The following is a 144179-nucleotide window of genomic DNA, read 5'->3' on the forward strand; positions in this document are numbered from 1 at the left end:
TGAAGGGTGATAGATGGATGGGGATGTTACTCAAAATGACACGTAAGACCTGGTCCTTGTCCAGAAACCCTACAAAAGGTCTTTTTGTAGATGCTTTTCCTGCTTCTTGACTTTAGTTCACAGAGGCTGTGCACTGTCCCTGCGACTTTGCAGCCAAGGGGCTGCCCTTTCTCTGTGTGCCTGGGATCTATCATTTCATCTTTCTGAATTCTCGTTTCCTTCTCTGTAGCATAAAGAGGTGAACTCTAGGGGCCCCTGGGTGGCTCAGCCAGTTAGGTGTCTGACTCTTGATTTCAGCTCAGGTCATGATCTCAGGGTTGTGAGATCGAGTCCCATGTCAGGCTTCGCGAGGAACCTGTTTAAGATTCTCCCTCTCTCCCTCTCCTACCCCCTCCTCCCCTCTTAAAAAGGAATATTAAAAAAAAGAAGAGGTGAGCTCTACGGTTCCTAGGAGACACCCAGTTCTACGATTCGATCCCCCTTTGGCTTCTAGTGCACGCACTGGTGCATCCAGGGGCTCAGTGAAGGCTTTCTCCCACGCAGGTGCTGAGTGAGGATGAGCTACTTTGTGGATTCTGCAGCCAGCGGCCCCGCCCCTTATTCAGCGGCGCGTCCTGCAATGGCGGTAAGTGGGGCCCCCTCCCTGCTCCCCCCTTGCCCACCCTGCCTCTCCTGGCTTCCCCCTGTTTCCGGTATCCTGACCTCTGTTGGACAGAGAAGCCCGGACCTGACTCCAGATTTGGAATCAGCCTTGAATCTTTTGGAGGAGCTAAATTTTGAGATCATCTATCTTTTTATCAGTACATAAAGTAAAAATCCAAGACTGATGGATTTGCTGAGAAAGGTTTTTTTAGTGTGTTTGGGTTTCAGAGAAAATGACTCAAACTTGATTAATGGTTAAAGCCAGGTGATTTTTCACTGCTCAGTTCACTTGGTGAAGATTTTTCACATATTGATATACCTTAGGCTTATCTTAACATAGTTAAATTTATTTTGGGCCTCATACGTAAAAGCTAAATAACACAAGCCTTCTAATCACAGAATTTTAAACTGGGAAATATAACAGTAAGTTTACAGGAAAATGTTATAAATCCCAGAATAAGAGAGGTAAAAGGAACTTTAAAATTAGGACTAGATAAAGTTTCTTGCCCTTAGGGAAGAAGACCCTCACCCAAGCTATGTGTTGATCAGTAGAAATGTTTAGATGAATTTCTTATAAATTGATTGTGTGAGCGATCCCATGATGCTATCATCGATCAATGGCAATGTGGAATGAACTTTAATATTAGCTGATGTATTATTAACTATTCATTATAAATTCTGTATGTTTTCATATGAAGAAAGCCAACATAAACGTTGAACTTCTTTCACTTATTCTGGAAATGGAAATTTTTTCACTTATTCTGGACAGATAAGTTTAATGTTAAGTCTTCCCAGTACATTTATGGGTCTAAATAGACACCAAGAGATTTGAGCTCTTTTCTGACTCTGGTCTTGGACTGTCCTGCCTGATGTTCTGCAGAATTTTTCACGCTGGTATCCTTGAATTAACCATGCCTGCTCACTGTAATTGTATTTTGGAAGATCTGATGTATTTGCAAATTATTTTCTGTAGCATTGAAAAAATAATTGCTCAAAAGCTATTCTATATTCAAGGAGTCATTATCACTACTCTACTGGCTATTCTGAAACACCTGCTTTTTTCTCTTTTAAATGACTGTTGTTTTCATATAACTCTCATTCACTTTTCTAAAAAAATTAGAATCAGGAAAAAGTTTAGAGTACAATTAACACCAGAAATATATTTAGAAATACACACACACACACACACAGACACGCAACATGTCCAGACCAGCAGTCACTCAGTTTTGCTTAACAGAAATCGCCCAGAGACTTGGACTTGCAGGTCAGAGAAGGGGCTAGAAAAGTTGCCAGGGAAAGGCTCCTCCTGCTTCTCACACAGAGGTTATCATCTGAGGTCAGCACAAATTACACTAAATTTTTCTTAAAAATGATATTACAGAGATCTGCTAAAACAAATAAAGGGTATTGGGATTTTAGGGCAAAAAATGTCATTGGCTTAGAAGAATAGATTTAAAAGCCAGTCTATGTTAATTCTCTTTACCAGTATGGGTAATCAAAGTAAACAAGATTAATAACTTCTCCAAAAAAGCAATGCCATGCAAATTTGTGTGCATTGTATTTTAGACACCGAAATACATGGTATTACAAGTATTCAAACTACAGGTATAATATTAAATAATTCTTGGCAGGGTATCTGGAAAATGCATGCAATTAGAAAACCAAACCAAGCTCTGGGTACATATTTTTAACAAACGACCCCACCCCCAGCTGAAGACACTGGCTAGTTTTAATGCATTTTAAATGGTTTCCATTGGTTGCAAAATAAAGAACTCATTTACCCCCAGCCCCAAGAGCCATATCTGAAAAGCATTATCAATGTATGGGATCCTTTTTGCTGTGAATTTCAGAGTCGCTTGGGTAAAAGCAGAAGGTTGCATAAGAACTGCTAACTATTGTTCCAGCACTTTCGCGCCTAACTTCTCTCTGGGCCTCAGTTTCTCCATCACTGGGACTAGTTAGGCAACTTTTCAGAACCATAATGCAAGAAGGCAAGTCCTATAACTTCTTCACCTACACACTCTCCCTAATACCGATGAATGCATGAATAAACAAACAAACAAACAAAGAAATAAAATGCATCAGTACGAGCTCAGGTTCAATCAACCAGCCCCTGCAGAGAACCTCCAACCTTGGCCTGCACAGTAAGAAACAGTCAAAGAATCTATAAATTGTCTGCAGACCCTAACCTTGGGACACTGGCATTAGCGAAACTAACAGATCTCACACCCTCAATCCCAATCTAAGATTTTGGGAAGGAGTGAGCACAGCTTCATTAACTTTCCCAGACAAGAAAGTCAAAGCCACAGATATCAGTGTCTTCGCAGTTTCTGTTGGAGACTCTCTATCTAGAGGTCAACCCACGGTACTTAATCCGATAATCCGCGTCCTCCTGCCTGGTGCCCTGGGCTCCAATTTGGTTAGGCTGGGCCAGGAAGAAAAGAAACTCTGTCTCGGGTGTGGGAAGTTGAGGGTGGAAGGAAAACTATAATTTTTAATTGGGCTGATTGTGCCCCCAGGGGGATATTTGGTGATATTTTTAATTGTTAGAAGTTGGGAGCGGCATCCCTTGGCATTTAGAGGGTAGAGGCCAGGGAGGTAGCTAGCCATCCCACAATACACAGTGCAGTCCCCCCCACAACAAAGGATTATTCGGCCCCACATGTCAGTAGTGTTGAGGAGGAGAAGCCCTGGTGGCAGTAACCCCAAGATCAGGTTTGAAGGCAGGATGGTGCTGTGTGTATAGATTGGTCTAAGCGGGTCTTTGTTGCATGTAAATTACTGCTTCAGAAAGGGAAGTCTTAAAAAAATAAAAAAGTGAGACTATATTCGTGTTATGAGGGGTTCTGCTTAGGATGCTTCTTTAATTGTTCAATCTAAAGTTTGGTTCAATGTAAAACAGGCTATGAATATTTTCTAGTTCCCAAAGATGACTAATTCTCCAATTCCTCATTCATAAATTAGAGGTAGCATCAACATGACTTGATCATTTGCAGTGCCAGAGGAAGGCTGCAAATCATCCCAGCCACAGTTACGGACTTCATGCCACATTATCTGCCTCAGGGTCAGCTTGTCAAAATCAGGATGCATGCTTTCCTCCTTGTAAGGTCAGTCCTTCAGGAGCTGATGGTCATGAATGAAGTGATGTCATAGCCGGGAGGTCGAGCAACAACACTTTGGGGAGTTGTCTGGCCATTGTGTGGGAGGGGGTGACGTTTTCAGGTACGAATATGGGTTGTGTGTCAGGGACCCTTTCATCCAACGGGAGGAAGTGCTCCTTCCTGTTATGCTACCTCAGCAAGCCCATGGTGAGCCCTGGAAGTCCCCAGCAGTGCTGGTCCCTTCGTCCCCTCATGCATCATCCTCTCCTCCATGCCACCGAGGCTGCGGAGCTGGGGGAAGGCGGGAGTGGGAGGGATGGGTCACTCCTGGTTTTGACCAAACATGTCCCAGTCCTTGGCCCACCTTGAAAGCAAGGAGGATGTGTGGAGGAGGTCCCCCCGGGATTAATGACCCCTGGGCCATGCAAACTTTAGGAAGCACCTTGAACTGTTCAGAGGAAAGGACTAGCACTGCCCACTCACCTCCTCTCAGAGTGAGGCCTCCAGGGATAGAGTAATAGGCCCGTACAAGAGAGGCTGTCCTCAGTGCCAGGTCATGTGGAAGACACCAAGGCCTGAGAGGTTGGTCCCAAATGCCAAAATTTCCTAGGATAAGGCTCTGGGTTTAGGGAACATCCCATGTCCTCTGAGATGGGGTAATTGCATGAAAAACTTGACATTCTTCCACTTTCTGGATCGAATGTTCTTCTCTTATAAATATGGTCACTATATTTCCTGAATGAAAAGAAGTGTTTCAGAAACTGTCCAACAAAAGCCCTTTTTTTTTTTGACTTGTGACTTTCTTATATGAATAGTATGAATGTGATCATACTTACTAGACACTTAATTGCTATAATTGTGTAGAATAACATGCTATGAAGCCAGGGCTCTTTCAGACGTGGGATCACTGAATAATTTGGGTGATGTACATATGCTGGAGTGCACATCAGACGTCAGTTTTCAGGGGGCCGAGGAAGGCTGCCAGCCACTGGCTGGTTTCAGGCGTTGGCCTTTGTCCTTCCTGTCCTTTTCCGGTGGAACTCGTGAGGCTGGCAGGCCTTCCGGATCTCCAGTGTGGTGCCTGCAAAAGGGAGTAGCGTGGCCATGGGCCTTTGCTAACCTCGTTGCAACAATGAGCTCGAAACCATGCCCTCAGGCACAGCTTGCCAACACAGAGACCTTTGAGATTGGATCTCGCCAATCACTTCATGGTTTGAGCAAATCCTCTTTTGTACATGTTCCTTCTTCCTTCTGTCATTGATTGATGGATCGATTGTTTTTTTGGATACATAACTCTAGTTCTACCTTCTGACCCTCTGGTGAGACAGGAGGGGGACCCACGTTGTTCTTGCCTCTTTCACATGAGACAGGGGACAGCCTGCAGTCTGGACCAGGCAGCTGTGGAATGCAGCCCATCCAATTATAATGGAAAGCACTTTGGAGTCAGAGAGATGTGGGTTAAATTCTGGTCCTTACTCCTTAACCATGTGACCTTGGACAAATTACTTAACCTCTCTGAGCTTCAGTGTCCTATTCTGTGTAAGAGGCAGAGTATAATTTTGCATGCAAGACCATCATGATGGTTCAGTGAGGAAATTCTTGTCGAGTGCCTCCCACAGCTATGACCTTAGCTAATTCTCTCTCCCTTATGTTCACTGTCTCTTCTCTGCTCTTCTCCAGACTCTTTGATTGCTGTGGATGGAAACATGGAGGGAGGAGTGGAAATGATTCCACTTCTTGTGTTGCCAGGGCAAGATGGGGGCTACTGGGGTGAAGATGGAGACATTCTTATTGAGCAACCTCCTTGCTTCATCACTACCCTGCACCAGAAACAGCTCCCTCGCCACCAGATCAAAGTTCCCTTGTCATGGGCTGGTGGTTTACAACCCCATTGTGTAAACAGACCTGGTTCTCTTATCTTGAGTAATTGCAGTTTAATTGGGCCTCCTTGGGAAGCAATTCCCTGCTTACCCAGGGCTGTTCGCACACTCTTCACCTCCAGCCCACATGTCTCAGGATTGCAGCCTTGCAGTGGTCACCGGGGAGTCTGCGCCGTCCCTGGTCCTCTGGGGAAGGGCTCGCGCTTGTGGCTGTAAAGCCTAGCACAGTACGCCCTTTCCTTTTCTGTGCGGATCCTGGAGAACAATGGATAAAGCATTTGGGATTAGAGAAGTAGAAACACACAAAAGAAATGTGGAATATAAGTGAACACTGGAAAATGTGGTTTTTTTGTTGTTGTTCTTTTTCTCCTCGTTGCTTGGGATGGCGATGGCTTTACCCCTGGAGAAATTGCTGGAGCATAATGCTTAGGGAAATTATTTACAGCCATAACTCTTAGTGCTGGTCAGAAACATTGAAGGAAAGAGTGATCATGTGTATTTTTCCAGCATCTTAAAAAGGGGGGCTTTTCTAAAATACTGGGTTCAGTGAGCACCAGCTAGAGAATTTCGGAGCCAGGACACAACCTACAGGTCATCTCCCGGTATCAGGAACTTAAGGTCCTCAGAGAGTAAATAAGTTGCCTGAATTTACAGAGCCGGCGGGAAGTGGTATGTGACCCAGATCTCCTGACTCCCAGCTAAGGACACTCCTTACTACCGAATTTATCTTCATCATTTTTTACATATGTGGTAATGTAAAAGAACTTATAATAGACTTTCATTCACACACCTAGCTGTCTTATTTATGATGAAGGGGTCTTCCCGGATTTAGGGAAAAACCCAAACTGCATTTTGTAGAGCACTCAGCAAATTGGAACTACTGTCGGGTCTTGTAGCCTGGAAGAGTTTATCCACCCATGACCCCTGGGCCCGGACCGAGGCCCTGAGTCATCTGGCACCTCTATCTCTGCTCTATGGGGTGCCCGAAGCTGTCGCCTCTGGAGACCCTGGGAGGCTGCAGGCTTCATGCTAAGGGACGGGATAGAAGCTGACAAAGAACATGTGTCTCCCTGCAGATCTCTCAGCAGGAAAGTGTCAAGGCCAGGCGCTCAGGCTGGTGGCAAGGGTCAGAGACCCAGGAGCGTCAGCTGGTATCCTCAAGGGTTGGCTGTGGTCTCCGGCTGCCACGAGCAGCCTCAGCCGTGGTCCCCGTTCCAGGAGGAGTTCGAGGTGCCCGTCTCTGCAACACTGCATCCGGGCTCCGCATTCCTCCCTTAGAAACCTGCAGGAGGTCAGGCCTGCCCTTTCACCAGGGCCCAAGCCCATCACTCTTATTGTTTTAAGAAGAATTTCCTGGCCTTGAGTCTAAAATTAAACTGCCCTTTGAGAGTTTCCTATTTTGTCTGTTCCTGCCTCTCTTGTGGCGGCACCACCTGCCCCTCCCTCCTCTTCGACGGGAGTGCTGAGGAAGGCTGAATCTCAGCTCAGGAGTATTTCTGCTTGCCTCCTTCCCCTCTGCCTCTCCAGGGAGCAGGACACACGTGCCCTCCCGAAGCAGATGGGCCTCCGTGTCCTTCTGAAGGCCAGACGTGGTTGGCCCAAAACTTGCCCTTAGCATTGCCCTCAGAGCTTCTCTGCGACCTAGCATCCTCTGAGGATGAGGAAGCCCAGACTAAAATCTATGGAGTTCGGACCCATGTGGAAGGCCCACTGCGTGCAATGGGGTGAAAGGGTTAAAGCTGAGAGACTGTCTGTTGGTTGCACAGATTTTTCCTGAGCATCGACTAGGCAGGAGCCCCGAGAGTTCTTCTATAGACAGGTACTTTCAAAGCCTCACTCTTCTCTGCTGAAAAATGGGGGATGTGGGATCCAAGCCATATTTGAGCATGGTTTTAGGAAAGAAGTAGAGCAACAATATGAAGGCCTTCATAAATTTAAAGGGCACCTTGAATGTCATGAATCCAAACTATGACTATGACAACTTTGGGCTTTGAGGCTCCCCCACCTGTGAAGGCTGTGGGTCACAGGTCGGGAGAAAGAATGTGGATGGATCAGAAGAAGAAGACGGTGGACTTGGAAAGGAGTGTGGAGATCACCGAGGCCAGCCTCCTCAGGAACCAAAAGCTAGGAGGTTAAGTGACAAGCTGGAGGTGACGCGGCTCCTTGGGGGCAGAGCAGGACTTGAATCCAGCTCCCTGATTCCCCGTCTTCTGTCTTCCCACTAGAGTGTGTGGACATCTATGACATTCCCAGAAAAATGGCTATCCCCACAGAGGCACACTTCCAATGCTCGCTCAGCTTCGGCCCTGGGTGTAAAATCTTTGTTTTGTTGTCAGTTTGTTTTTTTTTTTTTTTTTTTTTTTTTTAAACAGCAACATCTAAAAATAGCTCTTGTGTCTCATATACTCGTGGTCCTGGATTCTGAAGTTGACCAAAGAAAAGACAGATTTGCTCCCACAGAGTTTGTGTGCTGAGTCCACACACAGAATAGAAAGGAGGGAATTAGTAGGCAAACACGGGGACATTTACAGTTGCTTGGCTAAAGGCAGATAGGAGCTCGAAGAACAGATCAAACATAGTCTTATAGACATGCGGACCCCCCATAGGTTTGTGAGGTAGTGTTGGGAAAATATTCCCCTATTCCTTCTTTTCTGAATGTGGGGGGGCAGGGAGAAGGCAGACAATGAGCAAAATCAATGGTTGCGAGGTTTGGCAGGGTTGGGAGGGGAAGGGCGAGAAGATGCTCCTGAAGAGAGAGCAGCAGGGGTTGTGGGGGTGGGGGGGACCCTGAAGCTTTGAGAGGTGGAGCTAGGGAGAGGTAATAAAGTAGACGAGACCTTGACTGGAGGGCGAATGGATGTGGTCCGCTGTGGTGCTGGTCATTTGAGCTGGCTCACCTTCAGAGCCGAGCAGGGATAGGGTGTGCCCATCGTTCTAGCAGCTTCCAGATTTCCGGGGCTCTGTTTTATTTGTTTCCAGTGTCATAAAGGTGAAGCATGTGGACTTGGGCTGTGTCCTCTGACAGCCCCCAGGAGGACAGGGCGAAGAGTGCCCTTCCCTAGGCAGCTTGCCACCATGTGTGGGACAGAGCAGGGCAAAAGGTGCGCTTTCCCGAGATGCCCCGGAGGAGGTGACCCAATCCCTCCAAGGCCCTGTGGCTTCCATCCTTCCCTTGGTGGCCACTGGCCAACCACCCTTGGTTCTGAAGCTCTGCCTTTGGTTTCCACGACTCTGTACCCTGTCTTGTTTTTCTTCCTCTGTCTTCAACCAGCCCCTCTTGGCTGTTTTTTCCCCTTTCATCTCTCGTAACTGTAGGCAACTTTACAGACCCATTTTTAATTGTTTTCGGTTTTGTTTGAACTACCATTTTTTTTGACTTTGTACTCTCATTGGGTTCTCCATGTTTCCAGATCTAACTGCACCCTTTCTTGTCCTCTCCTAACCTGCATCCACCTTCGGGACCCCCAGCCCCACCAGGTTGTTCTGCCATCACTCCACCTAAACACAACTAAGGGTGAAATTCTCTTCCTCTATCCTTTTGTATTATACTCACCTTTGTCGTTATGACAGAAGCAAGCAATCTGAGTATTATCTGGGAATCCCCCCGCTTTCCTTCATCTCCTATCAGTTAGAAAATCATGTAGGTTCTTCCTTTGACACATACACACATTTCTTGTTTCCTCTTCACCTCTGCACTCATGACCCTGATCTAATGCTCTCCTCGTACCTGGACTCCTGCTCAGCTCCAGAACTAGCAGGATGCCAGTGGAGTCCTCATGTGGGCACGACACATAAGGGGTGCCCCAGCACTCAGGAATCAAGCTAAATGATATCTTAATGCAGTATTTTCAAAAGTCAGAATTAATGCAAAAATTATTAATAAACATAAAAATTTTAAATAAAGTTAGGATTAGTAGTACTGATGTTTTTTCCCTCTTTGCCTCAGTCTCCAATATGGCTCTGTGAGGCACTCTATTGCCTATGTCAGCTTCCTCACCTCCTTCTCTTGCTCAGCCCATTCTACTTGGCACCATCAAACGAATCTTCTAGAACATATTGATTCACCATGTCACTACCTCTGATGCAACTTCCAAAGCTTTTCTCCTGGAGCCAAATTCCTGTCTGGTATTTACAGCCCTCAATGTTGTGACCTTATCCTGTCCCTCCAGCTTTACTTCTTACTAATTACCCCCCCCATGGCAAGCATCCACATTGTCCAAGAGCACACCTTTCCCTCATACTTCTCAACGCCAAACAACACGGTCTTTATCTCTCTAGATCACCTATCTGAATCTTTCTTGTTCTTCTTTGGTAGTATTATATGTTCCTTTCCACCTTAAGGTGTGTGATCATCTTTTTTTGCTCTCTAGGTCCTTCACCACATGTTCTAGGCTAAATCTTACCCAGCCTTTTAGTTACCTTAATTTGCTTCCTCCAGGAAGTATTACCTGCCGCCATGCCCCTCCCCCTACACATTGGTACTTAACCCTCACTGTAATTTCCTGTTTACTTGTCTGAATGTTCCTAAGGGTGAAGTTCATTTCTTGTTCATATTGTGTTCTTATTGTGTTCATGTGTTCATCTAACATGATGCTTGGCATAGACTGGGTGCATGATATAAATTTGCTCCATAAATGCACATTGCCATAACTTGCCTAGTACCTATCCTAGGACAGCTGTCACCTTTCTTGAGAAATCTAAATGAGGGCCACATAAGCTTTATGTAGGACAGGTAGAAGAAAAGAGAGTCTGAAACCCAATAGACGTGGGTTTGAATTCTATCTTTATTATTTTATTAGCCTGTGTGGCCTTTGGAAATTTACTTGTCCTCTTTTTTAAAAAGATTTTATTTATTTATTTATTTATTTATTTATTTATTTATTTGAGAGAGAGAGGGAGAGGGGCGAATCAGAGGGAGAGGGACAAGCAGACTCCGTGTTGAGTGCAGAGCCTGACTTGGGACTTGATTCCAGGACCCTGGGATCATGACCTAAGCCTAAATCAAGTGTTAGATGCTTAACTAACTGAGCCACCAGGCACCACTACTTGTCCTCTTAAAGCCTCAGTTTGTTCTGCAAAATGGGGGTAGAAATACTAATCTTGCATGAGTGTGGTAAGGATTAAATGTGACCATTTCTGCACAATGCTTAGCACACCAACTGGCATAGAGCAGGTGCATGATGTACGTTAGTTCCTTTCAAAAATCACCTGTGGCATGAATGAGTGAGGACGGATGGTTTCTTAAAACTGTGACAGGGACTGAAAATGTTGCTTGCATATCATGAGTTCACCTCCAGTTGCAGCCAGGAAAGGACAGTGTCAACAAAGAGACTCAAACTTATTTTGGGTGGCGCTTTTTTAAAGCAATGAGGCGGGGGTTGTGCAGCCCAGATTTCTGACCTGTTAATAACCTGTTTCTTTCTCCTCAACTAAGAGTTTCAAAATGAATTGGAACTAGCTATGTGGTTCTTTTGAGTAAAAATGTCATTTTCATACTCTATGAAATAGGTATTAAGTCAGTTTGTGAAACGTCTAATAAACAGGCAGGTGTCTAGATAACAAGTCATGGTGCTTCCAGGAGTATCCGCTAGCAAAGATGTTTGTGGTTCATGGTAGGCTTGGTGCACTACCTCCTTCTCATTCTTAAAAGTAGGGTCCTCTGGCTCCACTGAGGACAGCTAAAGAGAAAATATGTCTTAAAAATAGATTTCCATTTATAAAATAATATATGAACTATCCCTGACAACAAAAAGCCTGGTTTGGGGCAGGAATGAGTCCTAAAAAAAAAAAAAAAAAAAGAAGCCAGCCACATAAATTCAGTCTGATGCTGAACATGGTTGTTAATCAGAGGCTGGGAGTTGACTCTTCACACTGCTACATTGTTGTCATTGCCTGTGTCTGGAACCTCATTGCTTTATTCCTAACCCACAAAGTACTCCTTCTGCCTTCCATCTCTCCCCTGCACAGCACATCCAGATAATTTTCCTTCAACACTTCTTTGCACACTACACTTTACCATCAGTGGCCTTTCCTTAGCAGAGAAAGCTTAAGCTTGTAAACCCAAAAAAAGTTCTCCATCCCATCTTGCATCGAAAAGAATAAAATATTTAGGAATAGATTTAACCAAGGAGGTGAAACACCTATACTCTGAAAACTGTAAGAAGAAGATGGAAGAAACTGAAGATGACAAAAACAAATGGAAAGACATACAATGCTCATGGATTGGAAGAATTAATATTGTTAAAATATCCATATTACCTAAAGCAATCTACAGATTCAATGTAATCCCTATCAAAATACCAATAACATTTTTCATATAACTAGAACAAATAATCCTGAAATTTGTATGAAACAAAAAAAGACATTGAATAGCCAAAGTAATCCTGAGAAAGAACAAAGCTGGAGGCATCACAATCCCAGATTTCCAGATATACTACAAAGCTATAGTAATCAAAACAACAGTACTGGCAGAAAAACAGACATATAGATCAATGGAACGAGATAGAGAGCCCAGAAATAAATCCACACTTGTATGGTCAATTAATCTATAATGAAGGAGGCAAGCATATCCAATGGGGGAAAAGACATTCTCTTCAACAAATGGTGTTGGGAAAACTGGACAGCTACATGCAAAAGAATGAAACTGGCCCACTTTCTTACACCACGCACAAAAATAAACTCAAAATGGATTAAAGACCTAAATGTGAGACATAAAACCATAAAACTCCTAAAAGAAAACATAGGCAGTAATTTCTTTGACATCATCTTTAGTAATATTTTTCTAGATATGTCTCCTCAGGCAAGGGAAACAAAAGTAAAAATAAACTGTTGGGTCTACATTAAAATAAAAAGCTTTTGCACAGTGGAGGAAACCATCAATAAAACAAAAAGACAACCCACCGAATGGGAAAAGATATTTGCAAATGGTACATTCGATAAAGGTTTAATATCCAAAATATATAAAGAATTTATACAACTCAACACCAAAAAAGCAAATAATCCAAAATCTTCTGGGCAGAAGACATGAACAGACATTTTTCCAAAGAAGACTACAGATAGCTAACAGACACATGAAAAGATGCTCAATGTCACTAATCATCAGGGAAATGCAAATCAAAATCACAATGAGATATCACCTTACACCTGTCAGAAGGGCTAAAATCAACAAAACAAGATACAACAAGTGTTGGTGAGGATGAAGAAAAAGGAACTCTTGTGTACTGTCGATGGGAATGCAAACTATGCAGGCACTATAGAAAATAGTATAGAGGTTCCTCAAAATAAAAATAGAATTACCGTATGATTCAATAATTCCACAACTAGGTATTTACTTAAAGAAAACAAAAACACTAACTGCAAAGATACATGCACCCCTATGTTTATTGCAGCATTATTTACAATAGTCAAGATATGGAAGCAACCTAAGTGTCCATGGGTAGATGAATGGACAAAGAAGATGGGATACACACACACACACACACACACACACACACACACACACACACTGGAGTATTGCTTAGCCATAAAAAAGAATGAAATCTTGCCTTTTGTGACAACACAGATAGACCTAGAGGGTATTAAGCTAAGTGAAATAAGTCAGTTGAAGACAAATACTGTATGATTTCACTTACATTTGGAATTTAAAAAGAAAAAAAAAAAAAACCAAATGAACAAACAAAAACAGACCCATAAATACAGAAAACAAACTGGTGTTTGCAAGAAGAGAGAGGGCTTGGGGAATGGACGAATTAGGTGAAGGGAATTAAGAGTACAAAATTCCAGTTATAAAATTCCAGCATAGGGAATATAATCAATAATATTGTAATATCATTGTATGGTGACAAACGGTGGCTATACTTATCATGGGGAGCATAGTGTAATATACAGATTTGTCAAATCACTATGGTCTACACCTGAAACTAACATAACATTGTATGTCAACTATACTTGAGTAACAAATATAAAAAAATAATAAATGATATAAAATGCAAAAAGAAAAATTTCCCCTCAGGTTTTTAATACCCTTGCAGGGTCTATAACAAACTACCTACTACCTATCTATGATTCTACTTGTACTATCTACCGCCATCTTCTAAGGCATATACTGTCCCAAAAGAACAGGGGTAGGCAACTTAGAATTCTCCTCTATATAATTTAGAATAAAAATTTCCTCACTCGAGATCCAATTCCTGCAACTCTGATCCTTGACATTGGATTTTGAGGAAGACTCTAGAGAAATATCAAAAGTTGGGGATAGGGCGCCTGGGTGGCTCAGTTGGTTAAGCGTCTGCCTTCAGCTCAGGTCATGATCCCAGAGTCCTGGGATCGAGCCCCGCATCGGGCTCCCTGCTCCACGGGAAGCCTGCTTCTCCCTCTCCCACTCCCCCTGCTTGTGTTCCCTCTCTCGCTGTGTCTCTCTCTGTCAAATAAATAAATAAAATCTTTAAAAAAAAAAAAGTTGGGGATAGATATTGAGAGCACACAGGTAGCCTAGGAAATGAGTTTCAAATGGATTCAGTTGCAAAGTGTTGTCGAAGACCTACTTATCCTTGGGAATTCAAAAGTTGTTGCCTCGGGAGCTTACAGTATGAAAATACAATGTCCCCAAAATGGTTTTAACCAGAATTCAGGAAACGTTTTCTGACTGAAGCTCAGGAGAGTATTCTTGCCAATGATTTCCCTAAATCTTTTGGTCCCAAACACAAATAGTTAGCAGAACACCATTGCTCCATTTACATTCTAGTGGTTCTCACCAGGGTCCGGTAGCAGGAGCCAAGTATATTAGCTTTTGCTACTCAACAACTCAAGGAGACTCCATTCAGTTCCAAGGGCGTTATTATGTTCTCGGCACCTTTAGCCCAGTTAGAAGTTGAACAGCCCCAAAGTAAACTTCATCCAGCCCTATTTTGAATGATTTTATGAATATTATGGAAAATGTCATCCTATTTTTTTATTGGTATGTTAATCACCATACATTACATCATTAGTTTTTGATATAGTGTTCCATGATTCATTGTTTGTGCATAACACTCAGTGCTCCATGCAGAACGTGCCCTCTTCAATACCCATCACCATGCTAACCCATCCTCCCACCCCCCTCCCCTCTAGAACCCTCAGTTTGTTTTTCAGAGTCCATCGTCTCTCATGGTTCGTCTCCCCCTCCGATTTCCTCCCCTTCATTCTTCCCTTCCTACTATCTTCTTCTTTTTTTTTTTTCTTAACATATATTGCATTATTTGTTTCAGAGGTACAGATCTGAGATTCAACAGTCTTGCACAATTCACAGCGCTTACCAGAGCACGTACCCTCCCCAGTGTCTATCACCCAGTCACCCCTTCCCTCCCACCCCCCCCGCCACTCCAGCAACCCTCAGTTTGTTTCCTGAGATTAAGAATTCCTCATATCAGTGAGGTCATCCTATTTTATGTGCACAAATGTCCTTCTATATTTTGGTTTCGATTATCATTTTTCTCTGTGCCAATATACTCTCTTCTGTTATTTTTACTGAGCTTAAGTTAATGGACAATCGCAAAATGGGGAAGAGAGAGTAGATAGGGAATGTTGAATATAACAGAACAGCGCTGAGTTCTTGTCCTGCTGCTCAGGGGGAGAGGGCATAGGAGGTTCTCCAATGAGAGGCTCTTACTGGGGGTTAGCAAGCTACCCTTCAGAGATGAGAATACCATCTGAGTAGCTATATTTATTAATTAGCCCCTTAACATCAGTAGATTTAACCACATCAAATTATAGCAGAGTTTGATTATCTTAATTAAGGTTTTTTTATGGAGGTGGAGGGGCCATAAGAGAAGATAAAAGGAAAAAAAAGAAGTAAACGATGGGCCAGTGTAGATTAGACTCCTTAGGAAATCTTCCTGTGAATCTGCTGCTTCTTTTGTTTCTTACTTTTTTAAAAAAAGATTTTATTTATGAATTTGAGAGAGAGACAGACAGAGATAGTGAGAGAGAGCACGAGCAGGGAGGAGAGAGAGAAGCAGGCTCCCCGCTGAGCTGGACCCTGGGATCATGACCTGAGCTGAAGGCAGACGCTTAATGACTGAGCCACCCAGGCGCCCCTTGTGTCTTACTTTTTAACCCTCTTGCTCAATCCCAGGAATGTTAAGGGTCTGTTATATTAAAATAATATCTACCTTCTATTAGGCATCACATAGACAATTTACACATGCATTTCATATTTTATTTCGCTTTAAATATAATTTTCTTACACATATTTTACCTATTCCTTCCTACCTTATGAGGTAGGTATTATTCTCACCTTATAATTGAGTAAACAGGTTTAGATAAAGGAACAGGCCCAGGTCTTCCATTAGTAAGTGGTAGAGCCAGGATTTGAATCCATGTATATACCTAGCTTCAAAGAATAGGGTCTCAAACACTGCAAAATATGCCTCCCACATCTGCTTGAGGAAACACATCTGCCTTCCTTAAAGAGTACTGGGTAGATGGTATATTTTATGATTTTCATAAAATGGGTCAAAGAATGGCACAAGTTCCCAAATGTTGTGAGAAACTGAAAATTTCTGTCTAGCTATCAATATCATTAAAACCCGTGCACAATGGATTAACTGAAAAACGAGTGATTATTATTACATTAGCCCATTTTTTGGCTTTCCTTTGGCATTTGTCACCTACTGGTTCTATGAGAGTAGAATGTTTTGCAAGAATATCCGTTTATGGTGTTTTTACAGAGTAAGAACACCAAAAATTTCAAAAGCCAGGATCGTATAAAGATGGCCGAGATTCTGCCTTGCTGCTAATCATGGGTCCTTATTTGAAAATTAGAAAAGGTAGTTGTCAAATGCTTGAAGAAATGGATGAAAATCTAAGTAAGAGACTCTTCTCCTTCCCTGTCTTTTTTTGGGGGGAGGGGTATGTGATCAGTAGTTGGTTCTACTCTGTTATCATCTATGGATGATTCCTACTCACATGTGGTTGTATGATAGGAAGTTATTATTGCATTCAGGCTAGAGTATAGAGATTTTCCTGTTAATATATTTCCTTATTTTTTTTCCTTGTTATAGAGGCAGGGACCTATCAACTCCTACGAAGATCCTCGAATGGCCTGTGGTTTCCAGTCCAATTATCACCCGCAAAGAGCCTACTACCCCTTCTGGGATGAGGCAGCCACTCAGGAAGTTCCTACTGGTCTGGAACACTGTGGCTCAGGTAGGAACATGAACAAAGGCTCGGACTACAGATAGAGTTGGAGGACAGTGGAAGGGTGATGTGGGCTGCATTCTCTGCAGCAACAACATCTGTCACGGCTTATGTGGGGACAAGATGCTATTGTTCTCTAATGGAAAGTCCCACTTACTTTATTCTCCTGTGACAGAAAGATGAAACTCTAGGAATGAGCCCAAGAGAGGTTGCTTCAGGTCTTCATTCTGTAAATAGTTCTGTGCACCATGCATTTCCTGAGACTCACCCGTTTCGGCCTGGTTGTTGACAAAGGGCCTAGAAGTTCTGCAGTCGGAGAGTATGAGCTGGATAAACAGTTAGCCTTCTTACAAAACGGAATTTCTTTATTCATCTTTTTCTCCCCATTGTCCTCAACGTCTTGGCCGGTACCCACCTGCATCTGGCTCCTTTTTCCTCCACCCCCTCTCTCTCCCCAGCTCTCCCTCACACCTCCTTCCTCTCCTCCCAGCATTCCCTTCTCTCCCTGACTTGCTGGTCACCATGCTGCCCCCTGGTGACCAGGAATCGCATTCCTCTAGAGAGCTCTCCCATGGGTCCCCTCTCCCAAAGACCTGATAGGTTGAGAGTCCTTATCCCCATTCTGTTTTGCAAAGGTCACTAGGTATCTCACAAATTCCATGAGTCGTGTTGACCTGCTAGTGTTTTTGTTACTTTACTTTTTTTTTTTTTTTAAGATTTTATTTATTTATTTGACAGAGAGAGACACAGCGAGAGAGGGAACACAAGCAGGGGGAGTGGGAGAGGGAGAAGCAGGCTTCCTGCAGAGGAGGGAGCCCGATGCGGGGCTTGATCCCTGGACCCTGGGATCATGACCTGAGCGAAGGCAGACGCTGAACGACTGAGCCACCCAGGCGCCCCTTGTTACTTTACTTTTAACGCAAAATGTAAAACTTGATTTGGGATTCTGAAGTGATGGATTTGGGTATTAAGTTCAATTTATCATAAGGCCAGATTATATATCCAAATACCAAAACAAAACAAAACAGTTCAAATCTGTATTTTCTCCCAGGATGAATTCTTAGCCTAAGAAATCTCATAACTCTCACATGTTGAAAATATGTAATTCTAAGGCATGACATAGGAAGAAAGCCACTGGGAGCTCACTTAAATACAACTTTTTTGTTCAGTGTTTCTTTACTGCACATAACAAACGATATGGTAGACTACTTTTATAATAGCAGAGACAGAAAATAAATGTTTGTTTTGTTGCCCATGCTTTAGCTTTGACCAGAAATATAGAGGCATAAAGCAAGATGCTGTAGCACTTGGTGGGGGTTGGGGGGAAGGCATGGGAGTCGCTTTCCAGTGATCCGGTTCTTCTCTAGGGCAGAATGAAATCAATCCCTGTATTGACTTGACTCAATAGCCTTGATATTTGCGATATTCTTTGGCATTGCCCTTGGATTTCAGACTTGGCATATTATGCTGTCACTTTCTGCTTGGTTCTTCCAAGCATAAATACAAATGTCTCAGCTATCTATCCATTTGAAAAAGAGACAGGGAGGACTTCGCACCTGTTCGCAGGTTAGACTTAAGGACTTAAGATTTTAAGAGAAGAAAAAAGTCATCCTTTACAAACTGTTCTAAATAAATAGATTTTTTTTTAAAGATTTTATTTATTTATTTGACAGAGTGAGAGAGTATGATCGAAGGTGGGGAGGGGCAGAAGCAGGCTTCCCACTGAGCAAGAAGCCTGATGCAGGACTCAACCCCAGGACCCTGGGATCATGATCTGAGCTGAAGGCAGACACCTAACCGATTGAACCACCCAGGAGCCCCTAAATAAATAGATCTTATTTGTATAAGCAAAAGGTCAGGATGGTTGTACCTACATTTATATAGTTCTTGAATCCTATCAGTGCCACTAGGCTTAAGTCTTGTATCTTCCAGTGCAACCCAGGTTAAAGTTACCTTGCCTTAACACTTTCTGCTCTGGATGGTGCTTCTGTTTGCTGTAAGTTACATCTTGTTAAGAGCTGAGGTTATTCCATGCTGGTCCATAGCCTCAAGATCAGAATGTCCCTTCTTCATAACTAAAAGACATGGTCCTTCTTTTTTTTTTTTTTTTTTTTTTCCAGCTGAGAAGTACATACATTCCCAAGTGAAGATGATTTTTCATTCTCCTCCTTGTCAAGGTTCTCAAAGGCAAAAGAATTTTTATTTCAGGGCCAAGGACACTGTGTCTGTGATGCACATGAAGAACCTCTGGGGATGAAGCTGCTTTAAAATGTGAGGATTCATAGTAGGATAATATAGTCTTCTTCCCACAGTCGACTTCATTGTTGCAAGAAGGAAACCAGGGTCACACAGACTAGTGGCTTCTGAGTAGGATGGGAAGATGGGTGCATATAATAACCAGTCCTAAAATGACCTGGTTGTCGTCAACCACAGCTCCGAAATACTAGAAAGCCTCCGTGGGGAGCGGTGCCTTGGTGGCAAATGTGAGGTCTCTAGTTCCCTCTGCCCTAGGCTCCCTCTGATGGAAATATCTGGCAAGAACCCTGAGCTTTTCCAGCCCCTCCTTTGCCTTTTGAGCTGTCCAGACGAAATAGTTGCAGTGATTATTTCTGGGCTGTGGTCCAGCTCTGCTCAGTGATGGGTGTCCTTTGGAAGGAGATTTGGGGTTATAGAGAAGGGAGATGAAGACATGGACCAACCAATGATGTCTCCAGCTGCAGCACATTTCCTTGGAGATGTGTTGAGTAAGAAGAAAGAGAGAAAAAAATACGCTACATTTTTTTCATCTTCTTTTATCCTATTTATAACTTCAGTTTCCTTCCCGTCCTCTGTCTCATGGCCACTCCCCACCCCCGCTCTCATCTCACGTTTTGTGCTCTCAGAAGGAATGAATGAACTTCTTTTCCAAGGACTCCACATCTGTCAGTGACTGGAATACCCGGCAGGAGGGGCCATCGAGGAACATCAGGCCCCTTCCTAATAATGTGCCTCCTATTCATGAAGGGGCAGAGGCTGAGGAAGAGGAGGGGGCGGTGAGGGAGGGGGTGGGGAGACAGGGAATAGAGCTGAGAAGAAATATGACTGGGGGAGAGCCTACCAGGTGAGCAGGAGAGAATGCTCAGTAACCAAGACAGTCAAGAATGGGTTGGACAGAACAGATGGTAAGAAGGGTGCCCAGGAAGACAGAGAAGCGTGGGAATGGATGGAAATTCAGGTTTGGGTGGACAGGTGGATCAGGGTGGGAAGAGAAAATGAAAGCTGAATGGGAAGGCAAGAGAAGGGGAGCCCGGAAAAAGACAAGGCAAAAAGGGGAGGGGAAGATGATATGAAAGAGAAAAAACCAGATGAATCTGAGGACATTAACTATACGGCTAAAAAGGGAAGCCACATTTGCATGCAATTGCTCGCGCAGCTGTACATTTCTTCATGACAATCTCGTAGTCATCATTTTCTTTTATTTCTTCTCCTCCTCCTCGTCCGCCTCCTCCCCCTCATCCCTCTGAGCCTGGAGCCATTAGCAAGAGCCAATGGGGATGGGGAGCTGGTGTTCTGCATGAATGAATGGCCCTTTCTATGTCGACTCCTCGTCATCCCTCTGTCAGGGAGCCTTGTGAATCAATGGAGCCCCTTACACAAGACAGGGCTGAAATGTCTGTTACTGTTTATAGTCTGACTGGAGTGGAGCCCACTGACCCTGCCTCCTCTCTGTTCCCATGTCCACTCTTCTGTCCCCAACATCAGCCCTTTCTCTCAATCATCATAGCAAGAATCCCTTTTTAGGTCAGTCTCTTACTCCTTGTCTCTAAGAAATCATTAACATTTCACTGCCATTAACTATTATGACGAGTTCCTAACCACAGTCCTGTTGAGAAGGGACACAGTAGATGGCAAACCATTTTTGGATCGAGCCAGTGAGCTGGAGTCATGCAATGCCTGTTTTCCACCGGGAACTAGAAAACCGACATCAGAGACCGAACTGAGCACCCAGGCCACAAGACCACAGTCCATCCCACCAGCTGACAGCTGCCCATATTTAATTTTAATATTATGAACGACAACAGTGTGTATCAGAAAATATGAGGCTTGCTGAGCACCCTTCCAGAGTGATATACTCTCAAGTTATTTTTCTTTTCCTGGGTGGATTTGTCTTGAATCAGCCAAACTTATGGATATGATGCTGTAACTAAGGTTCCCTTTTGTGAAATAGTTGCTTAGGGCTGGCAAGCAGTCTGTAGCCACATAAGACAATATCCCCAACTTACCCCTATGGGAATGAACCTGTGGTCTCCATACCGTGGTCCTCAGAAGCAAGACGATACTATATTTCTTCCTGTATAACGCAGTTTGGTAGGTTTTCGGTCACTGAACATAGTAAAAACCTCATCTACCCACGTTTACAGCCTACCTTCCACTTCTCCTTCTTCATAAGAGAGGAAGTATGTATGGTATATTGGTGAAGAATCCAGATTCTGGAACCAGATTGCTTGGGTTTGCACATCAACTCTTCCTAACCGGGTGACCTTAGGCAACTTACTGTATCTCCGTACTCTCGTTTCCTCCCCTCTACCAGTGGTTCTCAGAGTGTGTCAGAATCACCTGGAAGGCTTGTTAAAACACAGGGTGTTGGGTTCCATCCTCAGGGTTTCTGACTCAGTGAGTCTAGGGTAAGACTCAAGAATTTGCATTTTTCACAAGGTCTTAGGTGTTACTGCTGCTGCTGGTCCAGAGACCACACTTTAAAAACCACTAAGTTAATATATGTGAAGCTTGAAGCAGAGCTGTCACTTAGCAAGCACCATATGAATGTTCGCCATCATTCATCGCCTCGAAGAGTCCAGAAATGTCTGTGTATCATTGAGTCATAAAGTGACCCGCTGATTGGTTGAACACTTTTGGTGGTCAGTGCTGCATACTGGAAACAGAGCAGATGTCTGGAGAAGGGGGAAGACTCATTCCTTGTCTCTAAGCGCCTTTGTTCAAGCGTGTTACGGGGCCGGGGGCGGGGGTGGGGACACTTACATGGTAGAAGAAATGACTCCCGCGTGAAATGTTACACTTACTCCTAAGATAATGTTTGGCAGTGTGAGTGTGTGACTTTGGATCTCCCTATTTAATATTTCTAAAATAAATTTACTAGTAAAATGGTAGAACGAAAGAAAGTCTTTCTCAAATAAACTTTGGAAGTTCAAGTGGGAGATGTACTGGGAGCCCGAGTTTCTGGTCTCTCCTGGGGCTTTTTCAGACTGCCAGGCAGCTGGGAGAGATCAAACCTGGCCCAGTTGACAACCAGGTGGGAAGTTTCAGCGGGAGAAGCAGATGCCTCCAGTTTGGCTTTTAAGCGTTGAGAACGTCGAGAGAATGGCAGGCCGGCTTGTTGAATGGAGAGTCACCTTGCTCCGAAGTGTTTATTCGCATAGCAGGTTTGGCCTTTCCACTGACCATCTCAGATGGCCCCGTGGTTTTAAAGAACAGTATTTTCAACTCCATCTGCTGCACATATCTGTTCTTTCCTCCTTCACGCTGTGTGTTCCTTCTCTGGAGGACCTGTTTCAGTCTCTTTGTTCTTCAAAAACAGTTCTGATCCTGTGTGTGTGTATGTGTTTCTCGGATGCTGTAATGTGGATCATTCCTCATGGGGAAAACTGTGACTTTCTCAGATGCTGACTTGATAGTTGTGGCCTTGGGGAAGGAGGAAGCTATGACCCTGTCTCATGACCTTTCACTGAGGGCTATGGTTGGGCCTAGCTGCCCTGACAAGTCACAACCAGGGGACAGGGCTGAGGGAAGCTGGATACAAGAATCCCCTCCCCCACCCACATCGCACCTCTGAGAGGACCAGAGGTTGCCAGGAGGCAAGAGCCCTGTAGTGCATTAGGAAGAGAATCTATATGCAAAAAAGCTACCCTACTCCCTTGCTATATTATTTTATTCTTCTTCTGAGGAAATTTCTATGACTGCCTGACTCTGTTCTCCATAAGTGAAGGATCTTACTCCCGCTATGGACTGGATTTGCTCCCATTTACCAATGTTACATCGCCTTCTTCTTTCTACTCCCATCTCCTGACCCCTTGGCAGCTTTTGAGTCTGTGCTGGGTCATATGCACATTACAAGAACTTAGTGGTATAAATGTTTATGAGTCCAAGCCAAGGTTTGAGCAGTGGTGTGATGGAAAAGAGCAAGAACATGCCCGGAATCTTGTTCCCTCACCTTTAACAGGTGGGATACTTGCGCTGATTGCAAAGAGGTCTTGTGCCCATTAAATGGGGTATATACTTAAAAGGTCATGGCCTATAGCAGGTGATCAATAAATGCTACCTTCCTTCTTTTTCCTTTCAGCACGATTTGAGTGTGAATTTAAGTGAGCCAAAGAAAGTAGATGTCCCACCCTTATCCAGTGAATCTTGCCCACTCATCTTGCCCACGGCTTATTTTCTGACACCTGCCAACCTTATCCTTCACGTGTCTCCTTTTACCAGTGAAGGGAACCTGGTGAGGACCAAGAAGAGACGCTCTGCCCCATTAGGGACCAGAGTCTTGTGTCTCTCTAGACGGTGCCTAGCAGCCCAGGGCAGTAAGGATTGCAAAGGTCTTTGCAGATGTGAATCATCTCTGTAGGTGCTTGGGAAGGCAGGTCCCCTCGGGGAAGAAACCTTCAGTGGAGTTCCAGTTAGAACGCAAACCTTCTGTTGGCTGTCCTCCGACGAGTGGCTTCTCAAAAATCCTAGGATGTAACAGCCTTGCACTGAAAATCCCAGGGGGTTGGGGAGAAAAAAGTTCTCTGAACTTTTTCAAACCACAAATATTTGGTCCGAGTTGGGAAAAGGTCCCTGGGGCAGCGAGTTCTTATTTGATTCAAGCAGTTTGACCCCTCTTCTGGAACTCCTCGAGCGGGGGCTGGGGACGGTGGATGCCGCGCCTGGCGTCGGCCCCCGCTTGGCGCGGCCGGCCCTGCTCCACTCTGTGAATGGAAAGCTCGGGCTGGGTGAATGGGGTGGGAGCTGGAGTCCGGCCGGGAGGAGAGGGCTGCTGCGTGGGACCGCGCAGGGGTGGGGGCTGGATGCGCAGAGACAGCCTGTTTTTCTCAGTGTCTGGCCGCGGAGAGACTCCGACTCTCTCTCTCCAGATGTTCGCTGTGTTTATAGCTGCTGAAGCCGGAGACCCAGCTCCCTCATTAATAAGTTTCTTTCTTGCACTGCGGCCAGGGGTCTGAGCCCGGAGCCCGCAGCTGGAGGAGGCTCGGTGGGGGAGGGCCGCCCGCAGGGGGAGGCGTCTCGCTCCCTCCCCCAGCCTCTGCGTCCCTAACCCCTACCCCGCCTCCCTCCTCTGCAATCCTCCCAAAATACACGAGCACACAAAAAGAAAAACACCAGCAGATTTTTTATTTCAGAGAGTAAACACTTGGGCCATGGGGGTCTGGAGGTTATGGGAAAAGAGGAAACCATCAGGCTAATCAGGCAGGCACACACTTCCCCTGCTGAAATAAAACAGAAATCATTGCTCCGCAGGGCTGGCGGGTTAACCCTGGCGCTGCCAGAGACGCGGGCGCGGCCGAGCGAGCCGGGAGGTAGGTAGGGCGTCCGAGGACGAGGATCAGAGTTTTTAAATGCCGATCCAGGCAGGGAGGAGAGGAGAGAGGAGTGGACTCCCTGGGCCTGAATGCCTTCCATTCAGTCTGTGGTAGCGCATCTGCCCCAAGCCGGGCTTTGGAAAGAGATGGTTGGAACACAAGAGATTCTGCACTGAGATGGAAGTTTTGCAAGAGGTCGGAGGGAGTTCTAGGTAGGTCAGGGAGATGGAGAGATAGGGAAGGGAGCCCAACGCTCGACCCAGAGCACACGTGTGGATTGTCACTGTTTAGAAAGGAGAGCGAGGGTTTAGTGGGAAGGATTCAGGTCAAGGTTATAGCCCTGCCACCTACCCGCTCTGCAACCACGGGCCAAATCCCTGAGCCCTTCTGAGCCCCAGTTTTCTCATTTGTAATATAATAGTGCCTACCTCACAGAATTATGGTGGGGAACAAAACACCGCATTGAATGTGGAAATGGCAAACACCAAAGCATGGCTCTCAATTTATGATTTCATAGATTGCTGTAAATTGATCAGGTTCCTCTCTCCCTCCTCTGCCTCCTTCCTTTCTCTTTCCCTTCCTCCTTCATTTCTTGAGCCTGCCTGCCTTCCTTCCTCCCTTCCCTTCCCTTCCCTTCCCTTCCCTTCCCTTCCCTTCCCTTCCCTTCCCTTCCCTATTAAATACCTTGCTTCAGCGTCCACCTTCACTCACTGGCCCTGTTGCTGCCTGTCTGGAGAGCATAAATATGGCATGGGCCAGAGTTCATAGGTCAAACATGAGACCTAATTGCACTGTGAGAGAAATTACCTTTCCACTGATGTATAGGGCAACCTTTGGCTGCCAGTGTGAGTGGTCCAGCAGCTCTCAGTTCAGACCCTGCCCCCATCTGACCGATTAGTCACGGGACCATCCCCTCTCCCGGATCACTATTTTTCAAAAATAGGGGCGTGCCTTCCCCACTCCATTTCTGAACACCCCAGTTCCATTCACTTACCACCTCCGAAAAAAATGTTTGATTCTTTTGGACGTTCTTGCTGTTGAAGAAAATAAGCCTTTGGAACCTCTGCTCATCCTTGCAGGGGACATTTACAAAACAAGACAACAGAGCTACGAACTCCTGAAGTTGTTTTGTGTCTTTCCCGGTGTCTGCTCAGATTTGCTGCCCGGCTGCTTGGGAAACGGGGGTACCGGGCATGTAAATACCCACAGAAGCAGGGTTCTAGTCGCCTTTGCTGTTCTCTTGATTTCTTACCTGCTTCCTACATTTTTTTTTTTTTTTAAATCAACCCTGACAACTTTCTGCCAAGTCTCAGAACAGCAGATCCTCATAAGAGCAGGGGTGCTTGAGCCGGCTGAGCGTCCAAAATGTGCAATCCTTCCGCAGTGGTGTACAAGGAGTTTCCGAAGGGTCTGTAGCTTTCCTCGGATTCTCTGAGTGGTCTGGGACCCCCAAGAAAAAGTGAAGAACTACTGGCCAGGACAAAAGGGACTTTAGTATCCCCTGCAGCATTTAAAAGCATGGTGTATATAGAGAGTATGCAAAGCCTATTTTGTGGAACTGGATTGAATTCCGTGGTAGGAGCTTCCCCCTTATCAATCCCTCCTCACCGCTCTGGTCAGTCCCGAAAGAGTGTATTTAAATCTGGAAGCGGATTCTATCCCATTGTGCCAGAGACACTGGGCATTGAAGCCTTGACTGAAGACCAGCCATATTTCTCCTTTTTTTTTTTTTTTTTTCCCTTTCAACATCCCCTTTTATTTCGTGCTCCACAGAATGAGCTCTGCAAATGTCCGTGGAGGTTATGGACCTGTGGCCTCTCTACTGTGGGGGGGGGGGGGGGGGGGGGGGGAGGGGGAGGGGAGCATTTCAGGCTCCTCCAGAGCGACAGGGGAGAGTCACACTGTGATCTGTTTCTCACAGACGTGCCTCTAGTGATAGACTTTCCCAGCTGCCGTGTGTGTGTGTGTGTGTGTGTGTGTGTGTGTGAAGGGGGAGAGTGAGTGGTAGAAACACTGCTTCTGAAGGGGGCAAGAGTCCAGAGCTCACACCCCCCCACCAACAATGTGTACAAAAACAACCATGGCGCCCACATACGCCTCCAGATGCTTCATACCCCCACCCAACTGCCTCCAACTCTGGGCTCCCTGCAGGATCTCAACCCCCATTTCTGATCTTTGGCTTCTTGTGGAACCACTAACTGTTCTATCTGCTGTCACAGCCTGGCTTAGTCAGGTGGAGACCATTTTCAGAAGTTTCAAATCTAGGGAGAGAGATGACCCCACCCTAGATCAGCTCCTTTGAACTGCCCAGTGACAGCTTAGCATTTCCTTCTTCTTTGGTCAGGACAGATGGACATTCTTCACTGAACAGGGCTTAGGGCTTACATGACGTTGATAAGTTGAATGTCGGGTTTTATAAGGAAAGTAGCTGAAATGTCTGTGGTCCTGCTCCTGGAGAGTTAAGGGAAGCCTGGAAATAACAGAAAACTGGTTGCTTCAACCATACCTGAGATATTCAGGCATTTCATCAGTACTTTGTGCTTTGAAAATCTGAGTTTAAAATTCCTGAACAACAACACTAACCTATCATGATGCAAAGTTTGCTTGACTCTTGGTAGGTTTTTTTTTTTTTTCCCCAACATAATTCAGATCCCTCAGAATTTCCAGTTAGATATCTGTGCCTATCTCTATTTCTGTAGATTCTCTCCTGATTAATAAAAAAATTAAGAATATAGAGTAAAAATAGTTCATATCCCATTCTTGTTCAATTTTAAATAATCTTATTGTAGCAAGTCCGGAGAGAAGGCCTGCCTTCTTTCTAGAACAACTAGAGAGGAGGAGTAATTGTCATTCATTAAATACTTTCTACATACTAAGAATCACACCTGTGTGGTGATTTTACTCTTAAAACATTCCTCTGAGGGGGCGCCTGGGTGACTCAGTTGGTTAAGCGACTGCCTTCGGCTCAGGTCATGATCCTGGAGTCCCTGGATCGAGTCCTGCATCGGGCTCCCTGCTCGGCAGGGAGCCTGCTTATCCCTCTGACCCTCCCCCCCTCTCATGTGCTCTCTGTCTCTCTCATTCTCTCTATCTCAAATAAATAAATAAAATCTTTAAAAATAAATAAATAAAAAAACCAAAAACATTCCTCTGAGGATGATATTATGACCCATTTTACAGATGAGATGAATGAGGCTCAGAGAGGTAACTTGACCTCCCAAAGAAGTCTAACTATAATTCTGAGAGGGAGAGGGTCAGTAAAACCGGGATCCTACTGCAAAGCCCATGCTCTGACCTTGATGCAAACTTGGCCTGCCCCTAAAATGTTTTTTTAGGTCTTCATTGTTGCCTCATCCCTAGTGGCTAGTGTCCATCCTAGAGGGTAGGAGAATATAAGCTTTCCTCATTGTCCCACAAACCAGAGACCCATGAAAATCTTAGAGCTGAATAGAGAAAATGAGCCTGTGTAGCCTATCTTTTTGGATCTTCTCTCTTCCTTTGGGTCTGACATCGGGCATGAAGGAGCTCGGTCGTCTACAGGGCCCATTGGGAGAGTGGGTTTTCCTTTGCTGGGCATTCCCTTAGGGTCTGTCCCCTCAGCATCACACCCCCTTTGCCCCCTTTCTCCTTCTCCACCAGCTAGCTTTGGGAGCAGACAGAGTCACTGAGCAAGACTAAACCCTAAGAAGTTTGTGAAAGGTAAATAAATAAAATCTTAAAAAAAAAAAAATAAAAAAATGGGGCACCTGGGTGGCTCAGTCGTTAAGCGTCTGCCTTCGGCTCAGGTCATGATCCCAGGGTCCTGGGATCGAGCCCCACATCGGGCTCCCTGCTCCACGGGGACCCTGTTTCTCCCTCTCCCCCTGCTGCTCTCCCTGCTTGTGCTCTCTCTCTCTCTGCCAAATAAATAAATAAAATCTTAAAAAAAAAAAATAGAAAAAAAGAAAAAAGAAGTTTGTGAAAGGTTATACCCTCGAAGCCATCCGCAATGTACACAGCACGTGCTGAAGTTTACACAGACTTCTCAGACCTCTGAATAGAGGGACTAATTGTGGGGAAGCTGCTTTTCAGCACACAGGATGGGCTGTTCTCTGTGGGTTTTACTATCAAAAGGCTTTTAAAAGTGCAGTGTAGCCATTGTTGAGTATTTCACAATGAATTAAATACCATTTTTCTCCCCGCAGCTGTTCCATGTGAGTGAGCGTAGAGTGCTTTTTTTTTTTTTTTTTTTCCTCCTGGCAGAAGACGTCTGCTGTATAAACCTAAGCACTGGGGTAATGAGATTATTTGTGTGCGAATTCTTTAGGAAAAGCATTTCTTTATTTTAAACTCAATGATGTGATTCGGGCTTGCTGCTCTGGAGATGGGAGAGGGGGAGCCTTGGAAGAGAATGGAATTGAAATGTCTCTGAGCAGAATTGGGAACAGGCAGGGGTGAGGGGCTCCGGGATGAGGCTTCTAAACCTCAGTGCATTTATCCGCAATTCCCCCGGGGGCGGCCTGCCTCTCCCAGCGTTACTGGCTGGGCTGCAGAGGAGGGAAATTCCATATTCTTCCTTCCTTTCCTTTCCTTTTCCTTCCTTTCCTTTTCCTTCCTTCCTTCCTTCCTTCCTTCCTTCCTTCCTTCCTTCCTTCCTTCCTTCCTTCCTTCCTTCCTTCCTTTCTCTTTCCTTCTTTTTTCTTTTCTTTCTTTCTTTCTTTCTTTCTTTCTTTCTTTCTTTCTTTCTTTCTTTCTTTCTTTCTTTCAACAATTAATCACTTTTCCATCTGCCCTTTCAGCATTTCTTCCTGATCTCACAAGTTTTAATGGAATTGAAGGAACATTTGTTTTGCTCTCTACCTGTTTTTATATCAGAGAGCACTTAAAAACTTGAAATTACAGGGGCACCTGGGTGGCTCAGTCGTTAAGCATCTGCCTTCGGCTCTGGTCATGGTCCCAGAGTCCTGGGATCAAGCCCCACATAAGGCTCCCTGCTCAGTGGGAAGCCTGCTTCTCCCTCTCCCACTCCCCCTGCTTGTGTGCCCTCTCTTGTGCTCTCTCTCTGTCAAATAAGTAAATAAATAATTTAAAAAAACAAAAAAACTTGAAATTACAATGAAGTCTATAAGGAAAACAGCTTTCCTCTAACACTTAGGATGGTCTCTACAGTTAGGACAATATTCAACCTTACTGGTGCTGTGACATCCAGTGCTACACCAAATGTCCTTTCCTCTTCCCTTGCTTGACTTACTTTTCCCCTTCAAATTATTCATGGCCTTTCATAGAAATCAAGCTTCAGGTAAGCAGTGAGTTGGAACGAAGTATAAAATCAATTACGATGGAAAACTATGCAGATTTAACTCTTCATAATGTATCATCAGGGAGTTACCAGATGGTCTTTAGATCCATTGAAGACTAAGGGGGAAAAATGGGAAAAAATGGGAAAAGAGAGGTTTAGATTAGCTATGGTGAAATTTAACTCTGAAATCCATTATTAAAGGAGTTTGTGAATTGCCTATCCCCTCAAATATCTTTCAGGATATTTCAGAAGTAGCTTAAGTCATTTTTTATTATCCTTCTGCTCCTATCACATAGAGACGAAAATTTAAAAACCTTTTAAGGGAACTTCAAGGGAGTGTTTTAGGAATCTATCAAGTGGGAATGAGCAGGTCAGATATGAAAAGAAAGCTATTGATTTCGAGAATAATCTTTTAGTTCTGCTTCAGTGAGTGAAGCAAAAAGGGGACTCAGCTAGGCATGAGACCTCAACCAATAAGATTTGGGGGCAAAGGACTGAGGGTTTGAAATGTCCTTCTGCATTTTTCCCATTGTTATTGTTCACTTATTCTTTTCACTACCCATATTTCCCGATATCTGTGGCAGGTCGGCAGGTGGAAATTAATCATTCTCCCCTCCCCCCAACCGAAGTGGAAGACCTGCTGGAAAAGCGAGAGAGAATCTGTGTGGTTTGGGTTACTTTATTTTTTTAAAAATATCTTTGAAAGATTTTATTTATTTATTTGAGGTAGAGAGAGAGTGAGAGAGAGAGCATGAGCAGGGTGGCAGAGACACAGGGAGAAGCAGACTCCGCTCTGAGCAGGGAGCCCGATGTGGGGCTCCATCCCAGGACCCTGGGGTCATGACCTGAGCTGAAGGCAGACGCATACCTGGCTGAGCCACCCAGGTGTCCCGGTTTGGGTTGCTTTCAAACACATAATAATTTACCTCTTTCTGGCTGGGAACTAGTACTTTGCCATGTGCAGATATGCCAGACTTTTTTTTTTTTTTTGGTAATAATAATTATAAAAATAATCCATCCCTTTAAAGAAAATTTGTAAATTAAAGAATACTTTAGGGGGAAAGGGCACTTCAATTTCATCAGTTAATGGTTAATGTTAAAAAGTCTACTCCATGAATATTTTCCTGTGAATAGTTCACCTGGATATCACACAGTTGTCTCAAAGTTACACCTGAGCTCATCCCTTTCTCTCCTGCTCCGTAACGCGACCTAGACCCTCCATCCTGTCTTGGCGAAAGTCAAACGATCTACCAATCACCAGCCTAGGAAACTAGTAGTTAGTATTGATTCCCTCCTTTCTGCCTTAACCCTTATGTTGTTTGAGGCTCGTGGCAGAAATATGGCTCAATTAACTTAAATTGAAGAGGGAATTTCTTGACTCAGAACTGAGAAGTTCCAGAAGAGCCAGCCTGGGGAACCCTAGGATAGAAATAATCTTGTCAAGTCTCTTGCCCTCCTCTTCCTAGGTCTCTTTCTTCCTTTCTTACTCTTCTTTCTCCTTCCTTCTCTCTCTTTAGCTCGTGTCTTCTTGTCTTTCCTAGAAGGGAAGTGGGAGGGCTCTGGTAGCAGAAGAGGGGAAAACTCTAGAGATACAAAAGTAGCAGATGATCACCATATCCTCATACTGAGTTGGACACAAGTCCTGTCAATCTTATCTTCTAAATATCTCTTGAATTTATGAGGACTATTATTATTATTACAATTATCATCAATCTCTTAGTTTAGGTCCCAGTTGCATTCCCCCAATACTGGTGAGTAGCTGAATTGTAGATTATCTCACTATGTTGCAATTACTGATTTTTGTCTTTGCTGCTCATCTATATGTACCTCGAGGGTAGGCCTTTGTCCTGGTCCTGTTCCTAGTCTAGTACCTGGCAGAGTAGCTGGATTGTCACAGGCACTCAGTTGAGGTTTGTTGGATAAACAAGACAGGGTTATGAGATTCATCTGTCAGGATGATTTTATTTTATTTTATTTTATTTTTATTTTTTTTAAAGATTTTTATTTATTTATTCATGAGAGACAGAGAGAGAGAGAGGCAGAGGGAGAAGCAGGCTCCCAAGGAGCAGAGAGCCCGATGTGGGACTCGATCCCAGGACCCTGGGATCATGACCTGAGCCGAAGGCAGACGCTTAACCATCTGAGCCACCCAGGCGCCCTGTCAGGATGATTTTAAAATCAGTTAAGAAGTTACTAAATTAAAACAAAACAAAGAAACAAACAAAAAAAAAACACCCTAAACTCTTCAGAACAAAATCCAAAGATTGTTCCAGAAGGCTCTTTGTCTTCAGTTTCTCTCCCTCTAAGCCAAAGGAATTTACCGTTTATTTCCATAGTCCCAGTGCTTAGCCCAGTACTTGCCATAGAGCAGAGGATGTGATAAATATCTGTATCCTGGTTGTCCAAACTCGTCAGAGCTACTGGTAGGGTGGTTGGTGTTTTGGTCCTCAGTTGGACCAGCGGTAATTCAAGGTTTTTGACGGTTTAGGGTCTTGGCTACAGTAGAACACTTTTATTCTGTCTGTCATCAATCAACACTTTGTTGTGGAGCCTTTATTCTGCATGAGGTATTGGGCATACAAAGTAGGGTGGCGCATTTGTCCTCAAGGAGTATCAACATAAGCTGGGTGGGAAGCTAAGACAGACATACACATGATGGGCAGCCAGGTGAGCATCAGGAGAGTGGGAATTACAAGAATATTCCTACTGCACACTAGAGTAAGGAGAGACCTAGGCAACCTGGTCCCCCCTCTGGCCTCTTTGCAAATTATGGGAAAGTGAAGATACAGAGCGTTTGCCTTGAGGGAGCACTCATTTGTCCAAACTTGGTCAGCAGAATGAGGATGGGGAGTTTCATTTGAAAGGGGGTTGTTTTACTGATGTTTAGAATAGTGGTCACTCTTGCTCTGCTTTATGTATCCTAGTTCACTGTTATTCTTTCCTTCTTCACCCTGTGTTGATTTTCACCTCCCTGGCCCTCATCTCGCCCCTCCTGGGCCTTCCTGACTGCCTTCAGAGATGAGTTCAGACTCTACTCGGGCCTCCCAACCTGAATGAAATGTTCCATTCGTTAGGTCTGCTGCTCCTCACTTCATTAGCGTTCCTGATGTTTATAAAGCCAGGAGATAATATTTTTAGGTTCCATTTGGAGTTTCCCTGGGCAGCCTCTCTCTGAGCCACTTAGGAAGTTTAGAAAAGAAGGTCATGGAAATGTTAGATGTTTTTCCACTGAACTTTGGTTAAGCAAATGGTCTTGAGATGCTGTTCATAGACTCCACTGGGCAGGCTTTACTGGATGATAGGAAATTCTTTCTCTCCCTTTTATTTGTCTTGACTTCACCTCTGGAAAAGCAGAGGGTTGTTGTGGTTGTTTTTTTTTTTTTTTTTTTTTTTTTGTCAGTTTTGAGATGAACTTTATTGAGACATAATTCACATACTATACAATTCACCCATTTAAAGTGTACAATTTAAGGGTTTTAAATATATTCACAATATTTCACAAACAGCACATAATTTAATTCTAGAATGTTTCTGTTTCTCTTAAAGGAAATCCCATACCCGTTAGCAGTCAGTCCCGTTCTCCCTCATCCCTCACACCCCTATGTGCTAGTAACTACTGGTCTAATTTTTGTCGATAAATTTGCCCATTTTGGCCTTCTCTTGCAAATACAGTCTTACAATATGTGACCTTTTGTGGCTGACTTCTTTGACTATTTTCAAAGGTTATCCATGTTGTACCATTTATTAGTACTTCATTCTTGTTCATCACCAAATAATATTCCATTACGTGGATATGTTACATTTTATTTACCCATCATTTGATGGACAGTTGAGTTGTATTCACTTTATGTCTGTTATACGTAATGCTGCTATGAACATTCACATATACGTTTCCATGTGAAACTATGTTTTCATTTCTCATGGGTTTATACCTAGAAGTGGAATTGCTGGGTTATATGGTGACTTATGGAACTGACAAAGTATTATCCAAAGTGGCAGCACCATTTTACATTCCTGCCAGCAATGTACAAGGGTGCCAATTTCTACATATCCTCACCAATATGTATTATTGTCGTCTTTCTGATGGCTTTCATAGTGAATGTGAAATAGTATTTCATTCCGGTTTTGATTTGATTTTTCTTACTAACGGTCTTGAGCCCCTTTTTTACCTGTTTATTGGCCATTTGTATTTGGAGAAATGTCTGTTTAAATCTATGCCCATTTTTTTTTTAATTGGGTTATCTTTTTACTACTGAGTTATAAGAGTTCTTTATATAGTCTGAATATAAGTTCTTTATCGGATATATACTTTGCAAGTATTTTCTCCCTTGATATGGGTAATCTTTTTACTTTTTTGATGTTTTGGTTTGCAGCACCAGTGTTTTTAGCCTGATTTATGTATTTTTTCTTTTGTTTCACAGCTAAGAAGTCATTGACTAGCCCAGGTTATGAAGATTTACTCTTATATTTTCTTGTAAGAGTTTTATAGCTTTAGTTATTACATTTAGGTCTATGATCCACTTTGGGTTAATTTTTGTGCATAGTGTGAAGTAAGAGGTCCAATTTCTTTCTTTTGTATATGTATAGCTCATTGTCTCAGCACTATTTGTAAAAAGAGTTTTCTTATCCCGGGGCGCCAGGCTGGCTCAGTCAGTAGAGCATGCAACTCTTGATCTCAGGGTCAAGAGTTCAAGTCCCACATGGGGCACAGAGTTTACTTAAATAAGTAAAAATTTTTCTTATCCTATTGTCTTGGCATTCTTGTAAACAGATATTTTTAAATACATAGGCCACCTATGTATTTCTTATCTATGGCATAGATAATCATTTGTATTAAGTGGTTCTTCAACATTGCTCACTGTGATGAATATTTTTTGATGGATAGTGAACTTAGTGAGTTGAGGATGCCTGAGTTCTAAGTCTGGTTTGGAATGTGATTTTTCAAAAATTTTGAACCTAAAAAGAAATTGCCATTTATTGTTTATTTTGAACCAGACACTGTTAAATATTTTACATATATTATCTTATTTAAATCTTACCAAAAAATCCTGTGAGTCCATTTTATAGAGGAGCAAGCCAAGCTTTATATAGTTGAAGTAACTTGCTAAAAGTTACACTGTTAATAAGTTACAGACCCCAATTTTGAGCTCAGGTTAGCCCGACTCCATAGCCTAATATTAAACTCTGTGCTGGGCCTTGCACAGGATCTATGAAATAATAATTACCAGGAAAAAGCAGCAGAAAGCGGCCACTATGTGTGCAGTTAGTGAAGAATGCAAAATCTAAAAATCTAGTTATGCTAAATGGTTATCAATTTCCTCATCTCTAAAGGGGAACATAACACTTTCCCCTTACCTCTTGTATTACAATTAAACTAAAACAAACAGTATTTGATTTTTAAGTTACTTCAGTGTGTTTCTTTTTCTTTCTTGGTGTACTCTTTTTAAGTCTTGGGGATGTTAAGAGGAGTCAATAAAGCAAAGGATCAATCAATCAATCAATCAATCTCCTAGAATTTCTTTAACTCCAAAAAGAAAAAAATCAGACTTTTCTAAGAAAATTTTATGAAGTCATTTTATGAATTAATTGTATAAATCTCATTTAATGCTGTTTGTTTCTCTAAGACATTAATATTGATATTTCTCTTTTTGCTTTTTTTGGTCTTATTTTTGATAGATCTCAAAAGAGTCACTAAGAGTTGTCTGGCAAATATTCTGAATCTATAGAGTTTGCCATAAATAAGACTTCTAATAAAATTAGTATATTCAATTTGGGCATCTTGAAAGAATAACCACAGTGTCGATAAATATTATATCTGCAATCAACCCCCCCCCCCCAGTTCTCTTCCTATCCCTCTTCTCTCTCTCCCTTCTTTCAGGTGCTCACTTGGCCTTTGGTGAAGAATGGGGGTATGTGACTTTAGGAAAATGGAACATTTCCCAGAATGTATTGTTTGTGCATTTGTAATGTATGTCCTACTTGTCCTGAAGTCACTATTGGAACATGTTATTATAAAATCCCAGTATACATATATAAATAGAAAAAAGACAATTTAGAAATATGTGTTTTGTGACCAGCTGCTCTTCCTTCTAATGCTTCCCAACATTTTCCTGCTGCAGCTGTGAGGGAGATATGTAGTAGACATTGAGTGTTCTGAGCACAGAGCTTACTCCATGTCAGTTTCCCTTGCCTCTTAGTTCCCATGGGAAGGGGGCTGAGTCCTTCCTCCCCTTTCCCTTAATCCAGACCCTGATTTCATTCTTCCTCTCTTTCATCCTTGTGCTCAACCAGATGCATCACTTGGGACCCTACTCTATCCACCTCCCAATGATGGGAGCTTCACTTATTTCTATTTTGAGTGAAGATGGGTGGGATTAATGCATTGATAATCTCTTCTCCACCGCACCATGCCTTCCCTCCTTCTCCCTCTCACCCTTTCTTGGTGGGAAAATAAGGACTCAGATGGTTTATGGTCCATAAGTGATAAAAGGTCTAATAAGAAATCCAACAAATGCAGACAAAAGACTTGGCGGGCAAAAACCACATTTAAAGATCTCTAAGTAATAGGTGAGAAAGATGTGGGACATATGAATAGTTTGCAAGAGTCGAGCAAACATGTGTCTTCAGTATTTTGCCCAGCTCTCGTGGATCAGAGTTGAGCAAAAACAATGGAGAGTCTCTCCACCCTGGACAGACACTGGCATGCTGAGGGCTGGGATGCATGCCCTCCTCCTAGACATATCTCAGAGGTGCTGGGACATGATGCTGATGGAAGTGCTTTGTGACCTTCCAGGCCAGACAAGGGAAAGTACTGCTGTTCATTCAAGGAAAGGAGCCGTGCTTACTCACATTCAGTTCTGAGGTTTGGCACATAAAGGATTTAAAAGGACCCAAACTCTATGAAGGTAGCGTGACATGGATGTCATGGATGTCTTCTGGTTGCTCTTCTTAGGGATCCCATTTGCAGAGTTACATGGCCAGCTTACTCTGATGTCATTGCTTAAACAACCTGCTAACTGGAATGTATTGACATGAACTATCAACACGGCTGCAATGTACCGTCAATTCTGAACTCTTCCTCCTCCTAATGAGAGGGTTCTTATGTGTCTTGATTTGTCTGTTTTACGGCTTTTAATATTGCTGAAAACCTCAATTGGATTTAGAAAGCAGCCATGTCTCCCTACATAAAGCATGCTATTTTCTAGGACCTTAACAATATTGTGTTTACCCAATGTACCTAATTCTTGTACCCAGTACCTCCATGACAGTACTCACATTTACAAAACATAGTTCTTATCTTATGTTCCTACTCTGTGCTTAAAGTGCATTGATTATATGCATCTGATATTTCTCTTTGATTAATATGGTGGCATTCACACTTACATTCATTTCCAATCATTCTTCCCTTGCTACCATGTTTTCTATTTCTCTTTGTTGTAATAGTTTATTTCTGCCATGTAGTTTCTTTGATCTGTCCTTGATAAATTAACAGGTGTGATTTTTACACACTCAATGCTCAATGGTTGCTTTGTATTCATACCAAGCTGTATCTTGAGGAGTCAGATCTATATAGAAATGCAGGTCTATTTGTCTTCATTTATTATCCAATTTTTACATATCTTAGAGGTCTTGGACGAGTCTTTCTTAAGGCAAGACCTGAGAATGGAGGCACATTGTGGTAAAGTCAAGTAATAAAGAGCTTATTGCCAGCCAGAATCTAATTTTATGGCTTTCAATCCATTATGATCATTATAAAGTGAGCATTCCACTTTAGCAAGTAGGAAGTTGGCCAGAACAAAGTGACTGCCAAATGAATGACAGTGTTTTCTCCCTTCGTTTCAGGTTATAGGTTACAAACGCTTTTGCTGAAATGGTTACCTCTTGCTGTTGTAGGACCATGGAATCTTCCTCCCTGTCTGTCTTTATGACTTGATTTCTCTCTCTGTATGGAAGGTACCCTCAAATATTAGAAAAACATCTTTTTAAAGTTGAGATTGTGATGGGAAAATAACAAGGAAAGAATTAACCCAAAGTCATCATGCTTAGATGTGAATTTATAAACAAATCATCAGGCAATGAGTTTTGCTATGAGGTTTTATGTTTGTTTGTTTATTTATCTATTTATTATTTAAAAAAAAATTTAAGTAAGCTCTACACCCAACGTGGGGCTCAAACCCACAACCCTGAGATCAAGAGTCTTACCGTCCACTGACTGAGCCAGCCAGGCGCCCCAAGGCCGTATGTCTTAAAGATAGTAAGCTGTTTTTAAATGTTTGGGGATTTGGCAGAGTTCAAAATCTCTTGCTACATGCTTTAATTATTTTTTTCTTTTTCTTTCTTTCTTTCTAAAATTTCTGCTAATTTGGAGGCCCATGAGTATTTCATGGAAAACTTAAATGGTATATGGGCTTACTTTATAACTTAATCATCTACTCATCAGTATCGGACATTCAAGAAGATTGGTGAGTCTTCTTAAAAACACTTAGAAGGGAAGATTTATATGGTCCAGTGACTCAATGATATAGAAACCTCAAAAACTAGAGTTGGTTTGAAAAGTTAAGCTCTAGAACTATTAAGCAGATTTAGAAAATGGCTGGCCTGGTCTCTTTCCATTCTATCATTAAAAAAAAAAATGTATCTGAGAAAGTGTGTGCTTGTGTGTGCATGCGTATGAGATCAGACAATTTCTTTTTCTTTTTTTAAAGACTTTATTCATTTGAGAGAGAAAGAGAGAGAGAGAGTGTGTGTATATGATCAGGGGGGAGGGGCAAAGGGAGAGGCAGGGAGAGTATCTCAAGCAGATTCTGCACTGAGCATGGAGCTCAATGTGGGGCCTGATCTCATGACCCTGAGATCATGACCTGAGCTGAAACCAAGAGGCGGACGGACGTTCAACTGACTGAGCCACTGAGGCGCCCTGAGATCAGACAATTTCAGAGAGAGGGAGAACCACGTCGTAAGATAACAGTGCCCTTTTCTAAGCACACAGGACTGGGTGTAGTGAAGCCCGGAGCAGGCCTGAGGCTACCATCTCAAATCACATTTTGTATCAGATGCTTGTTTTATTCACTCATCTATTTTTTCATTATTTCTTTCACTCATTTTTTCAGTTATGTGTTCTTTCAACATTTATTAAGCATTTACTATGTCATTATGTCCAAGTCATTGTATTTTAAGCTGGGAATTACCATTTGAATCTAATATGGTTCCTGCTCTGGAAGGGCTGAACTGGTCAGCAGTGTTGGAAGTGCCCAGTCAGAAGCCTGTAGGTGCTGACTCAGAGGCAGTTTGTTCTGAGAGAGCAGAGGAGGAAGTGCCCGATTTTATCCAGGAAGGCCCAGGAAACCTTCACAGGGGCTGGGGTGGGGGTAGGGAGAAGTGGGGAGGTGGGTAATGTTTGCTTCTTTGTCCTGACAAATGAGTGGGACAGGGGACCAGGGCTTTCCAGAAAGGGCAGAAGGATGTGCACAGAAGTGCGCAGAAGGATGAGGCACCGGGGTGTATTCGAGGGGTCCCCACAAGTGTGGGTGCACTGGGGCACAGTGTCCTTTTATGGGTGGCTGGAAGGCCGGCAGGGGCCAATTTTGGCCTTTTGGTTGGGCTGTGGTTGGATTTTATCTGCTTGCAGTAAGGAGGCTTTGAAGGAATTCATTATTTCTCCATCATGTTTAAAACATTTTGGTTGAACTCTTGTCTCTGCTTTCCTATAGCATACCTTTCCGAGAAGCTCATGCTTCATCGGTGAACCCCGTCTGAGGACTTGTATGGTGGGGAACGGCCTGTGACCCCTGTGTCTTCCCCAGGCTCTGTGACTTCTGTTGCAAGTCCTTCACACGTGCCACCCTTCCAGGGGTGGTGGTGGTGACTTCAGCCCGAAGTGGGTGGATTCCCACCGAAGATTTCACACTGGGACAGAAATTTGGCCCTCCCGTGTCATTCATTTTTTAAAAATAATGCTAAATCATAATAACAGATAATAATAATAATAATAATAGGTAATAATAAATTTTATCTATTCCTTGAAGGCGGAGGTGACTAAAGTCTGAGCTAATGGAAGAATACGGAGCATGAATAAACTCAACAATATTGATAAGATGGCTTTTCAAAGGGGGAACTTAGGAGAAGTGGAACGTTGCCTTGTCTATCTCTAGGCGCCTCGCAGAGAGGTCTTGGACAGAAGAAAGCTAATCAGGAGACCTGCATGGGGAGAGAGGCGTGTTATTTAATTAGCTTTACAATGGGCTGACTTGAAGGCACGTGGTGGCTTTAATAGAGGGAGATAGATGTCCTTTTTTACAGGGCTAATTGTTGGGGAAAAGCAAGGTCTTTGTTCAGACCCAGCATGAGGGCTCTGATCTCTTGGAGCCTAGGGCTGCCCCTGCTTATAATTTTAGACAGAGCTATTCAAGGCTGCTCTGTAGAGAAAAGAAGAACAAGAACAGTATTGTGTATGCAGGATCAGTGCCCAAACCTCCCCAAAGTCACTAGGAAAAAAAAAAGAACGAGAGGACCCAGCCATGTGCATTTTGGAGTATTTCCCCATCATTTATTTGCCACGGTTGTTGGAAAGGGCAAAGCTACACTTTAATCAACTTGGAGCTGAGGTGGGGTGACTTAACCAAACACCCCCAGAAAACCAATTAAGTCCATTTTCCCAATGATGTGGCATTAATCTTGCCAAAATGGAGCAGGCAACGAGTGAGGAGACTTTGTGTGTTCTAATATACCAGCCTGAGTGGCTAGGTGCCAGGCACTGGTGGTGCCAGAATACAAATTATGTAGCTGGTGCCCCCGAAATAGGAAAATCTGGGTTGCTATTGAGCAACACAGAGCCATGAGGGCTCTGACTGGCGGCATAAGGGGCAACGTGAAATACCTCTCCCTGGGGTTCTTTTGGGCCACTGGTCAGCACAGGTTATTGAGGCCAGCAAGTAAAACACTCCATCTGAATTCTGGGGGGCAAGTCCAAGCTTGGAGGAGTGCTACATGGGTCCAGAATTCTGTAACTAAAATGCATGCGTATGGAGCAATAGATGGTTTGAGGTTCAGCTTTACAGCCCAAGTTCAGTTGTTAGAAAACTCTAGCTGTCAGAAAAAGAGATAACCTAGAGAAATGTAAGATGGGAAAACACAAGACAGGACTTCCGTGGAGTGAATGTGGCAATGTACTGCCTAATGGGGGCCGGCTCGAGGAATGCCTCAGACAGCATGTACAAGCTATGTCTTAGATAGGGTGCGAGGTTCTGCTAAGACCACTGATCAGCCAGATGGCCCAAGCCAAGTTCTTGTTTTGCTCCGGTTGTACAGAATCACTGAATGGGTATGAGACCTGCAGCCCGGGGTGGGGACAGTCCAATGTGGGAAGAGTTCCAAGGGTGAATATTTTTCTCTTTGCTGCTAATGTGTAATGTAGCTGTGAACATACGATTAGAACTTCCATAACCGTATGTCACGTCTCTATAATGGGATTCAACCCCCTTTCATCCAAGAGGATGCTGTGATTTGCATACTCAGACCTAAAATAATCTTTATTATTATGTTATGGATTTAATGGCACACACCAAGAGGGATCACCATATCCTAATCTCATCGTGGGAACATTGTATACCACAGCTTGGATTAACTTCTATGAAAATTTTATGTTCACTCAACCCAAAGTCACAATTCTGATTTTTCTAGGGAATAAGAGAAGCAAAGTGTTGTTGAGGGCTCATTCTGCATCAGGCCCAGGGCAAATTACTTAGCACACGTTCATTCTGTCTTTGGTTCAACTCTGTGAGCTGGGCATGATGATCACCTCCATTCTAGAGATGAAGAAATTGAGGCTTTCTGAGGCCAAAGGACTGACAGCTGGAGGGGGGGCAAGCTGAAACTCAACCTTTTGCTCTTAACTACTCTACTACATTGCCTCCTCAGTTATTTTCAAGCTTAAGTGCATTCTATGATGTTAAGACACCAAAGCCCAATAGTCGATTTGACAAGAAACTGCACGTCTTCACATGGGCTATTTGGAAGCAGGAACACTTATTTGGAATTGTCTCTTTACCTCAACACCTCAGCCCAATTCAATTCGATTAAAAAAAAATACTCTCCATGACAGAAAATGTTAGCTCACTGAAAATGAAGAGTATATGGGATGCTGGGCCTCTCCCGGATCTGGGAATGGTTGTTGCCAGCCATCTGGTCTCTCTCAATGCTGTGGAATTCCCTGAAAGAAAAGTCCGTAATCTTTTTGATTTTTGACAATTCTCAACATTATTTAGAATTTTTAATTCCTGGAAAGGGATCTCTCCTGGGAACCTGCCACCAGAGAGCTGACTGCTGTTTATTCTTTCTCCCACAGTCTGTTGCCAGCTCCCCACCCAGCTGCACCTCCCTCCTCCCCTCCCCAGCAGGTCCCTAGTGGCCCTTCCCACCCAAGGCCTTTTTGTGATGAAGTCTTTCAAGATGGTTTCCCAGTCTGGGGAAAACACATGTTTCTGATCAGTCTGATGAAATACATTTCCATTGAGAAGTAACTTCTTTATTTTCTACTTTCTTCGTGTTCCACATTACCTATCATTACCTATCATTTCAAGCCCTGAACGCTTGAAAGTGCTTCACAGTCCTGACTGATTAAATGGTGCCTTCTTGCACGTCACACGTGTCGGATTTGCTTCTCTTCTCTTCACTAACTCTGAGGAGAAAGGTTTTTATTGTATAGAAGCCAATTCAGATAGATGAGCTGGGAGCTGGGGTCTGTTTCACCTCATGTGTCATTGCCAGGACCATCCACTCCATTCTGACTCCTTCCCGAGAGGTGATGTAAGTTGCAGAGCGAGCACAGCTGGCTCCTTACAGATGAGAGAAGGCTTCATCTCTCCTCGGCCCTTAAGAGCAAAGAATTGCATGTGAACTGTAATCTTGGAGAAGTTGACATATCCCTTCTTGAGGCTGTTTCTCAACTGTCAATTTTCTATCAGTGGCATAAGGGGTACTTAGTCAATTCCAAAAATGAGTAATTACCCTGGACACCCTAGAGTTGTTTTTCTGGATTTATGTTCCTGAATAGGTACGGAATTCTGGATTTTGTGTACATTTTTCAGGGCAGTCCATGTACAAAAGAAGATCTGAAACAGCAAGGGAATTTTTAAAAAGTTCTCCGCATTGCACGATTCAGCAGGGGACAAAGGTGGTATTCGTATGAATTCCTTATGACATGATAACATTCAGTGCAGGATGCTAAAGGTGAGACAGATGCTACAGACGTTCCTGAGTAAGATGTTTGTAGACGACCCACAGAATGTTAGAGTTATTGGCTAGGAAGATGTTCTCGGTGTGACACGTTCAATTTTTTCTTGGGCCTCTTCTCATATAATAGGCCCAAGATAAAAAGGACTTAGGTCCTCTGGTTGAGGTGATGTAAAAGAATGTGTGTTCATGATCCTCATCACAGCTTGGTGGTAACTGTGGACCCTAACCGAACCTGTTATTTCCTTGGTTTCTATGGTTTAAGATCAACCTGCTTTTCTGTTGCAATACTTCCATTATCCTGTAGCGGATATAACCAAGTACAGAGAGCAGTGGTCTGCCACAGTCCAGCCGGCAAGAGGGGTTAGGCCTTCTTTAGGTGTTTGGTGTTTTTTTGTTTTGTTTTTGTTTTGTGTGTGTGTGTGTGTGTGTGTGTGACCTGTTTGGTACCAGTGCCTCAATTGGGTCCCTCTGCCCTCCCCGTCCCCACTCCCTCCCCGTTCTCGTTCTCTCACTCTGGGGGATGCCTATGGTATGGCCCGTGCTTCCAGAAACCTGACCAGTTAGAGCAAATTTGACAAGGTAAAGGGGATTTGTAACAGGTACTGACCTCCCTATCAGCATCTGACAGTCTATTCTTCCTCCCAAAGATGGAGATGATGGGGTTCCTTTCATGCATTCTCTTGAATCTTTATGGATATAATGATTGGGCATCTTACCTTCATGATCATCAGTGATATAGAAGATTCAACTTAAAGTTCAGAAGGCCCTAAAGACTGCCTCTGAGCAGCAGAGTGAGACTACAGACAGTAGGTTACATAAAAGTTCAGACTGACAACAAAGCAGCTGGTTGGCTTTGTGGTAAGCCAGATGCCATTTTTCACAAACACCTATACCGAAAATGCTCAGATGAAAAATAAAATGAATATGCTGACCTTCAGCAACATTTTCCTTTACAGGAGGTCAGAGAGGACAGGAGCCCAATAAAACTTCATAAAGATCTTTTCAGCTGGAAAAGCATCACTTGGCTGGGTCTTTGCTCTTGAACTTTGGGCAACCTTGAGTCGCACATTAGACAAAACTAAACAAACAAAGTAAGTAAATAAAATAAAATCGAAGACGGATATCTGAGTTAAAGATCCATATTTGGAATGTGAGGAAGTTACCTGTTCATTAATTAAATCATCAATGGGTTTATTAAGCTCCTGCCATCTTGAGCTGGGTACTGGAGGTTGTGATGGCTCAGGCCGGTTGCTGCCTTTAGGTAGCGTCGGAGGGGACGTGCCCATTCAAATGTTCACTAGGTGTCTGCACAGGCCTCTGAGCGCAAGAGGAGCACCTCGTGGGGATGGGGAGGGAGATTCTTTGCATGCAGCACGTCCACGTGGGGAGAAAGTCTGTCTTTGAGGTCAATTTCCAGCTTGACCTTCCCTTGCATCTTCTGTGTCCTCCTCCTGAGATCCTCTCTCCTCTCTCCCCCTCGATGTCCCATGCAACCTGCCAGCTTGGGAATCTCCTATGGATTTGCTTTATTGTCCTTCCATGGCTGATGGCCATGCAGGTCCTTGAAATGGGCTCAGTGACCATACTGGACACATTACCAGGCTTTAATTTCATTTTGAGATCTTAGGGATTTAAGTCCCCAAATGCCGAGGACATAGAATTGCTGTGACTCCTCATGCCTGTCCCCGACCCCGACTTGTCCTTCCTTTGTTCTCCAAGAAGGTCCCTTGCTAGTGCTTCCTCCTGTACCATCGTCCTTTTTCCCATCAGGATGATTTCTTCTTCTTCTCGTGCTCTCTGCTTCTCCCGCCTCACTTCCAGCATCAAGAACAGGCTGGAGAAATTCTCTGCCCTATCTCTGCTCCTTCATCTCTGGGGGTGCTAGTCTTTTGGGGCAATTGCCTTAGCATTTTAAAATGAAAGGGGGAGGAAAATGGGGAAGATTCCACAATGAAATTATCTTAATTTGAGATTCAGACCACAACTGCAGAGAACATCTGTTTTGAAGTCTGCTGTTGTCTTTGTAACCCAAGAGAAAAGCAGGGTAAGATCAGAGGAAGGCCTTAGCCTTCCACCAGATGAAACCACCTGCAGGCTGGGGAGGGGGCCAGGATTTTGTTCTCCTGGGGTATAGAGCTCCTTGCTAAGAGCCTGCTTCTCTGCTTCTTCAGGTTATTAAAGAACGCTGGTGCTCCTGCCACCTGTGCTAAGGCTATCATCCCTCTACCTCCTCAAGAGGCCAATTTAGGACAATTCAAATTGGAATCCAGATTACATGATCCCCAAAAGCTCATAGGGTAGCCTGCATTCTGCATTATCCAGGCCCAGGAGGGAGCAACAATCCCAGGAAATGGGCTCAGTGTGGGTGTAGAGGAAGCCTCGGAGCCCTGCAGCCTTGATAGGCAGCTCCTCACCTCTTTCTGGGGGAGTAGAGCCCGATTTGCTGCTAGAGGAATACGTGATGTCTAAAGTGGTGGATTTTATAGTGTCGCTTGGTCTGTGGATTAGGCCAATCCATCCCACATTGTTGGGGCTGCAGATGCAGCTGAATGGTTCATAATTACAGTCTAAAGAAACTGCAGACAGCAATAGAGCCAACCCAGACCCTTTCTCTCCCTACAGCCCATGCCAAGCTGGCTCCCACAGGGAATGCTAGTGTGGTTATCCTGCATTGCACTTGCCCAAAGACAACACATCGGGTGCAGAGAACACTGTCAGATTTCCAGAAATTGAGGCTGATCATCTATCTGTTTCTGTGTACACTGGATCCTGCTTTGTGTCTCAAGAGTGTCCCGTAACAGACCACGCTGAATGGCGTGGCTTCTGCAAGTGTGGTATCTGTAGACCCAAGGAGATGCCACGGACAGAACTGCAGTCCCAGGGATACTGTTGTAGGACTGGACATTGTCTTTTTCAGGATGTGTGGCCTTGGGCAGAATGACCTACCCTCTCAAACTCATTTTTTCCCTCTGGTGAGCCGGAGGGCTAGACTTGAAAATCTCTAAGAGACTCCCAGCTAGCTCCAACACATGACAAAGCCAAGATCGAAGATGTTGGCTCTACCGAGGTACCACCCACACGATCTTCCTTCTGAATTTGAACTACGGATTTTCCATGACTCTTAAATACAAATCTGCAGTTTTCTCTTCTAATCAGGTAGTGATGGGATTTCTCAAAGGAGGCCAAAGCTGGGCAAGTTCCCAAATCAGGAACTGAGTGAGGAAGGGGTCTGGAGAGATTTTTAAATTAACATGATCGTTCTCCCTATCTGTCCCTGAAGACAGTTCAGGTAAATAGAGGATGCAAGTTACTCTGCGAAGGGGATGGTCCTAGAGATTGAACAGGATTTCTTGACTATTCTACCTCATCCTGGATCTTAATAGCAGTAACAACAATTTAACTGGGCACGTTTTCTGACCCGGACACCGTGCTAAGTACTTTGCATGCATCATCCCATTTAATGCTCCAATGACCCTAAAAGCAGGGTGCTATTATTGTCTCTACCTTGAGTGTGGAGAAGCTGAGGTTTTGGAGTAAGTGACTTAGGAGCAGAAATTTAGCCAGTTAGCGGGTAGAGCTAGAGTTCAAACCTGAGTCCTACTCCAAGCCTACCCTGCTCACTCTCATCTTTGATTGTGTGTGCCAAGCAGCCCCTAAGTCCTCCCTCTCCCTGCCCCCCTCCCCCCACTACTTCCCCCTAACTAGGGCTCTTCTTATGGCCCATTGTTTATTGTACCTTCTAAACAATAGCTAATGAGTGTGTATTACATGGTCGGGAGAGCCAGGGGTGATTTGATTCCCTGAAACAGAGATGAGGTTGTCACACAAAAAGGTTAAGTGGCTCTGCTGAGGTCACGGAGCCAGCCTGCAGCCCTACAGCTCTGAGCCCGCCACTTGGGTTTTTAAACTGACCCTCAGGCCTTCTGGCATCAGAGTTTAATTAAGAGAGTTATTTTCATTTTCCTTTCGATCTCCAATTTGCCATTTTATTGCTGCTTGATAATGGTAGATATCGAAGCCCCAGGCAGTTTTCTGCCCCACTGTGCTTTTTTTAATGACTCAACTTATCACGGAGAAACCACTTGCTTTAGAGTGAAGTTTTAGAGGCCTGTTTCTAGGTCCCTGTGTGCGACGGGGACTGTTGCCTTTTCTCAGAGAAAAAACAACCACAAATGCAACTCAGACAGGTTGTTAATTGAGGACTTTTTTTTTAATCTTACATTTGAACCTGTAAATCAACATCTGTGAGTCATAAACTTGTTCTGGATCAGCCGTTAGTGGTCTGAATGTTTTTTGCACCTACCTCCAAGACAGCACATTTTAGCTCAAAACTCAGAGGTTCTTTGGTTTGGTGAAGTTTAAGATTCAAGAAAGAGACAAATAACTTATTCTAGCACACTTGTGGAGAGGGAGAGTCTGTCTTCCATGACTGTTTGAAATCTGGTGTATTTTTATCTTTCTTTTTTATTGAGGCTGGTGTGGAGTTGAGGGGCGGAGTAGTAAAGAGAAAGTTAATGTCTTGGACATCTATGCATGTGAGGGAATTCTTATAAAAATGTGACTAGTTGCTCGAGATCATTAATGTCTAACTGCACACCCCTGTCCCCCAACTCTTGCAGCCCTGTTTTGACCCTTATTGACATGAAGTTCCTAGTTTAGGGAGTTTTAGCGCTTGCTGGGTGTAATTCCCTAGGGCTTAGGAATGTTTAAAAATACAATCCTGTTTTCTCCCAAGTGTAGGAGGATCAGACTGCTGCATTACAAACAAAAGCAAGGAAGTATTTCCTTGGTTGATTTTTCTGGAGTGCCTCACAAGTTGGAACAACTTGCCTAAGTAGCTGGAAGGCAAGGCCCAGCTGCTCTTGTTTTGCCGGTGGGGAAACTGAGGCATAAGTGAACCTGAGTGGGCACGAATGCTGGGGAATAGGGGTTCTGCTCTGACGTGGGGGACACAGGGCAGACCTAGGGGCAGAGTAGCTTACATGGTTAAGTTCATCTTCACAAGCCATAGCAGAACCACCTTCACTTAAACCTTTGAGTTAGAGAGAGTTGGTGGCAAAGTAGACGCTCCTAGTGACCAGGAAGTTGATATAGTTCATTACTGAATAGATATTTCCTGAGTGTCTGCAATGTGTCAGGCACTGGGCTAGGGATTGTTTTTTAGGCTCCGGTAAGATAGAAGTGCCATCTAAGTTAAGTAGAACATTTACAAGAATCTACTCATGTCGTAAAGAGAATGCAAATTTCATTTATCAACATTGATTTGATACTTGCAGGCCCGATTGGGTTATTAATATCCCACATTTGTGAACATATTTTAACTTGTTTACATCAGTGCCCCTTGTCCCAAGCGAAGTTTCAGTTAGATCCGAAGTTAGATGCATAATTCGTGATAACTTCACTGTTCACAATCAACCTCAAGTAGAAGGAGATTTCCTGGAGGTCTGTGGCGGCCCCTGGCTATCTCCCCCACCCTCCTGTCTTCCCTAACCCCCTTCCTTGATTCGGACCTTCAAATATTTTGAGCTTCCCTGCAACAGGACTGGGTTACAAAAGGGTGATGGACAAGGTGAGATGTCATTGTTGAAGAACCAAAGGAATGAATTCCCCCACTGCGGGAGTGGAGTGGAAAGTGCTTCCGGTTGGATCCTGGTGGGTTCTTTTAGTGTCTGATGGTGGGGGGTGTTGGCAGCAGGGTTCAGGCTAGCCTGGGGAAGAAAGCTGAAGAGGATTCTGGGGAAGAGAGAAGACTGGCTCTGAGGCAGCTTTGTTTGCAAGTAGAAAAGTACTCACACTTGGATTTAAAAATAACAGCATTTTCTTAACACATCAATAAAACAAGATTCCCCAAAGCAACTCTTGATTTGCTCAGTTCTTTTGCTGATGTATTCAGAGCAGGCAAGGCAGGATGGGTTCAAGATCCTTTCTTTTGCTGCTCCTTTGGACGTGTAAATATCCAATTCATTCTTCCAGCCGTTTCCTCCGGTTTTTTCCCAGGATCAAAAGTGTCTGTTCTTGTCATCTGGAGGCCAGCATTGTTTTCTCACACCTTTTGGAAACACAGCTGGGTTACAACAATCTTTCAAAAATTAGAATTGTCACATACAAATATTTTCCTCTGGTCACTGAAGGACGGGTGTAATCTGAATTTGGAACCCGGAGCCAGAGATTTATTTTCTGTTCCTGGCTCCTTTTCCCATTTGCTGTGGGAAAACTGCAAGTTACTAATGCTTCAAGGAGACAAAACTGGGATTAGGTGAAGGTAAGCAGGTGTCTTAAAACTGATCTGAGTCAGTTGCAGACAAGTGGTGGTAGTTCAACATAGGCTTAGAAATCAGGAAACAGTATTAAAAATAGCTTTCTTTGAGGTTGTTCAGAAAGACTGATGTTTAATCTTCTAGTTAATCAAAGTAGATCTCAATGTCTGGCTCTAGCTATACACGTGAGTCTGTGTTCATTCCTCCAGATTTACTGGTTGATGTGTTAATTAGAACCAACTAGGTCCACTTACGATAACCAAAGTATTAGTGCAGTCATTAATTATCTGGGATCGTGTTGTGGTGTCCGAAGTGTCTGGAATTCCCAAATGGAACAGGGGCTGTGCGTTGTGATTCTGTCACAGCTGCGAATGATGTACTCCAGAAGTTCAAAACCACAGAGCCTCTGCATCACTTTTTTTGCTGGTGGTGGTGGCAGTAGTAGGGTTGTCAGTTTTACCTAGTGGAGGAGAGTTTGTGAAAGGAAAGGCCAATGGCGACATAATTAGAGGAACAGAATAATCGCTTCCCCTAACACCCAACTGCTGCTCTAGGTAAACTGGACGCTTACGGAAGCCCATGACTGGATTCCAGTTTGGGGGCCCTGTTCGCTGCTCTCCCCATAATACATAAGCATTTGGGCCTTTGTTTTGGGGTCTCCCGTAGGCTGCTTTGGGCTTGATCCTTCTCAAGGTCCGCGAGAATTCTGCTCAGGAACGCTGCCTCCGGCTTTTCCTAACTTATTTCTTAATCATGACACGGGGGGGAGGGGGGGTCTCTGAAAAATCGAAGGCTTCTCCAGAAACAGCACCGAATCCTGACTCACTAACCGGCGAGAGTCCAGGACTCCCAAAGCCCTTGGAGGACACTGGCTCCAGAACCCCCTGCGCCCGCTCGCACGCACGCCCCTTCCTCCGCATGCCTCACGTCCTGTGTGTCAGTCTTTGTGAATGAATGATGTACACGCACTCGGAAAACTATGCTGCTACTGGGAAGGGGGCAGGAGCGGGTGACCAAGTCCTCAAGAATGCGTGGCGAATCAGACGGACTTTCCCGAAACGGCCGCGGCAGCCTCTGCCACCCAGCCTGCTCGCGCGCTCTGGGCCCTTCCCGGCCGGGCAGCGGGCTCTGCGCCCTGCCGGCTCCGCGCTCAGCTATCCGCTGCCCGGCGGCTGGGCCTCCGCAGGCAGCGGGCGCGGGTGGCCGCGGAGCTCCGCCCCGCCTTCCTTTCGTTTTGGGGCCGCCGCCGCCGATTGGCCGCGGCTCTCTGGCCACGCCCCCGGGCCGCCCCCGCCCGCCGGCCCCGCCCCCTCCCCCCCGCGGAGATCCTGGGGGACGGGGGGGGCGGGCGCGCAGACCCGGCGGCCGAGGCTCGGCGCCGCGAGAAACGCCCTAAAGAGGAGGGAGAGAGAGAGGGAGGGAGAGCGCGGCTCCGGAGAGCGAGAGTGAGCTGAAGCTGCCTGCCGGCGGAGAGGAAGAGCGGGGCGAGGACGAGGAGGAGCGGGGCGAGGCGCAGGCGAGGCTGGGACCCGGGGCGCGCGCACTTCTCCGCAAAGTGCCAACTTCCCGGGAGAGAGTGCCGGGCGCGCACCGTCTGGGCGCGGGGAAAAGTCAGCGGGAATTTGAGATCTTAGGGAAGAAAGTCGGATTCCCCCGTCCCCCTTCCCCTGTTACTAATCCCCATTAAAAAGACAACAAGAATAACAGCAAACTTGCTATAATCCTGTCTGCCCTCCACTCCTGGCACCATGAAGGCGGCCGTCGATCTCAAACCGACTCTCACCATCATCAAGACGGAAAAAGTCGATCTGGAGCTTTTCCCCTCCCCGGGTGAGTGGTGACTGTCGAGACCCCCACGCCAGCTTTCGGCCAGAGGCTGGGTCCCCTCCGCTTCTCCCGCTTTCCGCTGTTTCCTCCGAGGCAGTGCGTTTCTGCCTGAGCGAGGCGATGCTGGTGGCAGCTGGAGCAAGGTAGAGAAGAGGAGGAGGACTGTTGGTGGCCTGAGACCCTTGTTTGGGGGGTGGTATTTATTTTCACAGCTGTGTTTTTGTGAGTAGTGGGAAAAAGCTTATAGAATGTCCAGCACCCTCATTCCTGCTTTTTTTTTTTTTTTTTTTTAAATCTTTCCAAATGAGCGAGCACGCTCTGGCCTTATTCCTTAGCGGTGGGGGGGGGGGGGGGGATGGACACTGCGCAGAAGACATCATCCACAGCCCCTGCATCCCCCAGACTTGGAGCTGGGTGGAGGGCCCTGGGCAGTAAGAGCAGAAACAGTGTCTCACTGGCTGGCCTACAAGCACATTTTCAAACGTCTTGCCTTCCTGAGCTCCTCTGTCACACGCGCCTTTGCTATCTAGCTCCTCTTTTCTGGGTTGAGGGCAAGGAGGTGGTAGGAGAACTGAAAGGATCATCTTAACTTCTGGAAACATCCCGATTCTGTTCATGCAGGTTACTTACTTTATCCAAAGCTTTCTCATCTGCCATATGTTTGTCCTCTTGTACCAAAGATCTGTTAGAAGAGGGAAAACATCCTGACCCCAAATGTGACTTTGGGTCTTTGGTGGGTGGTGTTATCCAACTCTTTGATTGGAAGGATTTAGAAGAAGGGGATAGGAAAGAAATTTGATCTTGTCTTAGACACAATGTTTGATCCTACACAGTTTCATGGGGTCCAGAAGTCCAGGAATAAATGCAGTTTGAGAAGAATAGGTGTTTTCTTTTAGAATAGGGAACTGCCAGCTATCCTTTTGAGATTAGTGATTTTAGAGCTAAAGGTATATATCATAAGATATGGAGAGAAGGTGATGCTTTCTGGAAAATAATTAATTGCAGTGACCTGCTGCTCTGTTGTATCTGATTATTGATAAGTTTAGCTGCTCTTGCCTTTGGTTAACACTTCTTTGCCTCTGCCATCATCAGTTGCTTATTTTAACCCTTTCTTCACCTGCTTAAACTTCCAACATAAGCCAAGCTGATGTTCTGTCCCTTGGAGATCTTCCCGAAATGTTAATGAAGACATGGCCCTGTCCTCTCCTGTTAGACCCCCTAAGATTCAGCCCCAGTATTGGGAGTTCCCCTGGGGAGTGCACAAAGAAGGCTAGCTTGTTTGTTGTTACAAGGATGATGACGGTCAGAGCAATGCTGAGATCAACTAGAACCGCGGAGACATTTCAGGCGCTTAGAGCTACGGTTCGGAAATGATGTCGCTGTGCTGGTTGTGTTTGGGGTTCAATGAAGCCAGAATGAATTCTGTTAGTCACAATTGATCCAAGCCATGTATCAAAGAAATGAAAGGATAGTTGCCAGCAAAGATATAAACTCAACTAATAGGTTCTTTCTTTAAGAATGGCTTGTTTATATGTGTGTTTATGGGGAAGAGACAGATTTGGCTGTCTGGGAAGTATGGTGTAAGATAGGTTAGTCCACATACCTACAGTGGATTTCGTGTGCTGGAAATGAAGAAGCGCCCCTGGAAACACATGTTTTAGATCGCAGTAAACAACTGAAGTCATTTTGGGGGGTGGGTAATTTAATATTGTATATTAGAGATTTTGAGCACATGGTGTTGTTACTTTGGTTATTGATAAAAATAAGCCTCAAGGCAAGTAACTTTGCTTGGCATTCCCATCTGTAAAATGGGGACAGTAAGCCCTAATGCTACAGTCAACATCTATTATAATAAGTGTCTTTACAGTGCCTCTCTTTTTCAAAAAAGGTTGACAAGCCACTGATCAGGTTTTGTAAGCAGCCTTCGATACAACAAAATTTCAACGGGTCAGAGAAATTGAGCAATCTCCTGCCATTCATCATAATGAGATTTGATTTCTGGCACTGTCTTGGGGGAAAACAGAGAAACTTGAAAATATACATAGCAGTTTTAGTTTAGGTTTTTTCCCCTGAATTTTTAGTAGCGTAGATGTGAATATTGTACCCATATCTCAGAGAAGAAAATAGAGGCCCAGAAAGGTAAGTCACTTACTTAAGAAAATCTTGTAAGCCAGTGGCTAGAGTAAAATTAATCCCCTTTTCTAACTTCTCAGTGTATGTTGCCTTGAGTAATACTGCAAGTTGCCTTTGAAAAGCTCAGCAAAGAAACTTCAGTTGAGGCTTAAGCTTGCAGGTGCAAGGATAGAAGAAGCATTGGCCAGGGCTGCCTGCCTTTGTTGGTGGGTGGGGAAGACACTGGGTAAGTGGGGATTTGCTTTGCCCATCAGACCATATAGGACATGTGTTTAAAGTTTAACTTTTCACAGCGTGGCTTTGTGTCCACAGCTGTGACTTAAATATTTTTCAGAATGATTCTTTGGGTAGTTTAGTTTCTTATGTGTGGAGACAACTAGTTTGGGGTCTTATCTGGCTTAAATAATTAAACCAGGATTCCCCCCCAATCCACCCCAATCCATGGGAGCCAGTAGGGAGGCAGTAGGGAAGTGGGTGTTGGAACAGGAGTCCTGGGTTATTTGCCTGTCTTTGTGGCTAGGACCTGATCCAGAACCTTTATTCACATTTCTTCTAGATTGAGACCTCCCAGGATTTTTAACAGCTTTAAGTACCAGATTAACATATATTTTGAAATAACTTGGGAATTGGACATCCCTTATAAGTGTAAAGTGGGTATACCATTTTGATTGCAATATGTGATTGCAGGGGCTCTTGGATCTTAAATGGGCTAAAACAAACAAAGCCACGGAGAGTGGAGAGTCTATGGAGTTCCCTCCTGGTGCGGAGCTTACTGAGAAGGGTGGAGGCTGGGTGCCAAAGCAAATACATTCCCAAGCCACTTCATTTTCCCCCTCCTTCCCCATTCCACCTTCTCGGTGAGGTGAGCATAATGTCCAGGGAGGAGTAGGAGTTCTAATTCTGGATGTTCGCTACCCCGGCGGGGATGTGCATTCATCGGGGACCCCTACTGCCCTTAGAGATAGGAAGATTCGTTCCTTTCACTGTCCCTTTGGTCAGTCTTTGTGTCTTCATCAGCGTAGACAAGAGAGATGGTCAGAGCTGCCCAGGCTATTAAGCTTGCTCGTTCACTGTGCTTCCAGACCCCTACAGACCACACTCCATTAGTGACTAATGAGCCCGGTGGTTCAGAGCCCAGACTCTGGAGCCAGCTTGTCTGGGTTTGAATCCCAGCTCTGCCACTTACTAGCTGTGTGACTTTGGGCAAATTACTTCATCTCTCTGTGCTCTCGCTCCTGCATCCACAAAATGAGTGTAATGACTGTTCTATCTCATCGGGTTGATTGGAGAATTATGTCTACTGATGTGCACACAATCTTAAAGCAGTACTGACCTGTAACAGATTCTCAACAGTTAACTAGAAAACAAGTCAACAGAAAATGAGCCTGACCAGTGTAGAATTTTCGGGGGCCCTTGAAATGTTTCATAGGGGCTACTGCTTGCTATCTTGTGCACGTCCTCTCCTTTTTCAGCTGAGATCTCATGCCAATGAGGTTCCATGCTATGTCTTACAGAACCAACACAGTGAACCGGGTGACTTTCCAAGTGTCTGAGTGTCTCCAGGTCCCATCTCAGAGCTAAAGAAAGGCACAAGGGTTGGTCAGTTACTTTGGGTGATGGAGGTGATCAGTGCTACCTCTAAGCAAGAGGGCCACCAAGACTAGGGGCCGGGGGGACATTTGAAGGGCTGATGAAAAAAGCAGTGTTTCAGTTATGCAGAGTTGAAAAAGGCATCATGTCCAGTTATTATAAAGTATCTCACATTTTATTTATTTATTTGGTTGGCAGAGCTTGCATTCCTGGCATTTTTGGTTGGTTTGTATTGCTGTTTTTTTGTCTATGTAACTTTTTTTCTTTCTTAAAGAGACCAGACCACCCCGTAGGAGGATCACCCCCCCCCCCCCCGCCCTCCGCAGGGGACAAACCAGCCTGTGGTCAGCCTCCAAGAACCCAGCTGACCCTGGGCTCCAGCAAAATCTCTGCAAGGCAGAGAGCTGGTTAGTGTAGGTCAGGATTTTTCAGGAAAGTGGGGCTCTCTCTTTCAAAGAGCACAGATAACTCTACAATGGCTATAGCAACAGCATAATTACAGACGTCTCTCTGGTTTGTGGAATGAATGACCCAGGCTATAGTGGTATCCCATGAGCTAGCATTGAAGGTAGATTGCTATTCACAAATGACAGATTATGGAGCCTACGTTATGTACCTGGCACTCTCACATCAAATAACACTTTTTTACTCTTCACACTAACTCAGGTGGGGAGAGCTATCATTTTATCCCTTTTTTCAGATGAGGAAAATGATATTCAAAGAGATGCATAATTCGCCCAAGGCCACGCTGTTAGAAACGTACAAACTGATGAGCTGTTGCAGGCATTTTATACCTAAAGTAAAAGCACCATGTTACTCATAGAAACTGTGGAAATTAAAAGGGGCATATGTTTAAAACAATTACATATATATGTAAACAATTACAATTATATATATAAACAATTACATATATATGTATATATATATATATACATATATATGTATAAAGGGGGCATATGAGGAAGCAGCGATGGTGGGTCCTCTGGGGGTCGAGGAGGTGCAGGGCTCCCGGCCACCTTGCATGACTGCTCTGAGCTTAGGGAGACGCCTGTTCCATGGGCAGTCTCCAGGCCTGCCAGTCCAGATGCGGTGCTTTAGGAAGGTACTTGAAGGTTAGAGCCATGCTTGCCTCAGATCACCAAGCAGAGAGCCAGGGTTCTTGTTTTTCCAATGTCTTCCAGATGTACTTCTCTCTCTCTCGCAGGTGGGGAGGCGATTATGTTCACTTCCAAGGTCACATCCCTCCTGGAGCCTCCTGATGCTGCCTGTTTTGCCTCTTGCATCACGGACACAGCTCTGCATATAATCTCACTCACAATCTGGCCAATGAGAGACATAGATCAGCAACTAGTTTTCTTAATACGGCTGTAGTTTAATTTTCCTGCTTCCTAAAGAAGCCATAGGCCCCTACATTGGCTGTCTACACACCAAGTGTTTTATTTTTTCCAACTAAAATGTAGTATTTTCAAGTCTGTTTCATGGGCCAGGAGACTGTGTGTAGTTTTTCTGACATGAGGGAGGGTGAGATTTGGGATTCTGCTCGCGGACCTACCAGACCTCCACGACCCCTGGCTAATCCAGACACAGACGCCCCGACTACTTGTCCCTGGGTAAGGTATGGATTCCTCTATCACTACCTTATGGGGAGCATTTTCTCCGAGTAATTAATATCCTGGGACCTACACAGTCATCATAGAGGTGGATTTGCCTATTGACAATGCAGTCTCCATATTTTTATCGGCTGCTCCAGAATGAAATGTTGGCCCCACTTCCCTGCTCGGACAGAATGTCTGATGAGATCTGCTCTCGTGTTCACAGCCTCTTAGGCCCACTCTTTGCTTACAGCTGCTGAGCAGTCCTTAACTCAGCATTGAGAACGTCAAGACAATTCCCAAATCTATCATTTCTATTTGTCATGTGTCTATAGCTTTACTTTTTTCAGTTGGGTTAAAGACATCTTTTTTCCAAAATGTCAGTAGATGTTTTTCAAATTGCATAAACAGGCTATTTCTGCTTGGCTACTTGTCCAAAGCCCTGTGCCTATCTGTGTTACTTTTTTCTTTTAGTTGTGTAGTTTAGAGGCTCCGTGCAGATACAGAAAGAAATTGGTCTGTGGTGTAGGTTGCAGTAGATCCAATTTCACTGGCAGGGAGCCATGCTTACAGACACACTCAAAATATTGCTGTCCAAGCCATAAATATTTATTGATTATTTGGCCAACTTCGTCATATTTCCCAGGTGCTTTCCAGTTTCTGCTGCTTGGGTCCAAGCCTGTCACTGGACACTCCCAAATGTCGCTTCTTACTGTCCCATCAACTTTTTTCAGTTGTCCTTTTCTGTAGCATTTAGTTCTGTCCCTGAGAATTGTAGAATACTGACCCGGATGGTGCTTTAAGACCCAAAGTAGTATTGGCTGGTTTTAGGCTATTGGTTTTCAGATCTTGATGGTGTATAGGTAGTGAATTCATATAATTTACCATCTAAACTGGGACACTTTTGAGAATGTAATGGACACTGTGAATAATTATTCTAGGATAATGGGCATAAGCTGGGACTCTCCCAGCAAATGAGGGTCACACCAGTTAGATATTGAATTTAGATGACAATATTCTTTATAATTATCTATTCTCAATTGCTACTTTTGGGGCTTAGACCATCCAAAGTAACCTATGAGGGCCAGATTAAGAGTTTGAAACAATTCAAGTTCAGTGTGGTTTGCCCCAACCATGAGTTATATTTTTAAATGTGTTTTTGACGCATAATATAATATTTCTCAGAGCCTGAGAAACAACTACAAATCAACCTCAAACAAGTTCCCTTCAAGCATTTGAAACCTCTTGGTAGCTTTGGGGAGCTATGCTAAGCTGTTGATTTTTGCTTTGCAAGGTTCTGCAGAGGAACTGTAAACTTTGTGCATGTTGTGTGTGTGGGGGTGTGTGTGTGTGTGTGTGAAAATGAACTTTTTTTTTTTGAAAGATTTTATTTATTTATTTGAGAGAGAGAATGAGACAGAGAGAGAGAGAACATGAGAGCGGGGAGGATCAGAGGGAGAAGCAGACTCCCTGCTGAGCAGGGAATCCGATGCGGGACTTGATCCCGAGACTCCAGGATCATGACCTGAGCCGAAGGCAGTCGCTTAACCAACTGAGCCACCCAGGTGCCCCGAAAATGAACTTTTGAGTAGGGGGGAAATGTCATCATTGCACAAGTGAAGACAATTAACATTTTTGCTTTGTTTTGTTTTAATGCTTGTCCAAGATGAGAAGTTTTACTGATGGGATCAAAAAGGGCAAGAAAAAAAAAAAGAGGTTTTTTTTTTTTTTTGTACCAGTAAAGTGGGTAAACACAAAAACAAAAGTAAAAAGCGAGCCCTCACTGCTTTAGGAGGGGAGGAGGGGAATGGTGGATTCAACTGCAACATCCCTTTTGGCTAAAAAGGAAGAGAGAGAAAAAAAGAGCAGGAAAGTATGAAAGAACTAATAAAAGAACAAAAAGAAATAATCAAAAATGAATAAAAGCTTTTAAGTGATTATTTCATAGACTTTTGGAAAAATCCTCATAGGAACCAGTCTCGGGTGGTCAGGTGGGTGACCTCGGCTCTCCATTCTTCATCTGTGGAATCTTTTTAGGAGCCTTTAAATCCCTGGTGGATGCATGGCTGGTGGGGGTCAATCAGATGAGATCTTCCCTGGGCTCCAGATGCTTCCATGGCTGAAGGTGCAGGAGGACCACGGTGTGAATTTATGGACCTGCGTGTGGATCAATGATTATTTATATTTTCTGTGCCTGTTGGGCTTTGTCTTCCAACACTTCTAGGCTAGAATAATTTCACGGGTCAGCTTCAGGGAGAACATGGCTATTTCAGAAGCATTTGAAGGAGGTGTAAGAACAGGGAAAGGATTATTTTAGATAGAAAGAACAGTGTGGGAAGAATGCCGAAAGTTTAGAGTAAAAGAAAGGCTTACATAAATATGAAGAAAACTACTTTGATTGTAGAAAGGGAAGAGAGAAGGAAACCTGAAGGCAGGACCCATGTGAGAACATTTTGAATTTCAGGATGAATTTTACCTTTGAAGGTAAGGAGGTTTTAAGGACAGAGAAGTGTTACCAAATAGGCTTCTGAGAGAGATTTTTTTTTTTTTTTTTTGTAGCATTACTTTACCTCCTACTCATACTGTTAGTTGTTAAAACCTCTGTATCAGTTTATCAGAATAGGCGTTAAACCTCAGAGTAGATGACAGAATCAATTAGGTACATATTTTCAAGGTACGAATGGAAAATAAAAAATCTAGGTCAGCCTAGGGCATTCCTAAACCCAGGGAGTGTTTGTAGATCCATGTTTTTTTGAAGCATTTAGAAACTCTTACTATGTGCCAGGTACTGTCATTTTTCTGTGATAACAGTTTGGTACTAGGGTAATTCATTACTTAGCGTTCATGTTTAAAATAAGAGTGTTGCTGAGTCTGATTTTAAAATACCCTTCAGAAAATCCATCACCAGGACGTTTTGGTGGAAGAGTTTTCATGTGATGACCTTTATACTTCTATTATTTGTATGTTTTTCCTATCTGGTATTCCTTGCCTAAAACTTAAGTGAATTCTGTACCTTATGCAAAGGTTGTCTTATGTCATTGAAATACTAATTAAATGTATGGAATACAGTGAGGATTCATGCATGGTAAGGGGAGACTTAGCAGCATAGTAGAAATAAATATTGTGAGTAGAGTGTACATTCTGGGGGGGCCCACCACTGCTTAGAGAGTCAACAGCCCTGGATTCTAGCCATGGCTTTGCACCTGTTTGTCTGCATGACCTTGGGCAAGTCATTTCATTTTTTCTGAACCTCATGTTCTTCCTTAGTCAAATACATGAGCCAGAGAAGATGACCCGTAAGGTTTCTCTTTACCCTGACATTTTATGATTTTAGAGAACATTTGAAATAATTCAGGCTGGGTGAGGACATAGTATATGTCACTCAAGAGGTGGGCAAAATGAGGATGTTTTTTCTCCTAATGCTCAACTTTTGCCAGTCATTGGGAGAACTGGGGATACATCTGTGAAGGTTAATAACTCTCATGGAGGGAGGTGTTGGGAACTGTTCCCGGCCTTCCTTGCCATCGGAGAAACTTGGGCGTGTGTTTCAGGGGTGACACTGGACCAGGAATCATACCTTCCTCTTGGTCCCCCTCCATGAAACAGCTTCCTTGTCCCATCGGCCTTTGCTACAGTTGCAGCGGAAGGCAGTTCCAGTGTGGGGTCTCGTCTGGAGGAAGGAGATGTAGGTTAGGGGTCCGGTAGGTGAAGCGGCCAGCCCCAGCTGCATCCTCAGGGCTGAGCATGTGGTCTGAGCAGTGAGCCGATTCTGTCTCAGCTGCCACTGCTCAGCGCACTGCTCGGTAGGTAAACAGTCTCGTCCTGCAGCAGGAATGCATTCTGCTGGAAGCCCCCTCAGTGCCTCTTCCTGACATACTCAGTGAGTCAAGGCCTCTGCCCCCTGTTTGTGTAGAGGGAAGGGCCCGGGCCCTCTGGCTTCTGGCTGTTCACGCAAGACCCCACCTGCTTTAGCTCTAGTGTTGTCCCTGACGCTACAAATGGGTGTCGGTGTGTGGTGAGCCCAGGCCGCCTTGCTTCTCAAAGGCCGCTCTCTGCAGCCATGGGAGAGTGTCGCCTGCACACAGCCGTTATCTGAAAATCATTTTCTTGATGTTATTTCTACACTTTGAGAAAAGCCTGTCACACTTTTCCCCTCTTCTGTCAGCAGCAGGCATCTAAGGGCGGCGTGCTGGTTTGGGGAAAAACAAGAAAAACTGCCACTGGTAATAAGGTACACCTTATCTACTGGTACTTATGTGGGCGTTTCTCTCCCCTCATCTTGACCCTTTTTTTTTTTCCCTATTAGTTAGTAGGTGCCAACTTATTAATCCGTGAGGGTATTCATGTGCCGAGGACCTTATTATTTTACCCTCACCCCTAATGGCTAAGTATTATTTCCATTTCACAGATGGAGAAAAGGAGAGGTTCAGCCACTTGCCTGAGCTCACACAGCTGGGGAGTGGAGGGCTTTAGATTCAGACCTACTCACTCTCAAGTTCCGGGTCTGCTGCCTCCAACATGTGCAGAAATACTGGGATGCTTGTTGAGTTTGGGGGAAACACTCAGGTCTGTTTGTGTTTATTATTGACCAGGTCCCTTAATACTTGGCTATAATTTGGTAGCAGTTTTACAGTTAGACACGTGACTTCACCACACTTGAACCTCAAGGTAATTTTTTTTTAGTTAGTAACGTTTTATAAATGGGGCAACTGCAGAGCAGTGATTCTGAGTTTTTTTCCCAAGTTTACATGGTCAAGTTCAGTGGCAGAGTTAGAACAGGAAGCTGTATTCCTCCAAACCTCCTGACATTTCCGTTCAGCCACACACATTTTCACTATTTCTTTGATTTGGTGAGTATGTAGTGCATTCAATGTTAATGATAATAGTAACCATCATAATAATAATAAACATGAGCTGGAGATAAGAAATGCCAACAAGACACCCTCTCCTCTTTCGCCAGAGATAGATTTCCCCCACATATTTTATATGTAGTTAGTGGGTCCCACACAGTTGGCTAATTATTGAGCTCTGAGTGGGTTGCCCAGATGACTCTGACATAGGATCTGAAAAATCTGCATAGCTTTCCATGATGCCAACCCACTGGACAATTTTTAAGTAGGATGGCAAGTTAGTTTCTTCTCAAAGTAAGAAAAAAAATGTGAGTTACTCCACAGGCTTCTAGATAAATATGCAGTTTCCCTCTGGGATGGGTTGACCCTGGACTTTGAGAAATACATTATTTTTTAAATATAAAGAATTTTGAAAAGAATCCCTGTTCAACCTGCTTTCCCATGTTGAAATGCATAGTCTTCTGTGTCTCTGTTTACCCATTTTAGCAAGTGAGGTCCATTTTGATGACTAGCAGGAACTTCAGGTAGCTGGAGGGAAAAAACCCAAAAACCCAAACCCAAAAACCTTTGAATCTCATACTGCATTTTATGAGCAAGAATTGTGCCAAAGAGGTGTATAAGAAGGAATGGCATCTTAGATGAGTGGGTTTTTTTTTTCCCCCCATTTTCATCTGGGGCAGGGGCATTTGCTATGGTAACAGGTATATACACTCCCGAGTTTAGCAAACTCATACAATGTGTTGTTCCTTAGCAATAAAAATAAGTCCCCTCCCTCCTTGTGTTGGTCACTCTGGAAACTAGAGCGTTCCAAGGTGGAGTGACAGGTTGTTACACTGAGAAGTGTCCCCTTAGCATGTTGTTGTTTTCCTAGGGGTGAACGTAATCCTAAGTAGCCAGCAGTGCCCTTGGGAGGGCTCTGGATTGTCAGGCAAAAGGAGATGGGAATGGGGAGTAGAGGATGGTACCCCTGATTGCAGCAAAAACGGAGATCATCATTTTAAGTTTGGCACTTTTGAATCTCGGCCCTAAACTTAATGCTTGCCAGGAAAATCTAGTCTTGTAAGGCGAATCTTAGTGTGGCTGGAAGTGTGTCTCCTTCTCAACCTGAACTTTGGCTTCGTGCTCTCCACTTGTGGGGAGTTTGGGTCAAGGCTAAGGAGTCCTTGGTCTTACCTTTTTCCGGTTTGAACATTTTCTGTGCTTGAAACTGGGCAGGTCCACTTACATAGGTTGGTCAACCTTTTGCCTTCTCTTGTCTGGTGTGGGAATGAGGAGAGCTGAGTCGCTTTTTACTCTGGGTTGCCAGAATATCGCCACATCTCTGTGTCATCTGTCTACCTACTCTTTTGGAAGAAGGGTGCTCGCTCCTCCTGAGTGAGCTGCCTCTCCTTGGGAGAGAGTGAGAGAGTTCATGAGCTCAGGTTTAGAAAGTACCTTGGAGTCATTGTTGATGCAAGAAATGTTATTAAATTAGGGAGAGATATGCTACAGAGTTACAATACTGAATGCATACAAACTAAGGGTGAGTCATGTATGTGTGTACAGGAAATGCATCCTTGATTTCACGTCAGATCAAGAGTTCAATCTTACACCTTCCTTGCCTCCTAATGGAAACCAAACGTTCTTCAAAACTGCTGGGTGCTCATTTTTGGTCTTTGTATGTATCTGGGTTTCAGTTTGGAGGAGTGAGAGAACTAAAACTAATATTTATAGAGTACCTACTATGTACCGGGCATGTGGTAGGGTGCTTTGCTCCAATAATCACCTTCCTTAAACAAACCTTCGTGAGCTTGGTGTTTTAATTCCCATTTTGAAGGTAAGAAATTGAGTCTCAGAAAGGTTCAATTAATTTTTCCAAGGTTCTAGAGCTCTCAAGTCACGAATTTGAGCTTAGATCTTTTTAATTACAAAGTCCTACCAGTTTAGAATCTGTTTGGAGAGAGAATTTACTAACATTCTCATCAGAGGCTTTGATTCTTGGAACATCCTTTTGTGCGTTACGCTCTTCCAGCCTCCTCGTTATTATCAGGGTAAGGAAGAAAACATTCAGTAGATCTTTAAATATCTACCATTGGATGTGTAATACAGAGGAAGCCCTCCCCGCAAAATAGTTCCTAGAATTGTCACTGTGCATTTTCAAATTCAAAATGCACGAATGAAAAGTCGCTAACTAAATTCACCAAACTTATGTACAGAACTGGGGTTTTGGCCCCCATTTTCCAGATTGGGAAATCGAGGAATGGAGTAAGAGCTCCACCCTTGCTTGAGAATTCTCCAGGGAGGGGATGTTCAGAGGCACAAGTCTAGGCCTTGAGGCCACTTGATGCAACAGGAATGTTTGCAGATAAATAAACACACATGGAATGAATCAATGTCTACACGGCGGACCTGCAGTTAACCTCTGATTCAATTGAAGATTTTTTTTTTTTTTTAAAACAAAGTATCTGTTGGCTTTATTTCTGGATTTCTGAAGCTTTCTCTTAGGGGGGCTTTGTGGCTTTTCCACGCCCTCACCTGTAGTCTTCTGTGATGGATGGGCTGATGGGGGAAATGTGAAATTCCAAACTGGCTTCAGTGTCTCCAAAGGATTTGGGACGCTGGATGAACGAAACAGCGATTTTTTTTTTTTTTTTTTTTTAAAGAGATTAGGCCCTGGCGACTTGCCTCTGGGTTCATAGGGTTTGGTCAGGTTGCTCACAGGCATGTTGCAGACAGAGAGCAAGGAGCAAAGATGAGTCCGGTCTCCGGTGGCCCTCGGCTGCCTTGCTTTCTAAGAAGAGAATATTTTCAGTGTTTTTATGGGCACACCAATTCCAAGGGATTAATATTTGAATTTCTAAAAGCTGATGGTGCAAGATAGGTTCCTCCTATGCAAACCAGTCACAAATCTCTTTGCGAATCATCTCAAAATGCCTCACTGCAGTGTACCCTTTTCAGTAATTGTATTTGCTTTTTGTCTTTGCCAGGCGGATTTGTGTATGCTGCAAGTTTCTTCCCATAATCTTCAGATCTCTCTAGATTCTCTTTTTCCCATTTGGTGGATGAGACATTTAAGTCCAAGGGAAGGGATTTGCATTTAGGTTGCTCCGTAGAAAGTAATCTTTGTCCCCAAATCACAGTCTGCCATTCATGATGTAGCTTATAAGGAAGTCCCTCACTGCAGGCACCATGGTGTCCTGGGAAGGGTAGGGTTGATGTGAGCCGGCCCTGGGTTTGAATTCAGGCTCTCTGCTTGCTAACTTGTTCTTAGGCAAAGTATTTAACTTCCGTAAGCCTTTTTTTTCCTGACCCTTACAATGGAGATCCTAATAAAGAGCTTTCAGGGCTGTTGTCGGATTTGAGGTAATTTGAGACAATACTTTTCCACTGCCATGGGGTCTCAGTAAATGGTATTTTATCATTATCTTGTAGGCCACCGTGTTCATTGCTGACAGTGCTCTTATGACTTCAGTGGTTGTTAAAACTGTGGTTACTGTTAACCTGGTTACAGAAAATTTTCCACTCGACACCACCATAACCAGTGGGCCAGAGCAGTCCCTGTGGCCAGTTAGCAACACCTTCTTCCTCTCACGCATACTTACCAAATTTGAGTTAGGACTTTGGGTCATGGTTCCAACGCAAAAGTGTTATTTACAGGCATTGCCCCTGCCTCGTCAACAAGGACGTTTCTTGGAGTTGTAGCGATCAGGGAGGGCAGAGGATGATTTTAGCTGCGTAAGGACTTTCCTCTTTGCCCTGGGATCCTTTCTTTCCTTGAGAGCGACCTTAGGCATCCAAGGTCTGAGACAGAATCTCTGCTCCTTGTGAAAAGAGCCAGCCGAGGAGGAGAGCTTGCTCCTCCCTGGGAAGGTCGGGGCCAGTGAATCTGTTTGGCAACCTCCTGAAGATAATCAGCTTCAGGACTGAAAAATCCTACTTTCTTTCCTCTCCACATGCTGCCCCTTCTGTCCCCCAGCAGATGCCTCTTAGATCTTCCCAGTTCTAGCTGAATCTCCCTAACATGCTTTGCAGCTGAAGATGCCTGTAGGAACCGTGCACCTCTGGAGTCTCCCTGTTGCCAGTTGCAATGGTTGATTTACAGCCAGTATCTGGCACCTAGAAAAGGGGATCCTGTGTCTTTAAACAGCTGTGTGCCAGTGTGTGTAAATGTGCTTGCTAATCCAGTGACTAATTCAGTATATTATAAAGCAGCAATGAGCAGCCTGCCAAGGCAGGGCTGTATTGCAACTGGAGTGGGGTGTAAGGCTCAGAGAATTCTTCCTTGAATTCTGCCACACCAGCCGTCTCTGGAATGGACTCGAAATTTCATCTGTCTGCTCCCTGCACCAGAGTCGGCACTTGCCTTCTCCTGGTTCCTGTCCTGCTCTCTGCCTGTCTGTTCTCCTTTCTCCTCTCCCTCTCTCCATTCCTTGGGTCAGTTTATTTACTCATCTGAGGGTGGAGCTGTGCTCATTCTGAGTCAGGGCCACGGAACCAATCAGAACTGCTCTGGGGCATTCCAGGGGACAAAACTCATGATCCCTCTTGGAAAAGAATTTTCCAAAAGATCTCTTTTGGTCACAGTGCTGTGACTGCACCTTCCTCCAGCTCATGTCCATTGAGCCTGGCCGGGGGGGTTTGTTTGCCCCAGGCTCTGTTCTACCTGCCCTTCCTTTGTCTCCCTCCAGGGGTGGGGAGAGAAACGTCCAGAAAGAGCTGGTCTGATGGAGATTTGTTTTCTCTTGAAAGCCTTGTAGATCCAAGTATGAGTCCTTGGGCAGCGTCTTCTGGGGACATCTTTGGCTTAGGAGAATGTGAGGTGTTCTGCTTCCTCCTAGTCTGTGGCCCTCCCTCCCAGGCCTCACCTAAGTGCCCCACCCCGGAAGTTGTAGACACCACAAGCTGGCCTCTGGAGGTGGACTTTGCCCAGGCTCTCACCTGGTCTCCAGTGAGCAGAGCCTCTCTGCTATCTCAGGAGGCTTCCACGTGGCAGAGTCCCAGCCCCTCTGGCTTCCCTTTCCCTATAATGCCATCCGTTGGAGGTGTACATCACACCATGACACCCCCCCGCCACTGCCATGCACCCCCTACACTCAAGACATCAGCAGGCCGTTTCCTGCCCCCTCCCAAAGGCCTCTGGAGCCCAGCTCCCACCTCACTTCGTCTCCTTGCAAAACCTTTTGTCTTAGTCATCGTTCTGTCGCTCATCACAAGGTGTGACTGTGTGGCTTTTGCTTGTGTGCTTATGTGGGGTTTGTTTCCCCCACGAAAAGGGAAACTCCAAGTGAGGGGTCTGTGTCTCCCAATCACCGAGTTGTTCCTTGGCTCATAGCAGGTGGCTCACTAGCTCTTACAATATATATATAGTTTTTTTAAAATTGAGATTTAATTTCCATAACATAAATTCACCACTTTAAAGTGTACAATTTGGTGGCTTTTAGTACCTTCACAGTTGTACAGCGGTCGCTGATACATAATTCTAGTACATTTTCATCACCCCCAAAAGAGACCCCATACCCGTTAGCAGAGAGTAGCTCTTTTTGAATAAAGGGATGCCAGCAAAGCTATCCAGCAGAGGATGGGAGGAGGTGGACCCGTGTGCCCTGATAAGAGCCCCCACAACTCTCCCCTGATGCTCCATGCACTTTCCTGGTTGGGGGGGGGGCTCTCTCCCTGTCTGCAGGCTCTAAGGACCTTCTGGTTCCCTGCTGCCTCACCAGGCAAGCCCCAGCTTTATTTTGGTGGCTCACTTGCTTTGGCTTCACCATGTAGCGAGCCAGTGGACGGCTGGGCAGAGATAATGAGTGCTTTCACCATCTGCATGCAGACCATTCAGTCCGAGAGCTGAGGGCTGTGGTGGCTGCAATTTCCTAATGGCTTCCTGATGAGGCAGAGCCATTTATTAGCGGCGGATGAGGGCTGAGGGCTGCGCATCTCTGTCTCCCTTTCCCACCAGGCCTGGGCAGATGGAGAGTGGTTTCTGCTTCCTCCCCCTTTTGCATTGATCACTTTTTCTCTGCTCGCCACCCGTTGACCTATCACACCCATTGATCTGGAGATCAGGTCTGCCTGGCGACTTCTCAGACACGAGGGTTTGCCACTGGGAGAGGCATCCCGTGCTGTCTGCTCTGGGCCAGTGTGGGCGACACTGTGGGGCAGTGATGGGGTTGCCAGAAGGTTTGGGGCCATGAGGAGAGGCCTGTTCTGAAAGGAGGGAGAGAAAAAAAAAAACAAAACCCGTAGAGGCGAAGAGACCATAGTTAGGTGTATTTCCCCCTAAATCCTTAGCTCCGTGCATTCTAAATAGAGTTCATTTACAACTGGAGCTGCTGATGCTGCTTTAGGACATGGCCTTTTGAGTCAGACATATGGCCTCATTAATTAGAAGCATCAGGTTCAATGTACAGGCCAATGCCCCTGATTTTATGTCTGGCTCTGTCAGTGGGTTTGTTGTATCCCCTGAACCCTATCGCTGTGTCTCCATTACTGTATTTGGAATACCAGCGGGACTGGAATGGTAGGTAACGTTATAGAAACTTTGAATAGCATGATGGTGATCTGTTCTCCTTTCAGTGCTTTTTAAAGATAAAGGTCAGTAGATCACTAAAATTAACTGCTGCCTTCACTCTGTCTGGATTGACGGGAACAGCACCCTCAAATTTTAGAGCTGTTATACACAGAGGTATCGTGCAATTGAAGTTAGATATTAAAGGTCGCTTGCTTTATAGTTCCTGGTATTCAACTGGAATCTCTGCTCCAAGGAAGCTCTTCCATAGTAGAGGCTCACCATTGATATTGAAAGATTATAGTCTGGAGTGGGAACAGGCGGCATCATGGGTCTGTATAGTCCCAAGTCATGTTAATTCTTAGATCTTTGGATGGTTTGTTCCTCTTTGATTCTTAGGAAGTTGGGGAAGAGCAGTGTTTGTCCAGAAGGATGAACCAAGGCTTGATAGTGGCAAAGTTATGGGGGAGACCAACTCCTTCCCAATCCACTGCTATGAGTAAACGGTAGTGGTATAGAGGAAAAAAAGTATTGGACAGGGAGTCAAGAGGTCTAGAATTAGTAACCCTGTGACCAAAGGCAAATTGATGTCACCTCTCTGGGTTTCATTTTCCCTGTCTGTAAAAGAAAGGGTTTGATCTAGCTGACGTCTGAAGGGCCTCTTAAGTCTGTGTTCTGGGAATAGTGTAGGACCCCTGACCAGTGACAGAGCTCGGGGCTTCCTCCTCTCTACCCACAGCCTCCTTTTCATTCATCTTATAATTACGTCAAGTTGCCAGGAAGAAGAACATCCCTCCCAGGAGTTGTTAAAGTTTTATAGCAAATTCTATAAATTCCTCTTTGCTGCTTTTGGGCCCCAGATAAGGCTTTATACAGCCATAGTGAGGTCGGTATAGAGGAACAGAGAACCAAGGAAAAGTGTGAACACACAAGTAGGGTGGATGAGATGATAGTTACTGCCCAACGCCATAAAAAAGGCCAAAGTTGAAGATATAGGGGCCAAAATTATAGATTAGGTAGGTCTAAACAAACCTTGGAGTAGCCTCAGATGATAGGTTTAGCAGTGAACCCGATGGTTTAGGGAGAATACCCATAATCCTTTTGCAGCGCTCTCTCTGGGTCCTAAGTACCTCCTTAGCAGCTCAGAGAACTTGAGCTCGTACCCTGCAATTACTACCTAAATCCCTCAAAGGAACAGGATTTCTGATTCCTCATTGGGAACGATTCCTCATTAGGAACGCCAGGTTTGCACTTAGGATTCTAGGAGGCTGTCAGGTTGGACTGGAACGTACATTACTAAACTGAGTGCGGCCTTTAGTTCAGGAGCTGTTGAGTCCATAAAGCCTGATGCTCTAAACTCCAGATGTTCCATGTTCGGGCCATGCCATCGGTCTTTGGTACGTTTTATCTGGCGCGCAGGCATTTGGAAAGACTGATAGATAGGTCTAGAGAAGGGCTGTCTCCTGCACTTGCCAAACATACGATGGGTGGGAATTCTTGCATCTCCTCTGATGTCAGTCCTGCTTCAGGGTGGGAATGTGTGTCTCTCTGCCTTCTCCCCACTCCTGCCATGTGGCTCCCATGTGGCTCTCTTGAATTGCACGGGGGACGGTGCAACAGGGCCCTTGGAGTAGAAGGGAACCTTTAGCCTGTTGGGAGCACGTTGGGGGTGGGGTGGGGAGGGGGTCAAGGAAGCAGTGTTGGAATGAATTTAGTGGAGCAGGAGAGGTGGCCCATGCACCCACTTAGATCTTCACCGCTTGGTGTAGTTTAGGTGGTCCAGTGTCTCATCTGGGTTTCAGTCTCCACCATCTGCCTAGAAGGAAAGATGTACAGGAGCGTTTGCATGTGGTGGCCTTGTACAGATTATCTCAGTTAGCCTGTAATTCAAATTTCTTACACCACCCTCAGAGGGCCGAAACCCTGAGCATCTTGACGCAGGCCCTTCTGAAGTCACCAAGGAGGGGGTGGGGTGGTGAAGGAACATAGCGCATCACGTTTAACCATTCGCTGGTGGCACCCACCACAGCCATGTCCGGCACTAACTTGATCGGTGCTTAAGCTTTTATATTCAGAAACGTTGCCTCTAGTTCCCTGTGAACGTGGTGACATGACCCGGGATATTCTCAATGACACATCCTAGGCTAGTTAACTGAAAAGGAGGAAAATGATCTTATTTGGGTTCCTTTCTGCCTCCGTAGTGTTGGTTTTCTAGGAGCAAGGAGGGGAGTTGGTGGTAGGAACTGGTAGGCATGAGTGGGAAGCTGAAATTACTCCTCAGGGGATCTCTGTGAAGCCCTGGATTTCTTGCCTTTGGGAGATGCCAGGTTTGCACTTAGGATGCTAGGAGGCTGTCAGGTTGGACTGGATCCAGGAGGGGCAGCTGTTGGCTACCGGTTGCCCGTGGATGCTAAGGGCTGTCAGGGGAAACAGACAATGCAGGGGTGCAGCAGGGGGACCGCCCTGCTCACTCCTGTGTCCCCACCCCTTCTTCCCTGGCTCAGCTCTGTTCATCTTCATTTTGGTGTCTATCACAGGCTGATGTGGCCACCGGTGATCCTCTTTAGCCGGCCTCTTGGAGGATTAAGAATCTAAGTAACATGGTTACTAAATTATACACCTGAAACTAATATAACACTGTATGTTAACTATACTGGAATTAGGATAAAATAAAATAAAAACTTAAAAGAGAAGTGGAACCATACAGAAGAAAAGAATATAAGTAACACGGGAAGGATTAGAATAGATGATCACTCCAAAGTCATGGTAGAGCAGAAGATGACCTTTCCAGAAAAGAGAGACTGTCAGAAGAGGAGGCAGAGATCTTCATGAGACATGAGACACGCAAATCTGTGAATTGCAGCTCCTAGCCTCTTTATGCTAGCTCCAAAGAAGTGAGGAGGGAAGTTTCTCACAGAAAAGCTCTATTGTACCCTGAGATATGTGTAATGAACAGATCTGATAGGACTCTTGTTCCAGGAACCATAGAGTTGACTTCCATCTACTGGTTAGTCTTCCCTTGACATCCCCACCTTCCTTTGACCTCTGTAATTGCCTTGGGCTGGGTGGAGCAGTAGTTACATTTGTGACCTACCTTTCTCAGCGGTGGCTGTATTTTAGCAGCAGATCTCTTTAGCAGCCTAAAGAGATCCTTAAGGCTAAGAAGAAACTCTGCAAGCAGAAAGGGAGCCTGTTCTAAGCAGGCAGCATTCTGGGTGACCTCATCTTCCTCCCAGCTCGGGTCCAGTTGGAGCTGTGTGTACAGGGCAGACTTCCAGTTCCTCCTGTCTGGGACTAACAGTGGCAGATATAAATAGACCAAGACTTTGTCTGTAGCCATTGTTCTCTAAGTGCCCATTGTTTCTGGATGCAAAGTGGCTATAGCCCTCTCTCCCACTCTCTCTCACTCTCCTTCCCTCCCTTCTTCCTTCCCTCTCTCCCTGCCTCCCTACCACCTCCCTCCCTCTCTGGGTCTCTTTCTCTGTCTTTCTGTGTGCACAGATCTGAATCCCAGCTCCATTTCCCTCAGCTACCTTTGCACTTGTCTGGCACTTAGGAGAACCTGCGGGGGAACTGGCCCCGCATTGGGCACATCATCTGATTATAGCTTCTTATTTTTATTCCACTGAAGCTTTTGTCCAGGTCTTTCCATGATATACTTGGGGTCAAGATGAGGCTATGTGGATCCCACCATGGTAAAATCAGGAGGATTTGTAACTGGTTGAGCTACTATACCCAAAAGGGTCTTGATGAATGTGTCAGTGTCAGAATGATGCATGATCTCTACTGTTACAGGGCTCAGGACTTGGTCATTGCCTTTTCAACATTGCCTTTTTATCAGGGGCTCAGATTAGAGAAGGATACAGAAAACATACTTACTAAATTGCACATGGTGCAAAGCTAATGGGATGAGGACAGATTCGTGATATAAAAAAAGATCTCTGCACCTAGAAACAGGGATCAAAACAAATGAGGTCAAGTTCAATATGGATAAATGTGAAGCCTTACACTGAGGTTAATAAGATTCAGTCACAGGATAGAGAACTGGCTCAGCTTCAGTGTACTTTGAGTGGCTTTTCTCGTGTAGCTGTTGGAAAACTCAGTGCTGGTCTGTACCCACAGGAGTGCACGGTGTAGGGGGATGGTCTCATTTCCTCCTGAGGAGCATGATGTTCGCCTGGAAATGCTCCTGATGCTCTTGAGGAACATGGGCGTGCAGGAATGCTCCTGGGTGGGGGGATGGACAGAACCATCCCATCATGAATGCTTGAAGGAACCACCAAGGAATTTAAAAACCTGGATAGAAGTGGTGACAAAGGGACAGAAAACGTTTGGGAAACCTGTAGATGAAGAAAGATGAAACTTGTATGCATGGCTTCGACCCACAGAAGGAGGGTCAAGGGCTAGAACTCCTTAGAAGGCAGATTTGAGCTCAGGGTGTGTACTCCTTAAGAAATCATGATTGCAGTCCATAAAGAAAATTGAGTGGCTCAAAAAGGACAGAGCAACTGAATGTCTTAGCAAGTCAGGTGGCATCCTAAAGGACCACTGGGGGCCCTTCTGGGAAGCATGGTGATTGGGTCTCAGGTCCGGCCCTACCTCTGATTGTCATTACCCGTTAGCACGTTGTCCTTTGTCCATCTGGGGAGCTTGGGCAGGCTACGTGCTTTCACTGGCTGTGGCCGTCCTGTTGAGAATATTTGTCCCTGTACTGGGAAAATGGACTTATGTATTCTTTTTCATTGTGGTTTCCCTGGGTTGAAAACAGACAGTTGTACTGTGTGAATGTGTATGAATACGTTTTTTCCTTCTCTGTCCAGATTTATTTATTAAAAGAAAAACACATCTGCATAAAAAAGCCTTAGAACACAGGAAGAATGTCCACTTTGTTTTTCTTTCTGTAGCACCAAGACATGTGGGGTTTCAGCTTCCTCTAAGGGGTTTTTGAAGACTGGCTTTCATCTCAGACAAGGCTTTTTCCCATTGGAAAAAAACTGTCCTTTTTTGGTTTAAAAATGTATTTATATAATGTATAAATAAATAAGAAAGTCGAGAGAGAATTTCCTTTCAAAATTTATGGAAAAATGCTGCTTTCTGAACATCATTAATTGGAAGTGGCTGGCTCTTCCCAGCCTTCTTCCACTCTGCTCTCTGGTCTTTATTCTGGTGTAAGATTTCCCAGTATCTCCTTCCTCTGCGTTCACCTTTCTTTCCCTCTCTTCCTTCTCTGCCATCTGCCTTCCCTGCCTGCTCTTCTCCTCCTACTCCTCTCCCAGCTCCTCCCTGTCTGCCCCCTCCGCCCCTGCCCGTGGACCCCGCCGCCCACCCCGTGCCCCTCTTCCTTCTGCCTCTCCCGGGCTAGCCTTCCACGACGAGAGCCTTCGCTGCAAGAGGCCCTTCTCTGTGTTTGTTTCCTGCGTGGGAGGGAGGGGCAGGCCTTGAGAAAACAGTTCAAAAGTGCAGAAAAACTTTACCTCTTCCAGCCTAAATAAACGGGCTCCACTCCATTTGTTTGCCCAGATTTTTCCTTTTCTTTCCTCATCCTCCACCTTGACCAGCCTGGCCTTCCTGGTGATCCTCATGAGCCACGCCCCCCCCCATTCCTGTCTTACCCCCCAGACCAAGTGTCCGGTGGGCCCTGAGTCGAGCGGGTTAGGAGGAATGTTCTCTATCATGAAAATGATGGGGAAAACGGAAAGAAATGTCCTGGTGTTCAGCATTTCCGCCGCCCCTGCTTTAACCTCTGCTGATAGGTCTGGGTACAAAATACCTACCTGGCTTTAGCGTCTGAGGAACTGGGTTTGCGTGCCTGTCAGACCACCGTACTGGCCTGCCTGTCTTAGCAAAGTCACTCAGGGGACCTCTGTGAGCCTCAGTGTCCTCACCTATGTGATGGAGATAATACTGCAAACCTGGTCGTTTTCAGGATCATGTTAGAGTATGGGGGAAAAGGTTCTGTAAAATCTAAGATTCTGTTCTGACAACAGTTCTGAAAAATCAGAAGCTGGGAGGCAAGTGAAATGAAGATAAATTGCTTAGGCCCCAATTAACCAGCATCTCCAGGGTCTCTGGGAGGGAGGCATCAAAGGCCCATGTGTAAAGTCCAAGTAGAGGAAGCTGGGATTATATTATAGCAAGATGGAGCACGTTAGATATTTTCCTGAGTCTTCTTGAGTGGGGTGATCCTGGGCCACGTTGGCACCAAAAGCCTGTGGTCCTGTCATGAGGATTTTAGTTGATGGCAGAGCAGGAGTTTGGCCTCACTCAGAAGTGTAAGATGGGAAGAGCCCTTAGGAGCGCCTGTGGCCGTCTGAAAAGCTTTGGGGCTGAAAGGGACCAGTTCAGGCTTTCCTCCTGAGTAATATGGAAACGGGGCTCTGTGTTTTTCTCTGTATTTTTCATGACAAGGAAGTCACACGGTTCTGGGACATTCAGGACTTGTAAAACGTGTGGTGTGGTGGGAGTCAAGTGTAATCATCTACATAGGAAATGATATGAAGCATGTGACATACTCCGTAAATGGCTTGAAAGGATCATGTCAGAACTTTCAATTATTCTTCAAAATACTCTGTTGAGCTGTCCCTTTTTATGCAGGAATCTGAATCTCCACAGTTAAAACATCCTTTTAAATCGTGGGAGTGTCATACATTGAAGGGCATGTGGATGACGAGGGTAAAATGCAGCTTTTGAGTTTTGGCAAGTTTCAAACATCTAGAAAAGGGTCTTGAGGCCCAAATTACAATTTTGTTTTGTGCCATATTGACTCTGAAATGGCACTCTTAGGACCTTTTGAAAACCAAATGGCATCTTAAGCGGGTTGGATCCTGGAGCTGTGAGGTGTCGTGGCAAGACATATTTGAGATGATATTGCTGCAAAACAGGTTTCCCCCATAGCAGACTGGAGGGTGCAGCATAGGTCAGAAATTAGTCTATTCTGTTTTAAACAAAGAGCCAGATTCCGGAGATGTCGATTTCCATTGACATCTCAGGATCGGATTTTTGCATTCATTTTTTCTTATTTTCTCAGTTGCTTCCTTGTACCTGGGAAAATTGCCAGATTCCGTCTCCTTGCTGTCTCTCAAAGCATTAGGAAGTAAAATCGTGGTTTTTTTTTTTTTTTTTTTTTTTTAGTCTTGATATTTTACAAGATACTTTTTAGTTCTGTCCAAGTCACCAGTCATGTACTGAGCACCTCCTATGTATTAGGCTCTGGTATTTTCACACATATTTAATTTAATTTAATCCTCCCTGCAAGGTGGGGTGAGAATCCTGGGTAACGAAAGAATGCTCCATCTCGCTGCTCTTGGAGACCTGTCCTCGTGCACCTTCTCTTGCCAGGGCTGTTGGAAAAAAACACAGAATTGAGGAGTCATTCTGGCAGAGTTCACTCATTCAAATATTTCCTCTTTCAGGCCATTTGCCCAATGTGTAGGGTAGGAGATTTGAACTACTCTAAGTAGAGAGCAAGAAAACTTAGCTGCACGACCCAGGGGGCAGTTCTGCTTTCTGGCTCAGATTCTGGAACGGAAGAGCCTCTCTGGGTTTCCCTGAACACCTGGAATTAATTTGGGTTTTGCTCTGACTTCGAAACATTTGCTGAGGTGGAGGATGGTGGAGGGCGTAGGAAAGAAATAAATCCAGTGATTAAAAATAGCTTTGCATGTCAGGTGCCTGAACGGATTTGGGAACATGCCTGCAATCCCTTTTGTCTGGCAGGTCTGAACTCCGGCGCTGCCGAATTACAACCGCTTTCATTTGTTTTTCCTGCTCCCCTACCATGTAATGGTCAAGGGCTCATTGGAACCATGTGTGAGCCTGGTGAGTCACCAAATCCTCAAGACTTCAGTGGTAATAATGTGTTAAAACTCCTAGTGGGGGATGGGGCAGGGGTGGGTGGAGGGAAGAAGGGAGAGGACTGAAGTCACTTCCTACAGATGTTCGGATGTTCAGAAGCCCTCTCTGCAGGCATCTTTCCCAGGCCGGGCTGCGGGACCCGGGGCCGGTTTCCCCGGTGCGGTCGGGAGCATGCTTTGCCTGGGCCTGGGGACCATCTCTTTTGTTCCGCGGTGGCTTCCGTCTGAGAAGGGGCATCCACCTCGGCGGTGGCATGTTGTACCCAAGCCTATGTGCATTCCCTGGTGGCAGTGTGCATTGGCAGCAGGTCCAAGAGGCTGTAACTGGACGCTGGCTTGCCTTTTGGGTCAGCCAGGTCGTTGGAGGGCGAATTGGGGATTTTTCTGTGCCGCTTCTTCTCCCCTCTTTGGACTGGTTTTTTTTTTTTTTTTTTTTTTTTTTTTTAATTGGCGGGTGGCTTGTAGGAGATTGGGTATTAAGAGGAGGGCGGAAGCCTGGTTGTAGGTTTTCCTAACTCATAAGAGTCTCTTTCAGAGCTCCTGGTGTCCCCTGACGTGGGGCAGTGATGGACTATTGGGTAGGGATGGGTGGTTCCAGAAGGTGTGCCAAGCCCTATCTTGTTCTCTGCTTGCCGGAGTGCAGTCCTGCCCGTCCCTCATTGCTCTGTCCCATCATTAGGTCTGTGAAAACAGAGCTGAGGGCCTGAGGAGGCACACTGATTTCCCTTCTTTGCACTAACCTCAGCGCAGGGGCTTTGTGGATTAGACCAGCTCCCTCCGCTGGAAGGCCTGCCTGCCAAGTTTCTAGAGCCTATTACAGGATTGAGAATCAGGCGTGTGGGAGAAAGAGGACCCTGACTGGTCTCTTGATCCCTAGTTCCAACCCACCTGTCCATGAATGAGAGCCAGAGCAACAGACATGGGGTTGGAGGGCGAATTGGGGATTTTTCCTGTCACACTCTAATGAGATATTAGGGTCTTCAAGGGGGACGTCCTCTTAGAGGCCAGTAACAACTTTCCAGGGACAGTGAACTCTGCGGTCAGAGGGAGCAGCCCCTGGCCACAGCTATTTTTCTATTTCTATTGATCTAAAGGAGTAAAGATGCCTTCTTTCCCACACTGGGACTTTCTAGGCAGGTTGGCACTGCCCTTTGGCTGCTTGCCAACGTCCCCAGCCTTTTCTTGCATACTCCTAGTTACAGTTACAAGTTCATGAACCCTTAGGAAGAATGATCCCTGTGGTCTCTGCCTGTAGGTCAGGGGAGCCCAAGGGACTGGCTTTCCATCCTGATTTGGGCTCCTCTCTCTGATCCAACTTCCTCACTTCCCAGATCATAGCAGAGTGTTGCTGTCAAACAAGCTCTGTGGTTCACATGGGCTGATAAATAAAATGTAGACCTTGATGTAAGCACTGTGGAAAGTAATCTGAAGGCTTATTCTCCTTTTCCATCGGTTTATCTGTCTCTTGTCAGCTTTCCTATTATGATCCTCCTTTATCTAGAGAATGTCTGCATGACAATAAAATGTTTGTGGGTGAAAGGACATGTGGTCTGGGATTAGCTTTACAGTTCTTCAGTGTGTGGGAAGGAGATGAATTAGGAACTGGTAGTGTTGATAGAGTTCAAATACGATTTCATTGTACTCTTCCCTCTACTTCGGTGGATGTTTGAAAATTGCGATAAGGAAAATTAAAAATGCTATTCAACATTAACCTAGAACCTATTAATAGACTTCTTTTTGGCAATGCACTGATTAAGTGACTTATCCAGTGTGATTATATTAGTGGCAAAACTGAGATAAGAGCCCATGGATTTTTGACCAACAAGCCAAGGCAAGCCCCGTGCACGCCCCACTATGTCTTTTTCCCTTGTCTTCAGAATTCTCTTTCCAGTTGGGGCTATTGTTCTGTTTCCTCCCGGTATGAACCAGAAGGCTTCTTCTTGATTTCCTTTCACTTTAAGAAATATATTTCAGTAAGACTTAATGTAACTAATTAACCTTATATTATGCGCACAGTTGCCCGTCAAGGTGACTCAGGGGTGAACACAGACGAGGAAGGAAGCCAGGTTGTCATTTAATCTGTGTCACTTTGTATGGAAGGAAGGAAGCGTTGCTACCCATAGTCCCGAGAAGGGACAAGATTACAGTTGATTCTGTAAATGGCGTTTAATTATGTCTTTATGGGGCTAGCCATATGAAATTCTGGATTTGTTCAGTCCAGGAAAGGTTTTGTTTAAGTTTTTAATTATTTCCTCAAATGTATCTAATTTTCCAACTAAGAAATAAAAGTCCCATTTTCTCCCTCTGAGTTGTAAAAGTTTTAGTGTTCTTCGATCTCTGATCTATTCCTATCTGCTGCAGCAGTGGAATGGAGTAGAGAGAGCTTGAGTTTTAAGAGTTGAAAGACTGGGGTCCAGCCCTTGGCTGGGCCCTCCTGGCCCTCTGATTTTACACCATACTTGATCTCTCAGAGCTTTGCTTCCTCATCTGTAAAATGGGGATCCCTTAGGACCTCCCGAGGACCCTTGGAAGTTTCATGTGTGGTGGTATCGTGAAATAGTATTCATGAAGGGTCTTAGTGGACCATAAATTGGTTTTCAGATGACAGGCATATTATTCATTCTTGGTGTTTCTTGCATGCTCCTCTTGATTGGGACAGCAGCCCCCCCCCCCCCCCAAGATAGTATCATCATGGTAACCTGCTAGGGTTTGGCCAGTTGGATGGTTGTGCAAGACTGGAATAATGCACCTGGCATTTCTAGTTCTTAGCTTTGTTTCTCATCACCTAACTCTCAGATCCCAGACACTCCACTTTATTTTGTAGTTTATTTGAGAAAGGTGAGGGGACAAACATCTTAGGTCAGTAAGGCACTGTCCTGACTTCTCCCGGAACAAACATCACTTCAGGCATAGATTCTATGTAACATGGTTGATATGAGTCATTCGGTTCCAAACAATTGAACAGAATGGCATGAAAAGTCACATGAAAACGTTCTGGACGGGTTCTTGGACATTGAACAGCCCTTGACCTTGAGTTACATATAAGTGGATTGAAACCACAGTTCTGCATTTGACTTAAAACATCCATGGGGTGTGTATAAACTTTTGTTCAGGGTCAGGCCACAATGCAAAATGAGCAGATGTTTCCATGCATTCAGAATGGCCCTGGTTCGTTATGCCCCTATTAATTCAGGGAGTGCTCCCAGTTCATTTCCGCCTCGATACTGTGTAGTCTTGGTAAGACAAGAGTTTGGGACTGTTATTCACTCACGAGCTTCTGTACAACTCTTTTCTCTGAAACTTGGGGTGATTCTTATAAATATTAACTCACATTTAGGGTCCTGAGGGATAATCCCTGGGCAGGAAATCCAATATGCTTGTAAATGTTTTCAGTTTCTCATGCATTGTGTTTAGAGTCTCCACTGTATTGGCATAATATATCTTTGGGTCAGGTTCTCAGCCTTTTGAGACAAATGTGTTATTTGAATTTAAGATACTGCAATTACAAATATTAACACAAAGACAATTTTAGTACTTGTCCATGAAATACAAATACAGTTAGTGAATTTCCAGTGGGGGGGCGCATTGATTAATTTCTAGATGCCATCCCTAAAATTAGAAATATTTGGTACCTGATGCAAAAATATTATAACAGACCATGAGATAAAACATGGCAGGAATAACAGAGATGCCTTCTTGGGCTAAACTAGGTCGGATTCTCCACCTGTGTAATGATTTCATTATTGTTGTTGATCAGTGTAATTAACAGAACTGCTGCGACCACACCATAGGGGGAATTTTTGTGTTCATATTTTCTATGAAGGGGGTTTAATCTTTTAGATTAATGTCTGCTTTCAAATGTGATTATCCATCATCATTTAAATGCAATGCCCAGGCTACTACTGATAAAGACAATCCTGGCTAATTGTTCACTCACTTAAGGAGGGGGGTTTGCATTTTTTAAAACCAGTGTTCCACACTGTTTAATAAGGGAGAAAAGCTCTGACTTTTCCTGTCTGAATCCTTTGGGTCCAAGGGCAATGACACGCCTTCTGAGCTCATCGTATCCAAATGCAGGTGTCCCAAGTGTGCGGGGTTCGCCTTCGCCAGCCGAGCTGGGCTGTGAGCACTTTTCCAAGAGATCCAGCAGCCAGGGGCAGAGCTGATGGGCTCTCTGCAGCTGCAGCTGATAGCATGTGGACCAGGCTTTCGGAGATGGCACTGAGGTAGACAGGCAAAAGTCATTCCAGCTGCTTCTCTTGGAGAGAGTGAGTGAGAGCCTGGAAGGGCCGGTTCCCTAACCGGAACCTGCATGGAGCGCTGTCAGCCCCGCAGTCCTGTCCAGACCATACTTGCCAGAGTGTGTGGAGTTATAGGAAGCCGACTCCAGGAAACCTCTTTCTCAGGCTTTCTGCTGTCATCCTTGGCCTTCACATCACCTTAGCATCTTCTGTGTAGAAGATGCCTGGGGCCTCCTAGCCAATCTCATCCTTCAGTTCCAGCTTCTAGCACAACCACTGCTTGTGCCTTTGGCCTGGCCTGTGTTTTCCACATGTGTTGGCCTGGCCAATTTCCACCATCAGTAAAGTTCTTTTCATCGAATCATAAATCAATGGCGGGAACAAACACACAAAACAAAACCCACACAGTTCAAGTTCATGAATTTGTGTTGGACGGGAGTGAAGGGGAAGGGAAGTTGCCTCAAATTTGGAAAACAGTGAATTCACTATACATTTGTTGATTGACTCCTGTGTTCTGCCCTGTGCTAGGAGGTGGGGGATGCTGCCGTTATCCCTTGCAAAAGGAGTGCTCTTGGGTGAAATAAAAAGTCCCTTTCTCTGAGGTAACACTGGCTTCTACTCTAAGTGGAGACATTTCTGGACCTGGCACTTGGCTGTTCACAAAGGGGCAGCATTGATGTCTTTCTTGGTGACTCATTTGATGATTACTCCATTGTTTGAAGGGCTGGATGTTATGTAATCAACATTTTATCCCCTCCCCCCGTTTTTCCCTCTTAACAATCTGGGATTTTCCATCATTTTGTCAACCTTCCTGGAGGCATGTTGATTTTTCCACTAGATTACTAGATTTTTTTGGGCATGGCCCAGGGCTGCCCAGAGTCTCCACTCCCTAGAACTTCAGATTCACCCTCGGTGGCAGGGCCTGGGGAGCAGCTGCTGTGAACCCTTCTGTGCTTTTAGGCCAGAGCTGGACTCCAAGCTGTTTCCTGAGGGCATCACTCAAAGCAAACCAGAGAGAAAGTGCTTTCTTGCAATGTAGTTTCCATTCATTTTGACGTTCAGAGACAATCTATTTGCCCCTGTTTTCAGAGATCACCAATTGTCATCTTTTCCCTTCTATGTTTCCATTTCATTCAGCCAGTAACACATATTTATGTCCAAGAAATTTTTTTTTTTTAACTGGTCAGGGCATAGGGATGGCTAGTTGAGGAACTTCTCTAGTAGCCATGCCTGGAACCCAGCCATTGTATAAGTCAGTTTCGATTGATACCCTCAAGATCCAAGGTGAGGAAGAGGGCTTCTGGAAATTACTACAGCAAAGTGTTATCACTGCCTGAAGATCATGCGATGGCTCATCGGAATTCTCAGGCCATTTCTTTGCCTATTAGCTTTTTATGGGAACTTGTGCCTGAGGTGAATGCTGGGGATTTTTAACCAGAGCCACATTTATGTATCTTTGCTTTGAACATGTCTGCAAGTACAAGAGGGATTGGGCATAGAGATAAAAATACAGATGGATGTCGCAAAGGATGACACGTTCGTGAACATGTAGATTTTGATCCCTCACTCTTCCTCGCCACCTACAGAAATCAGGTTTTAGAGCCACTACCTCCCGTACACGCTTCAACTTCGTCCACTTACATGACCTGTATCACCATCTCCCTAGTGAAAGCCACCATCATCTTTCACCCAACGATTTTTTACCAAGTCTTCCACATCTACTCATAGGTACCTCCTCAGTCATTCTTTACAGAATAGCTAAGATGATCTTCTCTCTCTCTTTTTTTTTATCCATTTTTATATTGTGGTAAAATACACATAAAATTCACCACCTGAACCATTTTTAAGCATATAGATTGGTGGTGTTATGTACATTCATAGTGTTGTACAACCATCACCACCATCCAACTCCAGAACTCTTTCCATCTTGTAAAACTAAACCTTTCTTCCCATTAAATAACAACTCCCCATTCCCTTTCTCCCTCCAGGCTCTGGCAGCTACCATTCCACTTTCTGTCCTGATGAATTAGATTATTCTAAGTACCTCATATAATGTGTCTTTTTGTGATTGGCTTATCTCACCTAGCCTAATGTGAAGGTTCATCCATGTCATAGTTCATGTCAGAACGCCCTTCTTCTTTAAGGTTGAATAATATCGCATTGTATGTATATATACAACATTTTGCTTACCCATTCATCTGTTGATGGACATTTGGGCTGCCTCCACATTTTAGCTATTGTGAACGATGCTGCTGTGAACAGAAGTATACAAATCTATCTTGAGGACCCTGCTTCAGCTCTTTCAGGTATATCGAGAACGCCTAAAACTCAACAACAAAAACCCAAAAACTTTATTAAAAATGAGCATAATCCTTGAATAGACATTTCTGCAAAGGAGATACAAAAATGGCCAATAAGCACATGGAAAGATGCTAAACATCATTTGTCATTAGGGAAATGCAAATCAAAACTACAGCGTGGTACCACTTCATGTCCACTATGGTGCCTTAATAGATTCCATGCCTCTCTTCCCACCTCCTCTCAATCAGCTGTCCTCCTGGTTCCTCTGCTTCAGCTGCATTGATATTTTTGATACTAAAATTGGCCAGGTTTCCCCTCCTCCCCCCATTTCATAAACTTCATCTCTGCTCCTCCCCTTGTCTAGGACCATGGTCCTCTAACTTGGGTGGTCATCAGGAGACCTGGATTGTGAGTTAAAAGCACAGATTTCTGGGCTCCCCCCACCCCTTCCCAGAGGTTCTGATTCAGGAAGTTTGGAGTGGAGCCGAGAATTTTGAGAATTTGCATTTCTAACAATTTCCAGGTGATGATGATACAGCTGGTCTGGGGACCACACTTGGGAGAACTCTGGTCTAGTGTGTTTTTTCTTTTTTAAACTCGTATGCATGCTTTAGATCTCAGGTCAAGCATCTCTTTTCTCCTAAGGGAGGCCTTTTCTGATTCCTCTGGACTTTCGGGAATTCTTGTTCTATGTTAACATCTCCTCTTATGCTTCTCATGAAGCCCTTATTGACATATTTGAATGTTCAATTGTGTTACTAGTTCTGTAATACCTAAATCCTCTGCCAGCATCTTATCTCCAGCTCCATGAGGGCAGAGATCATTTCTGTCTTCTTCACTGCTTGCCTCTCTAATTCCTTGCACATAGCAAGTGCTCAGTAATGATGTGTTGAATGGATAAATATTGTCATTTCCTTTTCATGGAAGTAGGTAGCAACATTAATACTCTCAGTGAATGTGAAGGATGAGTAGGGACTATGAGTGAATTAGTAAAGCTATACAGAAAGAATAAGCATTTTTTTTTTTTTTTTTTTGTCAAGGATGCAAAACATTCTAAGCAACAGTCAGGTTTTTCTTTTTTTTAAGGGCCTAGCACACTGTGGAAAGCCCCCCAAATTTTACCTGCCCTGGTGAGGATGTTAGTACAGTTATTTCTCAGCTTGCCTTCTTCAGGCCATTCATGCCCTATTATCTTTTATGGGTGGTTAACTACCTATTAGTTTTTTTTTAAATTGAGATGCAATTGGCATATGTTAGTTTTAGGTGTACAACATAATGATTTGATATTTGTATCTATTGCTTAATGATGACTGTCGTGTCTAGTCTTCATCACCTGTGCTATTTTTTATTATTCATATGATATATTTTTTTTTCCTTACAGATATGGAATGTGCTGATGTCCCTCTATTAACTCCAAGCAGCAAAGAAATGATGTCTCAAGCATTGAAAGCTACTTTCAGTGGTTTCTCTAAAGAACAGCAACGACTGGGAATTCCAAAAGGTGTGTTTTGTTGATGGGAAAAGAGAGGGATGGAATCAGACTTTCGGGTGAGGTTAGTTTTCTCAGCTGTAGATCTCTACAGACATCATGACTAAGCACACTTCGGTCAGCCCCTGCAGATGGTTGCAGACGTCTGCTAGAACAATCGTAGACCCATGCCAAGCCTTCCCCATCTCCCAGCTTTTGACATAGCCATCTTGGTCGTAGGACAGTGGTTCCCAAACTTGTTTGCACACGAGATTCAGGAACTTCAAAAAATTCCACAGCCCGGGCCATGCCCCAGGCCCATGAAGTTGCAATTCCTGGTAATTGCAAAGCACAGTCAAGCTTGGAAAACAGTATGAGAGTCATTCTGGGCCATCACTGGATGAACTCAGTGAGCTACATTCCTTGGAATGTAACTGATTGCTCTTTTCTTTACCATGTGCTTTGGTGAAATGTGTTTATGCTTGGGTGTTCTCATCTGAAAGGGTTTATTCAGGAATGTAAGGGGACGGGAGTTGTCAAAAAGGACAAATGACTGGAGAACACTCAAGCCTCCAGCAAGCAATGTTTCCTGAACAATTGAGAGCAGAGAGAACACTTTTCTCTCGAGTAAGAGTATCGCTATTTGCTGCTTCCAGCCCAGTCACACCCACATCTTAGAGTCTGTGACTGCACCTCCAAACCTTTTCTCATGTATATACTACTTCCCCACAAAACTCGTCTGACAGCAATGCCCAACATCCTCTTAGGATCACAAAGCAGAATCAAGTGAATTCTGACCCCTGGGTTTTGTAGCATCTCATAAAGTCATCTTCTAGGTCGAAGGGGGCAGAGTCGGGGTGCGGGGGGGACCTGGACAGCAGATGCGATGTGAACAGCACAGCCTGCCTGCCGTCCTCTGAGCTCCGAGGGCACCACGCTGGTGTAGTCGTGTTCAACCTCAGCCACGCGGGAAGAGCATGTCTTGTCTGTTCTCAGACGCTACTCCACACTTGCACAGCGTCTGGTATAATGAAATCAGGCGCCTGATAATGCTGTTATGACTAAGGACCATTTGAATGGCTTACTATTACTAGTTGCTCTGATTATGACTAGCCATAGTTAGCAAAGATAAAAATGATTAATTCTAATGCCTCAGGTCAGTCACGACAGGGAAGAGCAGGGATAGGTGAGTGCAATCTCCAAATGCACGTGACTTTGTTCTTATTGTTATGAAAGATGTCATTCTGTTCCTTGGTCCTGGGCTTAAAAAAAAAAAAAAAATCTCATGAAAGTAAGGCAGTGAGAGAAGAGATTTATGAGTCTCTGTCTGAATAGAGGGTGGAGACTATTCCTGTATTACTTTGTGGCTGATGATAGTGATCTCCTAGCTTGGATAGGGATGTTGAGTGTGAGGGGGAGTGTTACAGAAAGTGCCCCGAGACATGCCTTTACAGGCTGGTGCTTCCTAAACCTGTAAATCAGAGAACATCCTCAGGTGAGTTCAGATCCTTCAATGTCCTCGCTTGGGCACGAGGGAAAGCCTGACCTGCTGGATCTTCCTTTGACCTTTCTCCTCAGACCCCCGGCAGTGGACAGAAACCCATGTTCGGGACTGGGTGATGTGGGCTGTGAATGAGTTCAGCCTGAAAGGTGTGGACTTCCAGAAGTTCTGTATGAATGGAGCGGCCCTTTGTGCACTCGGGAAAGACTGCTTTCTCGAACTGGCCCCAGACTTCGTTGGGGACATCTTGTGGGAACATCTCGAGATCCTGCAGAAAGGTAACAGGGTGGGGACAGAGCGAGGAGGAAGCCATGTGGGGTTGTTGCAGCAGTGGGTGGGGGAGCAAAGCCCAGGGCAGGACGTCAATGCCATTACGTGTGGGTGTCCGATCACAGCGTATATATGATCTCCGGAGACACGTCGGGTAGGCATGGAGCAGGTGCTCAATAAATGTCAGTTTCTTTTATGTATTGGAGGTTCAGATTTTAATATTTCGCAAGATTGCACTCCCGAAGCTTCTCGGGATGCAGAATTCTGATCCCAGTCCTTACCTTAGACTCATGGGCTGTTCGAGCAGTGTCAGCAACCAGCTCTCAAGACAGATCGTTGGTTTTTGGTTTTTGTTGTTGTTTTTTTGGTTGTTGTTTTTGTTTTTTGCCCCTGACCATCTTAATACACATTCCCTTGATCCATGGCAGTGTGATACCTGTCCACCTCCACAAGAGAGCTTAGCTTCTCAGAGCTAATTGCTAAGACTGGCTTCTCTGCCCACTCCCGGGGGGTGGGGGGATTGCTGCAATGTGGGCTACCTTTTTCATCTGCAGCAGAAGTGGGGGTTGGATCAGGACACCGTGTTGCAACCTTGTAATGACATGGCCTCCCCTCCCAGCCTCTTCCAACCTTTTTGGACCAAGTGACTCATGTACCACAGTCCTGGCTGAGTATAGAAACAGCAACAGGCGGCAAACCTGGGTGTTTTTGCACTTATTTTTCTGAATTTCTTCTTAAAATAAATTGCAGTTACCAGCAGTCCTTGGTGGCCTCCAGCTGACTGTAAGCCTAGAAGCTCGTTGCCCTCTCTGACCCAGGCCCACCCTTTCCCTGTGGTCACCAGCTCCAAGCTTGGACGCAGATGCCGGGGGGCAGGGAGCAAAGCTCCAGATTAGCACTTTTGTTCCATATAATACCTTCCTTTGTGTAAGGATATTTTCCACTCCGCAATGCTCAGGAGAGCCCCAAATTAGATTCCTCTGGGCTCAGAAGTGTTATCTTTCTTCCTTCTCTTCAGCGTCTGCTGGAAAATAAATAAATAAACACAGTCCAGAACTAGGTGAATCTTGCTGAGGCTGCCTCCGCTGAGGACTGCAGGGCACAGGCTTCCCGAAGCACCGACGGGGTGTCCGCATTAACTGCACAAACACCCACTCCTGTAGGTTGACATGAGTGACCTGTTTATAGAGGGAAAAGATAGGGCAGGCTTATAACAGATCTGATGTAACTGTTGGCATATAAACACAACAGTGGATTCTACCGGACTGTGTAACCCAAACATATCCCACTAATATGCTCTTCCCCTCTGTTTATCTCCATGGAGCAACCAGGTGTGTTGGAGTGTCTGTGATCACAGTTATGACTAATAACTGTAGAGCAGCTCCTTGTTTCCCAAGTGCTTTCCGATGCATTTTCTTTCTTTCTTTTTTTTTTTTTTTGATTTTATTTATTTATTTGAGAGAGAGAATGAGAGAGAGAGAGAGCTTGAGAGGGGTAGGGTCAGAGGGAGAAGCAGACTCCCCGCTGAGGAGGGAGCCCGATGCGGGACTCGATCCTGGGACTCCAGGATCATGACCTGAGCCGAAGGCAGTCGCTTAACCAACTGAGCCACCCAGGTGCCCCCTGATGCATTTTCTTGTTGGATTCTCAAAACAGCCCCGTGAGATAAGAGGACCAACAGATGAGTTGGTGTCCTCATCTGTAAAATGAGGGCAGATTAGGTGGTTTCCTCAAGATCACTCATTTCCTTAAAGTTGGTCTTTTCGATTTAACTTCCTGCCCTGCGTTCTTTGTATAACAATATGGACTCGCAGGGGTGGGAGCGTCTGGGCCCCTAAGACAGGTGTGGCCTACCTTCCTGCAAAGGAAAAGGTTTAAGGGAATTTAGGCCAGTCGGGAAATCATTGAGAATGTTGGAGGACAAAAGTCCTGTCATCCCACCCATTTGCTACTGGGAGAGGCAGTAGGAACTGTCTCTCTTGAGATCCCTGAAGAGCCCAGCTCGAGGTTTGTATGGAGGCTAAGCTTTTGTTCTGTAATTAAACTAGAGCAACACAGCCCAGAACATAGCTCTTTGGGGTGGGGTGGAAGGCCAAAGGTACAGGGATGTTTCAATCTGATAAGCTGCTAAAACAAAGTTTAATCATTTTATCTCAATTGGGAACTGTTTTTCTGTGCAGGTATAAACTTGTTTTCCCAGCAGCCTCTGCTCCCAACAAGCTATCAGATACCCAAGGAAAAACCCAAGCCAACACTCCCTCTGTATGTCTGAGTCTTACAGTGAAATAGAATCAGAGCACTCCATACAATGGTCGAGGTCACACCATTGGATTCCAGGGTAATGAGAGGATCCTTGAGCTCACCTTAGTTCAGTGGAGATCCTGTCTGTGCTTAGTTAGCTGCACCCACATTCCATTCTCATGCCAGGGGGAGTTGGCATCTGGTTGCCAACAGTAGTTAGTGATAACTGTTCTCTGTCTTCACGTGAGCCCTGCCATAGCCACCAAATAGTCACCTTACCAGTGTCCAGTTCTTCTCTGGGCCTACACTTGAAATCTGGGGGTGATGGAAAAAAAAACACAACACAAAAACCAGACATCTGTTAGAAGTGGGGGCTCTAAAATCTAACTACCTAAAGATTGTAATGTATTTCTGAAAAAAATTTTGGAACCAATCAGTTCAAGTGTTGGGGACCAATTCGGGTAACTTCCCAAGACGTCTCAAAACCTCTGATGGTAACGTGGTGCACGCATGCATCAGAATGAGGGTGGGATGCCTTCCCAAGCCTTAGAGATTACTCACTGGTGCTGCTTCCAAGATATTAAATCCCATTTTGCAGCTACTGAAGTAATAGACTTAGCCATACTTTTGTGATCTCATCTCTAGACAAGGCCCCAGTCAGGGTAGACTCAGACACCCGCTCAGTTAATGAACATGCCGATTTCTTAGAAGAGGGACTGAGATCATTGCAGTCCTTGTGTCCAAGGTCCTTTTAGGCCAAACGCTACTTGCCTATTGACCTCTTTGCTTGGTTCTCTGTCCTGTTACAGAGGATGTGAAACCATATCAAGTGAACGGAGTCAACCCTGCCTATCCAGAATCCCGCTATACCTCGGATTACTTCATTAGTAAGTTCATCGTCCACTCTTCTCTCGTTTTGCTTGCTAGCGTGGGAACCTAGGAAAGGATTCCTGTCCCAGATGATCTCAGGCTCCTTTGTGGTAATTCTGTGGAAAATGGTATTTTCTTAAATGTGGCCTCTTTGTCATTAATTTTGTTATTCCCACGAGGCATGAGGCTTCAGCCTATTTACCTGTTGGTATTTTTATCAACCTGCCAACTCCTACACACCAGGATCTCTCCCGATATCTTCAGCATGAAAATCATGCAGAGGGACTACAGCTTGACCCCCGAACTTTGATCTTACTTGACCCTGCGTACCACGGTGGCCATCAGAGGTTGGGGTTAGGGACTTGGTTGTGGCCCTTGTTCTTTCCCTTTTTACTAGTAGATATGACAGCATGTCCTCTGATCCTTCCTCAAGAGTGTTCCATGAAGCTTCAAATTCTGTTACAGAAAATAAAGCCTTCTCCCTTATGGTAGGTGATGCCTAACCTTCACGGAGAGGGGGCCAGAATAAGAGAATTAGGGGAGGGCTGTTCTTATCCGACGGCCTTGCTTTTGAAGGGAGTCTTGAGCAGGTTTGTTTTCATTTTACCTTTTTATTTTATTTTGATTTTTACTCTAATAAGAGCAATGATATTAAGTACTGAGAGAGCAAGGGCTTATTGTGTACCAGAAGTGTCGGTAGGCACTTTACATATATACTCTCCTTTGCGCTTCTTCACAGCACTCCGAGGGAGATTGCAATCATCCCTATTTTAGAGATGTGTGAATTAAGCCAGAAGAGGGAAGTGTCTTGTCCAGGAAGTATCTTGTTAAGTAGTGGAGCAAGGTGAAACACCTAGGCCCTTCTGACTTAAAATATGTTCCTTTCATCCTGTAAGGTTGTCAGCTTGTTTTCGTCTTGTGGGGCTGTTGTGAATGGCGAAGACCTGCCTGTTGTAGGTACAAATTGGCGCTCTCTCCAACAGCACACGTTCTCTGTTTCCAGGTTATGGTATCGAGCATGCTCAGTGCGTTCCTCCCTCGGAGTTCTCAGAGCCTAGCTTCATCACAGAGTCCTACCAGACACTCCATCCCATCAGCTCGGAGGAGCTCCTCTCCCTCAAGTATGAGAACGACTACCCCTCGGTCATTCTCCGGGACCCTCTGCAGACAGATACCTTGCAGACTGACTACTTTGCCATCAAACAAGAAGTTGTAACCCCAGACAACATGTGCATGGGGAGGACCAGTCGTGGTAGGTCAGATTTCTTCTCTAGAAGCTCTTGGGTTTCCAAGAAGTACCTGACTTTGTGAGTTTTTCAGGTCCCATTATTTTTTTCTTTGCTATTGGTCCTGTGCATGCCTTAGTTTCAGCCTTTCCATTAGAATGTCTAGATACTAAGAGCTTTCCAACATGGAAGTGTTGCCAAGTCCGCCATCATGACGAAGACTGTGCGTCCATGGTGGAATTGGTGTGATGACCGATCCCATTTCTTATTTGGGTAAAATATTTTATGAAACGATAACTCTAGTTGAAGGTGGTTGTTTTTTAAGGTATGATTTATCTTCTGTGAGAGCATTTTGCTTGGGGAAGACACAATCTGATAAGAATGGTTCAGGTGACCTTCCTGGAAAGCCCTTAGCTTCCCATGTAGCCTAGCGATCCTCCCAGCATTGTCCTGTGTCAGACTGCAGACCTGGGCTGGCTATCTGAATGACCTCTGCTTCTCATCTTGGGCTCTCTAGCCTCCTGTGACTTCTTTGGTTTGGGAAGATACAAGATGGTTAACCAACGGTTTATTTGGAACCAGTCATCAGCAGTGTGGTGAAAGTGTGTATTTAGCTAGAGGACCAGGGAGAGAGGTGGCCAGAGGCTTCCAGAAGGAGGTACTCTTGTTGACATGACTATTATGACAATGATAAAATATTCACTGACAGTGAAGTAAATGTTTCAAAATAGAGCTGACTTTATAAAGCAAGAAAAAGAAAAAAGGAAAAAGGTGAAGTACACCCAAATTTAAGATCAGAACATGAACGCTCAGAGGTGCAGCCCACCTCCTCAAGTGTCCAGATGTTTTGTGTCTGAGAGAAGTACAGTCCTCTGTAAGGAGGGATTTGTTCATTGAGGAAGAACTAGCCGATTTCTAGAGAGTTGAAAAAAAAAAGACTTTTCCAGTGGATAAAGGGGAAAAAAGCTACGAACAGGAAGAGGAACAGGAGAAGCTCATCTGAGTGGTGCTCTGAGGCATTTGGTCTCAGGAGTCGGGCTTGGCAGGCCTCGTAGTGATTTCTGCTCAGGGATGACCCTGCGCTCCTCCTCTGAGTCTCTCAGAGCAGAACCCAAAGACATCTTTACTTTGAAGAATTACTCTGCAGGCACCAGGGGCCATCCACGTTGTCATCTTCTTCGAGCTTCAGCCTCACGTTTCCTCCCAGCAGGCCCTAGGAAGAGCGGCGGGCCCTGCGGAGGGAAAGTCCCTAGCAAAATCTGAACCTGCAATCTTCCTTCTTAGGGCCCCAGGGTGTTTGTGTGTCAGACCGAAGGGGATGGGTGGAACCAGTTTTGCCTTCCCCTTTCTCTTTTTTATTTTTGGATGCATGTCTATTTAAATACATACACACATGTATGTGTATTTTTTTCTTTTTTCTTTCTTTCTTTTTTTTTTTTTTCAGGCAAGTCAAAGCAACAAAACTACTTTCTTTCTCCTGGGGCTTTCTGTGCATAGACGTGATGAGGCCGGGGCTGAGGGTTGGGCCCGGGCACGGTGTCACTCGGGGAGCTCTGCCGTCAACTTGTTTCTAAATTGCGTCTAGCTTTGCTTTTGCGTGATCGTCCCTTCTCCCTCTCCTTCTCTCGGTTCTGGGTTTGGGGCCCCACCATCCTTCCAAACCCATGTCAGTGACTGGGGACCAGATAGCAACCTGAGCAGAGGGGCAGGAGATGTTTCTCTCTGACCCCGTTCCCCCTCCCTCCGAGCAAACTGACCATTGGCACTGGAGAGGAAGCCCTTGTTGTTCCCAGCTGCTGTTTGCATTTTAGAGGTCCCGCACACCTGCCCTTGGACGTGCGGTGAGCGGTTAGACAGAGAGCATGACTGCTAGTTGATGATTAGTAGTAATGATCGCAGTGTCCCTATACTGCATTATAGGTTACAAAGTGCTTCTGTGTCCCACTTCTTTGGACTCTGAGTACTGTCTTTGTGTCAGGCTGTCCAGAGCGTTGCTGGGGAGGCTACCCCGTCTACTGTGTAGCGTGCACTCAGGTCTGTTTGGTGGAGTCAGACGGCTTTGGAAGGCCTTGCTCTGAGACAGTTCAGAGAAGCCGGCCAGTGGGTGTCTTAGAGGACACAGGCTTCCCTGCCTGAGCACAGTAGCATAACTGAGTGCCTAATCCAGTTGGATCCAACCCATTTTTGGAGAAAATACCCGTAAATGAAGGTTCCCAGCTCCAGGATTGTGAAATAGAGCTAAAATGAAAGCAGCCTACTGCTATAAACCGCAGCTCTCAACAGAGTTACATTTGGCTCATGTTTGAGAGGCTGCCAGAGGGTGGTTATGGCCTAGTTTAGTGCCCTTGCTTCTTGGGGCTCCTTGGAAACTCAGCTCTCCTGCTTTGGGAAGTTCAGTCTCCATGCCCTCCAAATAGAAAAGTGACTGATAGCGAGAGAATCGTTTCAGAGAGATTGAAGTATAAATGCTGCCTAAAGTATTGGTGACTTGCTGGGGTGTTCTCCACGAAAAGATGAATTCTCTTTCTTAGGCTGTTGGTGTGTTTGTCTCACAGAGAAGTTGAATGACCATTAAGATGGGTAGCTGGTCTAAGCAAACGCCTTTTTATGAGATGCCGCAAATTTTCCTTGTTCTGTTAAAAAGAGGCTCTTGCGTTCTGGTTGTAGGCTGTTTTCTTGAGTCTTTTCATGTGAATTTCTGGAAAAGACGATTCTTTCATTTGTTATGATAATAAAAAACTTACAGATGTGCCAGTGGACGGGGTAGGCGGTGCCAGTAACCCATGGAGCTCTTAGTTTGCCTTCTGGAGATTACTCTTCTTTGGATGATTCGAGGAAGGAATGAGATTAAGTGGATAAATAATTACCTTTCTGTTAACAGCAGTATTGGAGGGGGATAAGAGGTTCAGGAAATCTTACAACAGTGGCTTTACAAAAAATATATATATTTAACTGAATACCTTTTATCTTGGATTTTTTTTGCTTGCTTGTTTAAATTTTATGAGCAACGTATCTTCCCTCCTAATTACTGTATATTTAATTTTGGTTTAGACACCATAATTAAATATTTGAATTCCACTGTTTTAGCCAATCCCCACTATTACAAAGGGGAGAATACACCAGAAAACCACCAGTATTAGCTTGTCTCGGCCAACCGTATTCTGGGTTTTAAACTCTATCGTAGACCAGCCACCCCTGAACAATTGAGAGTTGACCTAGTATTTCTACACACACGTTTGTCACATCCATTTGCCTCTTGGCCAGTGCTGACCTGAGGTGGTCATGTAGTCTCCTGTGATTTAATTTAGGTTGCCTGAAAAGTATCTGAAAGGGGAACATAGAAAATATTCCTGTGTGCTTTTCAGCTTTTAGATAACATTTATTTTCCTCCAAATTATTTATTTTTTGGGTTCGTCTCCCTTTTCATGGCATTTTTGCCAATGGAAATTTCTCTAGGAGCTCTTATGCAATCGTAGCAGCTGTTTATAACCTGGTTTGGGAAATTAATGAACTTGCATGATCTTGTGGTCAGTTAAGAATGCCTTAAGCAACTCATAGAGTAAAGGATTTCTGACATTGCTATGGACCTTAACTCTTTAATCAACTCCTTTGTGTTTTATTGCCCACACTCCCCCACTGAAGTATAAATTCCAAGTACAAAGTTGTACTTGGAGAGGATAAAGAACATGGATTTTTCTATTTAGAAGAGCTATAGTGGTTGTTTTTTTTTTTAAACCTCCTGGAAAAAGCATCTCATTACTTATTTCTCTATTTGAGAAGGCATGGAGGCAGGGCATATAATTCATTTTAAAATAGTATTTGGAAAAAAATGCTAAAAAATAACACAAGTTCCAAGGTCAAGGAAGTTCAATCTGCTCTTAGCCTAATGGAATATTTTTTCTTATGATCAAAATATTTTGCCAGATTGGGCCTTTTGAAATCATCTCATTGGCCTGAGTGGGAATAGGGAGTTGAGCCTCACACTGCTGCGATTTCTTCATCTCTTCATTGAGTCTAATACGTCAGCCAGAAATTCCGTAATCTCAAGTGTGATTCTCCACTTTTGGATTTCCGGCTCTAGGAATCTTGAGGCCCCAAACCCTGCTGTCTCCCTCTGACAGTATGAGCCAGCATGCAAGGAATCTCTGTCCTAGGCCTGTAACACAAGACAACACAGTGGCAGTGGGCCCTCGGATTGCTTCCCTTCCCCAGAGTAAAGCCCTGAGCTTCCGTTTCCGCTGGCCTCTTCTTCCATCCCTCCTGCAGGTCTGATTAGCAATCCGTCCTCACAAAGAGGGTTTTTACAGTTGTCTTTTCCCAATCCCTCCTCCCCTGCCCTCTTCCTACCTCCTTTACCTCCAGGTAAGCTCGGGGGCCAGGACTCTTTTGAGAGCGTGGAGAGCTACGATAGTTGTGACCGCCTCACCCAGTCCTGGAGCAGCCAGTCATCTTTCAACAGCCTGCAGCGCGTCCCCTCCTATGACAGCTTCGACTCAGAGGACTATCCAGCCGCCCTGCCCAACCACAAGCCCAAGGGCACCTTCAAGGACTATGTGCGTGACCGTGCTGACCTCAACAAGGACAAGCCTGTCATTCCTGCTGCAGCCCTGGCTGGCTACACAGGTAGGCGCCCTGCCCCTACCTCAGCAGCCTCTCTGTGCTTGTCGCCATGGGTGGGCTCTAGAAGGCACCATGCGCATATTCCTAGAGACTGAAGTCAGCCTCTTTCTTTTTTGGAGGAGTGGGGAGAAGAAGATTCTAGGAGGTCTGGGCAGTCTCTCACACCACTCTGTTTGTGACTGGCCATCAGTTTTTGGAAGTAAACAATATCATTCTATCCCAGGGGATCATTTCCAAGAGTGGTAGGAACACCTTCTCTCTCAAGGGCATCACTGAATGGCTTACACTCTAGATTCTTCTGTAGTAGAATTCTCATTAGGCTAGCTGTTCAAATGGGAAAAGGGCCTTAGTCACATTGTACTCTGTCCAGATCCTGGCCTCTGTAGGAAACCTGTTTTGTTTTGTTTTTTTCTAACTTAGCTTTATTATTGATTTTCTTCTAGGAGTGAAAGTTCTAGCGGTGGTGAATGAAGAAAGAGCATAGGGAAAGGAAGATGTATGTTGAGAGCTTAGGCTTTGACTGAGAATCTGCTAATAAAACAATTCATTGTCTGAATGAGCTGTTCGCATGGGTGCAGCTTAAACTTGGAGACATGTGACGAGTGTATCTGAGAAATGTCCAAGGAGCATTCATGGGTTGACTATCAGATGCTTTCTGTAGGGTTATAGTGTTCTCTAAGAATTAGGAATTGTGTCGTGAGTGGAGCTTATTTTAAGCTTTGATTACTTGGCTGTGGTGTAGGCCACTACTCTCTTCTAATTGACCCCACCCTGGACAGGTTGACATGTGGGTACCCTTTGTGTGGATGGAGGCAACCAGTCCTACCTGTGTTTCCAGGGAGGTACCTGTCTGATCTTAAGAGTGTGCTTGGTCCTTATTCTTGTGTCAGGGAAGTCTCAAGATTTTACTAGGAAAGCCAGCTGAGCTTTGAGAACAGCTCAAAAGCTTGGAGAAATTGCTCCTTCAGAGATCAGGAGTGTGCCTTTTATGCTGCATCCCACATAGCTCCTAGGGCAGTGCACTGCATGAAGAGGGGCTCAGGAATTACGTCTGTGTTTTGAGGTAGCAACAAGGTCTCTATAGAGAGTCAGGACCCAGAAAGGCACGTAAAGGTCCCCTACCCCGTTCTTTCTACTGGAACCTCCCATAGTCTTTGCTTAAACGTCACTAGTGTGTGGGAACGTGCTGATTTTCAAGGGAATCCTCCCCCATCTCTGGACAGCAAACTGTTAGAGAAGTCTCCCCTTTCCATTAAGGACATCTGGAATAAGGAAAGGCAAGTTCAGTCTCTTTCAAGATGTGCAAGAGTCCATCCTGGCTCCTGTAGCTTTAGCTCCTAGGTATTTTAAGCCCTGGACTCCAGTTGGATACTGATGAAGGAGGGGAGAAGTGCAGCTTAATCAGGGGGAGAAAGGAAAGGCCAAGGAGCCTCCAGCATGACTCTGTGGGCTTTGTAGGTGGCGGCGTCTCTTAACTGGTTGTGCTTGGTTCTGTTCTCGTGGTGCTCTGCCATTTGCCGTGGGTAAAGGCCAGCTCGTCTGCAGTTTCCACCAAGTCCTCAAATTGCTTTGTCCTTATTGGAAGTATTTCCGTATTCTCTCTGGTATCATGTTCCCTATAACCACCGGCATCCACAATCATTGTTCTTCCCTCGTGGCATCATTCTCTCTTAGCTAGGTACATCATAATGAAAAGTTTGCTACTTAGGGTGGTTTTGTGGATAATGAGACTGAGTAAACTGACTTTAAGTTCTAAAGTCTGGGTTATGGCCAAAGAAAGCCTTATGGTTGAGGTCAACCTTCATGGGATAAGATTCTGGTAAGGATCCCTGGCTACACTGCAGAAGATCTAGAAGTTTCTGGGAAGGGTAAAAGCCTGGTCTCCACCTCAGATAGAAACCCCTCTGAAAGTGTGACATGTATTAGTTACTGCATTTTCTATGTGGGAGAAGCCTACAGAGCTAAGAGTCTATAAGAGTGACTTAAAGCATTTTGACTTAGATGATCTTGGTCCTTGAAAGAATTATCTGAGAGTTGGGGAATCTTTCCAAGTGTCCCAGTTTCAGGGCGAGACAGGGATGAATCAGAAATTCTAAGAACTAGGGACGAATATGAAATACAAATTAGAGACATGAACTGCCGTCAAGATAGCCAACACCAGTGTGCTACCCGAGTCTTCTCTGGCAATCCAGACTCAGAGCCAAACAGATAAGAGCCCCAGAAATTTCTTTCAGCACAAATATAGGTATGTCCTAGAGGTCTGAGTTACAGTGGATGTCACCCCTTATCTAGATGGGTTGTTTTTAAAAGGTGCTTTCATTTTCTCCCTCCTCTCCCCCCCTCCCTCCCTCCTCCTTCCCCCCTCCCTCTCTCCCTCCCTCCCTCTGTCTCTCTGTCTCTTTCTGTCTCTCTGTCTCTCTAAGGGAATAAAACATTTAGTGAGTGGAAGAAAAGGACAGGTGACTCAGTTAAAGGCCTCAAAGACTAAAGTAGTCCCTTATATTAAAAAGCACGTTTTTTGTTTTTTTTTAAAGATTTTATTTATTTATTTGAGACAGAGAGAATGAGAGAGAGAGAGCACATGAGAGGGGGGAGGGTAAGAGGGAGAAGCAGGCTCCTTGCTGAGCAGGGAGCCCGATGCGGGACTTGATCCAGGGACTCCAGGATCATGACCTGAGCTGAAGGCAGTCGCTTAACCAAGCGAGCCACCCAGGCGCCCTAAAAAGCACGTTTTAAGCATCTCACCATCCAGTGTTGCTCTCTGACCCTGGGGATGTAACTTTTCACACCGTCTCAGATGGTGGTAAGAACAATAGCCCAGAAAACAGAAGTCCCCTGGGCCACCCCCCCACCCCCCCAGCTCTAGCACACTGTGTGATTTAGGCAAATTTACCTTGTACCTTTTTCTACTTTTAGTGAAGTGGAAGTGTTCATCCTTATCTTGGTGGTGGGAGATCTGTGAGAATGTAATTTAACTAAATCAATTAATTAAACAAATGAGTGCTAGACATTGTACTAGACATGGGGTGCGGGGAGCTCAGTTATAACCAATCCATTGTTTCAGCAAATGTTTCTGAGCACATGTTGAGTGCAGATAAGGGCCAGTTGCCCTTGGGGGTTCATTATCTTGTCGAATTCAAGATATTATAATTGTCCTTAGACTTGGACTGGATTTTCTTCATGCTGTGGTCTGAATGAAGCTCAGGATTTGTGAGGCACGTGGGGGGCAGCCCAAATTTTGGTGACGTTTTCCCTGGGCTCAGTGCCTGTTGAACATCTGTCCACACTGTAAACTAATTCTACGTGGTGGTTCCTTTGCCCTTGCACGTTCACTGTGGTCCCTTATCATTCCAGGTATATCCTAGGGAGTGGGGGTAGGGATGGAACATCCTATGCAGCCCTCTCCACCAGCCTGGGAGCATGCGGTGCCTGGGATTCCTAGAGATGGGGCTCTGACCTTACACAGACATGTTAAGATGAGCTGAAGTTTGGAAAAGTGCTTTGGAAAGTGGAAAGCATTGTATGAATGTTGGCAAACTTTTTATTTCTTGTAAAAATTAGACCTATTTTCTGTCTCAAGTTCTGCCTCCTTTTTGTTAATTCCCTTAAAATCCGAATACTCCAGAGTATGTGTGGCCACATGGTAGGAGCAGTGGTACCTTTGTATCACCATTATTTGGCCTGAACTACAGTGTGTATGCATGGATCCTTCAAGCCGGGAAGAGAGTCATTTCCTTGCCATTACACACGGGGGGCCTTTGTCTATATACCTTCAAAGGAATACATTTCACTTCTTCATATGATGTCTTAGTTACTGCACTGTACGTGTGGAAATCAGTTAGAAACTGAATTTTCACATTCTCTTGCACAGTTACATTCTTCCTCCGAAGATAAGAAAATTGCATCAACCTTCACTGGGCTCCCATGGCAACTTGTTAAATTAGGTCAAGATGTGGGGGCAGATAACATGGCTTGAAAGCCTGCCTGTGAGCTGAGTTAAGAATACATCAAATGCAATGCTGGCTTCCGCCAAAATGTACCTTCTTACCTTACTGTGAACTGCTTACGGTTATCAAACTGATACAATCAGAAAGCTCCATTTTCTCTTGTTTGAAGATACATTATGAACCCCATCTAATTACAAAACAATCCAAGAGAAGTGGCCCAGTGTTTTCTATCTATTTAATAGACCTAAGCAGTATGCTTTCCAGATCCCTGAAAAATGTAGGGATCTCTGATTTCTTTTTTTCAGCTGCAGTAGCTATAGAAGAATATACTGATTTGTCAACTGGTATTCTCTCCTCTTCCAGCCCCATTTTATGGATGATAAAACTGATGCACAAAAAGTGACTTATTCAAGACCAGATAATTGCCATGTGCACAGAAGTAGCTCATGAATTGAATCTTAAGTGCCAGATGTCTCACTCGACTATGAAATCTTTCTCCATGTTAAGGAATGAGGATACTCATTGCTTATCTCAGTTGCTTCCATACAGTAGATTAGGGGCCTTGTGTCCTGCTTGTTACCAATTAGCACTGTGTGTATATGGGTTAGCGGTGTGTAGGACATAGTGCTAGCCTTTGGCTTCAGTCTGGAGTTATTGGCCTATAAGTCACCGTCGTCGAACTTCATTCCAGATTGCCAGACAGATAAGGCATTGCCACAGATAAGGCATCTGTTCCTAGCACTTCTGCACCTGTTCCTGAGCCGGCCTGGTCGTAATTCTATTGCCTGGGTATGTCCCCACCCACGGTTGCAAAATTGTGAATGAGGTGGCTAGGGTTTTTTTTTTATCCTGAAGCCTGAAAAAGGCTAAACCCAAAGCCACTCATTAACTGTCACAAGATTCTTCTAGTGCTGTGCAGATTTGTGAAAATGCAGTTCCTCATTTTCCTTCTGGCTAAATTTGGGACTATCTGGAATTCAACTTTCAAATATTTTTGTGTGAAACATCACACACAGTCTTGTAGAAAAAGAAGCCCCATGCATTCCCCGTAGGTTCTCTCAAATTGCTTCTGGCCTGAAAGAAATCTTCTTGCCATGTCATAAGTGGGTCTAGAACCAGTCTCAAGTCACACAATAAGAAAGTCCCTAGGCCAAGCCCAGAACCTTGGAGCTCTGGCTTGTAGTGAAGTTTTAGCGTTCAGTAACCCAAAGCGACTGCTAAAACATGTTTTTGAAAATAAATAACTTCATTGCAAAGGAAGTGTTTCAAAGCCCTTCAATTCAGAATGAAACCTGAGATTTGGCAGCGTTACCTGAAATCACAGTTTTCTGAAGGAAAACTGGATTGCAAAATAATCTCAAGGTACTCAGGTACAAATAACTGAGGAAGCTTTTGGTATGAGCCTCAGTTACTGATAAGGAAAGGATCTGAGAGGGGTCACCAAAGCAGTTCATAGTGCAGCGTGGATTTGTGCAGAAGAGTTCTGAAATTCTAAACCCAGGTGGGTATGTTATTAGGAATAGCATAGAGCTGTCTAATTTGGGGGCGGGGGAGGGATGATGACCCAACCCAAGCTCTGGAATATGTCTGTGTACTATCAGTTTAAGACAGTGTGAATTGAAGAAGAGACAACTTGTTTTTTTTAAGATTTTATTTATTTATTTGACAGAGAGAGCAAGAGAGCACAAGCCAGCGGAGGGATAGAAGGAGAGAGAGAAGCAGGCTCTGTGCCAAGCAGAGAGCCTGAGGCAGGGCTCCATTCCAGCACCCTGGGATCATGACCCGAGCCGAAGGCAGACGCTTAACTGACTGAGCCACCCAGGCGCCCCAAGAGACAGCTTGTTGACAGGAATATAGAACTCTCTTGGGGCAGGAGCTGTCTTTTCCAGGGGCCCTGAGGTTCTTGGGGCAGGCAAAGCTGGAGATGGCCGGGGGCTGCCACACTATCGCTGTAGGGTATCCTTGGGCAGTGCCTGGATGGAATGGAGGAAAAGAGCTTAGAAATGAGAAAGGCAGCAACAGAGAATGTCTCCCCTTTCTGGCTCAGAGGCCCTGCGATTAGCAGGTTGCAGAAAGCCAGGCAGACCCCTTTGGCCTAAATGGGACCTTGCTGCCAGCCAGCATCTTAGAAGCGGGGCGGGATTCCCATTCTCTGTGCTGTGTTTGGCGGTGGGTCCTGGGCGGTGCATGGAATGGTTGGGGGGCATCTCCCTGGAGTAATGGGTTAATGTGATGCTCAGTTATGGGACGGATGGGAAAATACTTTGGAGCATGGGAGAGGGAAACCCCTTGGGAAATTTGAACTGGATGAGAGGAGAAGTCCCTTTCCGTGGCCCAGAGAGCACTTTCACTGCTCTGCCTCTTGATTGGCCACAAGTGGAAAAAGATCACAAGGTGGCAGGATTCGGCCTCCCTGCTAATTTTTTTTTTTTTCTAAATGTCTTTTAAAAAATGTGGAAAGGGAGGTTCTCCTTTTCTGCCAGGTGTTTATGAGGACCCCAGCTAACTGAACCACCTCCTTGTCTTGATTCAGTTACAGCAACACCTTGCCAGCCGTCTCTGCCCATTTCTACTTCACAAAATGTGCTTCAGTCCCTGATGCTGTTTCCAGCGATCCGAGGCTGGGTTTGGGATTGCAGGAAACTCGCAGGCGACCCCTCTCTTCTGGGGACAGCCCCCTGCCTGTTTCAGAGGTGTCCCGAAGTCTCACATTTTGTGGGTCACTGTTTCTTTAACACAATCTAACTACATATGATGGAATTGGGTGGTGACTGTTCTGGAATTCAGCTCTGACTCCAGTTTGAGGCTCCACCTTTTTTGTCTTTGAAGTAAAATGTTTCCACTGAGCAAAATTCAGCCCTGGTGCTGCTGAGGCCTCCATACCTTGTTGCCCTTAACCAACAGGCCCTGGAAACTCCCAGCAGCTTCTGTTGGGAAAGGTCCTGCCAGACATATTCCTGCTGGTGCCCCTTGGCATCTTTCTCTTTTCTTTGGATGGTCTTCACTGCTCTGGAGCTTGAACAGTGCACTCACTCGTTCCTCGGCAGAGACTCTGTTCAAGGAAATCTGTTCTCTCCCTATCTTCCCAATGGCAGCCTTCATGTGCGGCCCGCTGCTTGGAGGGTCTGCCTTCTCTTTTCAGTCCTGGTCAAACACCCGAGAGGGAGGCCTTGTCAGGCTGTGGAAGCCCTGGGTAGTTTCCTGTAGGCGTGAAGAGCCGGACTTGGGAGCCAGGCAGCCTGAGTGTGGCCCGGCTTTGCCGCGGGCCACGTGTGACTTCAGCCAGGCTAGCATCCCTGTGCCTCAGGATTCTCATCTGCAAGATGCTAATAATAGTAGTTACTATCTTAGAGGGTTGTTGTGAGAATTGAGGGGATAGGTTGTGGAAAGCACCCACCACCCTTGCTGGGCACGTAGCGCGTACTACGGTTCCATATTATCCTCCAGCCTCCGTCTTTCCAATATAATTCTCTTTTTTTTAAAGATTTTATTTATTTATTTATTTATTTATTTGAGAGCGAGAGCGTGCACAGGAAGGAGGGAGGGGCAGAGGCAGAGGGACAAGCAGACTCCCCACTGAGCAGGGAGCGTGACGCCAGGCTCGATCTCAGGACCCTGGGATCATGACCTGAGCTGAAGGCAGATGTTTAACCGACTGGGCCACCCAGGCGCCCCTCCACTATAGTTCTATATTTATATTCCTTGAGGTCAGGGGACAGTGTATTTCATTTAGAGAATTCCAGTAATCGGTGGCAGTGACGTAGGGCCCAGAAGATATTTCATATTTGATCAGGTCATGTGTATTCAGCTATCCAGCTCAACCCACATGTGTATTAAGCTCCTGCTGAGTCCTAGCCTCTTTCATGTACATTACCTTTCTTTTTTTATAGCTATCACTGACAACCCCACGAGGTAGCTTCAGTTATTCTTACTGTACAAATGAGGGAATCAAGGTTCAGATAGGTAAAGAGGTCTAGCCCGAAGTCAAACAGAGAATCACAAGGAAGATGCCCTTCGAAGTTTTTCACAACATCAGACAATTAGTGGGAAAACAGTCACTTGTTAGTGTGTTGTTTGGGGTCTGCTAAGACGTAGATGGCAAGACATGGTTAGACTCGCAAGACATGTATTGGGGTATGAGGGAGATCTGTAAAGGACAAAGGGGGGGACGGCCAGGGAAGGTGGGGGAGCCTTTCGACCATGCTGCAGGTCTGTCACCTGGAAAAGGAGAGAGGGAAGGAGGATCTGGATAGAGAAGAGCCTCTATCTGCAGCTCGGTTCTAAGAAAGGTTTGGCCAGGCTCCTGGGGAACCCTCAGGTTGGCACTGCCCACTGGAGGAGCTCGAGTCCCCTCCTCCTGCGGCGGGAGGTCTCCGTCGCCCCTTGTCATGGCTGCCGCCGCTCGGGTGACCACCACACCGCACCTGACTGATGAATGTGCATTGTCCGATAGGCCAGCATGGTTGTTCTGTCTGGCTAGGTGCACAGCAGGGCTCACGACCCCGGTCCCGATGCTCTCCCTCGGTGGCCCTCCCTAGGCTTCGGCGCTCCATGCATATTGCTAACTGTAACAAAGCAAATGGCATTGTCTTCTGTGTGACTCACCTCTCCCTGAGAATCACAAGAGTGAAAGTTCTCCTGAAGTGAGTGAATGTGAAAGTTTGAACTTTGACGGGAGGCCAGGAGGCTCTTCGCTGGAGAGGTGCCCACAAGGCGCAGCGCTGAGGAGGTGTTTGACATTCAGAGCCGAGGTGGGTGCAGTTTCTTGTGCAGGCCCCTCAAGCCTAGGTTCTCGGTCCTTTCTTCTTTAAAAGCGAGGCGTAGGTAGGACACTCTCAGCTCTTCACACGACGGTGAAACAAAACGTGTTTCTTCGGCTGCCTCCTCTCCGTCATTCGCGTTCTATTTGTCATCCAACCCAATCTGGCTACCACGCCTTACATTTGGAGGGGGTTGCTGCTCAGAAATTATTTTCTGGATGAAGGTTTGAAAACTTCAGTGTCCCAATGACCACTTGAGATGTAGCTCACCTCCCCAAGACTTCTAACAGACTTCGCTAGTCATTTCTCTCATCCTTGATATGCAGGGGCAGCTATGCTGTTAGGGTAAAATAAATTCCAGAGATTGCACTCAGCCCACGAACTATGGGCTGCAGATGCCTCAAGTTCATCTTTCAATCCGAATCAGCGAACGTACCTTTCTTTCTTCCTGTTCCCTCGATACATCATGGGGAGGCATTGTCTTTTGACATTTGCATTGGTTTGAAGAAGCATTTCTTTGTTTTCTAACAAAATTCTTACCCCGTACCCTCAAATCCAAACCTAACCCATTTCTGGTGACTTCTGAAAACAGTCAGTTACCTAGAAGACATCAGGAGGAAAAGCTCTATAAGAACCCACTTCCTGACTTGAGCTTCCCTAGCTCTCGATCCGAGTCTGTGTCTGAGTGGTAGGTTGAGCATGGTTAGACAAAGTCCTTGGGTTTGGAGGGAAGAGCTGGCTGCATTTGAATATAGGCTGCCCCTTTAAGAGAAGACCAGCCTCCTTTCTCCTTCCACCCCCACACAGGTGTACTTGAACACGTGCAGGTGCAAGGAGCCCAGGCAAAAACAAGGGTCTTTCCTCCACACGCTAGAGCGTGTAACTGTTTTGTTCTCGGGGCCAAGACAGACGGGCTGGCGAGCCTCACTTACATCTGTTCCAGGTGGGGCAGCCCGGCCAACCCGGGGCCTGCCACCTGAGCTTGTGGCCCGGTCTGTCTTGGACATTGATTAGCCGGACAGGACTTTAACGCTTTATCTTCAGTTCACGCTGTGGGATCTGTCTCTAGGCCCAAACTCTAGGCCCGACATTTGCGGGCAATGCTGCTGAATTCCTGGGTCAGCCCTACATAATAATTAAGTGGAGTGTGTTTTGTGAGGAGCATAAATGATTAGGGAGGAAAGCACATTGGGGGAAAGAGGATCTAAGTCTGTCTGTGGCGAAGATTTCCCCAAACCGTAAATGTCTATGATACTTTCACTTGCAAAGCAGTTTGCATCTGTTCTTTTTTGTGCGCACCTACTTTGAATCAGAGCAAGAACTGCACAGAGTTATCCCGAACTTTAACAGATCCGCACTGGTTGTTCTCATGTATGGTATTTTTTTAAAAGGTCACATTTATATACTTTAGCCTTTCTTGGAGACTGCAACTTTATCCTTTTCCAAAGTTGCCATGTAAAGGGCCAATTTAATTCTTGGAAGAATAATTGAGTTTTATCTAGTGCTTTTGCTGTGTTTAGTTTTTAAAAATTTCATCCTTTTTGCTTGTCTTTCTTTGAAAAGTCTGCTTTTAAAAGTACATTTTCTGTTGCTTCATTATTCTGTTCAAGCTCACTGTCGTATTTTAGATTATTCCCAAAATGTTCGACGCTGTGGTCGCCTCTGTATATACGTGTGTGTGTATATATATTTAAATTTATATTTATATATTTTTTAATAACAGGGACTCAGTTGACATCTCTATAAAGTACGGAGGAGCAGAGATAACTATTTCCATTTTAGGGATGGGAAAACTAAAGCCCAGAGAGGTTAAATTTGTCACGTAAGATCGTGCAGTGAATCAGGGAGGAGGTGGGCGCAAAGTGCTGGACGCTTGACCTCCCCACTTGGGGCGTTCCTTGGGCATATATATTTTTAAAATTTCTTAGGGTACTGTCTGCTCTCATCTCTCAGTTTTCCACTGCCTGACACGTTTGTTTGTTTTAAATTTTTTTTGAAATTCTTTCTCCTTTCTTTTGGTCTAATGTGCCAGGGACACGGACTTGACATCAAAGGCTGGATTTACATGATTTGAGAGCTGTTTCCTGACTTGCTTCCATTGTTAGCTACTGGCTCTTTCAGCAGTAAATAAATGCAAGTTCATGAAGTTATTGTCCATTACGTTCATGGAGTGTGTTTTTCAAGCACCTGTCAGATAGTGTTCTTCGTGGTTGTATGTTGAATTATTAGAACCTATATCCCCACCTGCTGCCCTTGAGTTATTAGCCATTGATATAGGAGCTTACTGATAGAATATGTGATTCGTTGAACCAAGACATTGTTGGTTATGGAATGTACCATATTTAGATCGTGTTGGAGATGAGAGGAGATTGGGTTGAAGGGGGGGCAAAGGATGGGCATCACTCAGAAGAAGTGGGGAGAAGGTACCTACAGACATAACCCCATGCCAAAATATCAAGCAGTCTCTGCCCTTCCTTCTCTTTTAACAATCTTCCCAGTGCTTCAGTGGCCAAACCATCCAAGAGTTATTCATCCTCAGGCGGAAGATGTCCATAGCTTCAGGTTGGGTTTGGTCCAGAGGGCAAGAAACGGTCAGGAGCAGGAGGGCAAGACATTGTCAGGATGTTTGCTGTTTGTCATTCAACTTCATTTCATAAGGACTTAGTGGACATTGGTTTGGCCATCTTTTGGTTTAGAAGGGGGTTGACAGGAAGGGTGTGATGCTTAGTAGACTCCGGGGTCACCCTCTGTACCAGCCGCAGTGGGCACCTTTACAGTGGCAGGAGAAGGAAGATAGATTTGTGAACAGATGGGTCATTTCAGGATTCGCGTGTTCTGTTTTTGCCATCATCGTTTGGCTGTGGGTAGAGACACCTGGGGGGAAGGGAGGGGCCAGTCAAGGCCCGTTCCTCTGGTTTAGGACCACCTGCCAGATGTGTGCTCTTAAGGCAGAGTCTGCCCTGTTGCAAGGGTGACCAACCATGAGAGTTTCATAGGTTAAAATAAATGTGGTGTCTTGCCCGCCCTGAGGTATTTAATTTGACTTTTAGAGTCAAGCTGAAGAGATTAACTTCTCAAAGTAGCAAATGAATCCCCAAAGGACAGGCCGTGTGGGCGTTTCTATTTTGGGGAACATGTTGATCCAACAGCCTGGGAGTCACTCATGTTGATTAGTCCCAGATAGGGTTTAATAAAGAGAAGCAGCTGGGGTAGGCTTTCCGATCCTGACACCTTCCTGCAGGGGACCAGTGTGTCAACAGCATGAGCCAGAAAATGTATATTGAGCACTTGTCCGAAACCCCACACCTGCCGAGAAAAGAAGGGTCACTAAGATGCAGTCCGTGTGCACAGGGAACACACAGCTCCTTCAACAACAAGGCGCTTTTTGATTGTTGGTATTTGTTGGTGAGGCACCATCTCGCTTTGCATTACACCAGTGGAGAAAACACCGTCTCTGCCCTGAGAGCGTATATCCTCGTGACGAGAGAGAGATGGGCACAGAGCAGACAGACCATCAGGCTTGGTCTCGGTATAAGCAAACCCATAATAGAAGGCTACCGGAGAGCATGACTGCCGCGTGCTGACCTCTGTCTGCATGGAAATCAGCTCTGCTCTGTTAGCCTCATGCTGGGGCACAGATGACGGGGTGAGGACTTGCAGCTGAAAGGAAAAGGAAAAACTGCAGTCCAGCCCTGCTCCCCGTTCACCAGCAGTGAGTCCGTGGCCATGGACTAGAAAATGAGAAGATACTGACAGATTGCCAAGTGGAAAGGATGATTCCCAGGAGAATCTTACTAAGATTTTGTCCTCGCCCGTTGCTGTATATTGAACTTGTTCACTTAGACTCCAGAGTAAGGGAACACTACCAGCCACAGCAGCAAAACTACAGGGGATTTCTCAGACCCAGCTCTCATCCAGATAGATTGGTGGGCCTTCCAGGTCCTAGACAAGGAGAAGGGGCTTGAAACATCACCCGGATGAGTAGGAATTTACCTGAAGCTTTGTCTTTAAAAAAAAAAAATGAGACTGACACCTTGGATCTCAAGTGCCTTGAGGGTCCCCACCTGATACTTTTGCTTCTAAGGCTCTGTCGTGTTCTTCAAATCAGGACTGTCAGCGTTGTACTAAGAACCCTCCTCTTACCCAGAAGCTGAGAAGAACAAAGCAGTCAGAGGAAATCCCCCCGCTGTAGCCAGCGAGGGAGTTGGAGGGAGCAGTCAGCAGGGGTGTGCAGGCCCAGCCCGAGTGTGTGTGTGTGTTGGGGGGGTAGGGTGGGGGGTGCCCTCCCTCCTTCACTTCTTGGGAGAGAGACTCTCTTCTAACAGGGACCCCTCTGTTGTTGTGGCTGAGAGTTTCTACTTGAGAAGCATAGTTTCCCAGTGATGCCACCGGATTCCTGATGTGTGACACCCTGGGGCAGCATGGTGAAGGACGCCGTTGACTGCCTTGGGGCCCCCAGACAGGGACACCATTGTGAGTCACATCGAGTGTGTGAACTCCCCCTTCCCATGACTGGCACTATTCTTAGTACCATTCTCTGCTCCCTGGGACAAAGGTCCCTGGGAGCACCGTCCAGTTGGGTGGGTGGATGGGGCTGGGCCCAGGGTGAGAGGAGGTACAGGGAGAATGAGGAAGAGGTTTTACAATTTGAGGATATGTTGGAGTGAGGGTGAGGGATGGAGGAGTCCTGCGGCCCTGGGGATTTGGGCAGAGCTACACTAAGCAATCCAGAATGTCCTCTGGGAGAGTCTGTAACCAGGAGTGCTAACCACATTTCCGGGTTTCAACAAGTCTGGGATGTAAGAAGTTCCCATGGGCCTAGATGTGGATGTGACTGGTGGGGTCACCAGTGTGCATTACAATCCTGAGCTACCTCCCAGCTGGGTGCTTCCATCAGGGGGCCCTGATATCCCTTCCCAGACCTGCAGTGAGCCTGACCCCGGTTGTGGAAGCAAGCTCCTGTGTAGGACTGTCCACGAGTCCAGGCAGGGAATGGACCTACCCTGGACCCAGAACGCTTACCCAGACCAGGCGTTTCCAGCTGGGAGAATAATTCATGTCCTTCCTATTTACGGCTCCCTACCACCAAAAGGGCGGTTTGGGAGTCAGCCAAAAGGAGGAATCTTTGGGCGGGGGGATCCCATGGATTCCTTTCATTTGGTACCACATACGTGCTTTCTGAAGGGTGAACAGCAACTTGAGGAATCTCATGGTAGGAGCGCTGTGTGTGCCTTTCAGCACTGGGTGGGGTTACAGGATCTTTCTTCCAGAATGGGGGGGAAAGGAGACTTGAGCTGACATCACCCTATTTTGACTTTCTTGTTGTAAAGCTTACCAGAGACCTTTCTCCCCATTCAAGTTCCTATGCTTTTGTTAGGCATCTGAGTTTCCTATTTATCCTCCCTCTTGCCTTTGGTGTAAATAGTAAATAGTAAAAAGAACTTTGAGAGGACCTCACCCACGACCTGGGCTCCTAGTTCCCAAATTTCACAGTGTTATGTTCCTTATGAACAGAGGAAAATTCACAATGAGACAAAAAAACCAAACCCCCAGACAAGGCTTTATCATGCTCACCGCCACCTGACCCACCCACCGCAGCCCTGCCGTAGAGGCTGCTGGGAATCACATGCACGCAGAGCTGGGGCTGGAGCAGGCAGATGGAGCTTGCACCTCTGACATTCCAGTTTGGGAAATGGCACTGGGCGGGAGAGACAGCAGGAATAATTCTGTCTGACATCGCTGCCTCTTTGAGCTGGTTCCAGCGACAGGACTTAAACTCCCCTTTTGCACGTTCTGGCTGCCCCATCCCAAGGGCAAGGGACTGGGATGTGTTCCTGGGACTCTCTCTTTGGGACTTGGAACGTGCTTGCTGCTCCCTGCCAGTGACTAGGACTTGCCTGGGTAGAAGGATCCCCATATGTCCTTCCTTCCCCTTCCTTCAGTTTGGTGGGACTAGCCCTCCAGTTCCCAAAGGGATGTGAAGATGAATAGTGGGAATGAGGTTTGCAGGTAAATAGTGGGAGGGAGAAACAGTGAAGTAACATTAGCCTAACAGCTACCTGGTGGGGACTGACTCATGGGGCTGGACGTGTCACCTGTGGAGGTGAACACCAAGGTCCCCAGTGGCCGGATGGTCAGGAGAACCACTGGCCAGCCCAGCCCAGTGTCCTGTGTCTGCTGTGAGAGGTAAGGGAGAGATGGGTGGTTGTTTTTTTTTTTTTTTTAAAGCTTCATCCTTTTATCCCATGGCTCACCTCAACCAGGCAGGCTGCTCAGATGCCCGCCTCTGGGTTGGTCCTGTCTAAGGACAAAATGGTGCCAAGATGAAGGATTTGGGGGTGAGATTGCCTGGGTTCCATTCACGGCCATTTTACTTCTGAATGGCCTTCGACGAGGCCAGTGGACAAGCGACACAGGATCTCGGTGTTCTCTGTTGTAAAAGTGGTAAAAGCAAATATGATAATCCTCGTATCTACTCCCTGGAGTAGGAATAAATGTACGGAATAAATGGGATGAACGTAAAGCATCACATCATGCACAGCGTCCAGCGCATAGTGAGTACACCACAAGTCCTCGCTCTTGTTCCCATTTTTCTTCATCCGGGGCCTTACAGCGACTCCTCTCTCTGTGTTACATCTTCCATCTGTGGGCTTGGCCCGGGAGACGACTGCAGACTCCAGGGCTCATTCACGTAGTTTCCAAGTAGTTGACCTTTCCTTGTTACGTCTCTTCCAAAGAGTATGAACACAACGATGTCCTATTGGGTGTATAGTCACTTTGTGCCGCTTCCAGAAGGCTTCCTCTTTGCAAGGTGTTTTCAGCTGCTGTTTCTGAATTTCTTGGCTACCAGAAATTCCATAGCCTTTCTTAATAGAGACACGTGGACTGACGCCTGCCCATCCAGAATGGCTTCTCCACAGATTCCTCCCATAATGTCATGATTCGTCCCGTGAACCCAGGCAGGCAGTAGCTACTGGTAACTTTAACTCAACTCCCAGGAAACCTGCAGATGTGTCGGAGTGGTATGTGAAGTGGTGATTTCAAGGGGGCGGCAGGGGCGACAGAGGAGGGTAAGGCTTTCCTGGGGTAGCATTCTGGGCTGTTTCTTTGAATGCTCAGTTATTTTGTAGAGTCTACTGAATCATCTTATTCTAGTATACGTGTAAGGCGTTTCTTACAAGTTGGTTTTAGAGAGCTCAAGGTGCATTCCTAGAAGGACGAGGTAGAGCTATTTCATCTTCCACATTGAGCTTGGCTTATGCTGGAAAGGACGCTGGGATTTGCTGGGGGATGCTTCCTTTGGCTGCCCAGTGAATACCCACATCCACGCTGTTGTCCTGGTGCCTGGAGTCTGAAGGCCTGTGAGCTAGACCCAGCACCATCACGTTCTCACCACCCCCTGGAGTGAAGTCACATCGCTTTTCTGAGCATTTTTCTCTTTCTTTCTTAATAGGATGGAAACAGTAAGACCAGTTGTGCCTTGCCTATAGAGAGGGCCGAGGAGTGGATTTTAGGAGTAAGCAAAATGATGCATGCGAACATACCTTGTAGACGTATAAGGTATAACAAGAGATGACCCCACTAGATCATAAGGAATGTTTCTTTTTTTAGATTAAAAAAGCTTGTTTCCTATTTAATCTCACTTTACTTTGGATCAGACAGATCTGAAGCTCAGGTTAAGGGTTAGAGCCTTAGAAAGTCAAGTTTTCCTGGATGAGTTAGAGTGTTCCTGGCTTCCTTTGTCTTCCCTCCTCTGTCCAGATGGCTTCTAAGATGATGCTGTCAGTGTGGACCAATAGCATGCACCACCGACTGTTGAACCCGTATTTGTTTCTCTGGCTACACCCGTGAACGAGATAGCAATCACTGGCAACATTGTCATAACTGAGTAGAAAGTTATGTTAAAAGGAAATCTATTAGGGCACCTGGGTGGCTCAGCCGTTAAGCGTCTGCCTTCGGCTCAGGTCATGATCCCAGCGTCGTGGGATCGAGCCCCGCATCGGGCTCCCTGCTCAGCGGGAAGCCTGCTTCTCCCTCTCCCACTCCCCCTGCTTGTGTTCCTGCTCTCGCTGTGTCTCTTTCTGTCAAATAAATAAATAAAATCTTTAAAAAAAAGAGGAAATCTATTAGCATAAATCCTTTAGCATAAGATAAATGGACTATCAGAGTATGTCTGGCTTTCCAGAACTAAGATCTTTGGCAGTGTTGATGGCTAAGACAAGAAAAGTGTGTGTGGTGTGTAAGTTAGAATATACGGACCCATGAAGAATTTCTGAGACAGTCCTCACCTGACCTCTGAGGATTTCGTGGGTGGCAGGTTAATCCCTTATAGAGTGATGATGTTCTCCTTTCTTAGTTTGGGTGCCTGTGGTAAGCGGCCTGGGGGGACGGGATGGTGGTGGAGAGTATTATGACCTTATGACCGAAAGAATGTCTCACTTCTGTGTCCTTGTTAGATGACCCCAGGATAGCAATCCTTGTCACTTACAAATCAGGCACCAAAGGCTCTCTGATATCGAGAAACGCTTATGAGCTTTGACTTCAGATAGGAAGTGGCAAAGATATTCCTTAGTTAATCTTTCTTGCTAATAAAGGCAAAAATAATGACTTAGTCTTGAAGGCACAAAAGATTTTACTGCCTTAGAATGTCTCAGAGAATAGATCCAGTAATTTTCTTTCTAGAGTTTTCATTGCAGTGAAAATGGACTGACCTTCAAGTCAATCAAAATAATATTGATAAGATAATGGTATATTGTAAGTGCTTTTTCGAGGGGGGGGTAGGAAGTTGTTCACCTTTCAGTCCTTTTGAACTCATAGCACCTCCTCCAACATTTGTGCTATGTGCCGCCTTCATCCTCCCAGGGCTGGATGGACTGGAGAGCAGGCAGGAGGAGGGCTGTGTGTAATGGGATTCATTGCTGGCGGTGCTGAGCAGCTGGTGTAATGATTCACAATGGCTTGTGTTTCCAGGCAGTGGACCAATCCAGCTGTGGCAGTTTCTTCTGGAATTACTCACTGATAAGTCCTGTCAGTCTTTTATCAGCTGGACAGGAGATGGCTGGGAGTTCAAGCTTTCTGACCCAGATGAGGTAAGAAGGGAGTGACTTGCGAGCGTTGTGTGGAAGGGGGATGAGAGTGAACTCTGGAAAGTGGTTATGTGGGCTGGGATGACATTTCCTAGGATTCCAGCCCCACCTCTGCCCCTTGGTACTTGTATGATCTTGAGCCAGTTATGTAGCCTGTCTGAGGCTGAGTTGCATCCTTTGGACAATAGAGGAAATATCTACATTGCCCATTTGTTTTCCAAGATTCGTGGATACGATACACAAGAAATGCCTGGCACATAGTGGGCCCTTCGTAAATATGGGTTGCCTTTTCTGGAAGGGGTTGGACAATTCAAGAGGTCTTGGAAGATCAGTACAATCTGTTCACTAACGTCTTGTTTTATTCAACGAATGCATGTTGAGCGGTTGCTCTGTGCCATGCCCAACTCTGAGCATGACAGAATTGAAAACATGGAACAAGAGAGACAACATCTCTGGTCTGGCAGACGCGACAAGATAGCGCACCCCAGTACAGAAAAAAATGCTTCCCTTTGATGAAATGCAGGCATGATTGGCCCCACTCCCTCACGCTAAATTTCATGCTTGCAAAGTGAGGATAGGCTACCAACAACATCAGGAAAGAGGAGAGTCTATTCTGTTGCATGTCTTTTTTTTTTTATACTTTAATACTTTCCAGTACTTTAACTCTATTACACAGAGACACAGGGTCAATGTATTTTCTTTTTTATTTCTTTTTTTTTTTTAAGATTTTATTTATTTATTTGCGAGAGAGAGACAGTGAGAGAGAGAGTGCAAGAGGAGGTAGGGTTAGAGGGAGAAGCAGACTCCCCGCCGAGCGGGGAGCCCGATGTGGGACTTGATCCCGGGACTCCGGGATCACGACCTGAGCCGAAGGCAGTCACTCAACCAACTGAGCCACCCAGGCGCCCAGGGTCAATGTATTTTCGTTAATTTAAAGAATCTTGCCCATCTCTTGAAAATGGGAATTCAGAACAGGTGGGTGAGAAAAAGATCTTCCATGTACGTGACTCTTTAGCCATCTTCCTTGGATATCATGGGTCACCATGAATGGATATCGGGGCATATCAGTGTGTCTACTTGGGTTTTCTTCTAGGTGTTTACCCCATCTCTTTTTCACTTTTTATTCTTTTAATTTCAGGTGGCCAGGAGATGGGGAAAAAGGAAAAACAAGCCTAAGATGAATTATGAGAAACTGAGCCGTGGCCTACGCTACTATTATGACAAAAACATCATCCACAAGACAGCCGGTAAACGCTACGTGTACCGCTTTGTGTGCGACCTGCAGAGTCTCCTGGGCTACACGCCCGAGGAACTCCATGCCATGCTGGACGTCAAACCCGATGCTGATGAGTGATGGACACCAAAAGCGTCGGGGAAAACTCTGCTGAGACATTTCGAAGAACAACCACATCAGTCGGACTCTTAATTTTTAATCGTTATTCTATTTTTAATTTTTCAGAACTCATTTTTTACATTCAGGGGTGGGAGCTAAGTGAGCTGCAGCTATAGTCAGTTGTGTGCAGTTGGAAAAAGAGAGCCAGGACTTGTGGGGTGGGTGGGGCGAGAAATTCTTGAGCAAATTTTCAGGAGAGAAAGAGAGAGAAGGGTCTTCTTAGAAGTTTGAAGAATCTGGCTTAAGGGAGGAGGAGACTAACATGTCCCATTATTTTTTTTAAATCGTCCATGAAAAAAAATGTGTCTTGAGTTGTGGACCTATTAGCAAAAGAAGTGGACACATCAGGAGTCATGAGACCCATGAAAAGGCAATTAATTTGCTTTTGTTTTTAGGTCTGGGAGGGCAAAAAAGAGGGAGGTGGGATAAAACATTTGTTTGGGGGATGCACTAAAAACCAAGGACTATTTACTTTTTACTCAACTTTTGAAACAAAGATGGACTTCAGTGGGGAGGGGCCCAAACTGTTTTTGTGTTAAAATTTATTTTATTAAATTTTGTGCCAGTATTTTTTTTTTTTTTCTTAAAAATCGTCTTAAGCTCTAAGGTGGTCTCAGTATTGCGGTATCATGCAAGTTTGTTTTTATTTGCCGGCTGAGGATTCTGTCACAGTGCAAGGAAACTGTTTATATAGACCCCACTGGAAATGCAAAGTGCTGTCACTGAGATCGGGGATCCCAAATTCATGGGACTTCTATATGAAGGAAAAGAAAATCATGCTGATTTGGGTACACGGGACCTGTGCATGTGAATTTCATCTGTGTTTTAAAAAATGATCACGCCCCTCTGCTTACTTGTCGTTAGTGGATTCTCGGGGTTTGGACTTAACGTTGAACTAAGAAGCATTAAGTCTTTGAACTGAATGTATTTTGCAGCCCTGGTTTTGGACCACAGTCAATGTAGGAGCACTGTTGAAGTCATAGAAAGGAGATCAAAGGAGGAAGACTGACTTGGTTCTTTATTGGTTCTACTCCTGTAACATATATGACTTGGAATAAAAGCTGTGTGCATGGGCATTACCCCTCAGGTCTTAGGAAGTAAGTCCTGAATGCATGTCATTCCAAACCAACACTCTACTCTTTATCTCCTTTATGTCTCATTGTTCCGGCATCCCATGTTTATTCCTTCCCCCCACCCTGTTACCCAGTAGAGAGAAATGCAGTCATGACATGAGGTGAAGAGTATCAGACAAAGCCATTTCGAAGTCCTGGGTTTTAGGAACAATGGAAATTAAGGTTGGATAGAAGCAAAATGTGGCTTGGCTGTCTTTGGGAGGAGAAATGCAAGGCTTTCCTTTGAAGGGTTTAAGCCAGTGGAGTCAGGTGGGGCCATGTATGCAGAGTGAAGAGTGCAGACACTATTCAGCCCGTGCTTGGATCTGTTATCTTGGCACAGGGTGAGTGAAGCTCAATTGCAGAAGAGATGAATGACTTGAAGGCAAAGGAAACAAGAAGAGGAGCTTGAGTGCAGAAAATGAGGTGGTCCGTGAGATTCAAGTAGATTTCTAATTCCTCCAAAGTTCAACGACAAGCTCAATTGACTGGGGCAGTGTTGAAGGGTGGTCTGCAAAGGTTTGGATCTTTTTCCAGGGTGGGGAGGGTGGGAAGCAACATCTAACCAGTAAGGAGAAGTGCCTAAAACACTTGAACCGCCCCTCCCCCAAATAGATGCCTGATTAAAACTGGTGATGACAGAGGGACAGCTCTCGCTGACTTCAGTGGGAGAGGCGGAGAGACATTTAAGGTGGGCTTCTCAGGGCGAGCCCTTCTTGGGCTCCGGCTGAGAGACTGGAAGTACTTATCTACCTGCTAGCGTATCTTTAAGAAAGTGGATCGTTTACTCCCAGGTCCTCTTGCAGACCCTGAATTATCAGGAACTTAGCTCTGTGATTCATGAGTTTCCTCATTCTGATAAATCGGAGTGTCCACTTGGAAAGCAAAGGCAGAGTTGGCCCAGCTGTGTATTCTCATCTTCTTCCGGATGCAGGTGCCTTAACGAAGCTCTCGAAATATTTTAGGAGCTGCTCAGGGAGTGTTAGGCAGAACCGTTGGATTACATTGTTTTCTCTTAGATTATGTGATCTTTGTTGGGCACTGGCAAAGGTGAGTGTATGTGCGGGTGTGCACGCACACGTGTGTGCGTGTGTGTGTGTGCGTGCGTGTGTGTGTGTGTGCGCAGACGTGCAGAACTGCCGCTAAAATAATACCTGGGTTTTTCAGTTAAGTCTTTCCACATTTCAGTAACGGGCAAGAGTAGAACCAAGGCAGGGCATCGGTCATTGCTTGCTATTTGCAACCAGGCATAACATGACTTTCTCAGTGCATCCACCTTTCCTCTTGCATTTCTGCTGGAAACTCCCCTTGTGTGAGCGTGTCTAAGTCCTGCAAGAACTCCGTAGCAGATAAGAGATAAGAAAGTGCCTCCTCCTACTCCTCAGCCCGCTTGTTTGCTAAGATGCCTTGCTCTCTAGGTCCACCGTTTTCAGTATTTGTAGATAGTGTGCTGGTGAAGACAGCTTTGTCCATCTGGCCAGATGCTTTTTCTCCTTCTGTCCAGAGGCCAGAGACCATCCCAGGAAGAGTGGTGGGTGGTTTATACACTGGAAATGTAGCAGAATTGTTGCATTTATGCTTTTTAAAAACACATGTTAACTTCAGAGGAAGGGTGGGCAAATCTGGTTGAGCTGATGAAACCCTTATTTTCCTGGAGATGCCTTAGCCCATGTTGGTTTTGGCTGTCGGGTTCGGGGTCACTTTTGTTTCCTTCTCCAAGCAGGGGAGGGACTTCCCTACACAGAGCCCTGATTTTGTGGCTTTGGGGATTGGAAGTAGCATTCAAAGATCAGATGTGCTTTTCCTCACTTTGGAGACGAACACTCTGGGTTTTAGAGCATTAACCTGCCTAATCTTCATGGTGAAAATCACACCTTCTCTGTTCTAGTCATGCTGTGCATGCTGCTTTCTGTTGGGGTCTATATAAATGTGTTGAACTCATATCTACATTCCAAAGAAGTTTCAAGGAACCATAAATATATGTATACATATACATATATAAAGTATATATATTAAAATGAAATTATCTCTATCAGGAATACTGCCTCAGTTACTGAACTTTTTTTAAGAATACTTTTTTTTTTTAAGCTGAGAAGTATAGGGGTGAAAAAGATGTTATATTGTGTTTGACTATTTTCCAACTTGTATTTTCATATAATTTATATTTTTTAAAAGCTGAAAATTTAAAAGCAAGATGAAAAAAGGAAAAGCAGGTGCTTTTTAAAAATCAGAACTGAGGTAGCTTAGAGATGTAGCGATGTAAGTGTCTATGTGTTTTTTTTTTTAAATGCAAAAAAAATTTCTTATGGGGGAGTTTTTTGTTTGTTTATTTTAGTAGCTGATGCTGGCACATCATTTTGCTGGAGAGTTTTTTATATACTGTAGCCTGATTTCATATTGTATTTTAAACTGTGTGAGATTAAAAACAAAGAAATTCATTCATAACAATGTGGGTTTGGCTTGATTCTTTCCTGTCTGGTGCATGTGTGAAAAAGCAGGACAGACTCACCAACCAGAGACAAGCTAAGGAAGAAATGCAGTTCAGTCTTGCTGATCTCACGATCTCAAGACCAGCTCAGGTAAAGATTTCCTAATAAACTTGTAATGAGAACACAGGGAAGTATAATGCAATGCCCTGATTATTGAATAAATGGTGTCATCCTTTGTGGAATGTTCCTGGCCTCGTCACACCATGTTTTGCTCATGTCTGAAGGAACGAAGAGCCACGTGAAGCATCAGTTTTTAATGACTGAACAGATAAACATTTGATTTCAACTGGGTAAAGTTCCTGATACTAACAGAAATTTGAACAGCTTAGCTGATGCTTTGAACACGAACAGTATTCTGGTTTCTTCTGATACTGAGTTTGCTCTGTGCAAATTTGGACCCATCACCTTCATCTTCTTGGCCCCAGCTCTTTCACTGGGGGCTGAAAAGGGGGAATGATAATATCTGTCTGAACCCGCAGCAGCCCATGTCGTAAATAAAATCATATTTATAAGTGCTTTGGGGAGGAGTGCTTAGGAACACATCCTGCATGGTACTTTTCTCTTGTTGTTGAAACTGTAGAAGGTGGATGTTTTTAATTAACACCAGCATTTGCAACATGAATCCCCGGCTCACAGCTGGAAAGAGAATTTTTGCTGAATTGTTCACAAAGACAGCTCTGTTTTTGGAAAATCTGTTTCTCCCGGCTCGGAGCTTGAGGTTTGCTGAGTGCACGTTGAACACTGACTGTATGGTCTAGTGGTTATAGAGCTGGACTGGCCGCGAGGGGGGCTTGGGTCCTACACCTCAGTCAAGCCACCACCACTCACTGGGAGACTTCGGGAAGTTGGCTTGAAGTCCTTATATTTTTTTAGTCTTCAGCTGCAAGCCCCAAGCAAAGCCACAACTCCTGGGCCAACCTGAGGCCACATCTGAGCTCTCTCCCTTTGAATAAACCGTGCACAGAGAATAGGTTTCTGCCTCAGTCAAGAATTTGGTCAGAGAGCTTAGCTTCGGTGCCAAGTTACTGTTCTCTCCCAAAATATCTGATTTAATGCTGACCAGGTTAAAAGATACAAGATACGCTTGAATGAAATAAGCTTAGACCTCTGTTTCTCCAACTAGGAGCTAGAGTTAAGAGGGGAAGTCTCAGGCAACTGGGCTTTGATGATTTCTCTTAATGATATTGCCGAGGCCACCATATTGCAACTGGGCCGAGACCGTATCTTCTAAAACGACTGCAGGATTTGGGGGTATAGGGTAGGGTAAGGATAAAAAGAGACACAAGGAAAAGGGATTCATTCAGAAGAAGTGGGTCATCAAAAATCTAGATATGACAGGCTTTCAGGAAGTTACGGGATAAAGTAGTTGCCCGAGGGTAACCTGGCTCACCACTGCTATGGCTTTGGAGCAAAGCTGTAACACTCATGCTGCACAAACAAATAAATAAACCAAAAAATGACAGCAACAGAGCTTCCTGTATAATGAGGTGTAACTGTTTTAACCTAAAAAGGAAGAGGACTGTGATTTGTGCTTTGGGTAAAACGAGGCAGGCAATGTAGATGAGAAGTTACATGTGGGCAGACTGTGGGCTGATTGTGCGCCACAAAGGTGTTCAGTTCGGCCTTCACAGTGTTGGGACTCATGTACCCAGTAGGGTCATGGGAGGTCTTTGAATACCAGTGTTCCTTTATAGCAAGCACCCATGGTCGGCACTGAGCGTGAGGTGCCCCTCAAAGTGAACATGAGTCTCCTGTCTCCAGGAGGTCAGCCCCACACATTTATACTCCTGCCTGGTCCCTGTAGAATTTGACTTGTGACCCTTATGACAATATCTATCTCTTCATGTTCCATGTTTACTTGGCAGGAAGCTCATTTTATTCTAGAACCTACTGTGGAAGGGAGTACAAAAGGTCATCATGTTCATCAGCACTATCTGGCTTCTGAGCCCTTGTTCTTTCCATTAGGCTATGTTGCCACCCAACAGCTCCAGAAGTTCTCCTTTGATGATGTTGGCTAATGGCCCCCGTCCACGGGAGCCACAGCCCCAGTTACTAGGAGGTACACTTCATACATCCAACACCGGACAAGGACAGTCTTCTTTCTATAAGGAAGCGTTCCACTTCCACAACCCTTCCTCTGTCTTTCCCCAGTGGTGGCTCCGGGAAGGTGATATGTAATGCAAGTTCAGTTTGTACAGAGGCCTTTCTCTGGCTCAGATACAGGGATACTTGACCTGGGTAGCTGGCCCTTGCCATTTTATGGGTAAACAGACTCAGCTTGCTGCTGGTTGTTCACTGCTCTTGAGGACCCCTCCATGCTATGAGGATCCTCACCTAAGAACAACAGATGACGGAAGAGAAAAGTACTTTCCTGGCACTGCTGGCAAAGAGGCAGAGATTTAGGGATGCTGATAAAAGCAGGTGTTGATCAATAGGTGAAAATTAGAAAAGGCTTGAAATTGAGGTAAGAAACCCTTAATAAGAATTTCAAACTGCGCATCGGGAGTCAGGTGCCTCTGCCTCTGCCCCTTGGCCACTGCCATTTCCTGTTTTACTCGATGTTCCGATCCCTTTTCCCTTTTCCATTTTCCTGGAAAATATTTCTATCCTGAGAAAGTTAGGTTCATTCAATTGCCTGGTCTATCTCAGTGTGCTGACGTCCAAAGTAATGAGAGTGACGGTCATCTGTCCATGGCAACGCAAGAGAATCAACAATGACCACCAGGTCTCATGACATGTGTGATCCCCAAAGCCCTTGTGAGTTCACAGTCCTGTCCCTAATCTCTCTGCCCGGCCACTCTGGCTTCAGTGCTCTCTCAGCCACAGCATTTTCACAGAGAGCTTTGATGTCGGGTTAGCTCTGCTTACTCCATGGGGTGCTGTGGGGAGGAGCACGGAAGTTTCCAGCAGCCACTTGTGGGAATTACAGGGGGTCAAGAGAGAGCCACTACCTTCTTCTCCCTGCCCATTCCACACTGACCCTGGGCAGTAGCAGGTTATTTCAATCTTTCTACAGGCAAATCCCGAAATTTCACCTGTGTCTCCTCTTCTCCCCTTTTGAGGGCAGACCCCCAGATGTGCCTGGAAACAGTGACTTGAAGAGGTGGCAACAGTCTTCACACAGCTGGAAAGTTTGATGACGACTATGGGCTTTGATCTGGGGCTGGCTTTTTGAGGCAAGAATATTCCAAATGGGAGAAGCAGAGATGAGATTGGGAAATTCGAAAGGGCTTTGAGAATAGTGTAGTATTCATATGAACGGGTCATTTCTCCTACAGATCTCAGGGGAATGCAAGTTCAGAACCTAGAGGGTGGTTGAACTAGGGAATCTTCTCTGCTAATCTACTTCTCAGACAGACCGATTTTGTCCCATTTGTTCTGGTTTCCATGGAAATAAGAAAGTTTACAATCAGAGTGCAGCCAAGGCACCTTTTGTCTGAGATGTTTATACATATTAGGGGAAAGGTAAGAATGATGGTAAAGACAATGACCATTGTTTGGAGGGTAAATAGACATTTCATTCAGGTATGTTTTCTCTGTGGTCAAGTTTTCATGATGATAGCACAGAGCTGTGTACTTGAACCCAAGGGGATTTAAAGTATTTTCTTCACTGACTGACTTCAGACCACTGGGGTAGGGAATGGACTCACCTGGGCTTAAGCTTCTTGCTCAGGAGCAGGTAGGGGAACCGGGTGGGGCATGTAAGCTGTTCTGGGCACTGGTGTGTGCAGCCTGCTTGAAACCCTAGAGCAGAAATCCCACAAATTCCAAATTGTCTTCTCGGCCACCACAAGTAATGACCACAAACCTGAAACCCAGCCAACAAAGACTGAATTAAAACAAGGGTGACCACAAAGACTGTGTACCTGGGACAGTCCCAGGGTAAACCCATTGTCCTGGAATAATTATTCATAGCAATTCCTTCCACTTCCATTATACTTTACATGGTTTCCTAATAAAACTCATGAATGGCCTAGCAGCTGATGAATGAAAGAGCAAACACCAGAATTCGAAATTCCACATTTTCAAGTTAAAAGGGACCTGAAAGATTATCTAGTCCAGCCTCTTCAATAAGGCATGCATGAACTCAAGTTCCAGAGAGGCCAAAAGACTTGCCCAAAATCACCTGATTAGTGACAGAAATAGACTTCCTACTAGAAAGTAGGTCTGATTCTCCCTGTGTGCTTCCAGCCCTCTCCTTTCTCTACTGTATTGGATCTCATCCAATTTCCAGGCAACACATCTTAGTTTAAAGTTGATCCTAGTTGATTCAGAATTGATCATGACAATTCTTTCTATTAGTTCTGATGGATTCCAACGATCAGCTAGGTGCTCATGTTCAAGTTGGGAATGGGAGATCCTTGGGTGGTGGAAGGTCTTAACATCTGGTTTTCAGAAACTGAACATGCAGGAGGTATGAGACTGCCATCTATGAGACTATAGGATGTCACAGCTGGAAGGTACCCTATGTGATGATACTACCGAACAAATTTATTCAGGTAGCAAACATTCATCGAATACCTGCTCTGTGGTTGGCACTGGACTGAGTATTAGGGAACCATAAGGAAAAGATAGGCACAACTTTTACCTTGATTCTGCTTTTAGTAAATGAAGACTATAGGCAAATAAAGGGGGAATGACTGTCCAGTGCAATAACAGTATGATTTGATATCTAGGAGAAGCACCCAGCCTGGAAGAATTTATGCCCTAAAGGTGAGTAGTGGTCAGCCAAGCAGGTTGAGGCCTAGAGGTGAGAAAGTTGGTGGACTGCTAGAGAAACTAGAAGTCCTTTTGCGGAACCAGAGAACAGGGTGAAATGGAGTATGGTGAGTGGTGAAGAGGAGGAGATGGAGAGATGATGAGGAACCTCTTGTCCCATGCAAAGGGTAAGGCAGAGGCCGGAGGACCTTCCTGCAGGCCAAGTCACATGATCTGATCTGGTCTTAGAAAAATCATTCTATTTGTAAAGCAGAGAAGGCATCAGAGGGCCCAAGGATGGAGAGACTGGTTGGAAAATGGCTTCATTTGTCCAGAAAAGAAGCCTCCAAGAGAATTATCAGTGACCAGAGCAGATAGGTACTCGGGAGATTGAATGGCTAGGACTTGGTGATTGGTTGGTGTGGATGGGTGGTGGGCTGCTGGGCTAGGACCAGCACTTGGGGGCTATGCAAAGATGACTTGTCCTTGGTCCCAAGATCACCATTCTATGGAGTTTAGATCTAGAAAAACCTTAGAGACAAAGTCCAATCCCCTCATTGTATAGCTAAAGTGTTTAAGGTAAGAGGGTTTAGGTGATGAATCTGAGATCACCTTGCTAACTGGTGACAGAGCCAAAATTAGGTCATAGGTATTCTGACTCCAAGGCCAATCCTATGTATCTGATGAGGGTCAAGGGCTTGTCCCTCCAAATAACCTCTCTTCCTTCCCTCCGTCCTTTCTTCCTTCCCTCCCTTCTTCCTTCCCTCAATTCTTTCTTTCCTACTCTTCCTTCCTCTGGGGACAAGAACTATTCAGCTTACAAATGGATGTGACAGGCCTCCCTGGGTGACTGACACAGGCTGTCTCTTCTCATCAGGGGGCTAATCTCTCCCTGGAGCCGTGGACACCTGCCTCCACCCCAGGTTGTAATTGGAAGAGAGAGAAGGTGCTCATTTCTCTGCTCCAGCTGCCTGCTCGCCAGCCTCCCTGAGAGCTGTCTGAGGCCCATTTGCTGAGTGATCTCTGAGTATTATTTCCAGAGTCCTATTTGAGGCATACAAAAGAACAGGTGTCTGTTTGGCCGTGTGGTCATGGCTTCCACTCCCAACCCAGCATTTCCTGCCATCTCTCTACCTTGGTCTCACACGCCTTCTCCTAGACTGATAGCCTCCTATCTTTTTTTTTTTTTTTTTTAAGTCTATTATTCCAGTCCTTGGTGACCACTCCTCTCTCTTTCCTCATCCATTCCTTTTTATTCTTCATCTGAGTTCCTTCTCTCCGTCCTTCACATCATCTATTTCTAGAGAGGAAATGTATGTGACAAGCTGAAGAGAAGGTCGGAAACATTGAAGAATACGGGTTCTGATGCAAAACTGCACAGTGATAAATCCTAGCCCCACTGCTTTTTAGCTGTTTGGCTTGGGCAAATTATTTCACCTCTCTGTGCCTCAATTTCTTCATCCATAAAATAGGAACAATAGTACCAACCCCACAGACATGGTGATTGCCAATTAATATATGTTGGTGTTTGACACAGTGTCATGTAAGTGGGAGCTATGAGTAAATCTGAAACTACAGCTCAAGAAAGTCTTTTTCTCTTTTCTTTGAAAACTTTTCTCCCCCCAGCCTCGCCCCCAGAGTCCCCGGACAAGGAGAAGACTTCAGCATTCAGGGCATAGGCTCTGGAGGGCCTGTCTGAAGGGATGGGAGTCCTTCCCTTCCCAGTCCTGTCCCCTGCCCTCCCAGCCCTTGGTCAGGGTGCTGGGTGCCCAGGCCTCCCTGCTCGCTGTGGGCCTGCTTGCTCTGACAGCTGCAGGTGGGCAGAGCGCCTGGCTCTGAGCATGGAAAGGCAAACGCTGTTCCGGCTAGCTCCAGGACTCAGCATTTTCCGCTACTCCTTGCTCTGTTTGCTTTCCTCTTTGGACTCCCCCCACAGAGTGGGGACTTCTGAATGGCGTCCAACAGCAACGTTGGGCCTGCCCAAAGTCCTCTCCCACCGCCGGGCTCGGAGCCCGCCCCTCGTCTCCTCCCGTTGGCAGGCAGCAGGAAGCAGGGCCTGGCTGGCCCATGCTGAAAGTTCTCACACAAAGTGCCATTGTATGGGGCTGGTCTGTGGGAGACAAATGAAAGGGATTTCAAAATCAACGGCGAGTTATTTTTATCCATGGAAGGGCTGAAATGCCTTTATTTTCCATCTTGGAAAACAAACCTTAAGGGGTCATTGTGCTGCAGAGTGTTTTCATTTACTCTGGTATTCATGCAGTTAGGAGGGAGGCCTCTTAAAGACCTGGATTCAGAAAGGATGAAATCTAGAGAACCAGGCTGTTGGACTGACCGATCCCCTGGGTGGGGGGTCTGCTGGATGGCCCCGGAGCCTTTCTCTTGCCTGTGCTCTAAGCACGTACTGTGGACCTCCAGCCTGGGCATCTTCTCGTCCCAGCCCCACGCGCTGACTCTGCAGTTCCTGACTGGCTGCTTTTCCTCTCCAAACCCTCAGCCTTCTGTATCTGTGTGGGAATATAGCGTCAGCTTCCTCTAGGGCAGGGGTCTCCCAGGGAGGTCGTGCACGCTCCGGGAATTGCTGAGAAAGACATGGGGTGTGGAAGAAACCATTTAAAACTTCCACTCATATTTATTGTTAGTCTAAAACTAGGAAATACGTTTTTATTTACTAATATTGAATATACATGTTGACCCTGGTGCCTAGGGTAGGCTTCCTTGGGTCATTTGCATATATTCCAAGCACCCTAGGGGGAAATGGGAATTATGCAATGGAAAAGGGGTGTGTACGCTGGTGCGCTTATTTCTTTTTTCATTTTTAGCATCTTATGGTTTTATGGTTTACATATACACGATGAGTAGATTTATAAACCAGAATATCTAATTTTAACCAAATAGCCTTCACAGAATGGACCAGTGCCTTCTAGTGTTTGCTGTAATGAAACTGGGTTGTTGACAAAGGAACCATTCTGGCACACAAAGATAAGAAAAAAAGCCAGATGATTTCTACTCCTGGAACAAATTGTCAGTCACATACTGAAGTTAAAACAACAATAATTTAATTAGATTCGGCCAAAAAAATGTCCAAATTATCAACATTATATCAAATGTCGATTTACAACTATTGTCAATAATGAGAATAAATGCCCTGGGGTATTGTATTATCAATCAATGCCAATAGATATTAACTAGTGCCTAATTTATAAAGAAATATGCATATATTGGAGGTGGTCCTTCAAGATATTTACTGATGGGAATATAGGGTCAGAAAAGTTTGGAGATGACTATTCTGAAGCAATAATTGCTGTGGGCCTGCAAGATTTCTGTTTATGGTGGAGGAAGCTCAGCATTTGCATTCAGTTAAAATCTGAGCTTAACTTCTGACTCCACCACTTAATAAGCTATGAGACTCTGAGAATCCATATAATTTCTCTGAGCCTCAGTTTCCACAAAATGACAACGAGGGCAATTAACTCACTGGTCAATTTCGACGATCAATTCATTTATATTAAGTGCACAGAATAGTACTTACCATATAGTAAGCACTAAAGAAATGTTTTGCTTTCCCATTCTCATCTTGCTTCTGCTGGGAAACTAGGGAAGATCCAAGGGTTTAAGTGGAAGCTCATTCTCCATGAAATCCTACTACTGCCCCTCAGAGAGCATCCTTCCCTTGGGGTTGAGAAGGTAAGCCTCTGTTTTTCAAAACAATCACTGATTGGCTGTTCTTGGATCTAAGAGGAAAGAAGGTTTGCGTGTGTATGTTTAAAAACCACTCTGGGTAGGCCTTCCTGGTGGCTTCTTAACAAGTGTGCAATAAATGGTTGTATGTTGGTTTTAGCCCAGTTCCCAGCAGACCATTTTTTTACGTCAGAAGGTAGCCCTACAATTGGCAGTAATTAGCCCCCCGTGATGCAGCTCAGCCAAAGGTCTCAGAAGTGAATGAGCCATGGAAACTGGGAAGCCCCCACCGAGCCTGGGGCCTGGCCTTTGGCAGAGGATTTGGCCCAGCCCAGCCCTGTTATAAAAGAGGCAGTGTGTGGGGGTGGCGTGGGGAGTGAGGCTCAGTTCTTCTGGTTTCTCTCTCCAGCTTGCATTTTGCACACAAGGATACAAGATGAAGGATGCTGGAGCCATTGGAGTGCGAGAGCCATACTCTTCCTCTCTGACAACTCCCCTCCGTAAATGATGCTCAGACTAGGATTTTGATGATCCCTAAACAGTCATATGCTAACTTTGAGAAAACATCGACCAGCTTGCACATAGCTGTCAGAGCCCACCCCTACCCCATTCTAAATAGAACTTTAGGTTCAAGTCAATCCCAGATCTCCCCACACCCCTAACAATGGGACCTGGGAGGGTTTTTTGAGAAATCAGAGTTTCCATACCACAAGCTTTAAGAAAATAACCAATAAATAGAAAGCAAATGAGGTTTTTTAAAGCCCAGCAAAGTATGTTGTAGATATTGAAAGAGACTCACGGGGCGCCTGGGTAGCTCAGTTGGTTAAGCGACTGCCTTCGGCTCAGGTTGTGATCCCAGGGTCCTGGGATCGAGTCCTGCATTGGGCTCCCTGCTCTGCGGGGAGCCTGCTTCTCCCTCTCCCACTCCCCCTGCTTGTGTTCCCTCTCTCGTTGTGTCTCTCTCTGTTAAATAAATAAATAAAATCTTTAAAAAAAAAAAAAAGAAAGAGACTCACTACACAAAGAAAGAGCATTCAACAAAGGGTGGAGTGAGCTGGTGTGACCTGAACAAACTGACAAGGAAACAACTCTGGCCCACTGCTCTCTGGGTGACCTCACTGGTGTGCTCTCCCACAGTCCATTCCAGACAGGTGACCAACCTGTGAGTCAGGCTTGCCTGGGCAGGAGGCAGCCGATACAGGGAATGCACCCATTCCTGTAACTTGACAGCCAACCCTTGACCTTAGAGGGGTTATTCCATCTGGGGACAAGGCAGCCTTTGTCCTTATAAGCTGTTGACAAATTGTTAGGAAAAACACATCACTCCGTCTCCCACCATGAGCCATGCAGGGTCCTAGATTGGTTGGATTTTCTCTGTACCACCCACTTTTCTTGTCTTAGATCAGACTTCCTTGAGTTTCAGATTAACTATACTTGATTCATGACTGCTTTGACCAATAATTCACTTTGCCAGAGAGTGAACTCCCCGAGTCCAGGTGCCAATTCCTCGGCCTGCAGACAGTGATATATTCCTGGGACTTTCCCATCCTGCCAAGCATTCTTTATTCTCTGAATTTCCAAAGACCATACCAGGAGCTTAAGTCTCTTTTTAGACTCAAAACGTGGACTCCAGAAGCAGGCAGAACTAAAATCAAGTCAAGGGACCTTGAACTAGTAACTATCTGCCTGAACCATCATTTCTTCATTTGCAAATGGGATAATAACTACTTCATAGAACTACCATTTTGATCAAATGGAATAATGTAATAAAGTGATTTTAAAGGGCTAATATATAGCAAATGCCCAGGAAACATTTGTTTCCTCTCCTTCATCCTTTCTACAAGGCAGAGAGTCCCCCCAGAATACCTTAATTCTTTTTTTAATATTAGTTTTACCTATGTTTTAAAAAGATTGTACATTTATTGAAAATTTAAGTAAATGAAAAATATTCAGAAGATAATTTTACAAATCACCTTATGTTCTTAACTATTGAATATGTGTGTATTTAATACTAAACACACTTTTTATTGAGGTAAAACTTATATATGAAGATATTTGTGAATATTCACAAACCTTAATTGTTCAATATGATATATCTGTGTACGCAACACTCCAGAAAGTTCCCAAATCCACCTGCAGTCAATCGCTATTCTGCTTACTATTACCATTGGTTTTCGAACTTCATAATTCATAAGGCATTGGGTGGAGTACCGAGAAAGGTTTTGCATCAGTCATGGAACAAAATTAGCCCTAGACTAAATGCTGTGTACTCCTGCCTAATAAAGCTTAAAAGCAAGACTCAAAATGGTCAAACTATTTCTAAGTAACTTAGCTCAAGAATATTTTTAGGAATACGAAAATACCCAACAAATCCACAGTGTCTAGCATCCAATAAAAAATTACCAGTCATACAAAGAAGCAGAAAAATATGACCCATAAAGAGGAAAAAAAAATTGGCTAGGAAATTTTCCAGAAATGACAGAGATAATAGAATTAGTGCATAAGATATTAGAGGAGAGTAACAATTTCACATGTTCAAACAGCTATTGGAAAGATTGAACATGTTAAGTAGAGATGTGGAACATAAAAAAAAGAGACCCAATTCAAACTTCTAGAGATGAAAACTATAAGGTAAGAGGTGAAAGATACAATGGATGGGATTGATGGCAGATTTAACACAACAGAAGAAAAAAAGGTGAATTTGAAGTCATAGCAATAGCAACTAGCCAAAATCAAGCACATAGAAAAGAAAGACTGAAAGAAAAATGAACAGAGAGCCAGCAAGCTGTGGAAAAATTTTAAGTGTCTGAATAAACATGTAACTGGAGTCCCCAAAGGGGCAGAGAGTGTGATAGAAAAAAATATTTAAAGTATTGTTAATGCTTGAAATTGTCCCAGAGTTGCTTAAAACTATAGACTCAAAGATCCAAGATATAGAAGTCCATCAAACCCCAAGAACAAGAAACTTGAAAATAATTATAGCAAAGCACATGGCAGTTAAATTGCTGAAAACTAGTGATAAAAAACGAAACCTTAAAGGTAATGAAAGGAAAAAGATACATACAGAGAACAAGAATTAAGAATAATAGCAGATTCCTCATCAAAAGCAATTCAAGCAAGAAGACAGTGTACATCTTTAAAGAACAGAAAGAAAAAATAAGTCAACCTGGAATTTATACCTAGTGAAAATATCAAAAACAACAGCAAAATAAGGCTTTTTCAGATACAAAATATTGAAATATTTTATCACCAGCATAACTACACTATGAGCAATTATCAAGTCTTAAAAGTTGTCAGTATAAGAAAATCATTTGTAATTATATGTGGTGAGAGATGTTAACTAGACTTACTGTGATCATTTCACAACATACAGAGATATTTAATCAAGAAGAAAATAAAATAACCTCACACCTGTCAGAATAGATAAAATAAAAAACACAAGAAGCAACAAGTGTTGGTGAGGATGTGGAGAAAAAGGAACCTCTTATACTGTTGGTGGGAATGCAAGAGGGTGAAGCCACTCAAAATTTTTGATTCCTCAAAAAATTAAAAATAGGGGTGCTTGGGTGGCTCAATCCATTAAGCATCTGCCTTCAGCTTGGGTCATTATCCCAGAATCCCAGGATCGAGCCCTGTACCGGGCTCCCTGCTCAGTGGGGAGTCTGCTTCTCCCTCTGCCCTTCACCCCACTCATGCTCTCTCTTTCTTGATCTCGCTCTCTCTCAAATAAATACATAAAAATCTTTTAAAAAATTAAAAATAGAACTATACTCTGATCCAGTAATCATGCTACTGGGTATTTCCCCAAACAATATGAAAACACTAATATGAAAGGATATATACACCCCTTTGTTTATTGCAGCATTATTTACAATAGCCAAATTATAGAAACAGCCCAAGTGTCCATTGCTAGATGAATGGATAAAGAAGATGTGGCGCGCGCACGCGCGCACACACACACACACACACAGGAATATTATTCAGCCATAAAAAAGAATAAAATCTTGCCATTTACAACATCAGAGATGGATTCAATGATGATAATCCTAAGCAAAACAAGTCATTCAGAGTAAGACAAATATCATATGATTTCATTTATATGTGGATTGGAGAAACAAAACAAATGGACAAAGGGAAATAAAAAAAGAGACAAACCAAAAAACAGACTCTTAACTATAAAAAACAAATGGATGGTTACCAGAGTGGAGGTGGAGGTGGGTGGGTGAAATGTGAGGGGGATTAAGGGCGCACTTATCTTGATGAGCACCGAGTGATGTATAGAATTGTTGAATCACTATATTGTACACCTGAAACTAATGTAACACTGCATGTTAACAACACTGGAATTAAAATAAAATTTAAAATATTTTTTAAAGGTATAAAATAAAATAAGCAATTAAAAAAAAAAGATATCATAAGGATGGAAAATAATCCCAGATGGAAATGTGTGCAATAGAATTAAAAGTTTTGGAAATGGTAATATGGAGAAATATAAAATACATTCTTTTCTTATTATTTAAATCTTTCTGCAAGAACACTGATTGTTTAAGGCAAACAAGAGCACTGTATGTGGGGCTTATTAGATATGAAGAAATAAAATGTATAGCAACAGTCACCCAAAGTCCATGAGGAAGGGAAGGGAAGTGTATTGTTGGAAGTTTCTTTTAATGTATGTGAAGTGGCACACTATTACTTGAGGGCAGACTGTGATAAATTAAAGACATATTCTATGAACCCTAAATCAACCATTAAAAAACTACAAAAAAGAGATAAAATGGAATAATAAAAATATGCCATTAGTCCAAAAGAGAGCATAAGGAGTACACAAAAGGCACAAAAAACATATGGAATAGAAAAAATTAGCCAGCTGGTAAATTTAAAACCAATCACGTACATAATCACATTAAATAGAAATAGTTTAAACAGCCCAAACTGAAAGTCAGAAATGTCACAGTGATAAAAAAAAGTCCCAGCTATATGTTTGTTAAAAGAATGCCTTCAAACATAAAGGTACAAATGGGTTAAAATTAAAAAAAGAAAGCGATATACAATGTTAAGGCTAGTCAAAATAAAGCTAGAGTAGGTATATTAATATCAGGAAAAGTAGGTTTTAGAACAAAGAATATAACCAGGGATAAAGAGGGCCGTTTAATAATGATAAACTAGTCAATTTGCCAAGATGATATAACAATCCTAAATATTTATGGCCTTAATAACTGAGCTACACTAAACATGAAACAGAAAAGGATGAACCAATGGGAGAAACAAACAGATCCACATTTATAGTCAAAGATTTCAATAATTGATAGAAATTATAGACAGAAAGTCAGTAAGTATCCAGAAGATTGGAACAACACTATTAATCAAATTGACTTAATTGACAATTATAGAACACTGTATCCAACAACAGCAGAATATACTTTCTTTTCAAGTGTCAATGAAACATTTACCAACACAGACCATATGTTGTATTATAAAACAAATCTAATTAATTTAAAAGGAGTCAAATCATAGAAAATCCGTTCTATAACCACATGGAATTAAAGTACAAATTAGTATCAGAAAGATAGCTGGAAAATCCCCAAGTAGTCCTAGGCTAACATTCATAAATAACTCATGTGTTTTAGAATAAATCAAGAGAAGCTGCCAAGTATTTTGAACTGAGCAAAAATAAAAACCTAACACACACACACACACACACACCTAATACTAGAAGATGTGGATTCAAGTAGTACTTACAGGAACATTTATAGCACAAAAGTTCTCATAGTAGAAAAGAAAAGAAAAAAAGGCCTCAAATAAATGAACTCAGCCTCCACCTTAAGAAGACACCCAGAGGGCCAACAGATACATGAAAAGATGCTCACACCTCTCATCATTAGGGAAATGCAAATCAGACCTATAATGAGATATTGCCTCATATCTGTCAGAATGGCTAAAATCAAAACACAAGAAATAACAAGTGTTGGCAAGGATGAGGAGAAAAAGGAACACTTGTGCATTATTGGTGGGAATGCAAACTCGTGCAGCCACTCTGGAAGACAGTATGGAGGTTCCTCACAAAGTTAAAAATAGAACTACCCTATGATCCAGTCATTGCACTACTGGATATTTACCTCAAAAATATGAAAGCACTAATTTAAAGGGATACATGCACCCCATATGCTTATTACAGCATTATATACAATAGCCACATTATGGAAGCAGCTCAGGTGTCCATCAACAGATGAATAGATAAAGAAGATGTGGTAGATATATACAATGGATTATTACTCAGCCATAAAAAGGAATGAAATCTTGCCATTTTCAACAGCATGGATGGAGCGGGAGAGTGTTATGCTAAGCAAAATAAGGCAGTCAGAGAAAGACAAATATTATACTATTTACTCATGTGTGGAATTTAAGAAACAAAACGAATAGGAAAAGGGAAAAAAGAACAGAAAAACAAACCAAGAAACAGACTCTTAACTACAGGAACAAACTCATGGTTACCAGAGGGTGGGTGGGGGGGTGGGTGAAAAGGCAGTGGGGATTAAGAGTACACTTATCATGATAAGCACTGAGTAATACGGAGGTGTTGAATCACTATATTGTACCCCTGAAACTAATGTAATACTGTATGTTAACAATACCAGAATTGAAATTAAAAGCTTACTAAAAAATAAATAAAAGAAATTAGAAAAAGAAAAGCAAATGAAACCTAAAGAAAGAAAAGACACAGGACAATCAGAGCCCAAGTCAATGAACTAGAAAATAGAAGAGCAATTGAGAAAATCAGTGAAATCAGGAAATGGTTTTTCAAATAAAAGGCATCTAAATTGGCAAAGAAGAAGTCAAATGCTCACTCTTTGCAGATGATATGATACTTTATGTAGAAAACCCAAAAGACCCCACCCCAAAACTACTAGAACTCATACAGGAATTCAGCAAACTGGCAGGATATAAAATCAATGCACAGAAATCAGTTGCATTTCTATACAAATAGAAGGCAAGGGAAACAAGGGCAAAAATGAATAATTTGGGACTTAAGATAAAAATCTTTTGCACAGCAAAGGAAACAGTCAACAAAACCAAAAGACAACTGACAGAACGGGAGAAGATATTTGCAAATGACATATAAGATAAAGGGCTCGTATCCAAAATCTATAAAGAACTTATCAAACTCAACACCCAAAGAACAAATAATCCAATCAAGAAATGGGCAGAAGACATGAACAGACATTTTTCCAAAGAAGACATCCAAATGGCCAACAGACACATGAAAAAGTGCTCAACATCACTCGGCATCAGGGAAATACAAATCAAAACCTCAATGAGATACCACCTCACACCAGAATGGCTAAAATTAACAAGTCAGGAAATGACAGATGTTGGTGAGGATGCAGAGAAAGGGGGACCCTCCTACACTGCTGGTGGGAATGCAGGCTGGTGCAGCCACTCTGGAAAACAGTATGGAGGGTCTTCAAAAAGTTGAGAATAGAGCTACCCGACGACCCAGCAACTGCACTACTGGGTATTTACCCCAAAGATAAAAATGTAGGGATCTGAAGGGGTATGTGCACCCCGATGTTTATAGCAGCAATGTCCACAATAGCCAAATTGTGGAAAGAGCCAAGATGTCCATCAACAGATGAATGGATAAAGAAGATGTGGTATATGTACACACACACACACACACACACACTGGAATATTATGCAGCTGTCAAAAAATGAAATCTTGCCATTTGCAACAACGTGAATGGAACTAGAGGGTATTATGCTAAGCGAAATAAGTCAGTCAGAGAAAGACAATTATCATATGATCTCACTGATATGAGGAATTTGAGAAACAAGACAGAGGATCATAGGGGAAGGGAAGGAAAAATGAAACAAGACAAAATTGGAGAGGGAAACAAACCGTAAGAGACTCTTAATCTCAGGAAACAAACTGAGGGTTGCTGGAGTGGTGGGGGGTGGGAGGGATGGGGGGCTGGGTAATAGACATTGGGGAGGGTATGTGCTATGGTGGGCACTGTGAATTGTGTAAGACTGGTGAATCACAGACCTGTACCGCTGAAACAAATAATACATTATATGTTAATAAAAAAAGAAAAAAAAAGATGGTTTTTCGAGAAGCTCATTAACATCAATTAACTTCTAGCTAGACTAGTCAGGAAATAAAAAGGGAGAAGATCCAAATTACTAATATCAGGAATAAGAAACGTGGCATAGCTAGTTTCTAAAGATATTAAAATATAATGAGGCATACCATAGTACCTACTGTATGATTCCATTTATATAGAATTATAGAAAAAAGCAAATTATTCAGCTTTGAAGAAAGCAGCTCTGTCATTGCTGGGAATGAGGGGGAGGGAAGAATGGATTACCAAGGGGCTTGAAGGAAATTTTTGAGTTGATGAAATGTTTGTTATTTTGATTGTGGTGTCGGTCTCATGAGACTATACATATTTCCAAGCAGATCAAATTATACACTTTATATGGGTGCAGTTTAGTATACTTTAGTTAGAAACCACTTTTAGAAAATACAGTGCTCTCCGTTACAGCCAAGGGTCTAAGATCCATTGCCTATAAACAATTTACTTGAAGAAATTATATTTTCCTTATAGTGGTTATGAGTTTCCCTAAGCCATTCACATGGAAATTCAATGACTCAAAATTGAGGAAAAATACAGGTGCATTTTGTTGCTGCTGGAGATAGAGAAACTAACTGGTCTACGAATGACTCAAGCTCATGGTCTTGGTCTCACTGACATTGGACATCAACCACCTGAGCTAATCAACCACTGATAACATTATAAAGAAACTTTATTGAGGTTTTTGTGTGTACTAATTTTTCCACTCCTTTGGGCAAACATCAAAAAGTCTGATTGCTGGATTGTATGGGAAGAGTGATATTTATCCTTAAGGTATATATAACTTCACACATCTGCAACTATTTCCTAAGGCCAAACTCTTAGTGCCTTTTATTAAAAATTGTTTTTGTTGAGGTGTAATTGACATATAACATTATAGTAGTATCAGTGTACCACATAATGATTCGATATCTGTATATAATACAAAATGATCACCACAATAAGTCTAGTTAACATCCATCACCATCCAATGGGATTACTCTTGATACTGGTTTAGTTACAAGTAATAGAAGACATCTTGAGGTCTCCTAGGGAATTTTATGTTGGATAATTTTATGGATTCAGGGGTGAGTGATGGGCCTCTGTAACTGTCAGGAAGGCAGCTGGAACTGTGACGTTTCCAGAAGCAGAGACTGAAAGATCATCAGGACTTCCTGTCCGTCTCCTATTTCTCCTTTCTGTACTTCTGCAGCTTTATTCCTTCCCTTTGTAGGCAAGCTTCCACCATTTTTCTTGTTCCACATGATAGGAAACATGGCCTTGCAAAGTTCCAGAGTTCAGGTGGCGCGGGTCCAACCGTATAACAAGAAACCAAATCTCTCTCTTTCTCTGTCATAATTTTTAAAATCCTGAGGGAAGTTTCTGAGTAGTTCAGCATGGGTCAAATGCTCACCTCTGGCCATGTAGCAATGAGAAAGGTACCCTCTTTCCGGGAGCTTCTCTTGTGAGTAGGGCAGGCAGTGTCTAGAGAGGACTGTCTGGGTAGGAACTCTACTGGGTCAAAGTCTCGGCATGTAAGAATTTTAGTGTATATCACCATGTTTTCCTCCAAAATGGTCTACTTTTCCACTGATAGTGTATATGAGCAACTATTTCTTTTTTTTTTTTAAGATTTTATTTATTTATTCATGAGAGACAGAGAGAGAGAGAGAGAGGCAGAGGGAGAAGCAGGCTTCCAGCCGAGCAGGGAGCCCGATGCAGGACTCGATCCCAGGACCCTGGGATCATGACCTGAGCCGAAGGCAAATGCTTAACCATCTGAGCCACCCAGGCGCCCATGAGCAACTATTTCTAAATCAAAACAACAACTCTGTAGTCTGTCCCACTACATCGAAGTAGTCATGTAATATTCAATTTAGATAATTAAAATATTGGAGGGGCACCTGGGTGGCTCAGTCGGTTAAGCGTCTGCCTTCGGCTCAGGTCATGATCTCAGGGTTCTGGAATAGAGCCTGGCGTCAGGCTCCCTGCCTGCTTCTCCTTCTGCTCCTCCTCCCCCTGCTGGTGCTCTCTCACTCTCACTCTGTTGAATAAATGAATAAAATCTTTAAAAGAATAGATAATTAAAATATTGGAGAGGGAGAGTCTAACGTTTCATCTTTTTCCTAAAGTGGAACATCTCTCCTGTGTCTTTAACTCATTCCTTAACTCCTTTCCTAGAGTCTCCTTTTCTTCTGCCCCTAATTTTGGGGGATCTGGACTTGGCACTCGAGGAGTGCACCCCCTCAGGAACTTACCAACTCTCGTAATTTCATTTAGCACTTTTGTAATATTGATCTTCAATATCCATATCCCCTTCCTAACTGCTCTTCTATTCTGTTATTAGTACTATAATTTCTTACAATATTCATGGCCAGAAACCGAGACATCAACCTGGACTGCTCCTTTTCCCTCCTTTGCTGTGTCCAGTCTCTTGCCAAGTTTTTTGGCCATCCATGTAGGTGTTTTTCTTTCCTTTCTGCTCACCATCCATCTCTATTGTTCAGTCCACAAAAAGACAACAAATGGCAGATCTTCAGCTCCCAAGTTTAGATTTTATAATTTAAGTCACATAAAGGACAAATTAACTCAGCCCCAAATCCAAATTCTCTGCGTGAGTCACGTTCCTATTTCTGAACAAATTAGGTATAGCCAGGGGTCAGGGTCACACAGCAGAAATATGACTGGTTACCAGCCCCTGTGGGTGGGGCACGTTGTTCCCAGAAAAGAGGGTCCGGGAGGAAAACTCTGTAGGTGGTCATTACATGAGTCACTGAAACATCATAGAGTTTCAAATATTATCCGAAATCAAAATTTGGGATATATTCCACACATTGTTGATGAACTTTAGGTTCAAATATAGATTTCCTGAGTAAATAAAGCTCAAGTTTATGCTGGAAAATTTTATGTAATTATTTCATAAAAAAAATCCTGAAAATGCAAATAAAGGAAACATCATCTTATCTTCCTCGCTTTTATTTCAGTAGAAAAATCACACCATCTGCAACCAGCAGCCTTTTCAGACTCTCATTTTTCATCATCTAGACATGCAGTATGTGATTCCCCTGATGCCAAGGTTTGTGGCAGCAACTCCCCGTTGCTTCATGCTGCTGGAGTGACATCAGCATTGTGGGTTTTCCCAGATGTGAGCCCAGAGGCTCTTAGTACTCTTAGTATGAGTTGTTTTTGGATTAGGAAGAGTAAGCAGACAGGTCTAGAGGAAGCTTTCCTATAGGTTAAAGTGCTGTCCCTACTATACTAACGATCAAAATTAAACTAAAAGAAAAAACCATTAAACTCAAGGAGAGAGTCACTCTTTTGGCTGCTAAATTTTTTAGTATTTCTATTAAGCATTCCAGGGTGGAGAAACACAATTAGCCCTTCCTGCCTCATCGCCCACATTCTATATACTACATTGATCCAGGGACCTGCTATAAAATCTCACGCCTCTGGGTTTATGCAACTGCGGTTGCCTTTGGCTTTTCTGTGTAGTAAGAACCTACATATTTGCCAAAGTCCAGCTCAGATATCTCCTCTTTCATGAAGTCTTCCTCCCAATTTTTCCTTCTCCTCCAACTTCTGCTGATAGAGCTGTTCCTCCTCAAGTGAACCTGCCACACTTTGGCTCTTCACTCCTCAACAACATTTAACAAATAGGCTGAACACCTACTTTGAGTCAAGTATTTGACTTATATAGGATGAAAAGGCATGTTTCTTGTCTACAAGTATCTTTTAATCTAATGGAGATACAAAAAAAGGAAAACACCATATAACATGATTAAGAGTTATAATGTGTGTGTGTGTAGTGGAAGGGATAGGTAGTTTTCTTCTCTACTCCTGGTGTTTCCTTTAATGTGGAAGGAGCTCCATTAGTGTAACACTCCTAGCCTTTCTCTGTCCTTTACTTGCTCCACTCCAAGGACTAATATATTTGATTGCTGAGTTTTGAAAGAAGAAATTAGTCCTGCTCATAAGATTCATATTCTCTTGTGTTAGCCCATGCTCTAAATCTTACAGTCACAGGCCCTGCAGTGAGGAAGACTGATGCAGTCCATTGGAGTCTGTGCCTTGAAGGTTAAGATAGCCAATTCTGGGGTCATTATTAGGAAGCTCCTTTGTCCAGTTGCCCATTGCTATTGACTTCACACTATTATGTTGGCTTTATCACTGATAAGGGTAATATTTGGGGATACTATTCCATCTACTTTTTTTGGTCTTTTCAAAAAAATGCTCAAAGGTATTTTTTAATGAATACAGTTTTTTTTTTTTCTATTTGGTCTTTTTTAAAAAAAATTATTTCAGGGGCACCTGGGTGGCTCAGTCGTTAAGCGTCTGCCTTCGGCTCAGGTCATGATCCCAGGGTCCTGGGATCGAGCCCCATATCGGGCTCCCTGCTCCACAGGAAGCCTGCTTCTCTCTCTCTCCCACTCCCCCTGCTTGTGTTCCCTCTCTCGCTGTGTCTCTCTCTGCCAAATAAATAAATAAAATCTTAAAAAAAAAATTATTTCAGAGCTCATGTAGGAAAAATGGGTGCTATGGGCTGACCCCTCAATCTCTCCCCATCATTCTGTAGTGAGGTGCAGGCTGCGAGGAACTTTGATGAAAGCAGAGCTGGAAGGATCAGAGAATTTGTTACAAAGGATGCATGCATTCTTTAGTAAAGAAGTAGGATGCGCATTCCTAACATAGAAAGCAACGCACACGTGAACAACACAGTGATTTCATAGAAGGATGTGTCACCTGGGTTGTGAGGGGTTGAGGGTGTCCAGAGATGTAAGTGGGAAGAAGAATAAGAAGCAGATCACTAACGGCTCTTCCATGTTAAGGAATTTAGATATTTGTCTGTAGCCAATGGAGGATCAATGGAGAAATTCTGAGTTGGGGAACGCTATGAGGAAATTTGAGTGCAAAAAACATGACTCTAGCACAGTAAAAAACAGATTTGATAATTAGAACCGTATGTTATTGGCCTTAAAAAAGACATCATAGACCAATGGTGCATAAGAGAGAGCCCAGAAATAATTCCAAGCATAGATGGTCAACTGATCTTTGACTAGGGTGCCAAGAATATACAATAGTAAAAAGATAGTCTTTTCAACAACTTGTGCTGGGAAAATTGGATATCCACACGCAAAAGGATGAAAATGGACCCCTTTCACATCATGCACAAAAATCAACTGAAAATGGATTAAAGATTTAAAATAAGACCTAAACTGTAAAACCCCTGGAAGAAAACATAGGGGGAAAGTGTCTGAGGATTTTATCGCTATGACATCAAACGTACAGGCAGCAAAAGCAAAAATAGGTGGAACTCCTTCAAACTAAAAAGCTTCTGCATGACAAAGGAAAGCACCAACAGAGTGAAAAGGCAACCCATATAACTGGAGAAAATATTGCAAAGCATGCATATGGCAAGGGGTTAATTTCCAAAATATGTGAGGAACTCCTTCAACTCAATAGCAAAACAAAAACAAAAACAAAAACAAAACCTCAAATAACACAATTTTAAAAATAACTTGAATAAACATTTCTCCAAAGAAAAAGGAAAGGAAGAAGGAAAGGAACTGACTTGGTGGATAGGAGGAGAGAGCTGGAGGTACAGAGACTGGTTCTGCACTCACTAGTCCTCGTGAGAGGTGACAAGGAACCAGAAGAAGCATCAGCAACAGGAAAGGAGCAAAGGGATAGGATTCAACAGATCATTAAGTAGTTGACTCTGTAGGATACACCAATGGAACGTGAGAGGTTGGGCGTGGGCTGTGGAAGGGTCCACACTGGCTCCCAGATCAGGTTTGATCATCTGGAAGGATGGAGAAGATGCCATGCCTATGACGACTCTCTCTTACCTCCTAAAGTACTGCATCATAATTCATTGAGAATTCAACCACACTCGTTCAGGTCTTCCTCGAAAAGACAGACTGTGACTTTTAAGTATCCAGAGGGCCTTGCACGCTGCCTGATATACAGCAGGCTCAAAATCCTTCTTGAGCTTTCCATTTTTTTTTTTTTTGAAAAACACATATAGTATAGTGCTTACTATGTGCCAAGTGCTAGTCTAAATGCCTTACAAGTAACATTTCATATACTTCCTGCAGCAGCCCTACAGGATGGGTATGTTGTCTTCACGTTACAAATTAGGAAAGTGAGGTACAGAGATTCATTAACTTGCCTAGTGGGATAATAAGTTGCTGATCTGGGGTTTCAAGCTCAGGCAGCCTGGCTTTGGGGAGGTTTCCCCTAACCGTTGTGTTATACTAAATAAATATATGAAGCTCTTGAAGGCTGCTAAGTTAATACATCCAAAGTGACTTCTATCCACCTTTCATTGAATAACATCTTCAAAATTCAGATCACATGTCCTCTGACATTCCAGAACTCATCTGAGCCCCAAGACTGGGTTCAGGGTCCCTCCCATGTGCTTCCAGAATGTCCAGCATTGACCTCTGTCCTAGGATAGACCCTACCCTCTTGGAACTGCCTATTTATTTCTCTGCCTCCCTTGCTAGCTCGTGAGCTCCTCGATGGCAAAGGATTATGTCTAATACATGCCTACAGTCAGAGCACCTAGCATTCATTTGTTATCAGAAAGAAATAACCTAACCAGGTAGATACCCACACGGCAAGGTGCCATGAAGACCTTTGCAAGATGGAGTGGCAGTTGGGGGGTTGGTCAGGAGGAAGGAGAAATGTAGGTAGAGCAAGAGACTGCTCTCAGGGACTCAGCCCTTCTAATCTCATGAAGAGAGGGGGTCGAAGGGGAGAATTCCCTGCCAGTGAAGGCTCCAAACATCTGTTTTTCATCTTATTATCCATTTATGATTTTCTCCCTCTTCCTCCCCCTGCCTCTTTGGGGTTGGTTGTAGCCAGAAAGCCCATGTGGAAGTAAAGTTCTCGGTAAATCACCAAGAAGGCTCCAGGGCTTTAGGGCTCATTTTTCACTGGAAAGGGCCAAATCCAGCAGAGGCTGGTGAGGGCTGGTGAGCGCTGGTAAAGAAAGCCAGGCATGGGAGATCTCTGATCTGTTTCTCCTCCGTACAATCAGTGGGAGGTGGGGGGATGGGGGCAGTGTATATTTGTGTGTGTGTGTGCCTGTGTGTGTGTGTGAATCCAGGTTAGGGCTCAGACCTTTCCTTACAGCTCTCGGTAGGAATCAGAGAATCAAAGTCTCTAGGCGGCTGAGCCTTGACAGCCTTCCACACACTCGCCTGCCCCAGCCCGCTAAGCACAAGGGTGTCCCTCCATGAGGAAGTCTCTCTGCAGAGGCCAGGTCTGTGCTGGAGCACCTGCTCTCTGCTTGCCGCCCACAGACTTCACAGCAAAGTAAACAGGGGCAGGGAGAGCACACACACCCAAATGACTTGGAATAGTGGCCAAATTAGAACAGAGTGAGGCAGAGGCTGAGAGCATCAAAATTAAGTAATAGAAAATGCCATTTGTGGAATCCCCGTAGGGCTGGTGGCGAAACTGAGTTTCTCTGTAACAGTGTCGCCTTTTAAATTTAAGCTGCTTTCTACTAAATGAAGCTATTTTTCGTAAAAAATTTATTTATTTGTCAGAGAGAGAGAGTGGGGGGATCAGTAGGTGGAGGAAGAAGCAGGTCCCCTGCCGAGCAAGGAGCCCGATGCGGGGCTCGATCCCAGGACCCTGGCATCATGACCTGAACCAAAGGCAGACGCTTAACCAACTGAGCCACCCAGGCGTCCCAATGAAGCTATTTTATGTTGACATTTGGTGAGAGCCAGATTAGGTCCCTAGGTTCATGGGCTAAGACAATCAGAGATGAACCTGTTAGGACAATCAAGTTCCAGTCCGATTCCTCTGATAGACACTGAAACTTGCCATAGATGGTTCAGGTCCCAGATCTTTGTTAGATCAGCCTTTCAAATTCAAATGATGCCGTATTAGGACTAAGTAGATTGTGTTTTAAGATTCCCAAGGGATGGTGTTAATCTATTTCTCTATTATGAACTCCATTGTTCTTGCAGGGAGATTTTTACTAAAACTTCAGGGACTGGTGGTTCTTTCTGAAGGCCTTGAAGGGATCTAGAATGGGCCTTTGTGGTAGAGTGCTTGGTTTGAGTTATGTTCCATGAATTCTTCCACTTCTTAGCCCATCAAAGTCCTTGGCTGAGAGCAGAATTGATTCTCATCTAGAGTTCTTTCTAAAGATTTTCTTTTTTTTTTTAAGATTTTTTTTTTTTTTTTTTTGCGAGAGAGAGAATGAGAGACAGAGAGCATGAGAGGGAGGAGGGTCAGAGGGAGAAGCAGACTCTCTGCTGAGCAGGGAGCCCGATGTGGGACTCGATCCCGGGACTCCAGGATCATGACCTGAGCCGAAGGCAGTCGCTTAACCAACTGAGCCACCCAGGCGCCCTAGAGTTCTTTCTTTTAATGAACTGGCCCCCTCTAACAGACCAAATCTGAGACTTGTATGGTATAAAAAAGGGTTTCTGTACCACATCCAAGTGTGAGGAAAAGCCTGGGAAATGTAATTTCCAGAAAAAGTTGATGGGTCATGAGAATAACAGATGAGATTGTTTGAAATTGAGACCATTCCTGACAACCTAGGACTCAAAGTTCCCATTATACAAGTGTCTTTCCCATGTGTCTTTTAGGATCTCAAGGAAGAACCTCCCGCTTTCCACAGCACTTGCTACAAATTTCCATTTGGCCCAGAGAATGAGTTTTCAATGCTCCTACTGTGAGGAAGAACTGAGAGCCTGGTGGAATTCATACTAAGAGGTAAATGACTAATATCAGAGCCCAAGGGCAATGGCGAGAGATTTTAAATGTCTACACTGAAATGAACAGATGACTCCCCACCATCCCTACTAGAGACAAAGGTGCAAGGTCCCATTAGAAGGGTCTTGAATCCATTTATAGGAGCCTCTGAGAATCTCCCCACAGCCTTGTTTGGCTAAAGCTTTGTTCCTGAGACAATTCACTATAGCTGTACCTAGCTCCAACTTTCCTTTGAATGAGTTCTCTCCCAGACACCCTGCACAGCTAATAAAAGTAAAAATTTGGGGATGGCCTCAGCTATGAATTTGACAGAAATGCACAAGCACGTTTGAATCCAGCAGTGTACATGGCCTCGACTGAATGGTAATAGTAATGGCAATGACAACATCTACCATTCGTTGAGTCTGTGCCAGGCACTGTGCCAATCATACTGCATAAATTATGTCATTTAATTGTCACAATGATGCTAAAAGGAAAGGACTCTTATTACTCCCATTTTGTGTATGGGAACACTGAGGCCAGGGAGGAGAGGATAAACAGCCTGTCCAAATTCATGCAACTAATAAGTAGTTATTTGTACCCCAGCTGATTGACTGCAGAGGGTCTACTCACCCCAGCCATGTTTGCTCCTTCTCTAGAAACTGTGAGCTCTGAATCATAAGTCAACATTCAGCCCTGAATGTCCTCACAGTGTCACGTGATGTACCCTTGCTACCTTAACTAGCCCCCCCCACTGATATGTGGGGTACTGAGACAACAGGTCTCCAGGAATTGGATGCTCAGCACTTTTCTTTTCCATCTTCCCGAGAATAATTCCTGGTCAAATCTCTAGTTCTGGCGCTCATGTTAGTTCCATTTCAGTGGCTGGATGTGGGTGGGAATGGAAGCCTTAGCTGTTGTTACTACTGAAAATGTGTAAAGGAGTATTAATATTCCTGGAAATGCCAGGACACTATACAATTTCCTTGAGCAAATCCAAAGGAAATGTGAGAAGAGATGGGTGATTCTATTCCTTCAACCTTCCCCTCCCACTTTGATGTGATAGAAAGAACGAGAGGGGCGAGCATGACAGCTAACAGTGATAAATGTTCTAGGGTCTGAGCCAACCAGGGGGAATGTCCTATGATCAACCAGCTCATCTAGAGGGACCTGGGTCCTTCCACAATATCCTAGAGCCCAGTAGGGCATCTCATAGGTGGTCACCCTGGGCAGGGACCTGCATTATTACTATTTTGACTATTTTGATGAATGCGTCCCACAGTGTGAAGAAGGGAATGCCCCCTTGCCTGAGTCTTCACAAAGGCTCTAGCCCCAGAGCCTCCCCTCTTCCTTTGGCCCCAATGCTCCACACTTGGATGGGGAACTCTCTGTTGACCTTTTGGAGAGATGAGAAAGCAGAGTGGGTGAGTGGGTTCCAAACCCTCTTCCCTCAGCTGTGACCTTTAAGCAAGCTCTGCATTCTTGGGGCCCTCAGAGCCCACAGTAGGCTCTCCCAGGCCTTGATTTGCATATCTTCTAACTGCCTTAAAGGGACAAGGGCTAGGGGAAGGAGGGCCGGGAGGAAGCTGTCGAGACGGAGGGAATCTGTGCCTCAGACCATGAGTGCTGGAAGATGTGTCAACTGAGGTGACACCAATTAGAAACAGCTCTTCTTGGCAATGGAGGCAACTGAGGTTTGAAGGTGACCAGAGGGGGCTCCCACCATTGCCTGCCACAGGGCCTGAAATCCTGGCCTCCCCTCACCTCAGGAGTGAGGCCTTCTGAAGAAGATAGGCATGATTTTTTCCTAGTTTGAGAAGTGATGTTACCTGAAGGCAGATCGTATGGGTGGTTGAAACTCTGTCTTGGAGTCTGAAGGTGAAGGCCTGGTTTCAAGTCCAGCACGTTGCCGAGTCTCCTCCGGCCCCATCTACAAGCAAAAGTATGCTGGCCATTTTGTAGGCTAGCCATAAGGCTCAG

The 144179-nt window shown here is 44.5% G+C and overlaps 1 protein-coding gene and 1 long non-coding RNA gene across 6 annotated transcripts; one reads left to right on the forward strand and one right to left on the reverse strand.

The window, feature by feature from the left end:
• The first annotated feature begins 543 nt into the window (after nucleotides 1–543).
• Nucleotides 544–116947, forward strand: ETS1 (ETS proto-oncogene 1, transcription factor). Of its 5 annotated transcripts, none has more exons than XM_045894707.3 (9): nucleotides 544–625; nucleotides 16663–16807; nucleotides 83387–83506; nucleotides 85052–85252; nucleotides 88295–88372; nucleotides 89359–89607; nucleotides 93944–94204; nucleotides 111879–111997; nucleotides 113133–116947. In XM_045894707.3, the coding sequence occupies exons 1-9, from the start codon at nucleotides 557–559 to the stop codon at nucleotides 113346–113348; spliced, it is 1458 nt and encodes a 485-aa protein (XP_045750663.1). In that variant the 5' UTR covers nucleotides 544–556; the 3' UTR covers nucleotides 113349–116947. The 5 variants fall into 5 exon arrangements, with proteins under 5 accessions (XP_045750663.1, XP_064433309.1, XP_064433308.1 ...); XM_064577238.1 differs by lacking the exons at nucleotides 544–625; nucleotides 16663–16807 and adding exons at nucleotides 50312–50964; nucleotides 75327–75428; XM_064577239.1 differs by lacking the exon at nucleotides 93944–94204.
• LOC135362406 (uncharacterized) lies at nucleotides 46919–50300 on the reverse strand. Its single transcript, XR_010407035.1, has 3 exons — nucleotides 49706–50300; nucleotides 49389–49594; nucleotides 46919–48926 (listed from the first exon to the last, which is right to left on the reverse strand). It is a non-coding gene; the product is annotated as an uncharacterized LOC135362406 (long non-coding RNA).
• Nucleotides 116948–144179: the final 27232 nt, after the last annotated feature.

The sequence above is a fragment of the Mirounga angustirostris genome, unplaced genomic scaffold (assembly GCF_029215605.1).
Source record: "Mirounga angustirostris isolate CCGP_5_RB_7025 unplaced genomic scaffold, mMirAng1.0.hap1 SCAF_13, whole genome shotgun sequence".
NCBI classification, from domain to species: Eukaryota; Metazoa; Chordata; class Mammalia; order Carnivora; family Phocidae; genus Mirounga; species Mirounga angustirostris.

Bases quoted from the DNA above. Each gene is read 5' to 3' on its own strand.
- ETS1 (XM_045894707.3), top strand. From the start codon at position 557: ATGAGCTACTTTGTGGATTCTGCAGCCAGCGGCCCCGCCCCTTATTCA. The intron at 83,507-85,051 runs GTGTGTTTTGTT...CTTTCTCCTCAG, and splicing joins ACGACTGGGAATTCCAAAAG to ACCCCCGGCAGTGGACAGAA. The intron at 89,608-93,943 runs GTAGGTCAGATT...CTTTACCTCCAG, and splicing joins CATGGGGAGGACCAGTCGTG to GTAAGCTCGGGGGCCAGGAC.